We start from the raw sequence: 121,964 nt of genomic DNA on the forward strand, positions 1-121,964 counted from the left end.
CCTCCCTCTAACCAGAGATAAAACCAAAATGTCCTGATACACACGCCACCATCTTTCATATTGTAATTAATTCATGTACACTGTATATGCAATATAACGATAAAGAGGGCCCTTCTACTTTTTTTCATATCATCAGATCAATTATGCAATGCTTTGTTTATATACAAGCACTAAGTAAGTGAATAACGTAAGTATTTCTTTGTCGTTAGGATCATCAGAAGCGCAAAATAACAAATCACAGGTTGGACACTTCTGAATCTGATGAAACGGTTAACGGCGTTAATTTGACAGATCAGAGTCAGAGGGAGCGAAACAGAACGAGAGTTGAAAGAAGACATGGTTGATTTATCTGTGCCTCAGTCAAGAGCACAAGTTTCCCAGAGATGAGAAGAGGGGATGATGCAAGCTGATGAAAATGATGCAAACGCACCAGCCCTACGGGTAATACTGAGCTAATGTGAGTCACCGCAGCTAAAACTTCAAAAAAAAAAGAGGGAGAAAGGTCATTTAGAAGACAGGCCATCGCAGATGTGGAGCGGCGAGCGATCGCAGGGAAAACATTTCTGATGCCAGAGTTCTGTCCCTGAGATCTCATCAACAAGCGGAGAATGTGTGAGTGGTGTCATGAGTGAGCGACACGGACGCGGCCGACTGACCTTGTTGACGACGGTGAAGACGGTGTAGAGGAGCATCAGGTGGTGCGTCTGCAGAGGCAGGTAGCCGGTCTGCTGCAGAGTGAACAGCACCGCCCCGATCAGGGTGATCTTAGTGGGGCTTCAACATGCAATGAGAAAATATCTGTTATTATGCATGTATATGAGGGGAGGCTGCTATCATTTAGTATGGTTTCACAATTACTCATTTTTCACACAGAAGTTCCAGAGCTTTTAATTATTTAAGATAAAAAATAATTTTGTAACAATAATAATAATAATAATACCTATGTTTATATCGCACCTTTCCAAACAGCCATTACAAAATGCTTCACAAAATATCCAAGGCAAGAAGCAAATGAATACATTGTCATTCAAGAGAGCTGAATAAAAAAAGAGAACATCAATTAAAAGTAATGGCAAAAGAAACAAATAAAGAAACACAGGTACCAGCAAAAATCACTCATGTAAAACCCATTCAGTTTTGAAAGATGAGTGAGAAAAGGGGGTGCACAAGGAAACAAGACGAGGAAATTGAAGATTTAGATGTATTGAATCCTTAGTTATATTCATTTTATATCATATTTATTACTACAAATACTATCCGTATGTATACATTTGGTCGATTGTTTTAATTTAGTTAAGCAACTATCTCGTTCCATTTCTGTGAATGCACAAGGCATTTTTACAGATATTTGAAAAGTGAGCATTAACCTAACAATAAACTGTATCTCTCTTTTTCTTTGGCTCATTAGAAATACTGGTGCCGTCCCTGTTCTAAACCTGTTGGTTTAGAAAAGCCTTTTTGCTTGGCCTGTGTCAGTTTAGTTCTGAAAATGTCAAATTGACCTGCAGCGATGAGTGAAGACCGACTACTGGATGCTACAGAACCCTGGAGCTGATCCACCACCAGTTTATTCTAAGTTTATTAATATTGACTGTATCTGACAAACGCTGCACTTCCTTGGGCCTTTGACAGAACACGTGCCAAGTGAGAAGCAGGTAATATGAACGGTTCTCCAGATATGCGTTCCACATTCAGACATTCAGACAGAAATTCCTGGAATCACCATATAGATGTTGAGATGGACTATGTCACGTGATGCCCAGGAGCCGTAACTGCCAACCAACAATGACTGGAAATACATGTCCCCCCCCCCCTCTGCTGTAAACCCTCAAACTAATCATCTAATCTAACATCTTATCTGGTCTAGTAAAAGCAAATAAGCTTTCCTAAAATATCAGACTTGATCCATTCCAATGCCCTCACGGTGTAATAAAAATGTAGTTTCATGAGCTCGAAGACAACACGTGAATGTAATGCACTGATGTAATATGAGCAGAATCCTTTAGAAGACTTACTAAGACATTTTCAGGAGCTCATTAGTCTCTGGTTTCCACACGCCTCGAACGAGCTGCTCAAAGTTACTGATCAGACCACCTCCAGCGCCTGGCGGGGACGGAAAACACACACACACACACACAGATTCACATGTAGTTCATTCCATTACGGTACATTCTACAACGTAAAAAGCAAATCCCTGAGCGTGGCGGATTGACACACTGACCTTTGGCCCAGCCGATTGCAATCATGACGAGAAGGCTGTCCTTGTATTTGCCGTGGGCCTGGGTGACGCCGCCCAGCACCTTCCACGTCCTGGTCACTTCCTTCATCCCCGACAGCACCAGCCTGAGAGGCAGCCGCGCAGTGCAGCTGTACACCAGGTCCATGGGACAGTAAAACACGAGGTACCTGTACACACACACACACAGAGATAACATTTAAATACTGTATATTCTCAGTAAACATTTCTTACAAGTACTATACGCTGGTCTGTGTCAGTAACCTCACTTTTCCACCTGAGGGCAGTGTGTATGTATTTTTGTGAAAAGAGTGTAATTATATATGCCACCAGCAGAGGACACCAAAGGCCTCCCATCTAAAGAGGGGCCCTCCTCAATCACCTCTCCGTTTCATTCACTTTCTTCCACATGTCACGCTCCCTCCACACACAATCAAGTCGTTCCACACTTCTTCAATGAGAAAACGTCCTTATTTAGTGTTTTGCTCAAGGGAAGTGCAGAGAACGAAAGGTTTACTGTGTCCCTGTGTTTCTCTCATAAGCTGCTCAAGGGCCTTTTGCTAATCCTGACCTCGCTTCCAGTCTCGATCTTCTCTCCGTCTACAGACTATCATGTTTTTTTCACTTCTCAGATATTTACCAGATGAGCGATGCAAGCAGAACGCCGGTGCTGTTGGTGAGAGGCGCTATGGGGGGCTCGGCCAGCATGATCCCAGACAGGACAGCTCCGCCGAAACAGAAGAGCATGGAGCTGAACCAGCAGGCCAGGGGGCTGACTCTGGACACCTCCAGAGCTCCTGCACAAAACAAATATACAGTTATTAGCTTGAGTGCCCTTTATGTAGAATTTACACACATCCATACATAAGATAGTAGTAGTGAGATGGTTATACAAGGTGTAGGAATGTTAGTTTGCAGGATTACCATGATACCTGCTGCAGGGATGTTTTATGGGTCAGGGAAGAATCCATTACATTTTGCTGCAGATCCAAATCACAGGTGGATCCAGGATATTTTTCCCTTCCTTTATCATTGCAAGATTAAGAAATAATATCTTTAGGTGTGCGAGACATATTTAGGGGGTTGATATCTATAAGTGTGTTCAATTTAGTGCAGCTTTATTGGATCCAAGGGGACTGTCGGGCCTCGGAGGAGGTCTGCGCTCTACTGAGTGCCATTCTAGTTATAATACAAATCCCTCCACTACACTGAAGACTTAAGAAACTGGTTTTGAGCGTATTAGTAACCCAAAGTCCAGACTGTAAGTGCAGTGTTGGTGCAGTGTGCAATGAGAACAGCAGGGCAGCAGCTGACAGTGGAGTTGACACAGTGGTTATTGCCCTGTTACTTGCCTCCCCCACAGTCCCTGGCACTGTATAAATATTAACCAGTTCACAGTAAACTGATACAAGAGGAAAAAGGAGAAACAAAGGCTCGTGGAGCGCAGCTGTAATATTTGAGAGTGGGACCACAGTTCAACGTACAGACTTAGTTACAACACTGAAGATAACAATCTGCGGCTCAACACTCCCTCTGTGTTCACACCCTGTTTGAAATGAACACACACTGAACCCATTTACATGTTGACTGAATAATATGAGCACTCATGAGTTGCAGTGCTCTCTGTTGTGTTTGTGGGATTTTTGTCACTGTAAACCTCCCTCTGATTTAGTACAAAGCTTTTATTTTGAAATTGTACAGGGTCATACCATTTCAACATTGAAATTGTACTTTTGCAATAAATTGTGAATAGTTTTTAAATAATATAAAAGGATGATTCCACGTGTGTTCTTTGACAAAACTATCCAGTGCTTAGGGTGTCATTAACATAGTATTACATTGGTACTTTGCAAGTGCATGACCACAAACTGATGAAAAACTGCTGTTAAACAAAATTAATAACAGTAATAAGATCTTAATAATGACTCAAAAACCCCAAAGTCCAAACCTTCTGGAGGTCTGTGACATTATAAACTCTTATTGCCATTAATATGTAATCACACAATGCTGTTATTTTCTTTATTGGGGATAGCATACAGATAAATATGGATCTAAAAGGGCTTTAAAACCATATGAGAACCATTTCTGTGATCTGTATTAAGGGGGATATGACCAAAGTCAAAAGTCAAACTTCCTCGAGCCCATATCATATTAAAAGTTGGTTTTATGTGTTTCTCGTGTCAGTGTTAACATTTTCATTTTGATCAGAGACGGTTGAGCTCAAACGTGTGATGATGTGACACAGAACCACATGTGAACAGGTTGACTTTGCTTCTCGTTCACACAGGTAGAGCTCACTTAACCACGATCCACCTGCCCTGAGTCACCGTGGCCGAATACAGGACCACACGGGTAATCTGAGGATTACAGGCAGATTATAGACTTCTGGAGAGAGCGGATTTCTAGCTCTCTCTACCTCCACTGCAGACTCCCCCTGGACTCAGTCTGCATGGCTCAACTTTCCTTTCATGTTTTAAAAGAATCTGCAAGCAACAGGGAAGCAAATTCCTCTAACCTCCATCCCTCCATTTAAATACACTGGTCAAAGTAATTAAAAGACATTTATTAACAGCAACGTTTCCTTATGACTGATTTTTAATATTGATGCAGCATTTTATCCTGGTGCCAAGCCGAGGTGGAGCTCATGATCTACTTTATATACAGGTACTAATATCTAGTGGTTTACAATTCATGGCTCAGACCCCCTTGAAGGGTCAGCAGATAACTCTGAGGGGTCATGATATGATTAATGAGGCAGGGAAGAGCTCATTGGCACAAATCTGTGTCCAGTTTTTTGTGCTTTTCTCTTATCATGTAGAATAAATTATAATAATTTAGAAGATGAGTAAAGCTTTATATTTCCTCTATGAAATGCAGTGAAGTACAAGTATAAAATAACAAAAAATGTCCACTTGCCTCTTATATGAGTGTATTCATTTGTTTATACTGATCCATGAAATACCCAGGCTTTAACAGTGTTTCCAAACCGGAGTTGAGATAAAGGTGTAACCATTAACACGGTTAACTGCTGCTTTGCACTGACGGCTGGATAGTGTTTGCGAGTTTGAGCAACTCTTCCTGCAGGGACATGTCAAATGCACCGGAAGAGAAGAATGGATGAGATGTGTCAACCCACAAAGACAAAAAGACAAAGAGACCGTTAATTAAGCGAGAGGGGAAAGAGCAACCTTCCCATGTGTTTAAATAATATCTCAGGTTGTTACATAAAATACTCTGCTGTTAACACTTCAACACATTACCCTTCATTACCCTTAATGTCTCCAATCCTTCATTACTGCATCAATTTCAGATGTTGTCTGCTTAATGGATTACCACGAAACTTGGTGCAGAGATAGGACACGGGCCAAGAAAAAACCTGTTAACATTTTGTCTGGATGCAGACAAAAGAGGAATCCAGGAATTTTCTTTCGTTATCATTGTAAGATGGGGCGGTATTGGACAATTTCACCAAATCCCCAAATCTTGATTCAAAATATCAGGCATATTTAAAAGGTCAGTGTGTAGAATTCAGAGAGTTCGTGGTGAAGTGTCATGTTGCAGCTGAACACCCCTCACCTCCCCCTCTCCTTCCAAACATGACAGAGAACCTGTGGCAGCCTTCAGTTGTCACTAAGTCTGGAGAACTGTAAAAAAAAAAAAAGGCGGCCTGCGTAGAGAGGACCCACTCCCAATGAGAATATAAAGTATTTAAATATAAAAGGCCCATTCTAGGGTAAAGAAATCAAAAACACAATTTCGATGTTCAAACACTAGTGAAAACATATATTCACTTTCTGCCAATAGACCCCTTTCACCTGAATCTTACACACTGGACCTTTAAGGGACTTATATCTCTGAGAGTGTGACATTTGGTGAATAGTGACAAACCACACAGCTTTTAGGTGAGAGAATGCAGATCCAGTCAGGAATCAGCAGTTTATACATCTCTTCTATAGCGTTAGCTTTATATGTCCAAACAAACATGGCAGATTTGGTGCAGTTTGGCTGAATTGAGGCAGATTGTTAGGCCTTGGTGGACATACGCATTCTACTGAGTGCCAATCTATTTTAAACCGCAGCCATTATGAGCACAGTGCTGCACCAAGGCTCACAGATCTGAGCTGATTTTTTGTTTTTCATGTGGAAACCTGGTGACACAACCTGGCAGAGCTTCCTCTGTGTGGACACGAAGTCTGATGCAATTACAGTTTGAAGAAATTATCTTTTAGTGTTGAGGAGGAGAATATAAAACTATAATTTTGGCATTTAGGCAAGCAACACATTCTTTAAAATTGGGCTTCTTTTATTTAGTTGTTGAAATAGAATCCACTGCTCAGACCTGCTGGGCCACAAACACACACGACAACAGATCCTGTACTGATTTTGCATTTGAAGGAAATTAATTTACAAGTCAAATCTGAGCAATACCAGTCAAGTATATGCGCACATGTAACTTGTCATATTGGGCTGGTTGTATTTCTAATTCCCTTCTATCTATCTCTATCTCGAGTTCATGCCGCAGGAATTAAAAACAAACTGATGATTGTTCTCTTCTTGGAAAGCTCTCGTAAAACCGATAACAGTAATTATTGAAATCTGTTTTGCCTCTAGCGACCAGAATCCACTTGTAAATGATGTTAGATTAGTGTGTTTGCTGTGTCTGAGTGTATTTGCCGAAGGAGTTATTGAGATAAATCTGAGAAACAGTTCAGTTGTTGAGGCGGCAGCAGTTTCGGCACAAATAGTAATTTAAGTCTAAACTAGGACCACACCTCACCTATAATTAACAACTACAATAACAATCCTGTCGTTGTGCGCCTCCGCCAATAAGAACAGTTTCAGTGTCATTTTTCTTTTCAGACTCTTATAGCGTCACCGTGACCTTTAACCTTTGACAACTGAGATCTAACATCTCTCTGTGTCACTACAGACAGAGCTGGATGAGAAAATAAAAAAAGAGTCTTATCCCTGGATATTTTTGGCCCCTGAAGCGAGGACTGACACATAACATACAACCACTGCTCCTCTTCCTCCTGCTTCCTGTACAATCCACTCACAGAAAGGTTTGGAAAGGAGCTTGAAATAACTCCACTGTAAACTGTAGTGAGGGTTGAGCAGCTCCAGGACTGGACAGCCTGAGTGGTTGTAGCATAAGGAGCAGGAAGGAGAGACTAACACAGGAAAGAGAAATGCAAAGGAGGGTTGGATGGTTTGTGACATTCCTTTCCTTCTTTGGGGAAAAGAAGAACTGGAGATGGCTTCATGAGGGAACTTCTTCTACAACGACATTGAGGTTTAAACTTATCTTGCAAACTTTTTCAAGCTATAGTGATGTGTCTTAAAACACACCACAAGTTTAAAAAAAGGAAACACAGTGAGCAGAAACACACAGACAAACACGTTGTGCTCTACTTTAGATACAGTGCATGTAATTCATTCCCCATATATCTCCACCCAGTGTGAGCTCTTTGTGTCACTATACACACACTCTCACACACACATAAAAACATGAGGGTCCCATGATGCATTCACAAAAATATAGATCAACAACATGCAGGGACATGTTGTACATCTATATTTTTACTCTCTACTTCAGTTGCAGATAGACAGATGAGGGCACAGGACAAAGGGTTAAAAGGTCACAGCAGCTCAGATGCTCTCCGAGGCAAGTTCCAAAATAGACTGCAGCTTTACAGCAGTGCAACTACAATAGACTTTGCATGTGATCTTGTATGTGTGTGTGTGTGGCGGGGGGGGGGGGGAGAAGGTCAACCCCCGGAACAGTTAAAGTCCACCTGTCTCTGGGACCATCATATCAGTGTCATTACACACAGTGAGTTGGCTCGGCGCCTGCGCTTGCTCTGAGCTGATACCAAAAGTTGTGAGTGTTGCAGTGTGTGTTGTAGGTTTTCAAGTATTTCCAGAGATTGTGTGTAATGGAGTTTGGTGTTTGAGAGTCAAACAAAGAGGGCAAACATGAGCAACCCTTTGGGCAATGACAGAGAGTCTGCAACTGACTTATTAATGAGATCCGATATCGATAGAGATCATTAACGTCGAGGCACAAACTAAAAGCTTAATGTTATAGGTGCCTGTTGGTTTGTGGACTGGATATATATACCTAGAGAAAACAATTCAGATCAGTGCATTTATATTTAACTAATTTCGATCATGGTTTATTACTTCAAATTTTATCAGTTTTCACCTCTTCAGAAATGTACATCACTCAGTATAGAAATTGGATATATGTCCGAAGTCAATATCAGAATATTAGCAAGAACGGTGATTCTTTTATAATGGTTCTATAGAGATAACTCAGTATATAAAGCAGTCAGAACTAGCTGCACCTAAACCAACTACAACAGTCAACGATGTCAACTGTATTTATGTAATTGGAGTAAAAAATAACAATAAAGTACATTTTGCTGATACTTTTACATGAGAATTTTGAATGCAGTACTTTTTAAACTGCTAATTAGCATTACAAGCATTACTATTATATATAAATTCTGCCAACGCGGGGGAAAACTTTTTCATGTGAAAAAAAACTAAACTTGAGTAATTTCTTTGTTTGTCTTTGCTTCTTTGAGTCAGTACCAGTGCAATCAGTTAAATCACTACAAGTACAAAGGTAAACATTGAGGTTCAACACCACAGATCAAGGTTCACACAGGTTGCTACAGCTACGTCAGTCTGGACTGTATGCAACACAATCCACTGATTAACTGATTTACTTAGGCTGACTATTAGGCCCTCCCATCACCTGCCCCTTCCTATTCTTGTATTTTACAAGGTAATCTTATAACTAAATAGAAAGTAGACCAACTAAACTGACAGTTAGTGTTAATATTGATTCATTTTGTTGACTATTTTTCCTTCCCTCTTCTTGCATGAAAAATAAGAAATAGATGCTGCTGCTGCTTAATAATAAATTATAATAATAAAAATAAAAAATAAAATGTAGAGAGACCGTTATGTGTGTAGTATATAAACAAGGAGGTCACTGTTAGGAAATAGACGGAAATAGAGCACAGAGGTTTTATTATGATCCAGCAGAGTAGAGTTTGAGTTTCCTGCTTTTCTCTAAACGCAACTTGTGGCTGTGTTGCGTTCAGGTGCTTGAACTTGGGGATATCTGTTGGCCTCCCATAGTGAATTTAGAAGTTGAATTAATGCACAACTTCTGCTAAAGTAAAATTAACTATATAAAACAAAGTGAAGTAAAGTTATAAACAAAGTGTCCCTGTGCTTAAAGTGTATGTGGTCGCTTGCCGGGCTCTCACCTGGCTGCTCTCTCAGAGCCATGACGGACACGACGTAGTGCGCCACGTCAAAGTACGGAAACATGGGCAAGTTCGCCAGGGCGTGGGACAGCTCGTCCACACGCAGCATCCACAGCACGTCCATGGCGTCAGAGCCGAGGGGTCAGAGGTCCGCTCCGCTGGGTCCTCACAGTTCAGGTGGACGAGGAGGCGCAGAGTCAGAGCATCAGCACCAGGACTTCATCCACCGTGAGTCGGCTGTCACTCGGCTGGGTGTCCGGGGGGTGGCAGCGGGTCTCCGGGCGGATGGTCTGTGTGGGTCCGGCCTCAGGACGCTCATCACCGGTGTTTCCCCGTCAACGACGCTGTCATACGCGGAATTCTTTCTCAACGTTCCTCCATACCAGCGAGGAGGCGGGCGCAGCCAGAGCAGCTTGCGATTGGAGGAGGGAGAGCGCGGCGAGCCAATCAGGTGTCAGAGTGTGGCTCTGGGAGGGGATGCTACGGGACTTGGAAAAGACCAAAATAGTTATTTAGTATTGAAAAAAACTATAAGGAAACAACTTGTAATATATGTAGTATGAACACTACGCATACATACACAGAGATCTTAAAAGGGATGCATATAGATACACTGTATGTACACTAAATAAAAAAGAACAGAAAGATATGATATATATGACATGTAAACATACATAAAGTTAAAATAAGAAGAGGTAATAGACTAGGATTGTTTAACATAGAGATCTTGGGCAGATTTGGATTTAATCACTAATTTAAAGGACTTTAGTTCAAACTTGTATTTCATTATAGAGGCATATGGAAATTGGTGTTTCTTCTATATTGAGTTGAGCCTTTTGAAGAAAAGATTTAGTCAAAATGAGCAAAACATTGACAACTGGGTATAATTTCTTGTTAGGCAATAATATTATAACTTATATACCTTTGTTAAAACAGGGACTGATTTGGATCTTTACATCACTGAATTGTGTCCAGAACAACTTTGTATTGGAGCATGAAACAAGCACATGCTCTGTTTTTATAATATCACCATTGCAAACATGTTTTATTCCTCTCAACGCCAAATTTTGATCTTAAAAACTGACTAGATGTCAGACACACATTGTGATATTTTAGATGCGTCTGTCTCAGTGGTTTAGGATGTGGTTGTATCCTTCACTTCTGTAAAAGTAAAAACCCTTCGAAAATACAGACTGTGTGTACTGTGGGTGTACAAAACTTCACTACTGACCTAAATCAACTACAGAAAACTACAAAATAATAACACAGCACATTATTGAACAATAAATCGAGAACGAGGCAAAGCAAAACATGCGGCCTCCATTCTCTAGACGCCTCTCTGAACTCTGACTGGTTGAGTCCTTATAACCATGTCGGACACAATTCAAAAGAACTAAATTTCAGTCAATAGATACTAACAGAAGATTGGATGGTTTTATTGCCCATAATTTGACCTCATACCACAAACTTTCTAAAACTGTCTCAACATACAAATGAGTTGTTTGTAGTAGCAATCATCCAAAAAACTGATAAATTTGAATACATGGTGCGAACTAGAAGCTGAAAGGCGCCTGAATATGTCATGTAGACATTCATTCTAAATGGGTGAGACCAGATGCAACATAATTTAAACTTATTGAAATCTGCTACTCTGGAATGAATTCACAAAGCATTGAACTACAGCCTGGTGTTGTTTCGCTAGTGTCTGTATTTGCATGTGTTTTGTCATTGCAAGTTGTTTTCTTAATTTGCAGTGTGTTTAGCTCTCTCGGCCACTGTAAGAAGCTTCCATTGAGACACAATATATTTTGTGCCACAGAGTCCTGGTCAAGTTGAGCATGATTTAATGACCTTAAACCAAACTCTTGCCTGTTTTAGCATTAGTTGTTCTAAATGTGGCAGTCCAACATAATGGTATACAACTCAAATTAATAGCTGTCTTTAATATTTAATATGACAGCAATATCAATGCTTTGACTCAACACGTCTCCATTGTCACGGTGTGCATCCTTCTTGACTTTGATGCCATGATATTGAAGGCATTGGATTACACTGGTGCTGTAGTAATGCACCACTAAACTAATACTCTGCTCTCTGGCAGGCCTGAGCAGGACACCTGGTGGTGGCTCTGTATTAGTTTGATTCCCTCTGAAAATAATGTTACCTTTCAAATAAAATGAGGGCAACTGCTGTTGAATTTCAATCTAGGTTTGTGATCATTATTCTGCTTCCATAAGACTGAGTTAAACATTAAGGGAAAATGCCCCATCGACATCTGGACATCAGAAAGTTTACACATATTCCGCCGCAAACTAAAAACATACCTCTTCCGACTATACCTTGAATCAAATTTTGAAACTAACAACTTACTTTTAGCACTTTGTAGTTTTGCTTTATTTTTAAAGAAATTGTACTTTCTTGATTCTTGTACTTTTGGGTTTGTACCCTCAGGGTTGAATGCACTTATTGTAAGTCGCTTTGGATAAAAGCGTCAGCTAAATGAAATGTAATGTATTGTAATGTTCATTTAATGTTAAGCATTAAATGGTACATGCCCAAAGTTCCCTTAATGTTTAAAGTTACCAATTTAAAAATACACAAACAGGTAAACCCACTGTTCCAGCTGATATTGCTGCATATATATAACTGATCAATATTGAGATTATTTTGCAGAGCTCATATTATTTAAGTACTCTATAAGCAGCTTTCATCCAGTTATTATAGCATCATATAATTAATTAAGAACAAACTTTCAGATGAATAAGCATTTGAACAAACAGTGTGATAAGAACTGACAGAAAACAACTTTGAGAAAAATTTACTTCATTTGTACGTGTGTAATACTTACGTTTACTTTTTAGTTTGGCCTAAAAGTCCCATCTATTAACATGTAGAGGGAGGGATATATAATCTATACCGCAGGCAGCCACCAGATGGCGATTGAGACGATTGAGAGCAGTGGGAAATCTAAGCATTCGAGATGGTGTAATGTGAAACAATGACCGCTAGATGGGAGCAGTTGGCTTAACATCACATTTCTTATATTACCTGTTCTTTTACCAAATGATCCAACAGAAACCAAACCACCTATCTACAGTTATACCACATTCATGTTTAATGACATCTTATTAATAAGATTAAAGAGGTGTATAGTTAGACTATTTTCAGGAGATTTTTCAAAAACAGTAAAGACTCGTTATCAGAAAAAAGAAAGATGCTGAAGATCACCTTTGTGTTACAATGTTCCACAAAGGAAACACAGGCCTTGTGACAGCTGTCAGTCACAGCTGTGATCAAACCTCCCATCGGAGGTGAGGTGGTGACTCTGATACACATCTCGAGGACACTGATGATGTAAGACACGTGTTTAAAACATTCATGGTTAAACTGTGACCGATCCTGTGTTTGTGTTACTGTAAGAGCAGTCAGATGTGCATCAGCTTGTAGGAAACCTCTGAGATGTTGTCCTGCGGGTCGTCAGCGGAGGCTGTGCATTATGTCCAGGGCCTGTGTTCAAGATGTGACTCAGCTACCTCCCATAAATATATTATAGGACTGTAGGTCTTTCAGGTTCAAGGCTTTCAAAACACACACACACACACACACACACACAACCCCCTCCTCTGTCATCTGAGCACTTCTCATCAGTATTCTCCCAGTGGTACAGGATTAAATCGTGTCCACAGCACAGACAGCACAAGGGGGACAGCCTCCCATTCTTCAGATTACTGGGACCCCCCCCCCCCCCCCCCTATCCACATACACACACACACACACACACACACACACACACACATCTTCAAATTCTCGATGCTTAAGAAGTCAGACAGGGATGAATGTTGTGCTGGTGTTTCTATTAACTATCTACAAGGTCAGGGTAAACTTTTCAGAGGAACAAAACAAAGGGAGTGAGGAGGTGCTGGCAGATAAGAATGAAACACTAATATTTGTCTTGTGTGAGAGTGTAAACTCAGTCTGATGAAAGTTTAACTTATTGCTTATTTAATTCTGCCTGGTTGTCTCACATCGTTTTTTAAATAAATACTTCATTATTTATTCATTTGTTTGTTGTTTTGTTTGGTGGTGTGTGTACTTGTTGGTACGTTCTGTCCATCTGTCTTTCCTCATGTTTTCTTCCACTGTTCAAAGACCATTGAACTCTGACTTTATTATGTGTTTCTCGGCCTCCTGCTCGTTTCATTTTAGTGCAGACTTCATCCCAGGTGAGTGACTGTGAATAGGAAAACACAGATGAAGGCTAATCAAACAATATTTCCTGGATTCATGTCTGCAAGATATGACTCTTACTAAAATAAAAAACATTTGAACAAGTCAGAGATCTTTGCATTCTTCATTTATTGATAATGTAGATATTATTCATCTTGTTTATTATCCTATATCAAACAATTGTTTATTGCATTTTGGGGGCAGTGCAATGATCTGTACACTGAACATTAACATACTGCCACTTTATAAAGTTATTAAAGCAAATGCCTGAGCAAACAGTTGCCTTCAGCCAACAATAAGAAATATAAGAGTTGTGAGACGGTTAGGTTTTTGCCCACCGGACGAACGCAAGTTCAGTATTCAATGTCTTTTAGCTCAGATTTTGGTCTCAACCATCTCCTGAGGGAATTATCTGAATCTTTAGCTGCTTCATGTTCCACTATGATCACCAGCTGGTGGCTAATGATGCCTGACTGCATTGGTGTCCTTTTTTGGGACATTTTCTTTTTTAAATTGGTAATGACTGCCTGCTTGCAAACAGGTGAGAGTGAAACAAAAAAATGATGTATGTCCAGAAAACCAACTAAATGATCTGAAGATGGAGAGAGCTACCCTCAAAATAACAGTGAACAGATACAAAAGATATGGTGACCCAGGCAGCGTGACATGAAACCTTCACACATTAAGCCCCAGCAACACTGACTAAAACTGAAACTAACCACAGAAATTCTTTGGCACGACCGGAAACATAACTGTGGTTCGCTAAATACGTCAACTGACTGTGACACGAAGCACCCGGTGTATGGTTACAGCGGTTTGAAGGACATGAGTGGAGCGGTTATGTGTTGGACCTTTACCTGCTGGTGTTTGTTTCCACCAAACTTTATTTACACAAACACGCAAGTGGTTCACGTCGGGATCGACTTCCAGGAAGAAAAACAAGGGTAACAACAATGAACAGAAGACTCATTAGCAACAACAGAGCGCCGTCCATCTCTTTCCCATGAGCTCTGTGACGGGACTTCCACAGCTACCACGATGACGATGGTTTCATTGAGTCCCATGTCTTCATCCTCAACACTGTGTTTGTATAAGAATAGAAGTTCTGCCTTCAAAATGACTGAAAGGTCAAAAGGGGTTTAGGATTAGGTGAGCCATACCCTCCCTTTTTCCCTGCTGCATCAAGCTCAATAAAACTACTGCAATAAGTATCAGTCTGGCAGGAAGGATCATCGATTTGTTGTAAAACATAGACTGTACATAATACAGTCTATGTCCTAATCCTTCCTCCGGGTTCTCAAATGGGACATGGACCAAGCAAAATCGTCAAATAAATATTTAGTTTCTGGAATTTTAGGTATTTCTTATCACAATGTCGTAAGTCCAAATGGTATTTTTTAAGTATCTGGTTTTAATTAGTTACGTATTGCTATAAAAACAGGTGCAGGGTAAATCTAGACCACATTAACCAACAGAATGAAAGCTTGAGTTACAGTGACTCCACAGTGTCTCTTACAAATGGGTCTTCACTGAGAGCCTTGTACTAAAAGTTTATTTTATAATTTATAATTAATCTCTGCATTACTCATTGAGATTCCACTGTTTGTTCAGAATCTATCAGTCAGAATCCCTCCTAATTGCGACGATAACTCTTGATTATTATAATGTGATAAAGTAGAATGGCTTTCAAGCCGATCAGATCGTCACTGCCTCCACACAGGCTTATCTCAGGCTGTGCCAACAAAGAGAAGGAACAGCTACTGCAAGCTGACTGCATGAACAGAAGGCCTGACTATGCATTATGTATATGTGTGTGAGGAAAACCTGCTGTAGAGTGCAGAGCGCTGTATCCGCTCCATGTGAACAGCCCCACGTAGCTTTTCAACTGCAGAGGATGAAACAGAAAGGTTTTGTTATTAATTTCAATATAAAATGATTCACCAACAAAACACATGCATAAGCAATGGTGCTATGATGATTAGCTGTCAGACAATTAGCCTGGGAGGGTGGAATTACTGTTCATCAGTTTGTTTCTGCATCTAAATATATGCACATTACATTAAATGAAGCTTTTACTAACCCCATCAACTCCCAGAGGAAATCAGTTTTTGTATTTTAGACATGCTGGTATCCAGCAACAAATCCATGGTCTTATGGTTATCTGTTTGATTGTGTTTTGGTGTGTCTCATTATGCTGCAGTCATCAATGGCTTTGCCCACGTTAACAAAGGATCAAATGACTGTGTAATGTGAATGGGGTCACAAATCCAGAGATAATTATCACCCTATACTCGTCAGCTCAACAGAGCGATATAGCTTCTCTCAACTCTCTCTGTTCTATTTTGATTCACAACGATCTCATTATTATTTTCAGGTCCTGTAAAATATATGAAACCCAGTGATCATGACCTCTCATGCACCAAACGACAAATAGACAGAGCTAATGATTACCTGTTCAACAGAGTGACGCATTTTAGTCTTTACAAAGCCGCATATTCCCATCAGGAGTCGGTGGAGACCAAATCCGAGTTAGGAGGAGAGGGAATATTAGTCTTCATTTAGTGAACACAACACAGCTCCAAAACAAAGCTAATGTCTGGTAAGTGTGTAAAAAGGCACTTGTTTGCTAACATACCTGCCTTAATAACTTTATACCATGATAACATGTAAATGTTGCTCTCAATTGGACAAATTAACCATTTAATGCTGCCTTAAATCCACTTTTATGTGATTTTGGCATAATTGTCAATTGTTCAGATGGTCCGAGTCTTTGAGTATTAGATATCTTAAAGGTATAAAATGTAACAACTCTTCACCAATATCTATAAAAGCCACTAGAACTATGTTATAATTTTGTTGACTTGCGTACTTACATTTTCCAAAATGTTTCCAACAATGGTCAAACCCAGAGAAATCCCCACTTGTATTTAAAGTATTGGGATTCACTAGGGTTATTTACCACCTTGTCCTATATTCCAAAAATAAAACTTTAATATATTGTTTACCTTTGGCTTTAAGCCACCTGTGTGAAAACTTCCTGGGCAAACAACGTCTGACAAAGGAAAACACTGTTTGCCAGTTAGCCTGTTTGTTGTCTCCACTGTTTGTATTGGTCATAAGTAATGGATCACAATTATACATAACAAAACTTAATCTGTGAACATTATTATGATATGTCAGCTGGGTTTAATTAGCAATGGTGGTGAAGACAACAACTCCCATGATCCCACGGTGCTTCAGGATGTCATCAAACTCCTAGTGACTGGAGTTACATATTTTACCCCTGTTGTTTTGCTATGAGCTGTTTCAATGTGATATTCAACTTCCCCGGAATCTATTTTTACAAGTCTGGACTTTGACACATGGGACGATTCGGTCTGCAGCACATTGCATGTACATGCAACGTCAGTGAGTGAGTCAGCTTGTTGTTTTTCTGCCTCGGGAGACGAGATGTATGTGGGACATCGGCTGCCTCTGGGTCTGGTCGGAAAAACCTCTCACAATCCACAGTGCCCTCAGCACCCAACCACACACACACACGCACACACACACACGCATCGGTGCCCTGTATTCTATCCTTGGCATCCTTCACCAAGTGTGTGTGCGCACGTGTCAACCTGACCACACAACGAAGCAGGGAGTCGTGTCACTGGCGTCACACTGTGGTAAATTAGTAGTCATGTTAGAACACAGGTTATTTTAGTCTCCGATTACGTCCGTATCAAATGATGGCTTAGCCTAAACACCAGTGACTCTGCCCATGTGTCCTCTGTTGGATAACACAGAGGAGGTTTGATGATAATTATAATACTGAAGTAAGGAATGGTTATCAAACTGGTTAAAGGTTTTATAAAACAAATATATATTATAGTTACTAGCAGACAGATTTTCTTCTCCATCTTCCTCCAGATGCCACCCCAGTTTCCTCATACAACCAGGAAATGAGAGGAGTTAAATGCCCCTGTGTGCAACACACCAAAGTAACACTAAGGATTACCCAAGGATCAGCTCCGTTATTTCTGTTGGAGCCCCTCCAGCTATTAAAACAAATGAAAACTCCTCTGTACACATCTGACACAGAGAAGGAAAAGGGTGGAGGGAGAACTACACCCTCTTCACAAATGTTAACAACTTCTCATAAACCCGTGTGGATTTTGTCTCTGCCACCAGGCTGAACCGTATCATTTCAACAAGACCAAATCTGGGTGTTGTCTGTTTCTGGTGAAACCACGTCACCGGGCTGGTAAGAGACGCGGCTCTGGCAAGATTTTTAATAGAAAATATGGCTGTTTATGTTAGTCAGGGAGAGTTAGTGGTGACGAGAGAGTAAATAGTTCATCCAAATATGGCGCCACCGAAATAGGACATGATTTATACCCTCCAGTGTGTGTATGTGTGTGCGTTTGCGTGTGTGTATATCCCAGGGTTACAAAAAAAAAATGGGTTCCTCAAGAAGACACGTGTAAGAGTGAACGTAAAACTAAATAGTGAGGTCAAACGACCATTGACCACACTGACCTTTAACTTGCTGAACATCAGTGAGAGAAGATGACCCACAACATTGCATCCCTGGAATGTAGGCTATGTCTTTCCCACAGCAGAGCCCCAGGAGTCATTGAATAAAAGCATGAGAGGATGAGAAACTCTTCGAACTAATCCTAATACTTTCATACATACAAAAGTTTGTTGCAAATCAGTACTTTTTAAATAATGCTGCTGAAAACAAACGTACAAATAAACGAGATTGGTACTCAGTAGAGCGCCGTCAAAGCCCAACACTCCCCTTATGAAACCACATGTAAATCCGCTCGATTCATATTATTGTTTGGATCTGTACTAAATTGCACACACTCATAATGTCTGATTATTTTTAAATCAAGATCTTTTAAACATTCTCTGGGAAAAAATCCCTGTCTCACAATGTTAAAGAAAGTTAAAAAAGCAACATTTCCTGGATACGGCCCTTCATCCAGATCCATGCCAAATGGTTTCCAGGGTTTGGTTCTGTTCTTTCTTGGCCCATGTTCCATTTCTCCAGCAAGTTCCCTGGAAATCCAATCAGGACTTTGTGCGTAATCCTGCTGACAAAGAAACAAACTATTGTGTTGATCGTAAACTAGAATTAAGACTAAGAAATAAACTCTAGGAAAACCAAAAAATGGTGGATGAACACAAGATATTCTCTCTCCTTTCATTCTGATTGGCCCGCTGACCGCCGATCAATCTCTCCATTATCCTCTGAAACCACCATTGACAAAGTGTCTGACAGGTCGACTGAAAACAGCGAAACCCACTGAGAGGCTGCCAAACGCTCTGCTTGCTCTCTGTTTGCTTTTAACTGGTGAGGAAGAAGAAGTGCAGTGTTTGGTGTGTCAGCGTGTGCAACAGTACACGGTGGGAAAACTGGCACCCTCCCCTACTTACTGAAAAGATACGGGCGCTCTGTGTTAAAAATCAAGGCCAAGTCCTGACTGAAGCGCTGCAGAGCTCTCTCTCCGATTTAATAACGTCTGACACAAACATGTTTGTGATTGCAACGCGACGCCAATAAACAGCTTGTTCTTCTTTATTTAGGGGGATTAAAACCTCCCCATCCTGTTATCAACATCACTTCGAGTGACGCCTTTCCATACAAACTGAAGTTCCTCTTTCTGCACTTCAGGTCCCTCTAATTTCCACCGTGCCGCTTCACACAGACGTCTGCATTAATCAAGGCCGACTCCAGCGGTTGTCGTGCTGGGGAGGAATGCTCCTCTTGACTCTCTCGGCGTCTCGAGGATAATTGGTACTGATTACCGCCTCTTACTGTGTGTGCTCACTGCTCGCTGATGAGGAATGACTCAAAAACACGGATGCTCAAACTCACGTTTCCAAATGAAGAAACTTGACTCGAACGGACGAGATAAGTTTCCCACATTATCTGCTCCGGTGCATACCTGCAGAGGAGGCGGTTTGTTTATCTGAGCTGCAGTGTCTCTTGAAGACATTCCAGTGTGTGTGTTTTTTCCCACGCTGAGTGCAGCCGTGGTATCTGGGGAGGGTGGCGGTGGACGCACTTGGGGGCAACAGCCTCTTGGACTTTGTGTTGATAGTTGGGGCATGAACGGCCCGAAAATGCCTCGTCTGGCCTCCGCAGTACATAGCACACATTCCTCAGAGACATGTCCAGACGTGTTAGAAAAAGACCCAGCGAGGATCTGCAAGCAGGCTCCCTCACAGATCTGGGTGTTTAAAAAAAAGGGAATGTGGGTTTTAATGCGCCCAATGTGAGTGCATTTTGAGGAGCGGGGGATTTATACACTGCAGGATTACTGTTGTTTTTCACTGAGGTTTCTCATATCAACACGCTGACTCCAAACACAGATGCTACAGCACTGCCAGGTTTTTTCAAAAAAGGGCAGCAACATTAGGTTTTAAAATACAGGGTGAAGATTACAGCTATCATCAGTAGAAACTGAAAAGAGAAACCCAAGTGTGGAGCTGTGTGCCTCCAAAATAGATCTTATCAGCGAGGCTCCTAATGCCAGACAAGAGGACTGATGACAGACAACAGTTTACTGTCTATTTACACATTGACACACACACAGACACGCACAAAAACGCATTCTGTTCCCACACCAGTGCAGCATCGCCAAAGCTCCCATTGTCAACATCTATCAGCACTTTTGGTGAAAACCAGACTCTCGGGGCATCACAGAGCTGAAGAGGCAGAGAAGAGGAGGACCTCCCTCTCATCTTCCTCACCCCCAGCTGACAGGGAGGGGCAGAGGAAGTCTGATTTACACCCTGCAGGTGTCATGTGCACGCACACACATGCGTGCGTCCATGCACGCACTGTCAGAACAAATAGGCCCCTTCAGCGTGTTTTACTGTTTAGTCAAAGCTCTGCCGAGATGAATGGTGCTGCATTAATTCTGCGCTGTTCAGCGCTGCCTAAGAGCCTCGTCCTGCTGTGTAAAGACAATCAGATTTAGTACGCACTCGTACCTTGTATATTTCTTTAGAGGACCTGTGGACACGACCAGCTGCTATTTATCAGAATGAAGCGCTGTGTAATACTTCCTCATAAAGTGGTTTAAATAATCAGCGCAGCCACAGAGGTTGTGTTTGTGTATCTACGATCACCTGACTCCAAAACCAATAAATGTCAACTTCATGCTGCTCGTGTATTCTTAGATCAGCAGCAAGGAAACATGTACCTCCACTGGAACACTGGGGATAATATAACAGCTCATTCATTTACAGATGGTTTTATGTCCAACGATATGCTGTAATATTAACTGTTTATAGGATGAGACTGGAAATATTCTATAGTTCTATCACTGTCAGCAAATCCTGTAAATGTATTAGAGGTAGTAAAGCAGTGTACTGTGTAGCTGAATCCTAATATATCTTAATAAACTATTAAAAACACATTAAGGTGCCACACTGGATGACATTTACAATAGGAAAGCCACACACACACGCACACACACACACACACACACACACACACACACACACACACACACACACACACACACACACACACACACCTTTTACTCCAGTTTGAGTAATATTTAATAAAAGTATAGTATATTTGATCAATTTCTGGTAAAAGGCAGACAGGGTAGGGAGATCTAGAGCTTCTATACAGTTGTTTTAAAGTTTATTTAATGTTTTATCAAGCTTCTGTGTTTCTATGCCACTTTATTTTTCCGGAAAGCACATTGAAAGACTGAGTATGATAATGCCCTAAACAAATACATTAAACATCAACCTTAATATATATATTGTGCATGTGGTTTATTCTGTATTTGGGCCAGTTACATGTCATTATGTTGATTATGTTAAATATATACATACACATAGAGCCACAATTACATAAGTATATACTATAACCATTGTAAACACATATCTTCCTCCTAAATAAAAAAAAAAGAGTTCAAATGTCAAATTGCTGCATAAGGCAGGTGAGCTCCGGTCTGCTGACAGATTACAGACACTGATGCGGTGAAGTACCTGTTTGCCTGCATGTCTGAAGTTCACAGGAAGCACAGACTGTGGGTCTGTTGACACAAGGCACACAGATAAATGCACATATGTAAACACGCAGTATGTCTTCACTGTGGAAGGTGTTGACTAGATTACGACCCGATTCAGAGACAACAGTTTACTTCTGTGAATTCCCGAGAGATTATTCCGATTGCATTGTCTTCACTTGCAGCAGTGCCATCTTTCTTTCGGCTCGTCTGTGAACCAGTCGCTCTACCTCGCTCACACACCACCTCGGAGTCCGTCTCTTCTTTCAGGTTCCCAGACAGATAGACTTGATAAAGGGTATACCATTAAAAAGAGGGAGAGGGGATCGGACGATGAGAAAGATAGGCGATGGAGGGGTGTTGGGAGTGTGTGTGGGGGGGGGGTCGGGATAGTGCAGAGCGCTGAATCAGCTCCTTCCAACACCCATCAATGAGCTATTCTAGAGTTTCCCTTGGGAGCAGTTATGTTCTCAGGGCTCCATGCTCTATATAACATTCATAGGACAGCCAGCACTTAGCGACGGCGATCACATTACTGAGACGGGGAGGTACGCGGTAAAATGGCTGCAAATAACCAAGCATGTATGAAACAATAGGTCAAAGCATTAGGGGTTAATTTATGCTCAACACTAGAAACGTAGGACCACTAACTGAGCCCCCTCTACGTACTCTGCAGTCCAGTTGTGCGTATTTGTACACGTCTTACTAACAATTACGGATAAGAACGCAACGGATGAAACGTAACAGTACCACTGCAAAATCGTTAGGGGGAAGTGAAGCTAATAATTCAAGTGAGGCGACCATAAGGACACGAGGAGGACATTTCTACAACGGGCGGAAATTTGTGAAGAGAGACTTTGCAAGTTGGTAAGAAACTATAGTTACTTCCCCCGGGCACAGAGATAAACTCTACAGAGGTACATTATCAGTTGTTTTTTGTGTTGTTTCTGTCGAGCTTCTTGAGAGAAAACTCATAGAGCCTGCCCCAGACCCACAAACATTCTGTATTTCATATCTGAGTCCCACCCATAGAGAGATGATTTCTCCCATTACAGGTATGTGCAGTGTAAAAATCAAGTAGAAAGCACAGCCAACGTGAACATGAGCACAAATTCAAAGTTCTTATCCAGCCCACACAGGTTGCAATGGCTCCGGTGAGGTTTGGTCAGCTATCCGAACTCTAATGGAAGTATATGTCAGCTGCAGATACATAGTTTTAATATAAAGATTTAAACATCCTCGAGGGGAAATGGAGCACATGACGGCCCAGTGATACTTTGTGTGTTTCCATTTGAATGTCTGGGAGGAACTGGGCAAGCTGGTGGGATGTTGTGTTCTGCTGTGTCACCATGTTTTTTCCATATGTCACAGAGGCACTTATCTGAAGTCGAACACATTGAAACATATTGCTGTTCCCCAATGCCTAAAACCAGCTGTTTGAGCTCAGCTCCATCTTCCTCCGGTTGCCACCACTTCAGTCCAATCAACATTCAAACAATGGGGAGAAACCTGCGATAGGTCAAGGCTGTCGACAAAACCGCCCAGGAACTGATGCTCATCTGACTCAGACAGCCCTTTCTAATTGGCTCACAGGAAGGAAGCTGATGAATACCAGGAAGTGAGGTTCACTGAAAAAGTCTCAACGTCGGCAGTGGCCTTGTTGCTCACGGCAGCAAAAATGTCCGGAGTCTGACTGCTGTTGCTTAGCAACCGTGATTACATTTAATCACTGGGAGACCTTTATCTGCTGGTGACTGCATTGTATGCCCTGCCCTTTGTAGAGGTCAGTGTGTGTGTGTGTGTGTGTGTGTGTGTAGCAATGATCTCAGTGGATAGTCTCGCTTGTTCTATTACCTACTCTATTCTTTTCTATCATACTCTATTCTAATCTACCATGAAGGTAATATTGGGGAAGAGTATATCATTTCATTGTCCAATCGGATATAGCTTTAGTAGGCCCACATTTTAATTTGGCAAGCATTTAATTCACTGGATTAACCCAAATTATTTGAATCCAAAGGGGACTGCACTTTAGGAAATTCAAATACATTTGTATCGAAGTAAATTGGGTTAATCCGGTGAATAAAATACCTGACAAAATAGTATTTAATTGTTTCTTCTGGCCATGTTCATTGTTCATTTGTCAGAAAAGATTCATCTGTCTGTCTGGGTCTCCAGAGCACAATCTGCTCACTATCAGTGCTCCATCTCAGTTTTCACTCTTTCCTGCTCTCCCTTGATCTCCACTCTTTCCCTCCCATGGCTGATTCAGGCTGCTTTCCCCGTCTCTGCATCTCGATGTGTGGTTTCTGCCTCACCTTCCTTCTCTGTCCTTATATGGAAACAACGAGTAAGAGTTTCTCCTACATGGCTCCTCTGAGCCTCGGGAGCGATATAGGGGAGAGCGGCCTTATTGTTCTTATAGAAGACATTAATGATTTATCACAGGTTTGATTCATTTTAAATTCATCTCACATGGGGCGCTACCGTCTCTTGTAAGTCTTGTAACGGAGCAGATGAGGGAGGGAGGAAGCAGACTGAGAGATGAGGAGTAGCCACAGAGTTTTCATATAGAAATTATAGAGAAGAGGGAAATTTGATATTAATGACAAAAGAAATGGGACAGAGAGATGGAGCAATGCGGAAAGGAAGATACTATACCTTTGCTTTACTGAGATCATTATTACCCTCTATTGATTGGAATAAAACTGCAATTAAATGCAAATTTTTTAACTCTTAGCACTTTATTCTGAAGGTCTGTCTCAGTTCTATCAACAATTTCTGTCCAGGCCCCCAAAAGCGTCACAGTTTCGAGATGTCTTTACCACGAGGGTTACACAAGTGGGTGAGTCAACGGAATGTCCTGTGTTGCTGTGTTAACAGGCAGGAACCCTCCAATCAAACATACATACACTAAGCCACAGGACAAAAAGAGACAGCTAACAAAACCACTGCAGTTATTAATCAAACCGCTGATATGAGGAGACAGATGGCCGGATATGTCTGTGTGTGTGTGTGTGTGTGTGTGTGTGTGTGTGTGTGTGTGTGTGTGTGCCTGCGTGTGTGTGTGTGTGTGTGTGTGTGTGAGTAAGACAGCTGTGTCTGTCATACTTTCTTGACGTAAACCTTCCCAGGTGTTGCCTCCTCAGCTTCACTATTGGGAGGCACGGTGGGCACTTTATTTTGTGTGTCTACGTGTGTGTGTTTATCCAGACGTCTGAGGGCAAACAGACGCTTTCTAGATTGTGTGTTTTTTCTACGCTCGGGTTTCGGTGCCAGCCTACGAGTGTGCGTGTCGTGTCATGCCTGCGTCAAAGCGAGTGTTCGCAGTAAATCTTGTGCCTCAAAGCAGTTGGCACCGGGGGAGACAAAGAGAATTTTCTTGAGGCGGATCTCAAGTGCGCATTCTTCTCATACCAAGAGCAGGTCAATACTGAGATTAAACTAAGAAAACTTATGTCTAGCTCATTGTATAATTAGTAAGGAAGTCCCACTGAGGCCAAATATTGTGAGACGAGCACAAAATAAAAGATAAAAAAAGGGATGAATGCATGAATACTTCAAAACGCCTTTAAAAACTACTTGAATACATCTGACAATGACAAATGTATCTTTTTATTGATTTGCCCTTACATTATTTTAGTTTTTTTTCTTTTTTACAAAGCACCCCCAAAACATTGTCGACCTACAGGTTATTGTCCACTTTGAAGAGTAGTGACTGTCACTTGCAGGCACCACACACACAGGAAGCGGATCACTGACTGATCTCATGACAGGAAGAGAGGAAACAGGAAGTCAGACTGATATGCAGGAGCGACCGCAGACAATGAGCGTCTGTTAAGTATATCGGTAAAGAGGACCACATACTGAAACGCTCGTGCACACGCTGCATGACTGGCCCTGAGTATGTGCACATGCAAATGAAACATGATTCATGACCAAATAAATGCTTCATTGTTTGCTTTGTTTTCCGAGTCCCACAGATGAACTTATTGTTTCACTTTCTGCCGACAGTGTAAATAAAAACACACTCGGCAGATTCCCCCCCGCTATGACTGAAATTGATCACATTTCCCCAAAAAATGTTTTTTCATCAAAAAAGACTTAAGAGAAACAAAGACCCATTCTCTGCTCTGGTAACTGACCTGCGACAATATTGCTTGGAAATAACGATGATGCATACTGGCACACATTTACATTATTCAGAGGTTTATCGAAGGGTCAACATGCATCGAAACACTGCTGCTAATGGGAGTTTTAAAATGTCCATGTGTGACTTTGACATAAAACCTGGCTTAAAATGATGCAGTCGTTTGGTATATCTAAACAATGAGTTACTTTCTGCTGCATTCCACTGGTGCGGGTCCATCTCCTGAGGGACCAGGATGACACACAGCTGAGGACGTCCTGCTGGTGGGGATTCTTCCTCAGGGAGAGGAGATGAAAGGTCAGCGTTTGATGGTATTTCCCCCTTCGCAGATGGGAAGTACGTTTTCTGTGAGTGTGTGTGTGTGTGTGTGTGTGTGTGTGTGTGTGTGTGTTTGTTGTAGGTTCCACTCTGAGGTTGAAGCGAACTGAGGGAACCAGTCGTTACCCTCTCCCCAACAATGCTGTCTGTCAAGTTTTGAGTTCACATTTGAACAGAGCATCCAGAACAATGCACTTGCATAATCGCACACGTTTCTACGTGTTGAGTGACTTGCTTGATGTACATCACATATGCCCTTTACCCCAAATACTTTTCTACCCTAAACAAATACTTGTTAAAATGAGTACATTTGCAACTACATCCCGTGGAGCTAGATGGCTTTACTCAACCAACGTTAGTTTACTGTTCCACGATGCATCTTTAGACATATGCATTGGTTTCTATTCTGGTCCACACCAGCATAGCAGCACTGCGCCAGCTTCTAATTGACTAATTCATTCAGTCTGTCTGGATATGATCAGGGCTGATTATCATATCATCAGTGTGTGTCTCAGTACAGACGCCTGAACTGCAGGCAAAAACAAAATCAACTGTCACTGTTATCAACTTTTCCAACAAATTTTTGCAGATATTTTGTCTTATTGTCTTATTCTATTATCATACATTAAGGTGGTGCAGCACTGTCGCCTCAAAACATGAAGGGTCAGGTTTAATATCTAACATCCAACCAGCATTTCTCTGTGGAGTCCCCCTTTGTCTGTGGGTTTCCTCCAGGTACTCCCACCACAGTCTGATTACATGCATTTTAGGGTTAGGTTAATTGGAGACTGTAAATTGTCCATAGGTGTGAATGTGAGATTAGATGTGGTTGTCTCTGAATGGTGGACCAATAGCAGCTGAGATTGGCTCCAGCCCATGTGACCCTCAAAGAATAAGCAGTATCAATGGATCGATTCATAAAATGTCAGGTTATGAATAGGAATGTGTGTAAGACAGATAAATTAACTTTCTGAATCTAAAGAATTTGGAAGTTGGAGTCTGAATCACTGTCCTTCATGCCCACATACTTCGTGGAATGATGGCACGTGGGTGGTCCGCTCCCGTCTCCTAGATCTGGGCCACAGGTAAACGCTCATCACTCCTCATGTCAGCCTAAGGTGCTTGTATTTAGTTTTATGCTATTTGGACCATATTCACCATTTACCACATGGGCAAATTATATAAAGTAATGTCATAAGTTACGTCCTCACCAGTTCTCAGGTAAACAATATAGAGTCATAAACCCAGCCAACCGAAGATAGCATCATTTTTTCTCAAATTCATTGTATTTATCCTAAAATTCCTTCCAGTCCTCCTTGAATGATGAGCCTGTTTTTTGTCTGCCTTGGTCTGAAATCAAGCAGAAATTGCTTCCAGTAGTAAATCTGCCGTCGTTATCGCTCGAATGCAGAGAGCTTTCCACAAACACCAGGCTCAGGAAAGCGTGTGTGCGCATGAATGTGTGTGTGCACCAAATTAATTCCCCTTCAGAAAAACAGTGGTTCAAGAAAGGGATCCTTACTGTTCCGCAGCTGCAGCTGTTATATTCTGGATCGGTGACAAGTGTGATGACGAATCTAGTGGTCATCCCTCACCCCAAACACTTTCTCTCTGACACACACTCACACAGAGACACACACGCACACACACACACACACACACACACACACACACACACACACACACACACACACACACACACACACACACACACACACTTTCGTCAATACCACAAACAGAGCATAGCCAATTAAATAAGATGAGCAGCAAAGCTTGGGGTTACTGGAAACACACAAAGGGCTTTTGTAGAGCTGCCCCAACCTGACACACACTGGATGAATCTATGGGAAAAGAGTAACCATGCATACATTAACTACTATGTGGCCGGCGACCATTATGTACGCGCGTGACTCACAAAGGCTGTACCACGTTCTACATCTTTGCCCCGCACCAGGGTTAAATCTTTCGGAACAATTGTTTTGAGAGGTGATGCATGTGTGAAAAGAGGTCAGCGTGCATATTCAAATCTCTGAGGACTCTTTTTTTTATGCACTCTCTTTAAATAACTTCAGGATGTGACATTTTTGCACTTTGGTGTAGAAAAAGCGTTTTGTGTTGCACGGAGTCGCCAGACAGGGAGAAGAGGAGGAGAGAAATCAGGAGAAATTAAGTGGCGGGGTGGTGGTGATGGTCGGGGGGGGGGGGGGGGGGGTTTAGAGGGAAAGAGGGTTGGACAAAGACTGACCCCTCACTCAGGGGAAAAAAAAACACAACAAAATATCCCTTTGTCCGGGCAGAGAAGAATTGTTATTAAATGAGACAAAGAAAGAGGAAAAGAAAAGGGAAAGAGAAAGAGGAGACGGAGGAGCGGGCATGTCTTGACTCATCCACACAGACAATAGTTGAATGATACAGTGTCTAACCTGATAATAATTCAACACAGAGAAGGTTGCAGTGAAGCAACAGGGAGGAATGTGGCTGGATTTTCCTGCTGTATGGATCTGCAGGGATTCTTATATACGGCACTAATTTGAAAAATAAATAAAATCTTTATTCAAGAGCGAGCATGTCTTTCAGTTTGAGAGCAGGACTTGAATATTTCACGTTCAGATTTTGTAATGCCCTCACTCAAATCGAAGAGAGTTGAAGCTGGAGCCCAGGAAATCTGTCATGGGTAACAAAATATCCGAGTGCAAGCCAATCCAAGCACAAGAGGCAGCAATTTGAGAGCGAGAGCAGACGAACATGCTCTTGAATAGGAGAAAAAACTATAAAATACCTATATTCATAGTAAATGTGAGGTAAACGTTTATAGAAAATATCAGTTGTTTATAATATATTATTTGATCTTGTACATATTTATAGTTTCTTTAAACAAGTTTATTATCATTATCACATAGGTAACTGCTTAATTTGATGTACTGTAAATGTGAAAGGTAAAAATCTGGTTTGATACTATTCACATATTTTATTCAGTTTTTTCTGCATCGCGCTGTTTTATCTTTAGGTCCCAGCTCTGTACGAACACACATGTCAGGATGCATGCAAACACAAACACAAGCTGGCATGCATACAAATGAGGACAGTTATTTTTGATGATTTCACACACCCCACTGCCAATATGATGCTTCAACCCGCACCAGGGCCGTGTGGAAATGAATAATTCAGCAGTGAGGACAGTTTTCTTTTCACACGCACGAACCATGTAAAGTATGTTGTCGACAGCCTTCAGGGTCAAACTCATCTCTATTTGATGAAGACTTCAGGTGATTTCAAAATCAACAGACTGAACTGTGTGAGAGCTGCAGGACGGTTCGAAGGCTGAGCTTCAATCACTTGACTGGAGATAGAGGTGAAGCTGGTACTTCATTGACATGCTTCACTTTTTTAACCATGAGTGTGCGATATCATTATTTATACACACTGTAGAAACACAGCAAAACTTTAAAATCAATGGTTTATAGATTTTCTTTCCCTCTCCCGCACACCAACACAAACATATTGCATTTTTAATGTGAAGTGCTGAAAACACATCAAGTCTCTTGGTCTTGAACTCAACATTCGACCTGAAGTATATGCACCGTTGTTACACAACAACACAGGTGTACATCACTGCACTGTGTTCGTGACACGACGTCATCAGTGTTCACAGTTCAAGGAAACACAGGAGGAGACATTTTCATGACTTCTCTCTGATTTATGTGACGTTTATGACGATGTTACATCTTTGCCCTTTGGAGATTTGAGCACTGTCAGATTTCCAAACGTAGAACTGGGGAATCGATGTGGGTTGATCCCTGTCTCCTGGTTGATGGTGACAGCGTCATGTTGGAATGTAGCTCTATAATAGTTGTTGGAGACACGATAAGAGAGTGAGTGTGTGTGTTTTTCTCCTGCAGGGGATTTAACTAAGTGGGCCTTCACACAGATCTTGATTTATCAGGATCCTCAGACTTTTAGTCTGAACAAAAACAACAGGGGTAAGAGGTGCCACTGACCAAGGTGCAGACCAACTGATTAATTTTAGGACAGGTGAGACTAACCAGACAAGTTTCAGTTATACTACATGTCTAACATCATATATAATAAACACTTTCTCATATACACCCCATTACACACAGACGCTAATTATTGAAGAACATAGATTAATGGGGTTTCTTTCCTGAAGAGTTACAAGCAGTGAAATCTACTTTATAAATGTCTATGAAACTGCAAAACAAAAGATACTAACTTAGAAAATTGGTTTTCTTCCTGCAAAAGCTTGAAATAAGAGATATAACTGTAGATTTGTGCCCTCAGTATCCGTGCAGGCGTTTACAGGGTCATGGACTAAATGAGGATCGGCCTCGCTGGGAAATAAATAATGAGGATGTCAAATGTTTCCTGATCCATGAGACGTTAAAACAATTATGAAGAGATTTTTTTTTCCCCCACTTCCTAATGGCAGAGTAAAGTCTCTTTGTCTCTGGATAATCTATTAATGCTGGAGGCCAGTGTTCTTGGACAGAGCCCATCTTCTGATTCAGCACTTCCTGTGCAGTGTTAGGAAAGCAATCAGGATTGTCCCAGAGCGATGCGCTTTATTGCTCTGCTCGCTGCGTCTTATTTCAGATGATGTGAAGTGAATAGTGGAGCAACTTTCAGTTATTATCTGGGGCCAAATCAGGGGGAAGTTTTCTTTCTATCCAGTCAAATTAAAGTGTGTGCACGTGTGTGTTTGTGTGTTTGTGTGTGTGTGTGTGTGTGTTTGTGTGCATGCGTGGTTTCCGTCTGCAGGGGACATCCTTGCTGCTGAGGTTTGCACAACAGGAAGATCTTGTCGGATTGTCTTTTCTTGACTATTTCCTCCCTCTCGTCCTTTATCTTATCTCATCCTCACTGCTCTGTTCAGCTTATTATCTTGATTTGTCCTCCATTCATCATCTTGTTTTCGCACAGCAAGTCACCGCTCGTCCTGAAGGCCAATGTTACAAAAACCGAACTACTGTGAACATATCAATATGGCGTTAAATAGCTACCAATGTATTCCATCACTTTTCGGAGATTTATTGGAAATGTCTGGTGCATATTGGCCTCACTTTATTGATTGTGTCTGGAGCATAAGAGTTAATCCTGCTACTGAAAGAAAGCTACAAATCTGACCCATCTATCTACATTAACTCAAAACCAAAGCAAACAGAATCATTACAGATCAACACTAAGGCCTGCTCACAACTGAAATGATTCCTCAGGTAATTTCTGGGGGAATATCTGAGCTAGCATGGTCGCTAGTAGGGACACATGTCGTTGTATTTCTACTATTGGTAGAAGTACTCTCTTCAGAGGAGCCGTTTATTATCCAACTAGGAGGATAAATAAAAGTTGAAGGAGCAACATAGCATATAACCTAATGCCCATTTACCACAGACTGTGTATAAAGATGGACGACATGACGGCTCCCTAAAAGTGAAGCCAATTTGTCTCAGTTGCCACCTGGTGGCTGGCTAAAGTATAAGTCATAAACCTTGCCTCCTCCTTGATGGTTGATGGGACATGGTCCTACCTAACAAGTCAAAGTGGACACAATTTTAATCAAAGATGATTCTTTGAGTAAACAAAACACTTCTGGAGACTCGGAAGTCAAATTTGTTGCAGCCGAATCTAGTAAATGGTGACCGATGATATGTTTAAATGCTGGTGTCACCGGGCCTGAATCTAGTGGAATTCACTTAGGTCACTTCTAATCATACAATATATATTTCTCTATTTAATTATATAGAAATAGCCAAATGTCATCTTTTAGATTAGCCTTGGAAATATCCACAAACATTCCCGTTCCCTCCGACCTTTCCTGAACATATACTTCTTTTAATCTTTTAAAAAATTGAATCATCATAATATGTAACACCATCACCATGTCTGTTAGTTCATCTAAATTGTCTCACTAATGATTTCTTCATGTTTTGACATCCACAGACACCAGGCATCCTTGTCATCAGTTAAAATGACTCTGCCTCTGGCTTAAACTGCCATTTGTTCCCGCAACTAATTCTTAAACAACTTCCCAACGTAGTCCAAGAGAGGAAGAGCACAAAGACTTGAATGTGGGCAAACATTTGCCTCTGAAAAGACAACGGCTGAGACCTCCTCGTGAACTGAGAACATGCTGGAAAGAGTAATAGAGCAGGAAGAACCTGCACCTGTGGCTTTTCTGTCAACAATTGACAAGTGATAAGTGTTTTCCGCTGTGATGGGGTTTACCAGACAAACTAGAAACCAGACAGGAATTTCTGGTCGCCCAAGACAGGTGCAGCCGACAGCACAGCCTCTTCTTTCTTCCCCTTCTTGTGCCCTATACCTGGCTGAGGTCAAGAGAAGCAATATGAGACAAAAAGCGAGATAGACAGAGAGAGATGAAGATTTTCCTCCAGACCACCCACCACCGTCCTCGGGATCTTAACTCTCCCACATGAGAAATCAGAAAAGTGCCTGGGATCACCTTGTCTCAGCAGTTGGTCGACTGTTTATACTGTAAACCCTCTGTGGCTGGGGATAAATAAACATGAATGTAGTTTTCTGTTTACTAGCTGAAAGCAGAAAAGACGGGGTCTCAACGTCTCCTGGGAAGCAGTTTTGGAATTCCCAAACAGATGAAGAAAAGCCTTTAAAGCCGGCTCAGAGGATCCAAAAGTTTTTTTGTAACTGAATTACCATAGTTTTATTTGAGGGTTAAATAAATCCTTTTTAACGTTTTCTTCTTCACTTGTACGTTTCATGACCTGGTTTGTCTCCCATCTCGTCCCAGCGACCATCCTCTGAGCGTTCTGCTGAGCGCAGCAGTGCCGGGAAAACTCTGCTTTGAATATTCCTGCCATTGTTGTGGCTTTCCTCGGCCTGCTGTGAATCTGGAAGCTGTTTGATATGTGAAGCCAAAGCGCTCCAGGGTTCCTGTGGTGGTTATTGATGGAGAAACTTTATGAATCAAGGATCAGTGAGACTGTGTGTGCGAGCGAGGACGGCACTTCCTCTGTGGGTGGATTTTTTTTTCCTTCTTATGCGAGCTCCGACATGACAGCTGCCAGAAATGCATGACTATATCAGTTTTTCATTAAACATGTGTGTTATATTAAATTACATGTGGGTGAGTGGCGCTTCAGTGTGTGTTTGTGTGCGGTGTGTCTTAGGGAGTGTAGCACTCATTAAGCTTGGTTGGATGGTTTCTGTAACTCATTAAATCCTGGTTTGGCATGGCCCAGTGCGTGTGTATGGACCCCAGAAAACCAATACAGGCATCAGGGGATATGATTTACCTGGCACAAACTGAGGGGATGAGCAAATAACAGAAGGTGGATTATACAGTATATTGTATTTGCTTCATTGTAGGGTCTCAGGATATATTCACACTAATACGTTTCCCTGAATAGAACAGCACCCACTCTCTTTAAATTCAATCAAACTGCACCAAATTGCTCACTCAAAGTAAACCGGATATTTGTCATAAAGATCTCTGCATTGTTTCTTGACAAACCCAATGTTACAGAAGGGGAAATGAAAATCCTGGAACCCCCACCTTAATCAGATCTGCTCCTAACAACAATAGGTTCCTCATCGGTCAATAACCGATCGTTCCACCAGATTTCAATCAAATCGGTTTTCGTTGTTAACAACAGACTAACGAAAACATAACCTCCCTGGCGAAGGTGAAAAACAGCATTTTAAAAATTAAAAGACCTCCGTCAGTGAGAGTGTTTAACCTCTGTTTCATGTTCAAGTACACTACATCCATACTAACATTACAGACAATGCCTATATCACATGACTGTTTAAGTCATGCAAGTGACTCCATCAAAACAGGAAGCAGCTTTTCTACTCTGCAGTTGGTTGCAGAAAATACTATGAAAGAGAAGCAGCAATGGAAAAAACTAAGGAATTTCTTTTCTTGGACCAATGATGAGGTGGACTTGGTACTGACTGTATTCCCAAGGATTTGCATTCACTGCTGATAGTTGAGTCACGACTCAACAGACCCAATCAAGAAGTGGGTGACATCATTTCAAACGTGGCCACAGAGTCGCCAGAGTAAAACGCGGCCAGCAACATTTCCAAAGTTCGACATTTTAGCGGCTCTAAAGCTCCGGACTTTAGTGTGGCTGCAAGGTGCAAATATATAAACAGTGACACAGTTAAACATTTTTGGGAAAACACTAAGGTAACTTTACATTTAGCATGGACATGGAAGTGGGTCTATGGGAATAAGCGTCTTTCCCAAAATGTTTTTCTTAGCCATCAATAAATAAATAAAATACAAAGAAACACAAAAATACAGACAATTACAAATACACAAAACATAACCAGTAAACAAAAAAATAAAAAAATAAATAAAATATCCCCAAGCTGAGGGCCGGTGATCCGAACAGAGCTTCACTGCAAAAGGTCCTTAAGGTTCATTTAAAGCTGATTCCTTGGCTCCGTGTCCTCCAGCAGTCGCTGACTCCAAGTACACAATGTGCAGGTACATCACAACCCAAGCATGAAAACAAAAGAACACATGGTTACTCATTTTCCCCCTAAATGTGTCACAATTTAAAAAAAAATCTATATTCTACAAGCAAAATACTGTTTTACCATTATTTCTATAACGTTTCATCTAATTACATTCCATCCCCAGTCACTACTTACAGTCTATTATTGTTAGTAGGGGTCATAGAAGTGACTGTTACTCACAGTCTATGAACGTTTAATTATCTTTTATTTGACATTCCAATGAGTGTTTCCTCCAGAGTGAGAGTCTCTCTCCTCATCTCTGCCTCCGTCTACACAAATAGTTATGAATCACCGTATTTTAATTTAACGCCACACACTCTGCCCTCCGTTCACTGTCTGATAATAACTATACGAGAGCGAGCAGGTGCTCTCATCATCCTAATGCACTGGCTGGTAATGCGATCTCCTGGGTGGACGGATTGTGAGCGAGATGGTCCCCCCCCCTCCCCGTCATCTCTCCAAATCCCACGGGTCAGAAAGAAATACGCTCGGATGAATTATTGAAGCGGTCATGAGTCTGAACGATTTATCATCAGGAGGTTTATTCCTGTTACCTCAGATTACCTGTTTGTCACAGTTCAGTTTTCTTCTTGTTCTCCGTCTATTGCAAAAACTTCCCCCCCGAAATGTTGTTCCTCAAGCGCAGCATGACGAACACATTGTGTTAAGTAACTGCTCCCTCTCTGATCTCTATCGCTCTCCCTGCTGAGAAAAAAACAAGTGTCAAGTGTGCAATAGTATCTGTGTCTGTGTGTGTGTGTGTGTTTGTGTGTATGTGCGTGTGTGTGTGTGTGTCTGTGTGGTCAACCATCAGTGGTATAATGACATTGAGTGCCAGATGTGCCCCTTCTGCATTATAGATGACAGTGGCAAACATGAGGTCTGCAGGGTGTTTCCACATGAGGGTTCCCTCTTTGTTCATCCCTCAGATCTGCTTTGTGTTAGCCGCTGTTTTAATGTGTTTCGTTTTTTGATGCTCGGAACTTTCTGGGAGACATATTTCCTTCAGGGGGAAACAGATTCATTGTCATTCATCCTTTATTTTCTTTAGCTGTTGTAGTACCCGTTCTACACCTGCCTGTTTGGAATCGGCTGCTTTTGTGTCCTGCGTTACTGCTCAGGAGCTAATTCAGGATTTTGCCTTGTGAGTCAACCGCAAACACCTCTACAATATGTGCAGAGATTTTTTATAAACAGTCTATGGCGCAGACTGAAGTTCCAAAACGTTGAGGTCATCCTACCTGGTTTATCTACGAATACTTTATCGTAAATGTGTTTTGTAAAAGTTCACTGAATTTGCTTTGTTACTGTTCCTGTATGTGGCTGATATATAAGTTCGAATGATTCATTTAACTGATCATATCATATCGATTTCACCACTTTTCAAAATAGAAGCTCTTTAATTCCACATGGTACCGAGCATTACAGCAACAAAACAAATGTTGTGCAGACAAATTGCCAAACAGGAAGGGATTGTATGAATGTAGGTGCCATGACAGAGATCAGCACCCGTGACTGTCACCGTGTCAGTCTCATGGTGAAATAATGATAGTCTAATAATCAAAATTGGAGCTGGCAGCGACTTTGAACTGGGATTCGACCCCAGTTGCTGACCGCTGCTGTTTTTGATCCAAGGACATGTGAGGACATGTTCGACCCCGACCACAGACTGAAGACGCACTGCCCTTCCCCCACTGACTGCTACACAGCACCGGCACCTGGTTATTACATTTTCATCAATATTGAACGTATCACTTGTCCAAATCACCACCGAAATCGACACTGCACTTTTCTCTGGCAATTCGAAATACACACAGTGTGAAACTGAAAAGGTGAAAAAGTGTGTTTTCCACACACTTCAGACAAACAACAGCAATTAGGTAGAGGTCTTTCTCACATAAATTCCTCTCTCCCTCTCTCTCTCTTTCTCTCTCTCTCTCTATCTCTCTATCTCTCTCTCATTTTAAATTGATAGGCAGGTGTTTGGGTGCAGCGGAGGTTAATGCATCTTCCATCTGCTCTGTTTCATGCCATTAAAAAGTAATTGTGATTAATGCACGCACACACATGCACGCACACAAACATATACACACACACACACAATGCCCTATCATGCCCTTTCAATTAAACTAAAAAGGAAAAATTTCCTCCACAGATTTTTTTAATCTCTGATCACTTTCACGTTTTAATCATACACTTCCTCCATCTTGGAAGACAACACTTAAATTCAGGTTATGCTTTTCTTTTGTGTTATTCTTCCCTCATTAAAGCTGCTCAATCATTCCTTGTTAAGATTTAAAATAGGGATTATTATTATCTGAATGTTGTAGTGAAATGTTTATGGTTAAAGCATCAGTAATCCATCCATCCCTACCTCCTTTCCTCCCTCCATACATCCATCCATCCATCCATCCATCTATCTATATATTACCTATCCATCATGGGAGGATGAGAGAGTATGCATTTGTTAAACTGATGATGGTGATTACAGTAATCATGATAATTATCTCCATGATCATTACAGTGCTCGTGATGTTACCACCACAGCTGCTGATAAGCAGCATGAAGGAGGGAGAGGCGACGGCTGATCTGAATGCAGATGAGACCACCTGCTGTGAGAGAGAGTTGAAGCAACAAGACCCTTCTCTTTATGTTGGAATGTGAGTTATAAAACTGGTTTACTGAGCCGGAGAGAACAGCGCTCTTCCCTCTGATGCTTCATTAAGAATCTATTCTGGTTTACACTATTATCATATCTGTTTTGATTTATGCCAGCTAAAAAGAAACGCCTGCACTGTAGCAACCCTTAGTTAATATTAATCCTACTGAGGCTGTGTTTCTCTCTCACCGGCTGTATTTCGTCCGTGTGGTTTTGCAGTGAGGCCACTTTTAGCATGCAAACGCTTCCTTTCAGCTGATGCTGTTGCAAAGCACCTGCTCGAAAGCTAAAATAAAACTTACATATCTTTATTTTATGCACGTTTATGTGAAAGAATCTGTGGTTCTGTTGCATCGTATGAATTTGTGCACAAAGCCTGCAAAATACTTTTTTTCTCTACCTGGTTTCCTGAGCCTGTAAGCATTCTTTGTCTCTGTCTCAGATACTAGAGTCAGGAGTCTGACAGGTTCTCTGAAAACCAAGTTGACTTTGACTCACATGTGAGGAATTTTTATGTTTAGTGACCGAGTTGGATTTTGAGAAGCTGTCAAGATATGAAATGTTGCACATTCCTCAAACTGATCTCAGGAGGTAGAGAAAAGAGGGATTAACCGAACCACAGTTATTAGTATTCCTGCAACACTTCATTTTATGAGAAGATGTGTGTTTTACATTTTGGGACTTATTTCAGTGTGATAATAGTGCAACTTTTCTAAGTTGAGACTATTACTTTCAATATTGTCAGATCTCTAACCATTTTTAATAATGTACATTTTAATTTGGTTTGGCTTCTACTCAAACTTAGCTTTACTTCACATAAAAGCAATATGCCAAACCAGAACCAGAGATGAAGGTTCGCCTCCGATATTCGCAAATATGTGTCCCATCCATGCCTGCTAGAGATCAAGTCAGGGTCAATATTTTGGTTTCATTGTATATATATAAGTGTGCTACACAAAGAACTAGCACAGAGGAAGTGCTGAACCCTGTGTATGATGCACTCTCATACAGATATGACGCACCGCACTAAACCACAAACTCTGAATAAAACGAGAAGCGAAAATGTCCAAATCTGCCGTTTTCATCTCTGTTCCCTCAGACAGAAAAGCTTTATTTCTGAAAACGTGACGTGTCTATTGTTTCACACTGAAAATGTCATTGTGTTGTTCACTCTCCTCTCGTGTTCCTCTTCTCTGTCCCGCTATGTCTGTAAACCACAGATTTAACAAGCCAAGATGAACACAGAGGCGCGACTCACACCCAGTTTCTGACTTCAGATGTGTGTTCTCCACATCTGCTCTTATAATTACACTGCAGTCTGTTTCTACTCTTGTCTGCTTTGTCTCTCATTGCCCTCAATTTATTTTGATTGTCTTAATGTTGTACAGTACCTCTTTTTTTCTACATTCACCCTAATTTGTGAAGGAGCTCTGTTCTTAATAGGTCATTTAAATCTTGCAAATTTTCTATCCACTAATATAAAGTATGTGCATGTGGCAAAGCTTCATTTATCTAATCCACCAAACTCATAAAATCTTGTGTTCTGCTTGTGTCTGACTGTTGCCACCCTTCGTACAGAAGAAGACGTGGAGAAGTGTGAGCAGATGAAGCTACATTAAGTTCATGTTCTCCATTTTGGACGATGAAGTTTTCTTAACATGCTAGAAACTAAATGGACTTCTACACTTCAAAGCTCCGGAATGAACAGCATGAGCTAAAAACACAATTTATTTCAGAAAGCATATTCCTGTCCAAAAAATGCTCTATAAAGGAGCATACTGTCAAAATTCAAACATAGATACAATGATATTGGGATATAAGTGCACAAATGCATCTGACAGTGATCCCTCATAAGGAGACACTGCTACAAAGAAGATATTCCAGAAATATTTGAATGAAAGATTTAATTAATGAATCAAATTGTATTGGTATAGCCCAGATCAAACTTTGTTTAACAAGCCATCGACTAGAGCAAACAAAAGAAAATGTCTGACAGAGATGAAGGGAGCAGCACTGCCAATTGTTATAATAGGGGTATTGCCAGTTACAGTAATATATGTGTGTATGTGTTTTTTTACATCTAAGCGATCCAGTGTTGATCATGATCCAGGATCAGCTGCCACCACGGTCCATGATCCACTATGTAGACACAAAGAGAGGATTGAAAAAAGCTGACATAAACATGTGTTAACGCAGTCACAAAACACAGATGCACTGTCAGCACTGGGTTCGAGTGAGTGGAAGTAAAGAATCCACTGCATGCCTTTCACACACTGCAAACCACGTGTCCTTTCATGAACGGCGCTCACGTCTTTGGCGTTTGACATGATATAAAGACGAGGTGACCTCCGGGAGGTCATCAGAGGGTTGGGGGGGGGGGCGTTGGTGGAGGGGGTGAAGTCTGGAGCGAACATGCGTCTGGGAACCAAGTGTGATTCACACGCTACTCATCCCCACACAGCTCAGTTCCACACAGAGCCTCAGGCACCGAGAGGGGCGGGGGGGGGGTTGTTTGAAGCCCTCTGATTTAAGAAGACCTCCTGTGAATCAACAACTCTACAAGTTCATTTGCGCTTTTGTTTTCCCAGGCTCAAAGCTCCCCATTGAGACGAAAAACTAGTTGAAGAGAAATCACTTGTTCGGAAGAATAGATCAGATTTCAGCTTTTGTTTCCCGGGCATGATTTATTTAAACCCGTTCGGCTTCTCAGACTCAGACTTCTCAGGATAACAGCGTGAAGAGGCTTGTTATTATCAAACAAAGAGCCAATTAAGGAACTGGTCCTTGGCGTCTTTGTTGAGGAACTGAAAGTGACAAGACAGTCGTCCCACAGTTCACATGTCCAGGTCAACGACACTGTTCACACACCTTAAATTAGTGTTCCGCTCAAGCCTTAATCCTACAGATAATACAGAGGCTACATCCATGCGAATACATGTTTGTTTGAAAATGCATCAATTCTGGTACAGGTATACTTTAACATATATACAAAACTCAGAGGCTGCATTCTAGTCTTGACGGGCAGAAAGGTAGATGTTTGGAGATGAGGTAAACACCAACAGGCTGATTAGGACTCTTTGGTCACGACGTAGCCTTCACTGATTCGTCAAGTTCCTGTCACATGACCCCGTCTGGAAGAAAACAGCTGACATTAGCCTTGACTACCAGTGTAGAACACAACATGGATAATCAAGTACAAGCATTGCTGACCCTGATGTCTTTGTTAACAGTTGATGTGCAGTTAAATTTTGTTTTTACAATGATACAACGTTTACATGCGTACAATACAAGTTATTATTCAAGCGACAATTCTACAACTAACCTGAGTGGTCACGTGATGTGCAATTTCAGGTATGTTAATATGGTAAAACTGATGCAGAGGCAAAATAACCATTTTCGTTTGACAACATCATTTTAAAACAAGAAGGTTTTATGGATAAAGTCAAAGTTTCCACATATTCAGATTAAAATGAATGTACTTTTTTTTAGGTTGATCCTGTATTGTATGCTGCGGTGAGTTTGTGAGAGAGGGAGAAGCGGAGACTGACACAGAGACTCAGGATCTCTCCGTCAGGTCGACAGTGACTGTCAGCGTCTTCCTGTAATCACCACACCGAGGATGATCAGTCTTCTGGGAAGTCTCTGAGACAGACGGGAGGAGGCTGCGACATGGCGAAACCGCTCAAATCAGCAGAATAACACATAGTGTTGCAAAATTTGTGACATTTCGCCATTAGAGATGGTTGGAGGTTGCATTTCGATGGCGGTTAGCACATAAATCATACCACATTGCATAATCTGAAGTTTTACGGCAGTATCAAATGGGACAATCTTTCTCCTCTTGAAGGAAACTATGATGGAATAACATAATTTATATACCTGAAGTTTCATAAGAACATACCTATTTTCATGTCACTGCTGTTTGGCTTGGCTTTGTCCTCTGCTGATGCATGCTGGGTAAGGCTCCAGCCCTCTGTTGCGAGAATAAGCAGATAAAGAAAATTGATTGTGGGTGAGGCTACATAAAGAGGGGAGGGTGAATTGGGGGCTCTGTCAACATCCATTAGGAATTTATTTTATCTTGGACTAAGTGAATGTATATGCAGTGAAGTTCAGAGGTGGTGTTACATTATTAATCATGAGCAACCGCATGTTCCCTTTCTCAGAATATAATGACTTGATTTTCAACAATATCTCTCAATTTAAAATGGCTCAGGGCAACACAAGGGAAATAGGACATAACCAGCGATGCGGTGAACTTAGCTAATGCTAACAAAGTATTTTGTTGTTTAAGGTATATGTTATATATCCTAAGGGTGTGAAGGATATATGAGAACGCAAATGTCAAGGTCAGATGGTTCAGACATTTTTCAGAATTTTTTACCTGTTTCGCTCTCTCTCTTCTGGTTATAAAAGGTTTGTGTTGGATTCAATATGGAACAAAAACCTCAGGTAAAGGCAGTTAATCTGTGTTTGTGTTTGTGCGTGTGTTTGTGTGTGTGTGTGTGTGTGTGTGTGTGTGTGTGTGTGTGTGTGTGTGTGTGTGTGTGTGTGTGTGTGTGTGTGTGAGAACCCCCTGCTGCGAAACCCCTGAACCCATGAACTCACAAACTCCCAGTGTCCTGCCACGATAGCTAAGCCCCACTCTGAACTGGGCATCTGTACAAGGCAAATGCATCTGGCAGATGTGTATGTGTGTGTGTGTGTGTATGACACACAAACTCAGTTTTTTGTGTTTACGTGTGTGTTAAGTATTCAAGGCAGCGGCCCAGTTTGAGGACAAACAGGTCAACGGTGTGCGATAGGTATTAGTGCGGCCTGTGTGTGAGCCAGGTCACATGGCGGCCAATCACAAACTGAGCAGCTGCTGCGTCTGTGTATCGCTGCCTCACAGACATGTTTGCCTCGTGGCTTTGGAATGTTTGACCGGACACAATTGTAATAGATACAAAACATGGTGAAGGTTTTTTTCACAGAAAATGTTACAATAAAACTGAAGAAACTATTCAGATTAACCAGCAGGTATCTTTTTAAACCACACAGATTATTGTTCCATCTATGGCAGTGAACAGGGCTTCTGCAGGTTTCTTTAAAGACCATTAGGAATGGAATTTAAATCCAAGTTAAGTACAAGATGGAGATGAAGGAAGGAGTCTCAGATTCATTTGAGATTCAGCTACATCCACACTACCCTGTTTTTGTCGGAAACTCAACTCAGCTATGGATACGTCTGCCGTCACAGTTTTAGAGCCAATAAAACAGAGAAGTTTAGAAACGCTGCTGATCCTGTTCTTGTTTGAAAACTCTGGGGAAGCATTTTAGTCTGGACGGGCAGAAAGTGAGATGTTCGGAAAGACGTAGACAATCACAACTGCTTGCTGATTGGGTATTTTCGGTCAATGACAACTATCACATGACCCTCTTAAGTAAGTAAACAGACGGCATTGGCCTCGTAAAAAACTCCACATGGATAATCAATTACAAGTGTTGCTGACCCTGTTGACTTTGATAACAGCTGTTGCATTTCACAATGGTACAACTGTTTACATGTGGAGAAGACGAGATATTATTTGACTAATCCGTGTACACTGGCACGTGCGTTCCCTGTGTGCATGAGTGGTCACGTATTGTGCTTTTTCAGGTGTGTTAGTGTGGCTGCAACCTCCAGGCAGAGACAGTAGGTATGCAATGGTCTTTCCCACCACCAAGTCGTGTGAGCTGGTGTTTGTAGATGATCAGTTCCTTGTTGGTCTTGTTTGTAATTTTACTACAATGGGGTGTTTATTTACCACCAGAAGTAGCGTTAAATAAGCGTCAACATGATAAGGACCTATTTACAGCCTAGTACGTAATATTTGAACAATTAGGCATAAAGTTTGAAAGATTTGATTTGACTCTTTTTTAGACCCAGTGCTGAGTAATCTGAGTAAATGAAGGGGAGATGACGTGGGTAATCCATGTAAACAAGTGATGTTTCATGTTGATGGTGAAATGAATCGTCCCAGTGTTTTCGGTTCGCTTCATAATCGGAGGTTGAACCTGCAGGGACAGGTAGAGGAATGCAACCGTGGAGGCAGTGGAGAAAAATCATCATCAGAGACCGTGTGGGTGATAGAGCGCACACAGGGTGGGTTTTTGTGAATTGTTTGACGTGTGTTTGTGCGTTTGTCTTTGTCAGAGGCAGAAAGAAAGAGAGGTGCGGTTCTGCCTTGCGTTATCTTTGCATTCCTGACCACACCAACTCCTCTACACGACTGCCATGGCAACCCAGAGGGGAAAAGGCACTGAATCTGACACCAACCTCTCCCCACTCCCTTTGGCAAACACACACACACACACACACACACATCCACACACACATGCACTCACAATTAATTCCTGCTGCCTGGCTCTCAGAGGCATACAGTTACACGAGGGGGTTACCTTTGAATGTTCAGTTTTTTAGGAGGGATGACCTGTGGAGAAGAAAGTGAGTCCCGGGGGACCTGGTGGTGAACACTCTGCCCCTCTCGCTCTTTGTAGTGTTTCCGTCGGGCAGTAAACAGGCAAACTGCCTCCAAACACAAGTTCTTTCATCTTTCATTTCCACCACCTGTTGAAACTGTTCAAATTTCACTCAAACCTTAAGTTGAGGGGGGGTTTTTTGGCGTAGGAGAATCAGAGAGAAGCATTGAGTTCCAAGTCTCCCCTAATGTCTCCAGTGACCGACTAAAGAGTATTCTCAGCATGCAGGCCAAATGCAAACAAAGACCTTTTGGTGTCGTGACAGGATATCTTTTATGGGGCCTCCTGTGGTAATGGGAAGTGACACACACAAACACACACACACACAAACACACAAACACACAAAAAAATTGACAGAAACCTGAGCAGCTCAATACCTGGTTTGTCAATTAGCCCTATCAAACCGCGAGAGAGGGCTAAAAACTACGAACTTCTCCTTTTGGTGTGAAATTGAGGCTTCACATTAACAGCAATAACATCGTCTCTCAGAGCTATGGCACCTGAGCTGTGTTCATTGGTGCTGATTCCGAAGCACACACACACACACACACACACACACACACACCTGATTGTACCTGACATTTTTCTGTTGTTGTGAACATGTCTGACCCGGACAATCTCCTGCTGCGTTCTTTTCATGTTAGAGGCAAAGTCCTGAGTTTGTGTCAAAAATGACTTGGTTAAAAAAGATCACTTCCCACCACTGGAAGAGTAATGTGCATAAGAAGTAGAAAACACACGAGGATGTCATTAAATGAGGAGGAGCAGTCGTCGTAATGGTATCATGACTCATGTTTTTTTTGTGTAACAGTCACAGCTGTAGCCCTTGTCCACAGCAGGAGCTTAACTAAACATAGTCTGCCGCCATTGTTACAGTTTCAGCTTTTTTTCCCCCAGTGTTCGCTGCCAACTGTTAGAAAGAGTCCCTCGAACCACATTTTGGTCATGCTCTGGAGAAGTGAAACAAGTTGCATCTTCCAGGAACTTTCCAGCTGCTGCCAGTGATCTAGATCGTGACTAATCAAGCCACAAGGCCATGAGGTCAACAGACCTGGATCAAGGGTGAACGAGAGGGAAGTAGTAGAGGCTGTGACCATTGTGGAGCGACCTCCCATGAACCCTCCAAATGGCCTGTGTTCCTTTACGACCATCTCTGCAGAGCATGTCAATGATGGGTGCAAGCATTAAGTCTAGATGAACAATTCCATGAAACAGACATTTTAGAGGACGGATGAGCGTAACAGTAACAACAATTTAACTGCTAGTCCAGGACAACCATCCATCTGTCCATCCATCATCTACACCCCTTATCCCGAGGGTCAAAGGGGGAGCTGCAGACAATCCCAGCTGACATTGGGCAAGAGGCAGTGTACACCCTGGACAGGTCGCCAGTGTTTCGCAGGTCCAACTTGCGAGACAAACAGCCGTTTACACTCACACTCACCTAACCTGAATCTGCATGTCTTTGCACTGTGGGAGGACACCAGAGTACCTGTAGCAACCTGACGCAGCCACAAAGAGAAGAGGCATATCCCGGCTAAGCTTGGATTCGGACTGCGAACCCTCTTGTTCTGAGTCAACAGCGTTAACAACCGCGCCCAGGACAATACATAATTTAAAAAGGTAAAACAATAGAGGAAGCCTGTTGAACATGTGGGGAAGCTGAGGGAGCTGGAGTCAGTAGTTGGAAACCAGGATGTAAATAATGCTGCCAAGAGAAAGTGCAAATGAAAGAGAGGAGTTTTAAAAGATTATATGTGCAGTTTTTGGCCGCTCTCAGTTTCAGAGGGGAGCACAAGGGAACAATGGCATCAATCTCACGGACACTTTTATGTCCAATACAAACTTTGAGAAGTCAGGCCACTCTTCTAACTGAATTTTAGAAGGAATAAACGTAACTTCCCTGTAGGGGGTTTCGGTAGCTCTCTGCTATTACTCAGTAAAGGCCTCCGTAATGCATTAAGTCATTTAATAACTATTTCTTGCTACATTGCATTAAAACCCTCTTCTCATTAAATTTGATTTGAGATGATGTTCCCTTTCATAATTCACTCGAGCCGAGGAAAACAAGACTGGATTTTTGTTCAAGTTTAGAGAGATTTCTGTACGGCATATAGTGATCATGGTGCAGGAGCATGAAGAGAGATGCTAACGACAAACGTGATGAAGAGCTGTCAGGGCGCCGCTCATATTTCAGCATCCTGTCGCTGTATCTGGGGCCAGAACCTGAGCAGTTTATGATTGGCTCTCCTCCAACAGCATCCTCATGTTGCAGTGTGCCGAGGGCCAGTCTATCTTTCACACACACACACACACATGCAAAAACTCAGCAGCCTGCAGCATGACAACAACAAACTGCTAATTCATCAGTGTGCACAGCCAGTCGCACACGAGGTGGCTCTGATTCCCTTCATTATTTAAGAAATCGTATAAAAGATGAGCAACTCCAAATATTTTATGGGATACGTGATTGTGCACAGACAAATTCAGCCGCGTGCCACAGCAAGCAAGAAGTGTGTTGCATGTAATATATGCAGACTCATGATATATTTTATTTATAAGTCACCATTTATATTCAAATAATGTGGTCTGATGGATATAGCAGGGAGACAAGAAGGAAGCTAAAAGGAATCATATTTTCCCACACTTTTCACTTTTTGATGCCAACTCTTTCCGGGTTTTCCCTCGCTGTGTAATTTCAACTGAAGAGTAGATGTGGCAAATACTGCAATTGTGCGTATAAATGATTCCACCCAATCTGCTGTGCTCCTCTAATTTGGATTTTCTCACAACATCTTTGCACTGAAAACTCAACCGCCTGAGAATCTTGGGTGTATGAGAGCTTTTCCTGAGAGTTTGCAGACTGACGCCACGCACAGTCAACATGGAGGTCGTTGGCCCAAACACACACAAACAGACGTGTCTTGCTGCGACAATTCAATGCAAGATAATCATCTTAATTTGCAATTTGTATCCATCCACAGCAGAACGTGTGTCGCTTCTCCACCATATTTTTCCGAGAAGCAGAAGCCATTTGTTTTTCCCCATTAGCAGAATTATTACACGCTCCGTGCTGCCAAAAATAGATTCAATGCAACAAACTCTTCATTTTCTTGAGAGGATTGCGACGCTCACCAACTTCATCCGGTGGTCTTATAAAAGATATCCCTTTTCCAGGATCCAGACTCTGCTGTGCCACTTATGCTGATTGTCTCAGCTCGGGACATAAATCCTCGCACAAGGCTCAGGAATCTGGCAGGTTGGGTTGTGTGTCCGATGGATTCATATTAAAGGACGTCTCTTTCGCAGGAAATACACCAGACCAGTGGGATGGCGGAGTTGAGGGAAATCTGATTTGAGATATATTTCTCCATCTCTTCCAGGCCACCTGAAGAAACCCAAGAGGAACCCTGAGCAAAGATCAGAATCTGAAGGTGGCTAGGCAGCTCTTTTTGAATAAGTCAAAAAAGTAAACCGATAATACCTTGTTTGAGAGTTTTTTCTTCTTCTCCCAACTAAAGATAAGAGAGGACATGCTCGCTTAGGAGGTTACCACAGCGGCTGTGTTTGTCACTCCGGTGAGCTCTGCCTCTCCTTTTGCTGCCTGTAATGGAAAGCAGCAGGGGGTTAGGCCTGGCTCAGAGGGGCAGCGGCAGTGTTTTTCTATCACTCTGTCAAACCCAGTGATGAACAGGAGCAGGAGCAGACCAGGAGTTAAAGCAAGGGGAGGGCGGTCGATGGCAGCAGAAGGAAAAACCCATCAGGGAATTTGGTGTACATCCACGATAGCTTTTGACTAAGACTGATTGCTTTGCAGAATAAACTTGCACAGCCCTGGTCCTTTCTCAAGATGCAACCTTAAAAACGACCAGGAGGGATTCTGTGCATACTGCCAGCCGGGTGGTGTATGTGAAGTTTTTAAGTCCACCAAACACTTTTGGAGTTCCAGGGGGAAACAGCTTTCACGTTTGACAAACCTGTCCCCATTTACTTCAATTGTAATGAATTTGGCTGCAATGCTGTTTACTCCCAAAACCCCAAAAGACACAAAACACTCTATCTGCAAAGTGGTCAGTAGATAATGAGTGCATTTTCATTTTTGGGTGAACTATCCCTTTAACGACTTGCACCAAAATAAATCAGGAGGGATTCTGTGAATGCTGCAAGCTGGGTGGTGTTTGCATTTTTTTTTTTTTTTTAAATGAAAGACACATCCTAAATAAGGTCCTTAATGAAAACGTGTGAGTGTGGGCCAGTGGCCAGCAGACTGCATGGCTGGCGAGGAGCTCCTCCCACCTCCGCGAGTGCTCTCTCCCCTGCACGCTTGCTGCAGCAGAGGCAGGACTCCTCAGCTCCACCTCTGCACACAGACACACACACATACACAGTACAGCAGCAGCAGCAGGAGGAAGCTCCGGAGGAGGCAGTGGCAGCAGCAGCAGCGTGCTAGTGTTGCCCGGCAGGAGGAGAAAGGATCCCCGCAGCAGAAGCAGCAGCCGCAGCGGTCTCCTGGGTCATTAACCTGCCGCTGTAGGTGGAAGACAGGCGGATTTATACGTTTGCCTGCGGGACTCTGAAGTAACAGCAGCTACTGTACAGTTGTGCTGTCTATTTATTTATTTATTTAGTCTTTTTGTGTGGAGGGGACCGGTTTGTGTTGCCAGGGAAGACAAGGTCCGAGCAGGTAAGCGGTTACTCATATAACCTTCTTCAGCATTGGTGACACTGGTGTTTTCCTTGTTTTCCATGTTGTCCACACATGAGTTAATGGTTCAGGTAGAGTCAAGTTCTTACATTTGACATGTTTTATTTATGAGTCGTGGGATAAAAATAACAACGTTCCCAGTTAGTCCACAAATCAATTTCTGCTTTCGTCAAATATCCAGTTATCAAATATCTAAAAGATAAATAAAAGTCTCAAGCTGTTGGGGATGGGTTGTTTTATCCAAATATTTAAATTTCTTTAGGTGGAAGTTTTGATATGTTACAAAATGTCACAAGGTTGATGTTATTGTTTATTTTGGTGGATATTTCGACTGAACAGAAACAGGTTGAGCCCCCCCCCCCCCCCCCCCCCCCCCCCCCCCCCCCCCCTGAATGAATGGGCTGTGTGAGTGAGGCAAGCGTGACAAATGTTGCTCGTAAAGACAATTTGTATTCAGCGTGCGTGAGTCTGTGTGTGTGTGTGTGTGTGACCTGGTTATCAGAGCGTGATGTGGATGGACTATAGTTCCGTCTCATTATTTTCAATAAGTATTTTCCTCCATGGACATTCAATTAAATCAATGTGGTCTTTCTTTTGGCATGGACACAGCTAATGTGGCAGTAATAATAGTTAATACTAACAATGTTACAGCAGCCCTGAAGTATAAACCACAAGGTGACCTGTGCTTCCTCCAGGCTGTGCCACTTGTAGCATGGGTGCTGGTTTGGGGTGGTGGGTGGTGGTGGTGGTGGTGGTGGGTCACATGTGTCTGCTGGTGCTGGGCGCTCGCTCCTGCAGAAAGATTCAGACAAAGTGCAGTTCTTTCCAGCTGTCCAGTGTCGATAAGCCCTCGGACCTTAAACTTCATTACCCCTCTTGGTCACCACTTCTGCGGGCCATGTAATCTGTTCCATCCAGTCCATACCATTGCCTCCTGACTGCAGGCAGCTCCAGGCAAGTCCCTAGAGTCTCCAGACTCAGGGTATTGCCTCATGCTTAGAGTCCTTCAGATTAGGATAGTGGATTTTTAATCCTCCAGCCAATCTGGACAGGCTTTTGAGACATCTAGTGGCCGAGCAGCTGTGTATATGAGCAGATGTGATTGGAACAAGTGACTTTGAAATTCACCTTTCATTAGGTGACCATAAAATGTCCAATCCGAAAAATGTCCACCGTCCAACTTCTGCTCCCTCTCATCTTATTTTCCTCTGACTTCTAGCGAGCTCATGAGGTATTTTTCATCTGCGTTTTATTTTGAAGGGGCTTGAATATTTTTTCCCCATATCGCTGAACTTTTGCTGCTTGTGTGTGCGTATTTACGAGAGGAAGTTAGAAATACTGGACCTTGAGCTTGGGGAGGCGTGGGGAATGTAGACAGCAGGGTCTATCTCTGTTCAAACAAGCAGGGCTGAACACGACAACAACAGCTAGAATAACCTAAACTGAAGCACAGCTTCAGAGTCTTTTCTGGAGAAGAGAGACAGACGGAGCACAAATATGTTGGACATCTCAGATCAGCCTCTGTGGAAAATCAGAGACTAAACTGTCCCAGTTCAAGGACTAAACTATGTGTGCAGTAACTTAATAAACTCACCACAGTAGAGCTCTCTCTCTCACTGTGGGTGCTTTGTTGTTGCATGATCATGACAATCCCCTCTAGACACATCCCTGACTGCCAGTCAGTTTGCTCTCTTAAGCAGTCGGCCCAGTAGCCGAATGATCTGCGTGATCTCCTATCAGTCAGCACTTCATATGACTCATGCACGGTGCCTTGAGATGTGAGGCAAGGCTCAGCTTCCTCTGTTGTCGCAGGAACGGTTAAACAAACAGTTAAACTGAGGGTGCTTTCCTGCACAAACTGAGTCAGACAGAACAAAGAAATATGTAAACATGCATTATCTTCACCAGCAGGAAACCTCTTCATTCCTATAGGATTAGTGGATGGCAAGGTTGTTCCAGTGGAGCCATGAATTGCCAGGTCTCAAGGATTCCTTATCTATGGTTCTGCTACTCAATAAACAAATATAAGATTTAGAGATTCTTTGTGAAAGCATCTTGTATTTTATCATATTGTATGAATGCCTAATGTAATAGGCTGCATACATTCATACAGTACGTAGACCCATTTCTTCCCACCTGTCTCCTCTGTTTTTCTGCGAGATAATGAGTGTAGATAGGGAACTAATGTCGCTGCGCCTCATTGCAGCACCTTGTTGTGAGGCAATTAAAGCTGTGTTAAGAACATAAAGAGGGACACCCAGATGCAAGGAAACAAATGATCCCTCTGAAATGTTGTTGATCTTCTCACCATCAGTCCAGTTAAACAGGACACAAAGAGGCAGAGGAAGGAGGTGTGTGTGAGGGACAGTTTGTTTGTGAGAGAGCGAGGACACACATGTGGAGTGTGTGTGTGTGGTGTGTGTGTGTGTAAGGGGGAAGGGGAGGTTGTAGTGGGTGTGAGATTCACCCTGGTGAGACTTAAGACATTCCTGGCATTCCGACCTCAAGGATGCTTGAGGCTCCTCTGTCTTCCTCCAGTGAGTCGGGGGCTGCAGAAGACTCCGGAGGGCTTTTATGTCACTGGGCTCACACCGACAGACCCTTTGGTTGAACAGAAACCACATACCCTCTAATTTAGGAGGCCATGGGAACAAGTAGCACAGCACACAGCGGCTCTTCTTAAGTTACATCCGCAGACGACACTTAAATCCTAGCGGAGGTTTTCTATGAGCTTGGAGACACTTGTCAGCTGGGACTCTGTCATCACTGCCGTAACTATTTCAAGTTCACATTTTGACCAGTCTATTAACATAACAGATTAAAAAAAAAAAGAGTATAACATAGAAAATCAAAAATCAAAAATTCACAAATCATACCGTAGAACTATTTTAACCTATGGCAACATTAGGCCAGGGGTTACTGTGGTACTGAACCGTCAGCAGCCTCTAATGACTAAATAAACAGTGACAATGCAGATTGTGTTTAGTATGATTTAAACCCAACCCTCTTAATAAGGTTGGGTCGATAGAAGATAAGGTATCAGACATGGTACAGATCTGGTGTATTGGTTTGATTCAGCCTGAGGTAAACATAAACAACCTTTAAACAGTTTGATGCTTGGAAAATAAAAATAGTAATGTTATTTGTAAAGCAAAAGGCAAACAAAAAGCAATTACACAGACTTAAGGAGATTAATTATCTTAACACTGTACCTCTTTCTTCTCTCCTCTCTCTTTTGCATACTGCTGTGTGTTCAACGCCTGGTGACGTTCCAGCCTCTCCAACCCAGCCATGAGAGTTCATCCCCTGTCTGACAGATCCTTCCACACCCACTTCTGACACAACCGGATTTAGTAAACCAAAGATGTCAGCGTGCAGCGACTTTGCAGAACACGTGTGGAAACCCGGCTCTTGTAAGAACTGCTTCCACCCACTTAGTGCGCACAAGACTGTCGGCGGCCTGGGTGGCAGCGCGCCGGTCGCCTGTTTGAAGAGCAGCCTGGGAAGCGATGAAGAAACTGGAGTAACGACGCCCTCACCCTACAGCAAGCCAACCATCGCTGTCAAACCCACTATGATGAGCCTTGACACCAACGAGTCGACTGATGTCAACATGAACATAGAGCAGGTAAATGTCTCATTCCTGTATCAAACCATAGTGTTTATCCTGCCTGGGTATATCTCTGTTTTTAATGTGTGCTCATGTTTATGTGTGACAGGAGAACACAAAGAGCCCAGTTGAGCGCTTGGGATTGAAGAAGCTCTTTGACCTGTCGTCTCTTTATATCGATAGCAATGGCTGCAACAAGGCCCATAGAGATGCAGTTCAGAGTCCTGAAACCAAGATGGACTACAACAACTCCTTTACTTTTTCTCCCTTGTCCCCCAATATCCTGCCGAAAGACTCAATGATCATCGGCAATATCTTTGTAACTCAGGAGGAGGGAAGAGGTTCCCAGAGTTTAAAGAAAAATACCAATGGGGACAACCGAAAGCAGCAGAGTATTCCGTCTGGTATTAGAACCACAAGCACTTACAACGGAAGTACTGTGACTACAAGGGACACCCGTCAGGGGTCTGTGGAGATCCGTTCGCCAGGGGGCTTTGTCCCTACCAGTCCTACCACAGTGTATAGCAATGGTACAATCAGTGGGAGTACTACTTCTGTTACCACTAAGACTGCCAGCACTTGTACCACTTTCCCAAACTTGACTTTAAGCGTGGAACCCCCAAGATACAGCCCCCCTTCAACCCTCCACTCTGTTCCCATCCTGTCAAAACAGACCAGCCTATCGGACTCATCGTGTTCTTATCGTAGTAGTACAGACTCACTTCCTGGGGCAGAGGGGTCGGGAGGAAGACATGTAAGGCCAGGAAGCCCCCAAAGTCCATCAGCCATGAGTAGCCCACAATCACCGCCCAACTCTGCCAATGGTCAGATGGACTCAGAACCCATTTATGCAGAGAGCACCAAGAAAAAGCGCAGGCCGCAAGGAAATGGGCTGCAAACACAATCCGAGTCCCCAGATCAAAGTAAGAAACTGTCCTGCTCTGAGCCTGAGCTTTCAGGAGAGAGTCAACGGGCCACCATCACTGTAATGGCCGCTCACACCGAGGAGAACAACAGGACTTTTTACCTGAGCAGCCCAGATTCAGCCGTCAGCACCCAGTGCAACTTTAGCCCAACAGCACGTAAAGACCCCAGCAGCCCAGCCTTCCGCTGGCCCAGTCCCAGCCACAGTGCGCCATCTCTGGTCACAGAAGCTAGCCTGAGCCCCACTCTCCATCCCAAGCCTCAGTCTAGTCCACCAATTCCGCCAAAGAGAACCAACCGCTCCCCAAAACTGGGCACCTCTAGCCTCTCATCCTCCATGTCCTCTCCTGTCCCCTTCCCTGAACTCCCACGACTAGGCACCTCCAGCCTCTCATCGTCCATCTCATCTCCCGTCCCTCTCCCTGAGCTTCCCATGCTTTTCCTCGTCTCTGCTAGAGAGGGCCACTTCAAGGTTCACACAGAGCACCACAGTGCTGCATCCGAACGCTGGCCCAAGCCGCACCACCACAGTTCTGGCTGGAACTGCTGCATTAAGGAAGAAGAGGAGGATGAGGAGAGAGAGCGGAAAGAGGGTGAGAAGAAGAAGCTGGCCAGCAATCCGGGTACAACCTCTCGGGTGACAGACCTGGTCAATGGTGCTGCTGTCTGGAAGGAGGCCAGGGACTGGAAGGCCCACAGCAGCCCCCCTCCGGTGACAGAGCCAGGCACGGCCCCCCCAACTCCCCCCAACAATGGTGCCTGTCAGGGGAAGGCTGGAGGCATCGATGCAGAGGAGGAGGGCAAGCATAACGGGAGCATGCCAGCCAAGCAACCGTTGCATGGCAGCTCTGATGAGCTGCTGGCCCCCGGGAAGGAAATTGCCAATAATGAGCCCAATCCACCTCCTCCCCCACCGAAGAAACTGCACAGGTAAGAATAACAAAGAACTTTTTGTTTGGCCTTTAATGGTCCAATTGTTACCACTCAATTAGTTTAGAATGTGACGCCTATATCTGGATGAGACTACTTTGTGATTGAATATTCAAATAATGTCTATTTCCATGATTTTTGTATGGGGGGGTTAATCCTGTGGTAAGAGGTCAGAGGTATTGACCAAATGCCAATTGAAAGTTGGTAGAGCTCAAGTTTTTAAGCTGTACAATCAGATCAATAAACACAAAATGCACTTTAATGAAGCTGTGAACACAATCGTTTTATATAGATAAAGGACTAGTGATTAATAATCCTATACCAGTGGTATTCAGCTTCCTCATGTCAAATGTTTAAGTAAATCCTAAATGCTGTTTTACTTAAACATCTTGTGTTTATATGTAATTTTCCGCCTTCTATACATTCCTCATCATGCCGTCTGTGGTGGATAAAGGCAGAGAAGAAAATGCTTCAGACAGTTTGAGGAAGAGTTGGTCTTAAATACTGTTTACCATGCGTAAGCTGTGTAAAAGAAAGAATAGCGGTAATAGAAGTTTAATTACACATCAGCACACCAGGCCCTTGCTTTAAGATGAATGCTATGCATTTTTTAAACCTGAACTTCAACCCATTACGTAACAGTATTTGCGTGCATGTCATCAGGTTTTCTACCTATGTCTTGCATATATTGATGTGACTATAATTCAGCCATGATATTGTGGTTTCATTATATTACATAATTTAGCACTTACAAGATGCACTTAGTTTAAGAGCATAAATTAATTTTGCTCTCTCCAGCGACTATATATATATAAATATCATATACATTTATATTTATATTACAATTCTGGCGCTTCTTATGTAAAATAATCAGGTTTTCCCAGTGATGGTGCATGTACACACATCTCACTGCAGGCATTGGTTTGACTCTCAATGTGCCTTTTCCTTTCATAGCATCATTATTCAGCCTTGAATCAGCCTCCATTCTCGCGCCTTGTGATCATTCAAACTGCTCCGGCGTTCTGCTCAATGCACGCTTTGTTCTATTCATGCTCGTAATGTGACTTCTTCGATTCTAATTAACAGGAAAAATGGGTCTGTTAAATAGTCCCCTTCTGTGTCACGCTACTGTACATTTGTTTTGGCTGCAGCACGACAGACAGGAAAAAACAGGGCCTTGTTCCATTCATATTGTCACACTGGGACAAATCTGTCATTAGCAGGTGTTCAGATGCATCTTTGGCCAAAAGAGTTTTCACATTTGCTCTGTCGCACATGACTATTGGAATACACGTGGCCTTCTACTTTTTGTGCTTAGTAATTCATTCCATCACTCACAGAATCTGCAGATTAATAGATTTTCTTTTTTATTAAGACCTTATGATCATGACATACTCTCCACAAGGCTTCTAGTCTGCATAGATGTTTATTAGCAACAGCATTTGCACACATGCTTTAACCTGAGTCTACAGGAGGCTAAGAATATGCACTCTCTCTGAGTCAGCTACTCAAAGGAGAAAGAGAGAAGAGGCCTTGTGTTGCATCAAATGATCTCCTCAGAATAAACTTTGCTTTGTCTGGGGGGGGGGGCTGAGGTCTAATACACGGCTGTGACTTCCTCAAGACCAGCAGATGTCTGGAGCTGCTGGAATCAGCAAAAGCGTAGTGGGAGCGTTTTTTTTTTTACTATCAAAAACACAGATTACACTGATCACGTTTCACTGGCCGTTATGTTTGCGTTAATTCTAGTAAGGCGCTGTCTCTCCTGTTATGACATTGCCGACATTCTGCGCTGATAAAAATACACCTTGTTGAGACACATGTGGGATCACGCCTGGAGCCAGTGGGCGACAGTTGTGGCTCTCTGGTGTTTCAAGTTTATCGGCGGGTTTAGTTTGTTTCGTCAACAAGTGTCCCAGGGAACCAGACGTTTTCTGGAGTACTGCAGGGTAACGGAATCTAAATATCATCTGCATAGAAACCAAAACGTTGAAAGAAGATCTACTCAGGGTTAAAAATAAGCTTTTGTGCGGGACGAAAGGGAAAACACATGCAAACGTGTACGTGCACCCTGTGAGGCAGCATTTTTAAATGTGCTGAATCATTTAGAAGCCACAGATGGTTGGCCTCCCATAGACTTTGATCACATCATATGTGCCTCTCTTATTCCTTTTTAACAGGTCAACATAGCGATCTTTTCACGGGTCGACCGAAGGCTACATCCACACTAATAATTTATAGTTGTGAACCGCATCACTTTTGCTACGTTCACGTCTGGTATCCACTCTAGCCTGGAGTTTTCTAGACATTAGAGCCTTTTGGAAACGCTGATACAAATGTGCATATTTGTTTCCTGATTGGTTCTTAAGCTAATGCTTAGTTTTAGTAACAGTGCCACAAAGAAATCTCTGCGACTACATCAATTACGCATCATACTGCAGCACAAAAAATCGACTTCCTGTTTACTTCAGCATGCACATGACCAGTGTACAAGAATGGTCATGTGCCAGAGACAGATTATTTGTGACACAAAGCTAAGACGCTTGTCTCCACAAAGATAGAAAATGGATTAGTGTGAATGTAGCCGAAGAGACGTGTGTGTGTTTGCGTTGTGTGTCTGTGACATGCCTGAATGTGTGAGTGAGTCCTCTTTAAAAGGGAAGGCGTGTCGATTGGTCAGTGAAGGTTGCCAAAAGGGAGGGGCTTTAGCGAACAGATTGTTGCCCCTGGCAACTTCCAAACTGTCCCAGTCTGGCAAGCGGCTGCCACCAATAGAAGTAGAATTTATAGATCAGTCATGTGGATTTGATTCCATTGATTGTGGCTTGGGCGTGAAGTGCCTTGTTCTCCCTCTTGTTATCTCTAAACTACTGTTCCAAGACAAGCGGCCCCTCCCTCCACAGAGCCACCCTGGTTCCCTCTCGGCAGCAGAGCCGACAGCATCTCGCTGCCATCTGACCTCAGAGAGGCTGCTCTGAGGTGACCGGCCGGGTCAACGATTGAATGAATGCTACATGTGAGATGTGGCTGCTTTAATTTTTGCGCATCTCATTGGCGCTGTTGCTTTTCCTGCTGAGACAGACTTTAAATACACATATGACTCGTGAACAACCAGGGTTGTGTTACTACACATGGCAAGGCTTTAGAGAGCCACCGGTCTGATCCAGGGGGCAGTCTGTTTCCCGCCAGCCCGACAAGGACCCTCTGCCTTTCCAGCATGAGGTAGGCACCGAACGGCAACTTCTTTTCTTAACATCGCTAAAGATCAGGGAGATATCAGTTGCAAAGGAAAATGGGGTCAAAGTTTGAGTGTGTCGCAGAGGGATCGTGTTTAACTACACTGGCTTCATAGGTAAGAAGAGGCCTCACCCCTCTACCAGCCAGCACCCAGATGTGCCTTTTAGAATGGTGCAGCGACAAACAGCATGTGGTCAGTTTGTTACTAGTTTTATATTTCCACTCACTTTTTGCTCTTCCGGGCTTCTAATCCTTTTATGCCTAAATTATCTTAGGCTATCCATCTTTTCATTTAGTTTATCCCAAACTCAAGTTATGGAGGGGAAATAGATTAAGGGAGAGAAGCTATGGGTTGCAATAACTCAGAGAAGGGGGAAGCAGACAGAGAAGAAGATAACCAGGCTGCAGCAGGTTGTAAGAGATAAAAAGAATCGGTGTCAAACATTAATGGATCTTTGGTTTATGGAGCTATACAACCATTGCAGCTTTCCTTCAATTCTGGGAAAGAAACGATGTACGTCTTTCTTCCCGGCTCGGATAACATGTACAGTACAATGTAATCTAATATAACAGCCCTGCAAGAAATATCACCTCATTAAGTCTTTGTAATAATATGAGCGGAACATTTACATCAGTTTCTCTCTGACTCAGCAAAAACGTGATATTTTAAAGGTGAGCAGAGGTTGTGGTAGTTGCATTTCTGTTGCAGAGGTTTGCATAACATTGTACCGGTGCTCATGAAACCACCTCCTTGCTGTGACGGAGTCAAATCTGAGTCAGCCCACTCCCCGATGCAACTCCACCCCAGTGTAACAAAACTGACTTGTTAATGTGTTGGGTGGGATCAGGTCGGTGTTGGATTTCATGGCCCATAATGCTGTGTAAGCAGCTTTGATTCTGACCTGTCTCAACATAATACAGCCCCAGAAAGCAAATGTTTGTTTGTAAAGCCGTTCTTTTCCGAGACACAAATTTGGCTGAGACGTTTACCAGAGTTTTCCTTTTTTAGCAAATGCAGCAGGAATTGTCTGGGGGATAAAAACAGTCAAATGTGAGCAACCCTCAGGCGAGAGATGGCGTCTGGGTAGAGTGCAGAGGAGGCAGGGAGTTGATGACGTGTAAGAAACTTCTTCGGGGACCGTCAGGAAACTGTCCCAAGCAAGTGACTGGGATGTTTGAGTTCCCACTTCCAGCCCCTTTAGAAGATGTCAAGGAAAATGCAAGTGCACGTCTGAAAGCAGCTTCAGTGTGTGAGGCGGGGGTTAACGGACCCTGTATTTACCATGGAGGCGCCTCTAAATAGGTCTCAAGAAGTAACAATCCTGCTCCACAACAACAGTTTGTGTCTCCTTTTACAGCGGCACCCTGCGATCTGTACCTAGTCAGCTGTAACCCCAGTCTGATCCCGTTTTTAAAAAACTGCCCCGGCTCCTGTCACACAGCTTTATTATTACCCACACACACGGTCAGAATAGTCCGCGCGTCAGCGGATCCCTGTGCGTTACTTACTGTAGCATGACTGTTTACATTCTAAATCTGGGTCACTGTTGTTGCCGGGCTGATTGCAGAATACAAACCTTGTCTGAATGGGCTGTGATTTCTCATGTCGACTTTGTTTTAATGACGGACAACATTTTATCTATTCTGTGGAAACGGCCAATCAAGATGTTTATGAATGGATGTTTAGGCTACAGCCTGGTGATCGGACCACAGGGATTAAATTATGGATTGATAAAGTTATTTTTAACCTCAGCCAACGAGGTTATGTTTTCAACCCTGTCCGTTTGTTTGTTGGTTTGTTTGTGAGCAAGATTACACAAAAACAACTGATCGGATTTCCGTGAAACTTAGTGAAGGGATGTGGTAAATTTAGGGAAGGAAACCATTACATTTTGGTGCGGATCCGGATCAGGGAGCGAATCGGGGATGACATTTTTTTCTTTAGATAGCGAGGGGGTTTTCCCAGCAAACAATTCATGCATCTTGATGAAAAATACTCAAAGGACTGATATGTGTGTGTGAAATTTGCGGCAGCTTGGTTCAATTAAAGGGGTCTGTCCGGCTTTGGCTGATGTTTGCCCTCTACTGAGTGCAGCTCTTGTTACTATAAGGAGCTAAACTCATTTGTTTTAATACTGTCTATCAAGTTGTAGATAACTAGTGATCGTATTCCTGTCACCAGCAGTGATTCAATCAGTTAATCGATGGGCAGAACATTTAAACAAGTAATTTCAACATGTCGCCTCAGGCTCAAGGGAAATGTAATGAGACATTTTCACAATTTTTTTTTGTTTCTCATTTATAGACTAAATAATGAATCAATTATTCAAGAAAAGGTATTGTCAGATTGATTGATGATAAAAATGAAGGTTTTACTAAAGGCCCTGAAGGGTGTATATGTTTGTACATGCAGTCCTAATCAGAGAGAAGGTGTTTTTTTTCTAATGCCCTGAATCCGGGGGCTCGTTCAGCAGCGCACGTCCTCCAGCTGGACAAAAGCAGTGACGCTCCTTCATCACGGAAAAATCTCATGTTTTGGACACACATGTCGGAGATCTGCAGTGAGACGTGCACAGGTGCATTCATGTTCATAGACTCATAGTCTCCCGCAACCCCAGTATCATTCCTCCACTGCCTCAGCATTTCCACCGCCTTTCATCACGTCGCTCTTGTCAGTAAAACGATAGCAGATCCTTTAGCTTTAGTGTCCACAGGGAACGTCCTCTTCCTTTGTGTCCCTCCTACGCTCCTCTCTCCCTCTCTCCCTCTCTCCTTTCTCCTGGTCGTCTGTTTGTTCTGCTGATTTATGGGGGGAATTGAAGTCAGGGGCCGGCAGATAAATGGTTGGCCGAGTCATTTTGTGATGGAGGAGAGGAAAGGGAGATGAAGGGACGAGACCTTGTTTCCCTGAGCCATTAGCTGGTATAATGAGACAAGTGAATGGCTGTCGCTCAGCCTAATTGGTCACCTTAGTTAGATAGTCTCCTCATGCACAGTTTGCAGGTGTAGAAGTCGCCATTGTGGTGGACATGCAGGCAAACTGAAAAGTGGACTAAAGCCTCTGAACAGTGAATGGAAAATAAATTGTGTTTTGGATTAAAGCGAGAATAAGATATAACATAATTATCATCCTACAGATGAAAAGTTTAATTTCTAGAAGTAAAAAATACACCGTTGCTGAAGTCAATGTCTCAAAGGCTAGGAGTGGCTCATGGTAGTTATTTATTAGCAAACTATTGCAAGTTTTCAATCATTATCACAAAGTGAAGCATACTGTATCTCATTATAGAGAAATATTTCCTGCAGTTATCCTCACTCAGACTGCAGCGTTCATGTGATGTGGGAGTAATGGGAATCACAAGTTGGGAAAATCCGGGTGAACGTCATATGAAGTTGGAACAACAACTTAAGAAGTCAACAAATATTTTGGTTCCCGAGTTGCTGCCGTCATTGCTTATAAACCAATAAACGTGATTTTACAATCAACATCTAAACAGGAGCTTCTGATTTTGTTCCTTGCAAACATTCTGGATCCATCTCTCACAAGCGTCTAACAAAATATATTTAACCAATACAGATGTTTTGATGATGAGTGTGCATTCGTCTTGAAGTATTTATCTATTTCTTTGCTCTATGTAAATAAAGGAAAGAGGTGTTTTTACAACGTCCATATTTTTCCTGCAATAAAACTTCAAAGCACATGAAAACACCAAATTCGTGGCAATGAGTTCAGATCTCAGCAGCTGTGACTCAGGAAGTGGAGCGAGTTGTCCACTAATCAGAGGGTCAGGGTTTTGACCCCCAGGTCCTAAATTCTGTGTGCCAAAGAGTCCTTGAGCAAGACACTGAACCCCAAATGGCCCCTGACGGCTGTGCAGCTAGTAGTGTGTGAGTGACGTGTGATAAAGTGCTGCACAGAGATGTGCTGTGTGAATGTGTGTAAAACTGTACTGTGTACGTTCATCAAGACTAGAAACGCAGGACCCTCTGAGGAGCATGTGAATGCACCGTGTGTCTTCAAGGCTTTAAACTCCAGGGAATCTTGGGAAATGTAGGCAAATCCAATGTGCCATTAACCTGTAATTGTCACTTGAGGATGCTGGATGGCAAAAGTGACATTCTCTCACTTTAATACCAGTACATGATGCAGTTTACTGTTTCATAAAAGAGTCAATATCCGAATTAAGCAAATCTGTTAGACTCGTGACATTAAGGGGATTTAGTGACGCTCGTTTGTTGCAGGTTAGAGTCACAACTGAATCGAGAAGTGTGTCCTCTCTAATAAGGAAGTGAGACTAATCCTAACAGTACACTGTGCTCAGTTTCTCGCACATACTAGTGACGCATAGTGGAGCCGATAAGAAAACGTCAAGAGGAAGTGGAGTGGTTCCACATTTGTAAACAGATGATACCAAAAAAAAAAAATCTATGGCGACAACAAACTACCGACGCACACACACACGAACAGATGGCGACGCAGACACAGAATAAATACACGCAGACTTTTGCTTGATTGCATTTTTGCTTATATCATAGTCACTGACCCCGTGTGTGTCTTTTTACAGAGTGTCAAGTAAGATGAGTGGCAGCAACATGGAGCTGGACCGCTGCAGCCAACAAGGGTCAGCAGAGAGCACTGCTTCATTACCATGGGGACTGGGCAGTGCCAGCCTGCCCACAGCCTCCACTGACAATCTGACTGCTGACACTGGTAAGAACCAATCCCACTCACGTTCTGTCCCTTTGTTCCGATAACAACTCGCACAGGGAGCCTAAGGTTTGGATCGTCATTGTACAAATTGGGAATCTAGGATATGGTCTGCTATCTATTTGGGTGAGTCGCTAGGCAAAACATGGATGTCAGGCGCCGTGCTGTTCAGACGCTGTTTCATCATGTTTTATTTTGAAGGTGTACTTTGTCCGGAGTGAAACTGAGCAGCACTAAAAACAGAAATGGTGCCGCAGGGTTTTATTGCAGCTTATCTCCTCTCTTTTCTCCCTGGTAGTGCACACGTACAGATTGTCCTGACCCGGTGTGGATTTCTGCCCGTCGTCAAACCTGAGACACAAGTCAGAATGACTGGCATATGTCCATAATTAGAAATTATTGTCATCCTCCACGTATCAGCTTTAAAACCTCCTTGATGCCGAGGCGCTTGTAATTGCTGTAACTTCCTGGGCTGTGTTGTTTGAAGAGATAATTATGGAGTATGATAACGAGGGAAAAAGGGCTTGGCTACATCCTACAGAGTACTTTTATTTTTTTCTTCTTTACAGTTCTTCCCCCCTCTGTGAAAGCAGTTATTGAAGACAGCACCGCACAATTATCTCAGTATCTGTCTCCTCTAGTGTAATGTCAAGTTCCAACTTTAAGTCTTTAATTAACAAATGGATGATAATTGGATGGAAGATGTTTTGGGTGCCAGCTTGAACTCTGGATTGTGGAAATTTACAACTATTTGGAGGAAACAAGGTATGTGTCTGTACGAGGGTTAAGCAGTAGGCAGAGACAGAGGGGATGTTGTTAATAAATCTGATGACAGGTGAGATCACAGAGGAAAATGAAGGTGTGTGCGCTCTGTTCAGATACGGGAAATAAACCTACGTGGAAACTGAATATATGGTGTGAATCCACAAAGGCAACCAATAGAAAAGCTGCCAGTTTGAGTTATGAAATATGGATTTGGTCTTGTTAACTTCAGTATTTTCTTCCTCTAAAACATTTAAAGTACACAAGCATTGTTCCTCTTGTAAACCAGACACTGTACTTCCACTTTCGATAATCGGTTCACAGACGTGCTGATAGACTTACCTCCACCAAGGTATTTATATCCATTTGTTTGTATGCTGGTTTGATTATAAGCTGAATTTCATGGATCTTGATGAAAAAATCTGGCATATTTAGAAGCCTGACATCTGTGAGTGTGTTGAATTCAGATTTTTTTGGTCAAAGGTCACTGTGGCCTCAAAAAACTAGATTTTGGCTTCTTGAACAGGAAATCTCAAGTCTGCCTCTAGGTTGTTTCTTCAAATATTGACAAAAATTGTCCAAGGTCAAATGAGCTCATGTGAGTTTACTACTAAATGTAGACTGCACTGGCTGTCGGAGGCCTACAACTGCAGGGCCATAATTGTAGTTCTTTTTGTCTTTTTTGACTAGATTTTCGGGATGCTGCGCGGAGGTCTTGTTCCTCTCCATTTGCCAGAAGTCCAGCAGCGTCAGCTCCAGGATCTCCTCTCCCGCCCTCCCTCAGCAGCTTGAGTAACCTGCCACCGCCGCTCCCGGAGAAGAAGATGGTCAACCGCACCTTGTCAGCTCCAGACAGCACCAACGGAAAGCCCTTTGTCCGAGCCTACCCGCGCCTCCCATTCACCGGCTCAGAGAGCAATGTATGTCGCCCTGCTGACATTAGCTCCCGCTCCAGTCTACCGTCCAGCCCTGTTGACCCGCGGCCCATTTTCTCCTCCAACGAGTCCCTGGAGCGGTGTCACGCCCCGCTAGGCCGACCCCTGAGGTCCCGGACACTGGACGAGTCACTGAAGAGTCACGGTCGCCTGGGCGTCCACTGTCGAAGCAGCATCACCTGCTCCTCTTCCCCTCAGCTCAGCGTGCCCTTCTCCGCAGAACAGGGTCCGGCAGCAAATTTGGGCTCCAGCATGCAGCTCCAGACGCTGCTGAGTAACATCGACAGCAGAGAGGGAGTGTACTCCAAACTGGGAGGCCTGTACGCAGAGTCTCTCCGGCGCTTGGCTCTGAAATGCGAGGATCACTTCACCCGCTCCCAGAGGAACCCACTGAGGTTTGAGGAGAGCAACTGGTCACTGTTCAGACTCACGTCCAACAAGCCAAGCTGCAACGCGGGAGATGCTGTGTACTTCTCTGCTGCCTGTGCGTCAGACCCCAGCCACTCCTACGCTGTGAAGGTAAGCTATCCCCATCCCTATGCTAGAAATGAAAGATCATATTGTCAACTTAATTACTGCTGTGGAAGAGGTTATGTTTTCACCCCTGTCTGTTTGTTTGAGAGCAGGATTACGTAAAAACGACTGAACCGATTTCCATTAAACTTGATGGAACAATAATAATATGATGGAGTAAAGAATCCATTTAAGTTTGGGACAGATCGGGACAAAGGTGCAGATCAAGAATCTTTATTGTTTTCGGAGGACTTTCTTCACATGTTTCCCAGGGAATACTAAATGGATCTGGATGAAAAAAGATATGTTTAGGAATTTGGTGCAAATTAAAATTAAAATGCAGATCCAGTGCATTTAAAAGTGGTTTCCTAGGGCAATTGTTGGGCCTGGGCTGAGGAATTCACTCGACTAAGAGCTGTGTTTTAGTTTGTTGAAACCGTGCTCACCTTCAGAACTCCTTAGATTCACATTTCTTTACATCTTAGTCCTGTTGGATTTTGCCACTCCTGTGGGTTACTGGTGGTAACAGCAGCTATGAGTGTAATGGTCAATATGTTGTGCAACCAAACAAACTCATTTAGTTTGAATCAAGATTCCTCTATCTTGCCATGAGACGTTTGTCTTATGACACAGTAAAGCTGTTGATTAACAAATATTCAAAACTTAAAATGACTACATCTTGTTCTGTAGAAGCATTTTGATGAACGACACCTTAGTGACCAAATGGGTTCTGTTGCCTGGTACTGTTTCACTAGAAAAAGCCACCACCCAGTTAAACACTTTTCATGTGAAGCAGCAGCAGGAAATGCTGTGTTTGGATTTGCTGTAACCGAACACAGCTCTGACACAGTGTGAGGAAATATCAATGAGATAAGAGCAAGTACCCACTGGACGTAATACATTCACCTTTTCCTGTGACTCGCGTGCGTGTACGTAGACATTTTGAATCCCGGACGGCGATGACAAACTCGGCCTCTCCTAGGGAAAACTATTGTGTAGAGAAGTAATTGTGTAATAGCATAAAAAAAAAGAGGGTTTGACTAAATGAAAATCTTAAGGGATTATAACTTTAAAGCTCAAGAGAAACTGAATCACGTCCATAGTTTTGCACCGTCATCATTCAGATTTAACGATTTAATAAATATTTTTATAGATTGAAAAGATATTTGCAGGAGCTGCTCATCTTTGAACCCTATGATGCCTCCATGGGTGGACGTGATTCTGAAAAGTGAGTTCAGATCAAAACAGGCAAAGGATTGTAAACAAGATTGTTGTGGGCCAGTGGTTGGTTGCAGTGCCACGTGTTTAATCTTCGGTCGGAGGTTGTTGTCAAGAGAGCAACTCGTGGTTCAGCCGCGATCGTCTTCCCTGTTGTTGAGACGAGCGATTTGCACAGCGGGTGATGTAAACTGTCTTTTTAAGCAGGGATTTGACAGGGTGAGGATAGAGCCGAGGAGGAGATTAAAAAAATCGGGCTGCGATCTTGTTTGTTCTTGCGCTGCAGACGGGACGGTGCCAGTGCAGCGCAAATCTTCCGAGGCATGTAGTGTAAACAACCAGCGAGAGAAGAAGGGTGTGGATTTGGTCTCGCGGACCTTTGTCCCAAAGTCATTAGTGGTGAGCAAAGCGGCAGCGGCTTGTACGGAGTCGGTCGTGCCACAGCCCGGGTGCCCACGCTCTTGCTTAATATCTTTTAGGCCTGATTAATCTTTACATTCCAGAAAGGATTTACATCCAGACAAACCCCTGTAGTCAAGGCCAACACACACACACACACACAAAATGCAGTATGAGGCCATCCTGAATATATCTGAAACCAGCACTGATTAGTGCTACACAGAATGTGTTTGTATAACTATCTATTGTCACGTTATCGATGTGAACATGTCGATTTTAGTCCCGTAAACATACTTTAGCATTTACCTTCGTCGAAGCTGATTGGCCACTTTATCACCTCATTGTATACACATACGAGATCAGATACAAAAATACACTGGTATTGGTAAATAAACCTTGTGGGTATACGCCATCGCTGGAGCTTACTGACAAACACAGCGCAATGACCTGATGGATGGACGGAATGATGAAATTCTGATAGTGGATTTTATCCTTAAAAGTTTGGGTTCTCCTGCAGCTTTAAAAGAATAACAGATTATATATATAGATACTGTATATTAGACTAGTGGGTTAAAAAAGCTTTTCAGTGGAGAATTCACATTGAATCTTCAGTGAATCGAGGACAGTGATTTCACTCGAGGTAGAGCAGGCGCTGAATTGGTGCTGACCTTGGACCTTCACTAACAAGCATTTCTTTCTTGTGTTTCTTGGCTCCCCTCCCTTTCTGTCTCTCTCTGTGTGGAATTCCTCTCTCCCTCCTCCCCTCTCTCCCTTTCTTCTTCCCCTCATGCCCCCCCTCCCTCTGCCCTCTGTGTGTATACCTCCACAGATCTGTAAGAGTCCGTCCGCGGAGGCCAAACAGGGCCATCTCTACTGTCTGTCGGTGCAGCAGACCATGCCTCCCCACTTCAACCTCCAGCAGGACTGCGGACACTTCATCGCTTGTGTTCCCCAGAGCATGCTGCCCTCTGAGGAAGTTTCCCAGCGCACCGCCCCGGCTCCGTCACCGCCTCAGCCGTCCACAGCTGCGCCGGGCCAGCAGGTAGACCGAGAGCGGGTGGTGGTCATCACTTCGGAGATCCCCCAGCAGACGGCAGCTGACTTCGCCCGAGAGTGGCAGGCGTTCCATAAAACTCAGCCGGAGGTCTACGAGCGTCGCGTGTGCTTCCTCCTCCTGCAGCTCTGCAACGGCCTGGAGCACCTGAAGGAGTACGGAGTCACCCACCGCGACCTCTGCCTAGAAAACCTGCTGCTTGTGCCTCATCGCAGGCCCTCCCAGTTTTCCCAGCACACCCACAACAACAACAACACCATTAATGGTTCCGGTGGTGTAGACAATCAGCGCCACCTTCCACGGCTCCTCATCAGCAACTTCGCCAAGGCCAAGCGGCGCTCCTCCGAGGACGCTGCCTCAACCAACGTGGACCCTCGCACCAAACGCAGCCACGCCAGGCTGGCACCCGAGATCGTCTCTGCAGCCCAGTACCGTAAATTTGACGAGTTCCAGACGGGCATCTTGATCTACGAGCTCCTCCACCAGCCCAACCCGTTCGAGGTGAGTCCGGCGCTGAAGGAGCAAGACTACCGCTGCGAGGAGCTGCCCCCCATCCCTCCCGTCTCCCTCTACTCCGCCGGCCTCCAGAGGCTGGCCCAGCTCCTGCTCCAACCCGACCCCATCAAACGAATCCACATTCAGGAGGCCAAGCGCATCCTGCAGAGCCTGCTCTGGGGCCCCAGGAAGGACCTGATGGAGCAGCAGCTGGAGAGACAAGGGCAGGGCGGGGGCTTCGTCGACGGGTCCCGACACGAGGGCCTCCTCAACTGGCTGGACGTGAAGCGAGCGCTGCTGATGATGAAGTTCGCCGAGCGCTCGCTGGAGCCCGAGAGGAACGCGGAGCTGGAGGACTGGCTGTGCTGTCAGTACTTTTCCTCGGCTCACCCTCTGTCTCTCTGCCACACCGCTGAACTGCTCTACTCACTGAAGTAACCGCTCGTTTTTAGGACTAGAGAAGCGTGTGTTCGTGGTGATAAGTGGTTTGAGAAAGACCAGCAATGATCAAGTTAACGTCTCGGCATCCAGAAAGTTGGATCCTGTGGAGATACTGTGAAAACCACCCACCCCGTTTGTGTTATTACTAAACGCACGAGAGCCATGTCTCTTACTCGCCGTCCACTCGGAACCTTTGAACAAAACAATATCCTGCCACAGACTTGACCTGACGAAGACATGAGGTGCACAGTCACAGAGAAATGGACGAAATAGCAAAAACACTCACTTACCGACTAGAGTCACTGATAAATTAAACGATAGAAAAGGAAGAATGTGGATAGTTTTCATAATCCTGTAATACACTTACCAAAGTTTCATGTTTGACACTGTATTTTGTATTTATTAAATATGGATTGAGGCATTTTCACCCCTGGACACAGGCTAAAGATTCATAACCCTATTCTCTGTCAGCCGACTTTTCAAAGTTATGCTGCGTCCGGTCTCAGTGTGCAGCTAATCACTTTTTATTTGCCCGACATCCTAATAAAAATATGAGGCCACTAGCAGACTGTAAGTGCTGCACCACAGATTAATGCCCGTTCCTCCGTGGATACACGTTTATTAGTTGGAGTGATCAAAGCTGATCTGTGTTTTACCTCAGGCCTTGTTAGACAGCTCTGCGGAGCAAATGGACTCATCATAAATTAATGATAAACTGTCTCAACACAAATAATTCTCAACGTCAGCCTTTTTGCTTCCACCGCACGGACGACGCCCGGTTTTCCTCCTCACGTTTACTTTTTGTACAAATTTAAATGTTTTTGACATTTTGTCACAGTGCCTTTTTGTTCTTTGTATATGTTACAGTGACATCGGACGCCACATGTAAATACGACCGGTGGTTATTGTCTTTTTCGGTGAAACTGGCCTTTCACAGGATGCTCGAGAGACAACGTTGTACAGTTTATTTGTAGTTGATACGAGAAGAAAAACGAGCCCAGGCAAAAGCAGGTCTTAAAAAGAAAAACAGCCATGAACATGAGCAGTTATAAAGATATTTATCATATAATTTGTTATCCTGTAGTCGTCACTGGAATTTCTGTGTTTATTTTCATATGTGGATGACCGTTTCTTCTTCTTCTGCTGTATGTCCCGTGCAGGCTGAAGAGAAAGCTTCAAGTTACAAGCTTTTTTTTTTTTTTATCTCAAACAAACAATTTTTCCTTTACGTCCAGAGTGATGTGACTTGAATCGTGTCTGATATTTCTCATGTTGAAGAGAGAAAAGAAAAAAGGGTCTGATCTCCCAACTAATACATTATTAGTGATTTGAATTATTTTGTGTGTGCCTCGCTTATTTGCATCTATCAATAAACTGTGCATATATTTTCTCACAGTACTATGCAGCGTTTTTATTTCTTTGCATCCATCCATTTTAATGATTGCGCTAGGAACATTATATTGATATTAGTGGCTTTACATAAAAATAAACGTCTATAGTTGGGTATAAATTCATTTTAACATACACTAGTCGTACATACTGTGTCTTGTCTTTGAGAGATTCTAATTGTAGGAAGGAAATTTTATAATGATGATAAAAACATATTGAAATCTTTAAAAAAAAAAAACAGAACACAAAGAAAGATAACTGAAAGGAAAATATTAAAAACTGACATAATCTGTTAAAAATCTGGCATTAAAAGACTTTCTTTCAAAATTGGTTCTAAGCGATACTTAGAAAAAACTGTTAAAGTGCTGAAAAGTCTAATCTTCTCAGGTAATAAATCCCAGGTCAGCCTCAGTTATCAGCCTTGACTTCAGAGCAACTGGCAAAGTGTTAGATTTCATCTTAGGGAGTTAGTTTCTCCGTAATGTAACCGAGGACCAGACTGTGCTCAGCGTGAAAAGTTATGAAAAGAATCTTTAAATAAATCCTAAAAGTTACCAGCAGCTTATTATGGGAGAGGGGGGGGGGGGGGGTCTGATGGGGGTTCAGGCCCCGGAGTCTCGGGACAGAGGAAGTGTAAAGTTTTTTTTATTTTGACTAACGTGGAGAACTGACTGCAAACATAAGTCAGGGCACCTTTGTTATGTTTCCTGTGTTGCTGTTATTTTCCGGCTTAGAATTCCTTTTGCTCTACAGCACATCATGCAGGATGGTGGCACCAAGAAACATGTAACAAAGATGGACATCTGTGAATGTCCGAATCTGAATACAATCCTTTTTCCAAAACTCAAGTAATTCAGAAGACTTTTAATGTGACATGGAATAAATATTTCTTATGTTAACAGCCAGAAGCTAATGGCCAGAGAAATCTATGAAACTTCAATCAGCCGAGTGCAGGAGACACATCTGCTGGAGACCGGGGGGGGGGGGGGGGGGGGGGGGGTACATTGCACGGATCAGCACAACAGGTTGTACGTGTTGTGGAATCTCAATTTGAGTTTGGAGCCTCGGGGCTAAAGCAGACCGCAGACTTTCTCCCCCCCCCCGCGTAGCTTTCTGCTCCACATCACTCCTTCAACAAACCGCTGGCTGCTCCCTTGTCATAGGTGGAACTATGTTGCTATGGTGTTTTGACCAATGAAATGGCATTTCCAGGAACGCAGTCAGCCTCTGTCTCCTTCTTTCTTTCTCTCACACACCCACAGAGTGAAGTAGCCTGTTGAGCAAGAATCCAAAAACACACACTGTTTCTCTCTGACCTCCAAAGTAAACATATACACAAACATACACAAGCATCTCAATGGATTAGTAGCAAAAATGCTACAGGATCACACTGCCTGTGATTAAATGTTTACTCCCAGTATTTAATTATGTGAAGAAGATGGTAAGTCTTACTCTGGAAGTCAATATAATTTTGATTAAAATGTCCCTCCTTATTGTTTTCACTTCTGGCCATAATTACTTTAATTACTCTGACTATTATTACACTACCTCTTTGTTAGCTATGAATGCTACAGTCTCCTGCTGCTGTATTCATCCATAAAACACACCTCCTTCTCCCTTTTGCACATGCACGGCACACATCAAATATACATTTTCTATGTAAATGTGAGTATTTAACCTCTGCATATACATGTAGGTATATACCTAAATGGCATTTGCCTTTCGAAACCCGTCACTGCCTCTTCCATACTTCACATCTAATGGTTAGAAGAAAGTTCTTCCACGGAGGTTCCCAGGCAAACTTTCCATTCAGGACTCATGGTTCACATTGTTAAAGCACAACCAGCGACAGTAGCCCTGAGGCTCTCACTCCATCAGCTCCACACACCTGCCCATTAGAGTGAGCTCCATGTAGCCGGGGGGAGAATTTCCAGCTGAAGGTCAGTGGAGATGTGGAACAGGCAGGATGTCCCCTGCAGGGATGCTCTTGTTGTGCTGGCTCCATGTTTTCCCCTCATAGCCTGTGGGTGATGTGCCAACTGCTGTTTGCACAAACTGGTTAAACATGTGTTTTACTCCCTCATTGAGGCTCCAGGTTACAGACTTTTCCTGACAATCAGCTGAAACTTGAGGCCGTTTGCAGGTCCTATTAAGTAGCCTGACAGTAACCGTCAGTGACTTGGCTGAATTGCTTTGTAATAAGCTTCAAAAATGAAAGGGACACTAATGTTGTCCATCGTGGCCGTGGACCCAAAATGAGCAGACAATGTACAGTTACAGCTGCAGGTTTCTTCAGGCTGCTGTATTTCGGTATGGTTCTAATGAGGAACACATTGATTTATTCATGTGCTCGATGTGCCAGGGGCACCACACATCGTTATCTCACTAAACCAGAGATTGTGCGGAGAGGTTTAAAAGGGTTGCTGATGTCCATCCTGGAGTCTGTAGGTACTGGGACTACAAGTGGGAAACTCATGAACTTGGCTTGTTCAGCTTCCATCAAAGTCCTTCACACTCCACCAGCCTTTAAGCCCTGGTCAATACTGACTCCTGTGGTGCTCGAATGGGCCCAGCCTCATTAGTGTTTCCCTTTTTGCCTGCTGCCCATATTCTGAAACAATAAGGTCCATGAATCTTTCATAAAAAACAGAAGGCAGCCGTCTCCTCTGCGGCTACTGTAAAACTCAAATCAACCCTTGATATGAAGTTATGGAGAGAGATAAAAGCTAAAAGAATTTTAAATCACAGCTACTCAGGGCTACAGTGAGGAAAATAAAGTAAAGAGCGATTATGTTTAAGCTGATTCAATTTAAATCATGATTGGGTATTTTTGAGTCAGTGGATCACTCAAAATACTTCCAGTCACAGTCGACATCTAGTGGTTACAAATTGCAACTACATGCGAATTTCATGTTGACAGCACACTCATGGACCCAAAGTAACGGACCAGTGCCACAATCCAAGTGGGTTGGATTGTAAATTATATAACATGATAATTTAGATTTGTTTTGTACAGATTCGGTTTCGACACAGCCCTCTGCTGCATGTCCTCCCTACAACCTCTCCCCTATTCACACTATATAAAGGTTTATGTTCATGTTTAAGAAATCGGCACTGGTTTTGTTTTTTGGAATTTCTGTGCTACATTGTGTATTAACTCACACGCAGAAATGTCAGGAGGTGCCAAACTTTATTTTTTTAGATCAAAACAAAGCACAGCCTTAAAAACACTGTAATGACATCCACTCAAGTGTGTGAAAAAAAAAAAACACAGATGCAATCAAGCACTTTTGGCTTAACATCATGCTCAGAATGACAGTTAGTCGAACACGTTTGTCTGGTCGTGAAAAACAAATTATCCTTTTAATGATCTAACATCACTATCAAAGAAATGGAGTTTATCGTGCCAAAGCCCACGCAGACGCAGGGTTAACAGAAACGTGTGTGCGATGTCGAGTAATGTCGTTCGATCATTGGTTTGATTATTCGGTCAGAAGAGTGTCTTCAGATGACTGGTTAGTATGCAGCCTGTGATGCAGTGGAGCACCATGGTCCTCAGGCAGGACGCAGGTGAGATCAGCCCGGGTAGAGGAGGAGGAAGAGGAAGAGATGATTCAGGAGGTAGGGTGGGGGAAGGGGGGGGGGGTGGGAGTTCAGATAAAGGGAAACACGGGACTGGGGGTGTGGGGGGGGCTGATTTCGAGGCTTTGTGTTCATTTCTTCTTGGGCTTTGCCTCCAGGGGGAGTCCCATGTCCCTCCCACGCAGTTTCAGGCCTGTTCGAGCAGATTACGAGTTAAATGACTGACAACTGATAAATTAATAAACATGATCGTTCTGATATGGGGGAAAAAAAATGTTTTCTTACCAATTGCTCTCTCTATCTTGCACATGACCTGGTTGTTGGGAATTGCTCTCCCACATTCATAGTCTCCAATGACTTGAGGCTTCTCATTAATTCTCTGAGGAAAAGATTAACAATAACGATGATAATAAATAATAAATATAACCACAACACTGCTACTCAAGCATGCACAGGACTTTCCCGAGGGCCTACACACCTACGTTAGGAAACTATTTGGAGAGTGAACACATAAGAATCTGCCTATTTCAATATATTTGGTATATTAATGCCTTAATATGCTACTAATACCATTTTCCTGTTCCATTTGAACAATTTAGGCGAATGAGCTACCACGTAGAATCCACTCATTGCACAGTGGTTCATTTTGTTAATCAAGAGATGAAATGCAGACTCAAAATCCAGTATTGGTCACTCTTATAAAAAAGCAACAATGGGAAGGTTAGCAAACAAACTTGCTTCATTTGGTCAAAAATACAAGTTAATGTTATATGAGTAAAGAGGAGTGTATTGCTGAGTCACTGTATCACTATATAATCAAAAGGAAGTTGTGTTGTTCTCTCATTAAAACGACAACATCATCGTTAGTGATTTCAGAGTGCGGCTTGGGCTACAACTTCCTGACAGAACCCAACCAAGCCTCAGAGCCATTCAGTTGTTTGTGTCTGAAACCGACCCAAACCCAATTAGTCATGTGCCTTACCCAACCCGAAACTAAATATCATTTCACTTTTTTTGCCTGAACCCAGGTTTTGTAACCACACGCAAAATATAATTTTAAAAACTAGATTATCCAGAGCACTTGGCCAATATGTTCCATGATTCTGTGTCGCTGACTTGAGTCTGTTTGCCTAAATAAAGGAGGTTTTATAAAATGTTACACAAAAGGCTTATTTTCCAGCCGTACCTTACATCTTGTGCATGTCTGTGTATGCGAAGTCTGGATACTCACAGTGGCCAGGTCTTTCTGGGTCAGGCCTCTCTCCTGTCTGCCTTGCTGGATGTACTTGCCCACCTCCAGTGGGACCCTCTCATGGTGCAGCTCGTCTGTTTCCCGGTCCAGTTTGGCCGTGTTCTTCGTCACCAGATGCTGTTTGTTCTGTCCTGCAGACCCTGTGAGACAAGCAGTGGATTGAGGCGATGTTGGGGAATCATAGACCTAATGTAAAAAAGCAGCACTCATAACACAACAGGCACTAAGTAAATTTGACTGTCCCGTGTTTGGACTGCAGCATTACAATTTGGAATAAGAGAGGGACATCCCAGAATGGATGAAAGCTCAGCAAATGATCTGTTGTCTTGATCAAATTGGTGCAGAAAGCAGAAATTTACATTTCTTGGTTGTCTCAAGGTCCTCCCCACGTCTCTGAGCAGCCGTGATAGCCTAGAGGAAACATGGACATGTGCACAACTTCAGTTTCAAACCACTGACACCATTTGAGAACTTTGACAGTAATATGCCTGCAACGTAACCAAGCTCATGCCAGTTAAAAAAAACTCTAGGAGTTTAAGGGGTTAACAGCGTTTCAGCCGAGGCGGCCTCTTCTTCAGACGTAATAAAAGCGATTTAAAGCTCAAAGTCCACTATCGGAAGTGGCGATGCAAGCGGACGTAGCCACACGAAGACGCACCCTGCGTGTGCCCTTTAGCGAGAGTGTGTGCGGGTTGCCAGTGTGACTGTACGTGCGTTGACATGCCCCCTTTTTTTTTTTTTACATTTGAAGAATCAATCCCCGGTTACTTCATTTGGATGTGATTCGGCTGCAACGCTGTTTACCCCTGAAACTCCAGAAGTGTTTTGTGAACTCAAACCCTTCACCCACCCCTCCATCGGCAGAGTGATGAGCAGATGAGGGAGTTTTTATTTTGGAGTGAACTATTCATTTAAAAAGAATACTTCAAATGGGAACATGCAAATTAATTACGTTTGCTCGAATTTAATTAACGAGTTATATGCAAACAAATGACTTTGACTTGAAATTAATTTCTTAGCTACCATTGTACATTTTTTAAGTAAGGTTGTTTTTTTCAGTGCAGCTTTGAGTACATTTGTAGCAATAACCCTGCTGACCATGGATGACACAACAGATAACACGGCCGATCCTTACTGAGCACTATACATGTGTACTATGGTTTGTTATGATTAGCATCCGGTTTGCTAACAGGCTTCACAAAGACATTAACACGAGGGCTGCACATGTTGTCATGTGAGGGCTGCACATGACAACAAGCCAAATACAACGGTAATGAAACTGCGATGAGGACTGGCTAAAGCTAAGCGATGTTACGTGTCGCGTTAGCTGGGTAATGCTAGTTAGCAGCTGTTTTCGTCACCGTCGGATATTTCACAAGCTAACAGTAGCTAACCTAAGCTAAATATAGCTTTTCTAACAGGGTTTGGACTGGGGGGGGGATCTGCAAAGCTAGGCTAACGACTACTAGCATGTGCTGTGAGTGGGCAACTCCACCACAGGAAGTGTAGGGTTTGGTTTGTTGAATTGAGCAACACAACGTTCAAATACGACACAAGCATAGCTCAAGCTAAACTACGTAGCCGTTAAACGTTTGCTGGCTAACGCTAGTTAATGGCTATATGGGTCACGTCTGACTATTTGACAAGCTAACCTTAGCTTGACGGAGCTAAATTGAACTGGTTTGGGTGAGGTCTTGTTGACTGGGGAGCCTTTAACGTTAAGCTAGCCCTTAGCACGAGTGAAGCGTGGTTACGTGTTTTTAGCAATTTAAGTTAGGTTAAACAACGAATAGTGAGCGGCGTTCACAACATTTCAATCCAGAGCCATTTGCAGAAACGGTAATTTTCGCTAATACATTATAAACAGTGATCTGAAAGCATCTGAGCCCATTCAACAGGATCCACAGTGGACGTCTCTGACCTGCTTGGACTTGGCCTGGGCAGCGGTCGGCCCCTTCTTCCTCAGCACAGTCACCGTGTCCCAGTCGCTCTCTGCCATGTTTGCGGCGTTTCAACGCAAATACAGAAACAAGTTCAACTCGTTTCTGGCTCAAAATGAAGGGGTTTTCTTCGCGGCGCTGCTTCTTTAGTGGATTCACGCTCCGTCTACAATGATCGCCCACGCGTTCTGCTAAAGCTTTATCGAAAATGCTGGTGAACAGTGACGTAAGGGCGCTGATGTCTGCAGCGCCTCCTGCTGGAGGAACACACTGACTCACTTCTTCTCCTGGGTCCCCTGCAGCCCGGAGGCCTCTGCTCACTGACCCACATTCATATGTTCTTAACATCATCATAATAATAATAATAATAATACATATATATACATCCAATAAACTAACATATTATACATCTTTTTACAGGCATTGTTAGTCCAATGCACAACTTTGTATAGCTTCATTTACTTATCTTAAAATCTGTATTTGTATTTGTCTTCAATGCTCTGCCTCGGTTACTTGTGTTTTTCAATCACCTGATACTTCAAGTATTTGTATTGTCAATATCTCCATTAGCACATGGTTCTTTAAAGAGACCGATTTGTAGTAGTTCTGTTAGCTGGACTTCCATCTCACTGCACTGAACCTATTCTTGACTCATTTGGACAATTTATTCTTTCTTTGCTATTCTGCTTGAGTGTTTTGTGTGTTACTGGATGCCTAAATTCCCCTCAGGATCAATAAAGTATCTATATAACATAACAATAACTATAATAATAACAATGAAAAACAATAATAATAACAAAAATAATAAAGAGGACGTGGGCTATTAGTTTAGACACAAAAACACGTTCCAGTATTTTTGACGGATTGGAGCATGGCCTGGAGATTCCAGGAGTTCTTTGGATTTAAATCAACAAATTCTTTGAACACTTTTACACTTAATAAACAACTAAAAAAAGTTTAGTTTATACAAACAATACTAATAGCTACCTGTTTATATTAAAAAAAACATCACAACATTAAACAGAAATACAGGAAATAGAAGAATATGTATAGTATTCCATTAGATTTAGAATAATGCATGATAATGAGTGTAAATGTCCCAATAAAAAATGAAATGTGAAAAGACTTTTTGTTTCCAGTCATTATTTTGGTGGAGGTCAACCAGGTCACCAGTTGCAAGACATCTCAGAGGCAGCGTCGCTGTTTCGTCGCGTGCGGATCGGGGACCAGCCGAACTCGGACTGGGCGTCCTCGGCCTGGTGGAAGCGTCCCCAGCGATAGCCATGTTTGGAGCCCTGTTTCACCGCCCACGCACGGGGCTTGGGATTCATCTGGAAACAGATGAAACAGAGATTAGCGAAGATGCCAATACAATGTACATTGTCTGACGTGTTTCCATGTCCCAGATTTCATTAACCAGGTAGATGAGAACAGTTAGGACATACTGATCACAGACTGCATACAAAGACCTCGATCACCCCCTGGTGGCTGGCTGCAGTACTGGTATAAAAAGCCCTGCCTCCTCCATGTTAGTGGATGGGACACGAACCATACAAAAAAGTCAAACTTCATGTTATATACAATTTTCTTTAAAGATGATCTCTGCCATTTTAGGTTGATCTCATCCCACTGATGTATATTCAAGTGCATCTTTTAAGATTGCTTTTTGATGGAATAGAAAAAGGATGAAACGTCATGATTGACACTTTTAGATTATTGGCAGGACCTCGCTACTACGGCTCCAAATTACGACTGAGCATAATCTGGCTCCAAATGACATCACTAGCTTAATTTAAATAATGAAAATTCTGGGCTCTCTTCATTAATATAGAAATAGATAGATAGATAGATAGATAGATATTTGTTTTATGGAATATCACATCTGTCTGTTGACCTTCCTACTGATTGTGGACAATTATTACCTCATACTGTGTCATTACTTCAAAGTATGCACTAGACCAGCAAAGCTCTCTGTGTGTTGAATGCACTGCAGGATGTAAAAGCATAATAGCACCCATTCCTCACCTGGACAAACACTGCTGTGTTCATGTGAAGAGTCTCCACTCGCTCCGACAAGTGATTCAACCATTCCAGATGCTCAGCGACAGACTGGCTTAGGTCTCTGTGGCTCTGTATCAGAGGAAATTTGAGAAGTCAACGGACATTGAATAATCAGTCGGGATGATAGATGACAGGCGGACTGACGCACCTCAGACATGTTGTCCTTCAGCTCGACGGCAGCCAGGCGCACATGCTCCAGTTTGTCGATCTGCTCTTTGAGCCGGTCGTCGAGCTCCTGCATCATCATCAGGCCTTCGTCTGACCTCACGCTGACTTTGGTGGCCATCCTGAGTCACACAGCCACACCTCTCTCTTTGATAAACAGACAGCAGAAACATACAGGCTCAGACGATGAGAAGGTAGTAGCATCAACAAAGAGCTGGACAGAAATGTTCACATCATGAAATAGTTTGATAAATGTCACATAATTATTTTATTTAAATTTAAAGACTGATTTCTGATCCTGAGTGAAGTTTGTGGTTTGACCTCTTGTTTATGATAAACACTTTTATGGGGTTGCAACTCCTCACCATGCGTAAACAAGGCATTAGGTTCCGCAGCCTGAGAACCAACATGGAGAGGATGAGGAAGAGTTTCTTCCCTCAGGCCATCTGTTTGCTCGACTCTGAGCGTTAAACCGAACTCCGATAAATGACATACCTGCACAGGTCCTGCACTGCAGCAGAAGCCCACTCACCCTACATGTATATACCTACATTTTACCTTTGTAATATTGAGCATTTTGCAAAACGATTGTGTGCTATTTTTATATTTTAAATCTGGATGCAGGCACAATAACACATTTCATTGCACACTGTACCATGCATGTAGAACTGCGTACAAGTCAATTAAAGCTTATCTTATCTTATATATTGAAAACTTGTTGTAATGCTATTGACAAAAATGATATTGCTTTAATTATGCAATAGTTATATTGCCCAGCCCTACACCAACATGTGTTTTAGTGCGTGTGTGTGTAGATAAAGGCAGAAGAAAAGTGCACACCCACAATAGTGAAGCTTTACCAGAGGAATGCTCGGTTTTTGCTGAATAAATCTCTTAATCGACTAATCCACTATTCAATACTTTTTTTATCGACCAACAAGGCGTGATATTGAAAACGTAAACAAACACACATAAACAAGCTGGATGCAGGTAAGATGGTTGACCAGTTTCCTCAGGTGGAGCAACGTGGCCTCCTCAATTCATATCTAAACCATCGGGAATTTTCTTTTTCGAAATTTTAAATACAAAGATTTTTACATGCAGCGATTCAAGACAACAAGACGCGCTCTTTGATGACTAACCTAAACCAAAGTACATCGTTGCCGTGAGACATATTTCCGTCCGTCCAGTTTTCTGCACAACTGAATTTATTCCCAAGTAAAGAAAATCAAAGATTAAAACCGACGTCGAGATGTTTGGACGTCAAACTTTAAACTTAGACGCGCGTGCAACACGGTCAAAGAACATCCCACGAGACAAAACGACACAGTTTCAGCTAAAGTAGAGACACAACACAGAAAATCAGTTTACCGTTGATCTACAGTAGAAAAATGTCGAGTTGAAGAACACGACTTCCTCCCTCCACAGTCACGAAGCAGAACGTTTCTTCGTCGGGACAAGACTCGTCTTTGTCCGGAACATCTCTGGAATCTGACACTTTTGACGTCACCCACCCTGCTGCGTAACCATCACGGTATTACGGTAATTTACTCATTTATTTTAGTTTGGAGAATTTACTCGTCAGTTTAAGTGTAAAACAATGTCAGGTAGCATGTAGGCGTATTTAACAGTGCATGTAGAAGTGTTAAATCATACTAAATGGAGTAGTTTCCTGGTTTCCATCCTTTTAGAATTGAGACCACTTCAGTTGATATGTATGTGCAACAATAAGTCGATTAAGTGATTAGTCAATTAACCTTAAAATAATCAGTCACCATCTTTATAATTTGTTGCATTTCTTTGTCGTATAACATAATAAAATGTATATTTGGTAGTCTGGGGCTGTTTTTGTAGGACGCCACCTTTGGTAAGTGAAGGTCTTTGTCATTAAAATGTTTTGATGTTTCATTGACTAAATAACCAATCAATATTTTGAAGACCTATTGTGGCACCTCATTACAGGATTTGGAATCAGTGCAAAGCAATGAGCGGTTGAACAAAACAGTAACTCGTCCCTCCAGTTGAGAACTGGTCGAGAGAAGTTTGCTAAACAAGGATGAACTGCACAGCCAGGTCTACAAAGACGCCCTTTAAACTGCAATAACCTAAGCGGACCTAAAAAGTATAAAAGATGAGGAATCAAAGACAATGAGCATGTTGTGATATTAAATCCGGATTCTATCTCCATACAAGCAGACTAATCAGAAGATGCGAAGAAATGGTCTATTAGTATTCTTTTCGAAATTATTGTGGTAATTTAATTATAAAGGTAGAATGTCATTTGTTAGTCATCATGCTTGATTTCTTTTCAGCAGATGCCTGTACCTAATGAAAAGCTGTTCTATAGCTTAAGTTTTAACATTCTGTGAAATGCCTTTTATTTTTCAGAAACTGAGCTGGTCAGTTTCAAACTGCCTTACTCCTAAAGCTTGATTATTGTAATTGTAAAGTTCTCCCAACAGCTCCAGGACTGAAACCATTTGATGCATGATTTTAATATGACAAAGTGAGAGTACAGAATCAACAGTACATTTAAGAAATCACAACTGCTTTATTTCTTTTCTTTCAATAAGCTCTTTTTTTAACAAGGGAGAGTATTGACCAAATATCTGAAAGGATAAAGATCAGATAGGATAAATAGAATGCTGGATCAGCTGCAGAAAAGCACTGGTCCTCCAACAAAAATGAAATATGCATCTTAAAAGTACAAAAAGAAAGAGTCGAGGGGGAGGGGGGGACATTTTGGTGCAGGTACAATGATGAGAAGCATCGAGATCTTTTTGCAGTAAGGGATAAGAGGCAAAAAACACTCCAAGCCTGACAAACCTATCAACAAGTGAGAGCAGTCCATTCTGAGAACACAGTGACCTTTTCAACGTTAAATCCTTTATAGTGCCATAATATCTAAAAATGAAATGTGGGTTTGAGCCCCTCTTCGCTGACGAGGCCTGACTGTACAGTTAAGTATGCATATACATATATACCAGTGAAACATTAAGATAAATCGCAACATGTTGTAGTGTCATGGAGCCTTATAGTAAGCAGTAACATTTAACCGGGTATGACATTGGCATTTTTGAGTTTCAAAATAAATGTCCATTACAAAAAACAAAACAAAGTAAAAGGATGATTCCAACAGCTTCACATTTTCATATAGAACACTTTAAAAGTCCTTCTTAGTCCACTGGAACTGCAGCGCGCACAAAAAAAGCATAAGCAAAAGTTTTTAATTCAGCAAGCAAAGCTTAACGCCCCTCGTTGGTGATCATTAGCTTCTGTCTGGAAAGAGTAAAAGTTATTTGGACCCTGATTGTGATTATAGTTAGGCTGCATTTATTGCTCGTGCCACCTCGGAGACCAGTTGCTGAGTAATCAAATGTGATGAGTCTGTTTCTTCACCATTTCCACAACTGCAGCGGGTTTTGAACCGAATTGGTGAACAGTGTTTCAGGAGAAAGCAAACTGCCCCAAGGTTAAGGGATGTAAAAAATAATCACATGTTCATTAACTGAAAATTTGATTCATTAGAACCCAAATGAAAAAGGGCCAAGAAAGCAAAACCTTCTAAATCAGCTAATTCATGAGGGTACTTAACAGAAATAGAGAATGCAGCCCCCCCCCCCCCCCCCACATACAAAACATCACAACGGGGCCCAAAGTTTTGTTGCCAGCTTGGTTTGTTTAAAATCCGTACAGTCGACGGCAGTATTACCAACACCGCGTTCGGTTAGATAGGAGTTCTGCGAGTTTACACACACATGTTCAGCGTATCACATGCACACGCCAGATCGTTGCCAGTGAAGTTCCTGTGGAAGTGACATGATTTTGGTACAACGTTCACCTTTTTGTTTCAGTTTATAGACAGAAAAAGAGCAAGCAACAGAATGTAAAAAAAAGAAAGAAAAGCAAACAGACTTAAGAAAACAAATCCTCTCTACCGTTCTATGCTGTTTTTGCCGCAGTTCATGGGCTCGGTGAAAAAACACCAGAGGATGCGCTTCTAGGCTGATGCGACTCGACTTTTGCCACAGTGACATGCAACGATGTCCACAAATTGGAGTTTGAATTTTTTCTTCCAGGTAAATAGAATACGTCCTTTACCAATAGGATGAATGGGCGATGACTTGAACCTTTTACCAGCAAAAGTGAGCAGCAAGTGCCCCAATGCATTTCAAATTGTTTAAAAAAATCTTGAACAGACCTTCCGTCTCATAGCGAGTTTTATCAAGAGTCTGCCTGGTCTCGAGGGCTAAAGTCCATAAACAGGGAGTAAATACAGTTTGGCAAAATGGTGTGGAAAATTAACAATCTGTCTGAGTTGGCCACTTTTCTTTTCCCTGCTCTAAGGAGAAATCCCAAAAAACTGAAATATCTTATCGTTACCAATCTCCCCTTAAAAGTGACTAATAATAAATTAAAGAGGACCTTGAAGAGATCTGCTTAAAAGACTGTTTGTGTCTATGTATATATTTATAATATATTTATATATATATATCTCTATACGTGGTATGAAATAATAAGTGTCCAGTTCTGACAGTTCAAAAAGGGGTCAATTCATCATGTCTGCATGTTTGCCCCTTGCCTCGGCGCCTCTGGATGAGATGGGTCTCAGAAGGCTCGGACATTGGTGGAGGGGCTTTTCGCTGACAGGCTGGGTGGTGATGAGGACGTTCAGGTCCATTGTTATTATGCCATGCCCTCCTCTACTTTGACAGCCTGGGGTTTGATTGCACCAGTGCGTGCTGGTTTGGCTTGCCCCATGGAGGGTAGTGGCTCCTGGAGTTTGCTGGTCATGCCCCCGGATGGTGTCTTTCCCTCGCCCACTGCCTTGCGCACTTCTTGTAAGGTTTGATTCTGTACAAAGAAGAGGCAGGGTTACTAAAACCAAGCTGATTATCAGCATCAGGCTATCCAAAACAATCATTCATCTGCAATCATATTTAAGAGTGCATGTTTACTGTTGTACTTTTACTAATTACTGTTGAATGACAAATGTAAATATATTTGTTATATATAATATATACACATTTTCATACGTAAAACAAATTGTTATTATTAGTGTCATAAAAGTACAAAATTACACTATCAGATACGTTTTGCAGCAGTAAAGACATTTCAGATATGACAACTACAAATGTACACGAAAAGTCAAAGGCACTCTGTAGATAAAAGCCATAAAACAAGTGATTCATACAGAGAAAAAGAAAATAGAATAAATTAAATTACCTATATTTACAGTGGGTGGCTCACCTTCATGCCATCCTCAGGCCCCTTAACAGGGGGCTCGGGGGCTGAAGCAAGGTTGGAGTGGGATGGGTCGCGGCCAGGGTAAGGGGGGGAGCGGATGATGACAGGCTTGTTCACCTGCATGATTGGTCTCTGGATTGGGTTGGGGAAAGGGCCTGTGGTTGGGGGCCGCATGTGCATCACCATGCTGCCCTGAGTAGGTGGGACCTGGTGGCTGTGGGGCTGAAGGGAGGGTGGGGGAATGGGAAATAAATGAAAAAACTAAAAAATTAGCACTGATCTTATCAGGGTATTTTCAGACCTTTCACTCAAATACCTGCATTTTCTCACAAGCATCTTGTAACGTTATTACATTTTCAATTTTGGAAAAGTGATCCCTGGGCCATCATTTTGAGATACACAGCCTTAGATGTGGGAGAACACTCAAAAAACTCCAATGCATCTAAAAATAAACATTTGTTAAATACATACCTGCTGACTGTAATGTGTTGGCAGGGGGCCTAAAGGGCCAGAGGGCTTCCCACTGGGGCTGGCAGACCCAGGCCTGATGAAAAGGAGGCAAAAAAAAAATATTTTTTTCCAATCCATGTCTTCAAAGGTGCATTGTATTACACCTAATCTCAATTGGTAACATCCCAAAGGGGCATATTAAGTGTCAGCTGTATATACAGTTAAATTTGAGTAAGTGTTTTGCACTCACCTGTAGGAACCTACAGACATGCCCTGGGAGTGGTTAGGCTTATCAGAGAACTGAAAGCCTTTCATTTCCATCTGCGAGGCCTGAGAATAGAGCAACAACAGAGACACATTTATCATTAGACAAAACACTGTGGACTACTCTTTCTATCATTATCACAGTAATGTTTAAACAATGCAGTGTTTGGGTGAGTGGCATGAGAGCTACTAGTCCTACCTCTCGACTGCCGGTCATGACAGCAGCCTGGGAGCCAGGCGGCATCATCCGACGCGGGGCTCCCACCGACAGGTTCTGTCCCTGCTGCAGCTGGATGGACTGTGGGAGGATGAGATGCTGCTGAGCTGAGCCGTAGCGCAGCTGAGAACCAGGGAGGGGCATGGTCACCTGGTGACAAGAAAGATCTTATTGTATGTAAATCTTAAAAAATCCGACAGTTACCAGGAGAAACACGGTATCTTGAGTTGTTGTGAAACTGAGTTTCACCTATGAACTAACCTGAATGAGCTGAGAGTCCATTAACTGGGAAGAACCCATCCCAGGGCCCTGGTTCATCTGGCTGTCATAGACTAATTGCTGGCTGCCATTCATTGGCTGGTAGTGTGAGCCTGACTGTGACTTGACCATGTCTGAGGGCTGCATGCCAGGGAAAGCAGAGTAGGGCCCCTTGAGAGGTGCTCCGCCCGACAGCACCATGGGGCTGGGCTGGGACATGTTGTGGTGCATGTAAACCTGTGACCTGAAACGAAGCACGGCAGCAAAATGAGCAACAAAAGCATTTAACTACACTCATATGAGGTTCATGTGTGCCATGTGAGTTGTACAACCAACTAAATTGAAGCAAATTACCGATTAGGATTTTGGATTTCAGTGAAAAATTGAGGTGGCAGTACCTGAAGGGAGGAATAGAGCTGAACATCTCTTGAGACTGAGAGACTGGTAGACCGCCCCGAAGTCCCAGCTGAGCCTGAGCCTGAAGAGACGTGTGGAGAGAGAGGGGAATCTGCTGGGCTGCAGCCGCCTGAATGAAGGAACAAATGTAACATGATGACAATTCTGCTGATACACAACAACTTGTGTGTTTATTTTGTTTAACCCTCTACCTGTTGGTATGTCTGCTGCTGGGTCATGTTGGGAGGTACAAGGCGTTGCTGGCTTGGAAAGACATGGCCGTCCAGATACAATGGTGTGATGTGATTACCTACAGACAAGACGGGCAACAACATGTTTTAGTTTAGTTGTCTTTAGAGAATAAACCCTCATCATACAAAGATAACAAATAAAATCTGTTCTACCTTGCATGGACATGGAGGGTGCTACTGAAGCCACAGGCATTGGAGACATGGACACTCCTCCAAATGAACTGTAGCTTACACTGGAGCCAACGCTGCAGGGAGGCTGACCCCCTGAAGGCATTCCGCCAGGGGAGCCCTGCTCAGGGAGGGACTGGGAGTTCTCCCATGCCTTACGTGCCGATTCCATCTGAAGAAAATAAACATTCACCAACACCACAATCAGTTTTGCCTTTATGTTCCCACTGTATTTACAAGAAATGGTTTGCTTAAACAAACACAGATTTTCCTTTTATTTGGTTCATGTATGAAAGATACAGCTATTTACATGGGATTGTAATTCAAGTACCTTGAGAGTGAGGTCAGCACTGGGGAAGGACATGGGGTTGAGGTTCATGCCAGGCTGCAGATGATTGGAGCGCAGCATGGGAATAGTCTGATTGAGAACAGTCTGTTAAAAAATAAAGTTCAGGATCAATATCTCATTATTTATGTACTCTGCTCTTTCTGGAAGCAGTTTTATTGGTTTTAGTTGCATCATCGTATTTGCATTCAGATCACCTCTAGTTTTTTCCAAGACAACAGAGGTACAGATAAAAGCACTCACATTGGTGGCAAGCACATCCTGAAGCTTGTTGACAGGATTGGACACTGGCCCCGGGGTAGAGCCTGGTGGTAGGCTGAAATCAGAGTCTTTGGCACTAACACCAAACTCAATAGGAGGCCCGGGCAGCACAGTGTCCACATGCAGGTCCACGCCATTGACTGGCGTGATGGGGCCACCTTCCAGCCGATCAACACCTTCTGAGCCCTTGCGGTGCTTCAGGGAGCGTTCGTTTCCGATGGGCCCCGGCTTGTGCTGTTCTTTAGTCTGCTCTGGGCCGGCATCAGAGTCCTGGCAAAGAGGAACAAATACATACTTTTATTTAGTTGTTGTATTTTGTTGCAACAAATGACATTTGACTATTATGAAGCAGAGAAGAAAACTAAAACTATTAACTGTATTACCTCGGAGTTGGGCTCGCTCCCAGTATAAGACACCTGTTTAGTCCAAGAGTCTCCCCCTGAAGATTGGACTGAAAGAGCTGCAAGAGATAAATTAATGCCATTAGTGACAAATAGAAAACTTTACCTGTTATATAGATGAATATCTCAAAGAAAATTATTTTGGTTGGAAGGCAAACATTTACATCGAATCCACATTTTAAATGATTATTTCCTAGCTTTTATGTTATAATGGCCATTATTTAAAGAGTGCAAACAATAAACTGCTGCATCCCTAAAAATTACAAATATATGTTAAGAAAAACAGTCAAATAATATTACAATAGTATATCCTGCTGTAAAATACTTTAGTAAATGTGCACTGTGAACAATGTTAAGATTTTGTCTACAAAGTTCCTTCTTTATAGAGCCATATAAAAAATCCCTGAGGACAAACACCTGACAGGCATTAGGACCTTTTCTGTTACCTGAGCTGTTGGTCTCCCAGATTTCAGTTCCCAGATTGTTGGAGGACAGCTCCTCAGGCTGCTCAATGCTCATGCTTCCCTGCTTTTTAGCAAAGCGTGGTGGTATCTTGGATGCGATCGTCCTGTTCTTCACTGGCATCTAACATGGCAAAGGAAATAATGCTTAACAAACTATTCACTTTTTGATCATCTCAGCATGAGGACTGAGCATCTGGATGTGTTTAACTTACAGCAGATCCCTGTTCCTTCCTCCTCCTGTCATCTTCCTGTGGACGCCTTTGCTTTTTGGATAGGGCGTCCTGGTATCCATCTGGATTTGAAACTGGTCCCCCTGCATCGCCATCAACTAAAACAAAACAGGCATGTGGTTTGTGCAAAATACAAAATTGTAGGAGCACTAACTGCCCATGGGTATTTCATTCCCATCAACATGGGAGAAAAACTATTAATCCAAAAACACAGGACTCACTGGGGTAGCTGCAGAGTTCATACTGGGACAGAGTTTCGGCTATGTCTGACTTGACAGGTCCTGGCTTCAGCTCCTTGTCCAAGTCCTTCCCTGACGACTCACTGGGCTCCCTCTCCTCCGACTCTATGCTGTAGATGGGGCCCAACTCATCTGGGCTCCTGCTGAAAATAAATGGATAATTTAATATATCAACAAAAATATACATACAAAACTGTCTCAAACAAGACAATCTCATGATACACATCATTTAATTTGGGGCAGTTGTCAATTTTCAAAATCCAGGCTCGGGGGGATTCTGTGGAAAATCTTGTCTGTAACTGACTGCATTGGGAGTCATGCCACTGACCTCACACTTTTTTCAACAGCATGGAAAACAGTAGCAAACAATACTTCTCTTTGAAGAATAAGCATTTACTTTCATGAATAAATAATTGTTCGTTCAAATTAAGGTGCCCTCTAACATTCCTGTCACTGTCAGGGGGCAAGCTGGGGAATTTTTAGGTCAAAACAACATGTGAAGAAAACATTTTGCTGCTGGTTTCATAGCAACTATGAAAACAAGGCATGTCACAGGACACCGTTGCATCGACACAATTCCCAAGCACATATTGAGGATGCTTCATTCCGTGAAGCAATAGATATGCGTATAAGAGGGTAGAACCTAAAATGAACGTATATCATTCTGTTCTATTATTCACCTCACCTCTTACAAGATGTCCCTCCGTTCTGCCAACTGTCACTCCTGTTAGAGGACGACGTGGGGGGATTATCAGGTGTATGCGACATCTTGCTCACTTCAAGCAGCGATGGCTCTCCTTTCCTGTTCTGCCGTTCCACCAGCGGTCTCTGGCTGGAGAAACTTCTCTTGGAGAGTTCCCTTTTCTCACCAGAGCCTGGTTCGCTATGGCCGTCAGATGGAACATCACCATGTCCCTGTGTAGCTGCGCCTCCGGCTCGCTTTTCTCTCCAGTCACCCAATTCGCTGTTGTCTGATCCTGTCTCCCATTCCTCCACCTGACCATGCATGTTAGGCCGTCCACCAGAGTAGTGGCCACTGGGCCAGTTCTCTTCCCCACTGCCTTTGGGGCGACCAGGCCAGGGGTTTGCGAGGTCTCCATTTACATACTCGTCACTCGTCCACTGGTTTGTGCCTGGTTCACGTTCTTGTTGTAGACGACGGAAGCGTGGAGGCTTGTCTTGTCGGGGTGGACGACGTCTCCTCAACATCTGCCTGTCTGGGTTATCGTTGTCAATGTAGTATTCTCCTTCACGTTCCTCTGTGCCATTTTCCAATAAAGAGCCAGTGAATTTAGTTGGGTTCTGGAGAGACTCACGCTCAACAGGGAGTCTGCGGGTATAAACTGTCTCAGCTCCAGGACAATAACCATTCTCTTGCATGGAGCCACCATTGTTACCAAACTGGGGCCCACGGCCTCTCCATGTAGAAATTTCCCTGGAACCCCCAAAGCCTCGAGTGTAACTTCCAGTGGTATTGAGCCTGGGAGGCAACGTGCGGCCCCCAAAACCCCGGCCGGCCTTGGTGTTTTCTTGGAAATCTGCGGCCGTCTGGTCATCTGAATACACCTTGTTGGATCTCCAAGAATCTCTATCAGCTTTGCGGACTTCTGCTGCCTCTGAGTAACCTTCGCCATTTTCTGATCCCTTCTCGCGTCGCCTCTTCGGCAGTTCCTCATACTCAGAGGTTTCACTCAAGGTCTCACTGACATTTCGCCTCCGGGGCTTGCCCCTCTCGAACTCCTCCGCGTTGACCAGGTCCCGAGGTGCTGCTCTGCCTCTGCCTGTCCGTTGGGCCCCGACTCCACTGCCGTTGTTATTATTGTTATAAGTTCCTCTGAGATTGTCCCCACCTCGGCCTCCACGGCCTCCACCTCTAGAGTTGAATTCCCTAAAGCCTCGACTGCGGCCTCTACCTGCTCCCCTGACTGCACCAAAGGCTTGTTCTTCATCAATAAAGATCCAGTTATTACGCCGTGGTGCCTGGGGATCGCGATTTTCTTGGCTGTCTCTAGGTGAATGGCTCTTGCTGCTCTCCCAGGGGTTCTCTTTGGGAGAATCATCACTGTGGGTGCTCAGTGGTCTTTCTGTTTTGATGGGAGCTGGTGACTGACGCTGCCTCTCTTCGGGTTGTTTCTCAACAACAACAGGTGAGGCTGCACGCCTGTTACTGGCAAGCTGGATGTCTTTCTTCAAGTCATAAACATTGGTAAGGACTTCTTTCTCTAGACGGTAGGGGACAGGCTTCTCCTCAGGCTCAGGTTTAGGCTTCTCATTCTCCTTATCTTCCACTTTGAGTGCCTTGAGAACTGGTTTCTTGATGGGCCCGGTTCTGCGAATCAAAGTACGCACACTGGGCTCAGGTGGCTGGCTCACACTACTGCTGGAGCTGGAACTGGCTTCAGACCACTGGGTTTGAGCACTGTTAAGCCCTCCATCTTGTTTCTGGCCTCTGTCTCTTTTCCAATTGTCCTTGGAGCCGTCTAAGGTCTCGTCATGAGATTCAGGGCCATCTTTGAGATGTTTGTCTCTGGAGTCTTGTTTTGGGTATTCATTATCTGCAATATTCTGGGGGTGGGTCTGAGCAGTGGTCAGCAAACCATGGTCATGATGTGCTCTGTCTGGGCCTCGGCTCTGGAAAGCATGGTGGGGGTGATCATCTTGAGGGTGGGGCAAGTACTCGTTGGCTCTTTCTTCATAGCAGTCCTGTTGGGAGCTGATGACATCACTTCTGTAGAAGAAAGCCCATCAAGAGAAGCCTATGTCACTAAGCAAAGTTTTACTAGATGTTTCATAGTTTTTAGAGAAAACACAGTGCCTAGAATCAAGAACTGCAAAACATATTTTTATTACAATCACCAACCTATCATCTGGCTGTCCACTGTCTGAGCTTTCATGTTGTCTCTGGTAAGGTGGGGTGAAGCTGCGCGAGGGGTAGCCATCCTGGTTCCACACAGGGTAAGGCTCAGTGGAGGGGGCTCTTCTCTCCTGGTGCAGGTTGGAATGGCCCTCATCAGAACCAGGACTGTTCAAGTGGTCTTGATGCATCATGGGTTTCATCATTCCTGGTGGAAGAAAAATGCAGTGTCGAAGTTGTATTTCCATGATAGAAAAATCAACAAATTTGAGATGTGAAGGTATATGCTTGTTTTGTTAAATTGTGGCTCACCTGAAGAATGGACAGCACCGGGGTAGTAGTCCACAGGAGATCGTCCTTGGGTCATGCGGGGATCCATGAAAGGTGGCATCATCATCCAGCGGGGGTCAAACCCGAGGACATGTGGCGGATAGTAGCCCCGCTGTGCATGGCTTGAGTTTGACGGGGCAGGGTGTCCTGACTGCTGCCAATGCTGCATCTTGTACACTTGATCCTGTTGAATGTACAAAACAAACATGCACGTCAGGAAATTAGTTCTGGACTAAGTAAAAATGGCCGGACCGTGTATAATTAAGAACCAACTCGCCTTGCAATAGGCCCTTTTAGCATCATGCAACAAAGATGTCAATGATATATTGATACATTAGTATGAGATTTGGACTTTTAATCAGAATGAGCATCCAGTGGCACTAACCGGCTGCTGCTGCTGCTGCTGCTGCTGCTGCTGCTGCTGCTGGTGGTGGTGCGGCAGTGGCGGCTGGTGGTGCGGCAGCGGCTGCTGCTGCTGCTGGTGGTGCGGCAGTGGCGGCGGCTGCTGCTGCTGCTGCTGCTGCTGCTGCTGCTGGTGGTGCGGCAGTGGCGGCGGCTGCTGCTGCTGGTGGTGGTGCGGCAGTGGCGGCTGCGGCAGTGGCGGCTGCTGCTGCGGCGGCGGCTGCTGCTGCTTTTGAAAGCGGGGTGGGATGGGTTTGGAGGTATGACGTCCATTGTAGTCTCCTGAGGGGGAGGAAGGCTCCTGTACATCATCCTCACTGGCACGGTAGTTAGAGAAGCCAGATTCCTCGCGGTAACTATGGCCTGGACTGTTGTCTGTGGGACACTCAGTTCCATCTGGAAAAGAATTGATAAAACCATATCAGAATTGCCTGTTGCTTTTATTTTAAGTTAAGTATGTGGACCTAAATGTTTATATTTGCAATTTCTCACCTTTTGTGCTGTATTGCCAGTTCTCAGGTTGACTTTTACTTTGTTCCCTGTTTGGGGACAGCGGGACTTCTTTGCAATCTTCCTCTTTCTGGCCCTCCTCTGTCCTTGACGTCTGCCTTTCAGTCTTACCAAATTTCTCATCCAGCCTTTTGAGTTTTTCAGCACAGGCAGCCAGTCGCTCCGCACGGGCACGCCTCTCTTCCTCTTCCCGGCGTTTGCGGGCTCTCTCGACTGCCTCCGACAGCTCAGGTGACACATACTTGGCCCTAGCGGGAGCCTGGGACTGAGGCTGGCGCTGGTGATCTTCCTGGTCAGTCGGTGGCTCACCTTGGATTTTCTGCTGGGTCTAGAGACGAAACAGAGGTAGTTCAAGGGGCAGGACTTCTCATTTATGTAAAGCATAGGATTTTCTTGAATGCACCATGAACTTTCCCTAATAGGCAAGGTTTTCAGTTAGTTTTTTCAGTATAAATTAATATCAGTGACATGCCATTTGATCTAATTCAAATTTGTGTTTTATCTTTATTTTTTAAACAAAAAACTTAAACCTGTGTACAAGGAAATAAAATATAAATAAATCTCAGCCCAACAATTGTTTTAATCAAAATGGCTAAACAACAGACTGAGTCAGTCTTTTCAAAACGTCTTTCACATTACTTTCACTTGCTTAGCAAAAAAGCAGCCAGGCAGATCAATTTGGTTCCTGCAAGGTAATCTTTAATAAATATAAATGATATAATATTCAAGAGCTATTGCTTGGTTGAATATTCTTTGTATGTTTGAAGGTCTTCTGCCCAATTTAGGTTACCAACTACCAGTATATGGTAGCAGGTGCAAGTGGCCACCAGCAGATGTTAGGGACACAACCTGCCTTAGCACCTTAAGAAAGATTAAAGAATGAGATGTGTTTCAACTATGACTGACCGTGTAAATTATTCCTAGACATTTTATCTCAAAAGAGGAGAATGAAAGTGGAAAACACAGCATTTTGGGCTTTTACCTGTGTGTCCGTAGGGAGACTTCTGCCGTTGGTCTTCCTTGCAGCCTCGTTATGTTGGTAGGAATAGTTCTCTTCTGTGCCCTCTGGGGGGTAAACCTCACCTGAACTCAGGGAGGGGTGGCACTCACGTTGGATCTCTCTCTCTCTCTCCCTCTCCCATTCAGTCCTAAAAAATGATCGAAATTAAACCAATAACTTTTTTAAATGATGACAAAACTATGACAGTGTTTTCAGTCTAACAGGAGCATTTAGAGCAGTAATGAGCTATGAGAAAAAATCTCACCACATCTTGTTTTTATCCTTGTTCGAGTGTTCGTCTTCGTCATCACTAAACTTGAGTTTCTCGCCATAATCAACTTCCTCATGGAGTCCTGGGGAAAAAAACATTAAAAAATATATATAAATAAAACTCAACAATTTAATTTGATTCTATGAGAGAGAAGCCTGGAGGCAGTCTGAGGAATACTGACCAGCCCATCCATCCTCGCAGTCGTGGTCAAGCTCATCCAGATCCTTCAGATCCTCAGGATTGATGATGGCTGGGCGTTGAGGTCTTTCACCAGGCCTGCGGATGGGCTGAGAAGACTGTCGCGGTGGTCCACGCACAAAGCGGTTGTCTCTTCTCACATCACCGCTGCAATCAGAGATAGCGAAATAGACACGTTAGCGATTGCCTAAATAACTTTCACGACTGCTCTCACATTGTGAATGTACTTACTTGACAAGTTCAGGTTTAGCAAAGCTCTGTCTAAAAGCGGGTTTGTTGTCAAATCGGACAGGAGCTGCGACGGTGGCAGGGACATGCTCTGTACCTGGGGCTTCACGAGTGTCTTTAGAGCACATCTGTTAAAAGCATGATGACACAAGATGTTAATTGAGAAAAACACTTAGCCAACAAGAGTCATTGAGCTGTTTCTATCCAAAAGTTGAAGAGTACAATAAGTCTTCCCATGTGAGGCATGTGAAAAATAATGAGTCGAATAGTACTTACAAATGCGGGCAACATGTCATGGTAGACAGCAGTGGAAGTGTGGTGAAGTTGGTACTGCAGGGCAGTAGGGACGGTTATTCTGCGGACAGGCTGGGCAGGGCGCAGGGAGGGCTCCTTTGGGTCGAGGACTGGTGACAGGGCCGTCACCACACTTGTAGGGGTGGTGATGGTTGCAGAGGGGGGGTGAGATGGGGCTGGAGGGGTGCCGGTCTCACCCAGGGCAGTGAGCTTACCCTCAGGATCTGCAGGCAGGCCGAGGGTCAGGGATGAGGGCTGAAGGTTCCTGCCACCACCTTCCCTCCAGCTCGTCACATCTTCAAGTTGGAGAGGGAGATATTTTTGAAAGGCCCATTGACAAATCATACATATGTATGTGTGCATTTAACAGACAAATTGCGAAATCCAAAGTTGTTTCATCATCTCCGTGTTTAAACTGCTACTGGAGACAACTATATGACATTGACATAGGTTATTTAAAAAAAGCTGTTTTTGTGTTTCAACATTATCATTAGCTTCCAGACAAATGTTGCCACCAATTTAATAATTTGCTTTCAAGCCGATATTATCTTAGCTTTGAGACTTACTCTGGGGGCGGAGGCTTGGTCCTGGCCCATACGACGGATCGAAGCCGCTTCTTTCCTTGCCAACCTTGTCCTGTTCTCCAGCTGCCTTCAGCGTGGGAAATTCCTCGTGAGAGAAGGGCTGAAGTCGGTTTGAGGCCCTTAAACCTGTAGTTTGTGTTAAAAGAAGAGACATAAGCAATGCTGTACTAATTGGCAAAGCCAGATTAGGTGCATAATATTGACAACATATTTTTCCCCATGAGTATGCAATGACATTTTTAAAGGCAAGTCACTCTCAATTAAAGTCAAAAGTGTGCTCTCTCACCATCTAGCTCTCTTGCCTTTCCATTTAGCTGGGCCCATTGCTTTGGTCCACCTGCGTTTGTGTTCTATGGAAAGAAAATTTTAAACAATCAATTTGCGGGTTTAAAAAAATGAGTCTACAGAAAATGCCCATCGTTGAACATAACTACAGATTCACATACGCACCTCTTGGTTGGCTGCCGGTGAGGGCTTCTGAAGATTGGAGACAGATTTCTGTGAAGCCAGCTGCGGCTGCAACTCCGGCAGCTGTGTTGTTGATGCAATAGAACTAAAAAAGAAGGAGCTTTATTTAGTCAAAGCAGGCAAATACTGACTGATACAAAGCTGAAAGCTTTATTTAGTTTTATTGCAATGCTTCCCTCTGAGAAGGGCTCTCTCAGGATGCACGTACGCATTGAACTTAATGTAGCTAACTATTTCAGGTATTTGACACCCGTACATCTGGGGTGAAGCGAGTGCATAAACTAGTAAGCTGAAAAAAATACACCTGAACTTTAACTTAGTGATTATATTAGAGGGGAATTTGCTGTATGTGAAGCACTCTCTCCTCACGTTTTTTGATCGGGTTGTTCCTGCTTGTTCGCCCATCCTGTACCGTCTTTGGGCACAATAAACACGCTGGGATCGTTTCCTTTGTTTTCAGACTTCAAGCTCGGCAGGTGAGCGGGTGGGGGCATGCGCCGGGCAGCGGCCACTTTGCCAAGACTCTGTAAGCCATGTCGCGGAACTATTGGGACGAGACCACAAGAATATAAATCATGGGAACGGAGATTTGATCACAGAGATATATGGTAAGATGGGGAAAACAAAACAGCAATCTTACCTGTGTTTTTCTGGTTTTCTACTGGTTTTCCCTTGTACTTGTCAAATAGGCTGAGTGAAGAATACTTGCTTTTCCCATCCTTGGACTTGGTTATTTGCCCCAAACGATCGGACATTGCGATGTAATGTCATCTAGTAGTGAAATTTTTCTTTGCGCCTCGTCCCAGTGCCTTCTGATTCTAACGAGAGAAGGGAGAGGAAATTTCAACGTTAGGATACACTTTAAAGCCAGAAGAAAAGTTGTTTAACCTTAGGTCAACAATAATCATCTTCAATCCTGTGAGAATGGAGACAATCTATATTTTGTCAGCACGAAATCCATTCTAGATTCTTGTAAAATTTAAAGCAGAAACACCTATTGGCAGCAGAGTTTACCCGCAGTTTGCATTTCACACATGCACAACAGAGTGGGAGGCTTTATGCACAGACAGCATCAAATCCTCCACATTATTCAGGCAAGAGGTGCAGCAGCTGGAGCAGAGAAGTGACGTATTAACTGCACTGTGTAGATCACATGATCATGTTTACAGCACCCCGACACCGTCGTCAACTCTCATCACCACAAAGTCTGACATCTTCGTCTGTGTCCTTTATATTTATGACACCCTTTTTCACCGGGAGATACGTTTGATGTTTTTACATCTTTCTCTTGCTACTCTCAATCAACCCCCCCACTCTCCCCCCTCTGCTGTGTTCACATATCTACTTCTCCTGGATTGGCACAAACTTTATACTAGGCGAGGAAGTCAGCAGAAACTAGAGTGCCTGACACTATTTGCATTCACCAACGCCCCTCCTCTGGAAAAATTACGGGGACACTGGAGTCCAGTAGATGTCTGAAAACACCTTTAGAAATATCCCAATAACTAATATAAGAGATACACACCTATTCTGCAGAGCCAGGGTAAAGTTTCTGAAAGACACTGCTGTTAAGCTTTGTCAAATGTCAATTTCGGGGTTTTGAGCAACCACAGACATATTCCTCTCGCCTCCATTGCACTGACATTAGAAGCATTCCTTTGAGAGGCAAACAAGTTCAAGACCAATGCTCGTAAAACTGAAAAAGCTGCGTGACTAGTCACCATAATGAGACTTTTTGTGATTACAGGTACTTTAACATGCCCAGACTGCAGATGATAAAATCTACACATGACAATAAAGTGCAGCAGCTCAAACAAATGTTCTATATCTTGTCATTTAAAAGGACGATGTTGGCAGTTTGACAATTAGCTGGAGTTCTGCTACCTGATTAAGGGTACAGCATATTTAGCGGTGCCAGTATAACATGAAAATGACCGCTGTTTGTTGAATTAGACAGCGATTTCTGAAATGTCTTCTGATTCTAACACAATGAGTCAGTGTGTTACCCATTTGTTTTGCTTTTCATCCACAGGCAAAGCACTGACTGAAAGTGCCAATGGAAAGCAAATAAAGGAAAGGGGAAGCAATGCTGTGGGCCAGTTGCATATTTTGCATCAGACATGCTCCGTTTGTACAGTGAGCAAATAAAGAGACTTTAATCTGATTCAGCGTAGTGTAAATATGCTTGAATTGGCCGTGGTGTTTTTGAATCACAAAGTGACTGAGTATTTCTAAACATAGGTGTAGAGAGACCACCTACATGTTAGCGGTCAGATGAACTTGTGCAGTTTTTGCAGCGTGTTCATGTGCGACTAACAAAAGCCAATGGGAGGTGACGCATCAGTCGTCCTTTGTTGGCACCAGTATTTCTGTATGTCCCGGCCCTTGGACACAGTGATCATAAGCCTCTTGTGTGACCTCAGCAGCGTCACAGTTATACAGAAAACCATGTGTGGTATGTCGGCTCTGATCACAGAGGCCCACAGCACGGTTTGGGACATGTATCCTAAGAACCTGTAAAAATATCGTTAGTGTTGAGGTATTAAACATGTCTTGAAAAACAGTTACAGTCACACCAATTCTCAAATGTAAAAAATGACCATGAACATTTGAGATTAAATGGAAAAGAGTGGTTTGTTCCAAATTCACATCTGTTGTGAAACTTCAGCTCCGACTTCTGATTTAGTTTGACCTCGGGCAGCAGCACCATCACGGCCAACTTGTACGCAGTCATGTAAGAGACAGTCTTTGTGTTATATTTGTGGTATTTTGTACCTTACTTTGTACTGAGGTGCCATGAGGAACTGACGCTGCAGATATGCTGCCCTCAATATGCCAGGAAAACCTCCCAATTTAGAGCAAGATAATGTTTAAATGCCAATTTTCACAAGGACAGGTCATCTGCTTTAAGCAAATTGCATGACTGTACAAGAGGATTTTTTTCCACTGCTATACTGAAACCAGACACAACCTTTTATGTATTATGTTTAATAGATAGTTCACTTGAAAACTGTTCACGGTAAACCCTATCTGAGTTTTTCATTTATAATGTTATTATTAGAACAAAATAAAGAGCAGATATTTCCAAACCATGACTGCAACTCTGTAAGTCAAGATACCAGAGGATAATAACAAAATAAGCAATCGTGTGATATATTACAAACTTAACTCACACTAAAATCAAATGTGACAGACCATGTTCTTGTTGGCAGGGAGTACACTCGTTCCCGGTAAAATTCCATTTCCATCTATTCATCCCTTACAACTGAGATACTTTGTAGAATTGAGTTTCACCCGTTGTAGTTGGAGTCGTATCATTAAAACACCGGATAACACTCAAATATAAGCGTTGTGCTTATAGGGAGTGAGATTAGTTAAACACACAGTCAATCTAATGCAGTAGACCAGAGCACATCAAATCTAATCATTTACAACAGACATACAGAAAAACATGTGGATAATGACAATAAAGCCAATAACTCTTGGTTGCTGCTTACATTCCCCAAAACCTAGATTTTTTAATGGCACCACGTTTTCGACTGAGTTTTTTTTTTAAATCATTATTATTGTTCACCTAAATACGCCTAAATCCCAGAAAACAAAAGGTGGAGAACGTTGTCTAACAAGAGCAACACACGCCATTTCATCCATAATCAATACTGTTTTTATATTCAGTAGAATAGTATTAACAAAGAGAATCAAATTGATTTCAAGCTGGGGGGGTTTTGTCCGGCTTTTTATGCTGTGAAAAATGCCAACGCGTTTTCTTCAAGTGTTCATTTTAATGATGGCTTCTTGTGCTCGGATTTCAGAAGCGATTGCTTAATCAGACGCGAAGAGATGTGGAGTGGGACACAGAACATTGAAAGTGAACTACAATCCACTCGTGGTTATGTGCAACATTAGCTGAGACCCCGACACCTACATCTGTCCGTTTCACTGTTATACACACAAAGCGATGCTCAGAAATACCGTCGTCCGAGTGGAAAACCAGGCGACGGGGGACGCACCGGAGGCCGCTCGGGTTAAAGCTCCGCAGAGGCGTTTAACTGGGATTTCTAAAGCAAATATCTTCCCATCGCGCTTCATTTAACTAAACATTCAATCATAGCACGCCATTTCCTCCTGTTGTAATCGCAAGAAAACAAAGGCGGTCTACCACGGCCTTTAAAAATTACACCGTTGGTGGAGGCTAGCAGGATGTGGAGGCTAACGCAATGACAGCTAACGCTGTCCCTCCCTTGACTTTGTTTACCTGCAGAAACGAATTTCCACCAGACAGCGAACGGAAAACCACACAAGGGCCAAACACCAAATGTAACATAGACACACATTTTCTGAATTGTAATGTGTGACCTCTGTAACGTGAACGTTACTTCTCGGTGCCGTAACCTCACAGGAGGCTACGGCTAATTACCGCACACGAAGCGGACACCAGCGGGTCCGATGCCCGAATACAATAAAACATTTAAGCTAATGGCCCAAAACAAAGAAGAAGATATTGTGATGATGGTTGTTTCTGGGATTCGACACCATGTTCAGGTGTAGAGTAACAACCCAAACGTCAAGAGGAAGCCTCGGAGTAGCTGCTAGCCATCACCTAGCTAGCTAGCTAGAGGAAAATGGCTAATGTAAACACCAAGTGCTGCTGGCCGAGGTCCCGTGGAGATGTGCAACACACTTATTTTCATGACATAGAAACAGAAACAAAATGGCGTTTGATCGTTTATTTATCTTAGAAAACTAAATAAAAAAACACCAACAGGACCACTGGCTCTACATTAGCAGTGGTTAGCATCGTCAGTTTCAGCTTGTTACGCTATACTTCCAGCCGGGTGCTCAGGAAACAACCGAGACAGGCCGGGGTTTTCCACACACTTTCCCCACCGTGCTTCACTTCACCGAGCATGCGGTCGTTTCACCAGCGGGGAAAACCTCCACGAAACCTGCATTGACATTCGCAGCAGCAGCCGCCGCAGCCCGGGCTGAACACAGCGGTGGGAATGTAGGACTAGGCGATTAAAAATGGCTGCTGCCCAGAACAAAGCAACAATAAAACAGGGCAGCGGAGAAGAACAGGGCGAAGGGGGATTTTAGAGGAATGCGTCGGCGTCCCGCGACTCACCGTTTGAACGAGTTATATTTTCTCCTGGCTGCTGACAGAGATGCGTTTCCACAAAGTGTCGTCGAAGCGGAGGATGGATGGAGATTGTTTGAGCCCCGATCTTCTCAGGTTCAACCGAGAGCAGTAGCTTGGGTCATACCCGGCTTCAACTGTGGGGGGCAGAGTGGAGCCGGATCCGCTCCCTGCGTGGCGACGTCACCGAGCGACGTGAGCCAGGAGACGCTGAGACTGCCTCCTGCTGGTCAACCGTAGCAATTATACATAGATGGATAGATGGATAGATGGATAGGGTTTTATTTTAATTGAACAACTGCACTACTGAGCTGTTTCTTCTCGCCCAACGCTGTTAAGCCTGTGTGAACTTGCACATCATAAATGCAACTTTAACCTGAACTAGATAGGTAGTAGGATTTACCTCTGCTGTAAAATATCTTCAATGTGACTTAATAGAGATGCAGAAAGGTCAAATCAAAACAGAAAGACAAACAACAGTAGTTGCAATATAAGGTTACGTTAAAAAAAATGTTTTATCCCCAGATCCCCTCTTCCAAATAGAAATCTAATAACATTGCCAGATTTCATGATTATAACAGCCAAGCCTTGTTTCTGGAGTTCTGTGGCGTAGTCGAGAAAACTCCTCTAGAGGGAGCCCTTGTCTCACTCTTCTTCAACCGTTCTTCCATCCTCTCGAATGGTTTCTGTAATTAAGTGAACCCAACATCAGCTACTGGTGCATGTGTCTTTTAAAAAATTGTATAAATCGCAGACACCCATTCATTTTTGAGCAAGTATTTAAAAAAGTGTAAGAGAGACAGTCACATTTGTGATTAACAGATGGCATTTCATGGCATGACGGAATATTCAAGAAGACAAAACATGCATGTCTGTGATAAGTTAGTGATATTAATATGTTTAATTTGATGTCATTGTTATGCAGCTATTTCGTAGTGCACGAGCTGTCATGAGCCTGGCTGACATTTTCAACACTGTTTCCCCCTGATAAAGGTGTTGGGCAGTGTAGCATGAACAGAGCTCACACACCTACAGCACAGACGGGAGCTCAGTGGCTCAGATGTCTAATGTTACCTCTTGTATATTTTATATGTAACTTAGAGAGTGGCACGAATGGAGCAGAGACACAAAAGAGGGAAGTGTGGTGTCTCTTGACTCAGTGCATGAGGAAACAGGCCTGCGAGCACCATCAGCACTTACTCACAGGGATATTTTGGGGACATGTTCTGCAGCGGCTGCCGAGGCCTTCGTTGTGGCGCAACAGTCAAACAAACCTGGAGCTTGTAACACACTGTGATGCCTCTGGTGCTTTGCTATCAGAGACAAATCATCCTGTAAGAACCTGTGACTCGGTCATGATAAAAACACAGAGTGAGGAGTAGTCAAGTTTTATTTCATCTTGAGAAACCAAAGGGAAAAGTCCTTAAATATAAAGTTCAATGGCATAGTCCTTGATGTTGATGGTGTTGGATTTCCAGGATAAAGTTTGTCAAGTGTGTATCTCCACATGCAAAAAGTAACGGCTTCCTCTTCAGGCAGCGGAGGAACCGTCTGGAAATATTCCTCAGATATTTGCAACAATGTATTCTGGTCATTAACTGTGCATAGCCAGGCAACACATAAGAAATGACTGACTGTTGAAAATTCAGCGAAAGATATTGAATATCTTACCGTCCGACTCTCTCAGCCAGAGAGGGTTTTCAGGACACACACAGACGCACAGACACACACACCAATGCACAGGTGCTGTTTCCTGTCAGATTGCCTGTGGTCAGAGAAGTGTGACAGGAAAGCCGACGCGGAGAAGACACACAGCTTCAATGATAATGAATCACATTGGAGTCAACAAGTCTGAGAGCCCATTGCAAAATACTGTTGCAATAAAATACATGAACCGTTTGCTGCCGGGATCAAATCTCTATCACTTAGTGACTTCGTCTTAAGAGTCAAAGCAGTTCAGTTACTAGGCAACCGTGAGGCCTAAACTGAAACCATATCTGTTGGTAACAAACCACTGAGGCTCCATGTCGCAAGTTCTGTGCAATTCAATGGCTCACAAGCAATCCACTGTATAAACTCAGCTCACAGGTCAAATCTATCTTATCTTGTATTCTGATCCCATGCCATCATCAGAATGCATTTATTTCTACATTTGTATTATTTAATGGACTAAACATTCAAATGACTGGAAGAAAGAGTTGTGTTGCACCATGTGAGGTTTAACAGTTTACCGGCGTTCCAAATTTTTCTGTATTCAATATAATGCGTCGCCATGTGACCGACAGTCCACATTTTATTAATAAGATGGAAAAGAAACTAATTCAAAACATGAAATAAAGATCGCTGTGCAGATCAAACTGAACTAATGTACAGTATTTACACAGCATACCACTGCACTGAAATACTCGGAGAATAACAAAGTAAAAGATATTGTGTCTTTCAGGTGTCTATAAAAACACATTTAGAAAATAATGGCAAAATCTCTTAAAAACAGCTCTTCACACCGATGCTTTGCATCCGCGCACACATAGTGTTCACGCTTAGGTTGTTTATTGGGGCATAGAATCACTTACATGGTCTCTGTCAAACCAAAAACATCTGTTAGGCTGAAGTGCAGACAGCAATGAAAATATGTTTTTGTTTTCAACTCATTAAAGAACACTGTAAATGGCTATGAATGAAATTATATTTGACCGAGTTAAAAAAAAAAAAATTATGTGAAATTAGTTTAACGCAAAAATAACCTAATATTTAACATAACATACGGTAAACAGATTCAGGATCCCATCAGAAATACACAAATATCTTAAGTCATGCCAATTAGAAACAATATGGAATATCCAACAATAGTCACTTCATGTATTCTAGTGTCATATCCAATATTACAGCCCTACACTGAACTCTATTCAGGGTTTCACTTGGTGCAAGTATTTCACTAACCTAAAATGAAAGCAAAGAACCCTTGATACTTAGAGAAAAGAGGAAGATGTTACAGAGCGGAAGAAAGGAGAAGTAAGATTGTGAAGAGAAGGAGGCACAACAGTTTAAAACAGAGCCGAGTGAAAAGAGGTTCAGTTATACATGAACGGTACCAGCTTTCATACTGTATGTCAATCAAAGATTTAAATAGAGGGAAAATTCTTAAACCAAATTATTGTCAGTTTGCAGTCGCCATATTTTCCCTTTACTATGAAGAAGCAGTAGAGGCCTGACTGGGGATACTAGTGTTTGTGAAGCAATACATGCAAGCCAGCATGTGCATCCAGATATTAGTGCTTCCCCATTCACAGCCTGCAACTTTAGACCCTTAGAAAAATTACTTAGAAAACCTTTCGAAGTCCTTCATATAGCAGGGTTAGTGTATCAAATATGCCTAGCGTGCAAGCATAGCTTTTTATCAGGAGCTCAGATCAAAGGGCTCCAGCTGAATGTGCTTATTGAAATGAGAGTCTGGCAGGTGCTGGATGACAGCCACACCGACTCCATCAGGCTGAAGTGGAGCAGGCCCAGCGCAAAGCCGCACACCATGTCGGTGAGGTGGTGCTTCCCCAGCAGCACCCGCGAAATGCCCACCAGGAAGGCCCACAGCACCAGCAGGATGCGAAGCGGCACAGCCAGCACCAGGTGGGACAGCAAAAACTTGGAGACCAGAGCGGCTCGGCTGGCGTGAGCTGCCGGGAAGGAGTAGAGGTCCATGGCGATGCAGTCCATTAAGCCCGGCATCATCTCCCAGGGACCCCTGCGCTTCACCAGTCTCTGGACTCCAGCCACCGTCATGACATCAAGGATGAGGGCTGTCAGAGAGAGAGAGTTAGAAAATTTGTTATATTATGAAAACTGACAATTTGATGTAAAGATGTGCTACAGCCAAAATAATGCCAGTAGTGGAAGAGGTACTTTAGTAAAAGTCAAAACTACAACAACATAAAAAGACTACGTGACAATTGGCCCCAAGCCGACACTTGTTTTTATTAATACTAAAAAATGTGGGAACCACTAGTTTAAAGAATAAAATGCATCATATTCAATCAGCGTTTCTATTTTTTATATATAACCCTAATCATTTTAGCTCACATTTGTAGTTTTGAGTGAAATGTCTCAACAACTAACGGGTGGACTCTCCTGACATTTGGTCCATGATGTTAATATCTATTGATACCATTAAGCTCAAAGCACCTTTTTAATGTATTAATATATAAAATATATATTAATATATTTGAATATATGAACGCTACTGAACAGAACAAAAGTGATAAGAGCAAATTACAGGAAATGAACTAGATAAGAGCAACAAACTGTCCCAGTGGAACAGTCTGGTTTGACCAGGGCTTCTTATATAATGCAGTGAGTCGACTGGTTCTAATATGTAAATAGATACATTGGTGAACAAGAATAACTCTAAGCAGCATTTGCTCAGAGTCGACATACCAGTCATTTGCAGATGCCTTTCATAGAACTGTACCCCTCCCTAAAATATCCTACCCATCGCCATCTTTGTCTGCCATCTTCTCTCACACAAACACGCACACACACACACACAGACACACACACACACACACACACACACACACACACACACACACACACACACACACACACACACACACACACACACACACACACACACACACACACACACTCGCGCACACACTGACAAGCGTCTTCAAGAATGTGGACGTAATTGTGCAAATATACTGGTATTACTTTTTGCAGCTGTTTTAAAAAAAGAATCCTGTGCTGTGAAACGTCATCCGGACACAGACAGCACGGCTGCAGTCCGCCCAGCGTGAAAACACGTTTGAAGTCATCCCCCCCGTCAATCAACACACAGCTATGGATCACACACAAACAACAGTGTTAGATATTAAAAAAGCAGCCAAACGCTCTCCAGCAGTGAGTCATCTCCTGGGTGCTGAACTCAGATTGACTGATCTACGGGAACCTGCACGGAAACTCCACCTCTAAGAAGTGGAACAGGTGTAGACAGATAACCAGCTGCCACAAATCAACTTGCATTGAGAGAAAATCCCACAATGCCTATTGTTTTCTCATAAGTTAAGATGGAGTACAGCGGTAGTACAATGCTTAGTTTTAGCTGGATCAGAGTTTCTTCTTTCCCACTGCAGCAAGTATCTGTCACTGAGTCTATTTACTCTAATGAGGATGAGCTACTAACCAATGCTGCGTCTCAATTAAAGAGCTGTATCCCTCAGAGGCTGCATTTGAAGAACGACTGCGTCACAGCGTTGCGACTGGACTGTACCATTGAAGCCTCCTTCAAATGCGGCCGACAAATGCATCTTTCCATCCTGAAGAAACAAATGCTCCCACGGGTGGATTCTTCCAGGCGCAACCTATCCCCAAGATTCCCTGTGCTTCTGTTATGAACCGGTTTTCAAAGAGGTTGTGTCGCCAGGAAAGGGACACGATGTCCTATACAAACAGCTAACAGTACACATGTTAAAATACCAAGGGTCATTACAACTTGAGCTCTGTTGCTAAGAAACTGAATAAGGGTGAGCTGGTGACACTGATCATGGAAGGCCTCTATAGACCAGATCATCTCATTTCAGTTCTGCCTTCGGTCGACACATCTTAATAAGACTGCCTCGTTCGTGGGCCGGGTAGACCACATCCTCGAAGGACGCAGCCCGTGAGTTGAGACACAGCTATAGCCTCACATCACTGATACATTTTTAGAATGGCCAAAATCAGAAGGAAGGTTGGCAGTTCAACTCTTACCCTTTCTACTTTTGCCACTGTTGTAATTTCTTTTTAGTAAAGTCTCCAACAATCAATTCCTCTGGATCAAGCTTGACCTACCCATAACAAGGATGCAGCGCCCTACCTGGTGGCAATGGAAATTACAAGGTGTGAGTTGACAAGCATATCCGGCTCCTCAGCTCTACTGTGTTCAACAATGAGATGCTAATTTTAAGTGTTTGCCATTTGGTGGTGGGAAGGGAGCAAACACGGAGGTTGTGGAGCTTTTTCATTAAATAAAATGAAGAGCGGCAAGAGTGGACGAAACAATATAGGGACAGAGTGACATAAACACAGTGTATCATCCATTAGATACATCGCGCTTGGGTCTGGATCCCGACAGCAATTCAGGGTTTGGACAGAAGATGATAATTCTCAGAATCCTCACAGAGCATCCTGCTGATATATTAATTGCGTCTATGGGCCTCCTTCAGACATAGGATGATTGGTCAGTCATGCGAATAGAATCTTGACTTTCCAGATCTTTTTCAATGCCTGAAACAACCAGAGGAGTTGATTACATCTATACTACACTCTGAAAGGAGTTGCATTATTTTAAGTTAGACCCTGATTCTTTGAGAAATTAGAGTAATTAGGTCAACGGAAGAAGTTAGTGGCACAAATGAAGAAAATAGAAAACACTAAAGCTGCAGTAGTTGATGGGGGGGGGGGGGGGGGGAGCCTCTGCATTCAAGGTCTGCTTCTGCTGTGCATCTGACGTGTTGAGTTCAGACACTATATCAGCACTGCACAGTTCAGGAAATCTTAACAGCAGACTGAATCATTCGAGACTGATGAAAAACAAATCAGAACTGTCAATCAGCCTTAAATTCAAGTTCCCTAAACACTGTTCAATATGTCGGAAGATTTGTTCCCCGACAGACTTTGACAGACTTGACATTACGCAGGACCAACAAATAATGGACAAGCAGTTGAGATTAAACAATGTCCCAAAAACAATACAACTGTGTCCTAAATCCAGAGATTTACTGGCTTCCAATCAGAGCTCAGAGTGGCTACAGCCGGAGGATTTGTACTGCTTTTTGGTCAATAATCTGGGTTTGGTTCCGGACTGCACATGTGTGTGTGTGTGTGTGTGTGTGTGAGAGAGTATTTACCCATGCATGCACACACACACACCCACAGCTGGCCCAATCATTCTTACAATTTTGATTTTGTGTCATATGCTCCCTGTAATATATGCTCCATTAAAAATGTAGCCCTGGCAGAGAGAAACAATGCACTAACAGATCAACAACAACAAAGATCTGTTTATGTATGGTTCAATGGGGAAAAAACCTTATCAAATAACATCTGTTTACAAGCTTCATGTCTGAGCACATTTTGGGGACCTTGAAATGTTAGTGAATCCATTCGCTTTGGAATGAATGGGAGCCGATCAATGTGCATCTTGTTTTGCAACTTTGTAGCACAACATACTATCATGAGCCATAGAGTGGTTCAACTAAATTAAAATGGGCTTTTGGGATTTTTTTGGTCACTCTAAAGAGTCGTTTGTGTGTGGCTACATCACATTGTGGTATATTACTACATGCAGTACACGGAGTACAAAAAGTTGACTGATGGTTAATGTATTTAATGCTATACTGGATGTATTAGAGCTTAAGGGTTAAAATATAACTGATTGACAGAAAAGCTGTGAGAAACAAATCTCATTTTTAATACAACATTTTGACTTTACTTTACAAAACTGACAAATGTTGACATTCTGTCTGAATATGGAGCAAAAATATGTACAATGTGTCAGTCATATAAAATATTAACAGGGCTGCTTTGTATCAGAAAGTGCGTTAGTGAGAACTAATTAAATAATGAACCCCATTTATCAGGTCATATGATGGGTTTATAATCTTTAGGTTAATAAATAGTTAATAAATCATGTATTAATGAATTGTAGAGCATGTAAAGATCCCATCAGTAAAGTAATAATACAATAATTCATTATAATTTATATGCCCTTATTCAAATATACCTTGGCAGAATGTGTTGTGCACACTTCTGCATGTTGAGAACATTTAGACGTTGCTTAAACCCCTGTGTTTAAACTAATGTGTTCTTTGGACATGTGACTGTATCTCCAAAGCATTATTCATTGCCTGGAACAGCTGACTGTTTCTCCAGGTGACAACAAAAGTGGATTGAAGTAAAAAGAACACTGTCCCACACAGCAAAGCTTGGCATAGCACGTGATATCTAGGCCAGAGTAGCTATTTCAAAAGTGGGCCACTTAAGGCTCACAACCATATGCTATGCATCTCTTTCGAAATGAGCTGAATGTAAACGTTTCCATATTGTCATGGCCCAGGAGGAGCATCGAATGCTAGATGTATTTGCGTGTTTTTGACAGGCTGGTGACTGGCTGAGTGTGATGTGGCATTTACCAAGCAGCAGGTTGACCAGGACCTCTTGTCCAGCCAGAGTGTTACTCCGTGTGAGGCACACGATAGTGCCAATGATCCACGTGATGCCGTGCCCAGTGAGCGCTAAGAGGGTGACCATGGAGCGGCAGCCTCCACACGAGGACGACGTGTAGGCGCACACCCCCATGCGCTTGGACAGACAGATGTCAATGGCGAGAAGGGAGTTGATGGCGATTCCCTTGAATGAAGGGTTCAGCTGCATGCAGTCCTCCTCCGGCATCTTGCTGCCAGTGTCGGTAGGTTCCTCGCTCGGCTGGCTTGCTTGCGGCTTGTTTTGGCCCGGTCGCCGGGCGCTGCCTCGGCTCTCGGAGGGGCCGGGGCCGCGGGGGAGCGGTTGGTTCAAGGACATGAATTCAGGTCTGCTCAGGACGTTGTTTCTCTCCCGCGCCCTGGACCGCGCATTGTTAGTGGAGGGCATGTCTGGATGGGGCCAAGTTCGCCTCTGTGGACGCGACAGCCGATTGTCAATCTTCCGGGAGATAATTCAAGTGGGTGCGGGTCGACCACGCCGGGGAAATGTCCCAGGATAAACCTCCCAGCACCCCCACCTCCTCCTCCTGTGGCCTTAACAGATATATTTAGAGCCACCGGAATGTGCGCTGGCCATGCTGTTTATACCATGCAGGCAGGGGGGAGTGCAGTGAGTGGCATTTAGCTCGGCCAATCCACTGAAACCCGATCTGCAGCATGGAGATGAAATAACAACATGCGCGTCTTGTATCGCCCCGGCGCTGCTCAGCCACATACAAGATTGGTACATCACTGCACGTTCATCTGTGGAAAACAAGCTCAGGCTCGAGAAAGGTGCAAGGGATACGCACGACGCGGTGTTGTCATCTTACCAGGGCAAGAAGGATGAGAAGCTATACGAAGCGCACAGCATGACTCTAAATGTCCCCTGCAGCCTCCATAACACCCCCGATGTCCCGGCGGAGAGGAGGAGAGGCGAGGAGGTGATGGGAGCAAAAAGCGATGCGGGCTGAAGAAGTAAACAATCACAACCAGAACAAGGAAGGGCGAAGACAAAGCAGCGCAGCCACTGTGGCGTTTGGCCGCTCCGTGCGCATGATACGTAGTTTACGCACGGTCCAGATTCACCATCTGAGGTGCGCTCTGCTGCACAGCGGAGTTCTCCAAGGTCCTTAAACAGACCACATCATATTTCCTGTTATATGGAGACAGAAGGAGGGTTTTCTCATATTAAAACTGATACCAATGTACCACCAAACAAAACTAATCAATAATAGTTATTAACAAGTGAAAAAATAAACGAATAAATTTAAAATATACATATTTTATTGTGGTGGAAAGCCACAGAACAAAATATGATTGCCAGACTTCAGACCATACTGATGATTGATAATTGATCAGCCGACTTGTCAACACTGATCACACGTTCCCAGAAACCACTTTGCAAACTACTTGGAAATCAAATAAAGGTTGTTGACATAACTACTGATAATAGGTTGAACTACAGATATATAAGTATATTTCATTCATTGACCGAAGAAAACTATTTAAAAACAAACACACATTCTCAAATATTAATAAAAAAGCAGCAGAAAGAATATTCTTAAATAATCTGGCCGTCGTTCACAAGACAATCATTAACAAAGCAAATAATTAAATACAAAGTTTGATAGCCCATTACAATTATTGTTTTCACAGAATGAAAATCATTAGGCTTTTATTACGATTATTTGTATTATATTTAAGTCATTCTTCAGTATAATTATCTATTTTAACCATTCGTTTTCTGCATAGAGCACTTTGTACTTTATGTTGAAAAGTGCTCTATAAATAAAGTATAATTATTATTTATAAGTACCTTGTTATTTAACTTGTAACTCATATTATTGTAAGTTAAATCGTGTAAGGAATATGATGAATCAGTAAAATACAACATGGTCTAATACTATAATAGTTATACTTATGAACTCATCGATTATAATTATTTGTTTGTTAGAATGTGTGTTAGAATATAATTCAATCCTCTCCGTCTCCTGTAGTTATTAATCAAATATACACATTTATTATAATATTTACATTGAAGCCTAACTCACGTGCTCTGGGGCTGTTTTATGACCAGCTTTGCCGCACCCAACAGAGAGCCCCTAACACTACATCTCCCAGCAATGCTTGCGGCCCAGGGCGGAAGTGTCGTGCCTGATATACTTATAGAGGCGCTTCCCAGGCAGCTGAAATAGACCAATGCGTAGCGGGGGTGAACCTGCCGAGGCAGCGATGGGACGAGCACGGAGACCTGACAGCCTGCGCCGGAATTTAGGCTGAACCGCATCCCATCGCGCCGGGAGGGTCGAACGGGTGTACGTGACTTCATCCCGGTTGATCGTCCCGGTCCCGTCCCGTCCCTCCGGAGGCGTTATGTCTTTATTCATCCCCACATTTACGCATGGATCCGGTGGAGTCGGCGCCGAAGTTGACGCGGCGGTGTCCTGTGGATGTTGCGGTGCTCCGTCTCCAACTCGCCTAGGTGTGGGCGCTCTCGGAGGGGCTGCGTGCCTCCGTGTGCGGGACGGCGAAATAGATGATAGTAATAATTGTGTGGCAGAAGGAGCGCGGCTGAGAAGCAGATAAAGGAATTATAAACCTCTCTGTGGGACCGAGGAGCTGGGAGAGCCGCTGGAGACAGTCTGCTGCTGGAGACTTTCTGCTGAACTGTTTTATAGGTAGACTTCTTTTTTTTAAGCATGTTGTTTTTTTTTTGGGGGGGGGGGGGGGGGGGGTCACAATCCATTAACCTTTAATCCGCACATGCATTTACGCAAAAGACGCCCTTAAAGTATTACACGTTTCCCCCCGTGATGAACTGAGGCTATTGCGGATTAAATGGACACTGTGCGAGCGTAACATCTCAGCTGTCATTCATACATGTCCATTTTTTCCCTCGCCAGATGGATAAACAGTAGAGCTTTAACCCTTAGATTATATAGTTCAGGAGCAGTCCTATAATGTAATACAGAATCGAACAAAGAGCAACGCGACGCCAAGATGTAACATTAGTAGGTTTTTGTTAATTATTTAGCGCGTAATTATCCAGAACTCTTTTTTTTTTTTTTTCCTTTTACGCACACCTCTCCAATGCATGGTCGGCAGAAGGTCACGTCTTTCTGCGATAGAGTAGGCAGCGTGTAGGAATCCTTGACTTGTATCATGACAGCATGAAAGCATCAGTGCACGGATAAGGAAAGTTCTTGCATCATGCGCTTGTTTGATGAAGTTGGTTTTACGCACCGGAAAGCATGCGCTCCACAAATATGAAGACTCGCTGAGCCCGTCTTCTTCTTCCTCTTCTTCTTTTCTGTTCTGGATCCCAAATGCATGGCTTTGTACGAGACAATGCTGTAAATAATTTTTTTGTTCCGCCGAGAATTTTGGGGGGGATGATGAGGATCCAACTGAGGTGATTTTCTTCTTGCTGTGTCCCATGCGTCTTTCTCCTCCTCCTCCTCCTCCTCACCCTCCAGACCTCTGGACGTTGTTGTGGATTGTCTTGCTGCGTAATGCGATGGGCTGCATCCAGAGTATCAGGTGTAAGCCCAAGAGTTTCCGAGACAGTGTCATCGTCCTGGAGGTGAACACTTGCATCGATTCCAGCCCCACCAGCATCGACGAGTCCAACAGCGTGGTTCTGCGCTACCGAACGCCTCATTTTCGCGCACACGCCCAGGTCCTTGTGCCGCCTGTGCCCTGTCAAGAGACGTGGACCATCGGCTGGATTCAAGCGTGCAACCACATGGAGTTCTATAATACATATGGAAACAAAGGGATGTGAGTATCATGGGCTCTTTTCTTTTCACTATGTGAATGCTCCCCAGGGATGAATAAGAAATATTGAGACATGAACATAGAGTTTATGTTTGGATACTGAACTACACCACCAACGATATAAAGCCATCTGAGCTCTGATGGGTTCATTAGCTGTATATGCCACCTCTCCTGCAATTTAGATTATAATAGCAGGAGTGGCTTGTTACATTTTAAAAAGTACTTCTGTTATTGTATCGGAAATGTGCTCAGTGAAAGTCACCCATAGCTGTTCTGATTTTACTGAAAGTCTTAGTCAAATGTGATGCACGACTTTAAATAAGAAAAAAAAACTTTACATAAGAAACAACTTTGCAGTAGCAACTAACTAATCTACCTATCACTTAGACATTAATCGATTAATACTGGTCGAAAAGTTAAAAAGGCGGTCTCCACATCACCAGTGACATTTTCATGTATTGGTTTGTCTCAGAGGTTTCAGTTCATTTATGAGCAAGCAACAGGCCCCTTTTATTTAAAATGTTGAACCAGTTATTGTCTTGACAAATATTGCTCCAAAGAATAACATGATAATTCATTATTCCCAGTGTAGCCTGTTAATATAATGTTGATTTATTTATTCAAATACTCTATAGACACACAGTGCTTACAGTGCTTTAGTTAAAAAAAAAAACCAGAAGTAAGGCCACTAAATTGGAACACAGAGTGGCTGATATTAGAATATGCAGATAAAAAAGTTTAACCAGTTCAGACACAAGTAAAAGAAAGCCAACTTAAGATAACGATTGCCAAACTTCTTAAACTGATTGTTCCAACCACTAACAGAAAACCTCTTTTTAGGGTAATTTCACTGCTTGTGAAACTTCCTGTTTCCATATGACTAAAGTTCAATGGCTGTGTGAATGGCTCCAAAATGAAAATCCTCTTCAGTAGTGAAACTAGTCTGCAGTTGAATCTGAGCTGTCCAGCCCCGTTCTGGGCGGCGTTTTAAAAATACTACACACGTTGACGTCTGTTTCCAGTAAGTTATCATTTGTAGAAAAGGAAGATAAATGGACTTCTCTGTGAGTGCACTTTAATTCAATCAGTAGCTCTGCTGTGTGCAGTATATATGTGGGCTCATGGCTTCATGCTCTCAGGCAACAAAGAAGTTCAAAACCCAACAGATAAAAAAGCAGGATGTTGTGCCTCTGCTCGTCAATACAGTTATATTTGCACTAGTGGTTATTTATAAGACCAACAGCTACAGATGCAGCTTTAAAATACATTTATGACACCAAATATTTGCATTTTATGTCCCTTTTTATTTCCTCACCGTGTGCGTGTTGCTACAAATGCTCCACAAATAGCATTCATCTTACATCCCATAGTTAACCACAAGCTGACAGGCCCCCAGAATATGCTTTATCTGTCGAAGCTGGAGCAGAGGATGTTTGAGGGCTGCACGTCTAAGATTAGAGACCCAGTCCACTCCCACTCCCCTGGCTACCCAACCCCATTACGGCCCCACACATGTGAGTGTGAAGTTAGTGTCTCAGAGGTCGGTCTGATCGATTCCTTTTGTCAAATGAAGTTGAACCGTTTACAGTAACTGTGTCAACCAAAAATACACAACTGTATTGTGCATATTAAGTTGGTTGTATGTTGCTGAAGTGTCTTTTTGACAATTGTTGCCATAGAAACATACAAGGTGTTAAGAAAGTTGTATTTTTTTTGATATTACAAATGCTGCCACAAAGGTGGACAATTTTAGATCACATTAGCCATTGTAACTATTTCATTTTTATTTTAGAGCAATGTTGATCCGGATGATCACACATCGGAATGTGCTTTTATACTGAATGAGAAAATGTAGTTATGCAGATAGGAAATTAAGAAATTTGACTAAACATTGTCAAAAAGCATGTCTGGTAAGTACAGACAATCCCAGTGACACAGAGGAAGGGTGATCCTAAGTTAGACGTAACCAACATGGATGTAACAGATGCAGTATATATATAGATAGTACTACACTGTATATAGGAGTGTTGGAATGCACCCACCCACCTTTGCCGTAGCGTCTACAAAGGCAAATCCCGTCTTCATGCACAATTTACATTATGTTGTCTGCCGCTGTAGCTCATGCACCCCAAAATGTAATTCATATATTATTATATTCTCTATTTCAAAGTCAGTCAACTTTTCCTCAGTCAAAGACAGAATTTGACGAGCAAATCAAGGCAACTTATTCCTGATGTTCATGTTTGGTCCGCTCTCGCCGCTGATCCTCTCACACTAACTGGTTTCTTTGAAGGTACCAGCACGTCATGGTGCCTTAATTACACAGAACAGCTGAGGATTCTAATGTGGATGATTCCTCTGTTGGCTTTGGATGATGGGATCTGGATTCAGGAAGCGTTTGCAGTTTCTCCACTGTTTTCCGTCACTGGTCTTACAGGGCAGATTTACTGAGGGGCAGTTGGTTTGGTCCAGTATGTGGGTTTTTTGTAAACAGGCATTTACACATGCTGATATGTATAGTCCACTGATATGTGTAGTGATTAAATGAGCTCTGCTGTGGTGCTCTACAGACGCAAAGGTGCTAAAAATAGGGGATGTTGTAGAAGTGAAATGAGACAATTAAACAGCAGTTAAAGCTACGACGTATTTTCAAATGAAAGTTAACGGAGTTCATTCATTTTGCACACCAAACTTACTGCCAATGGACTTGATGTGGGACAGTGTGGTACTAACGCACTCCCTCCTGGTGAGGATGAAGCCTGCGGTAATTGGATTGATTGATTGCATTGCACATTTCTTGACAACTACTGCTGCAAATTTGATCCAGTCTCTTGAGTCAACAGAATTCAGTTACTCAAAACCATTTGCCCTCGGCATGCAAATGTATGTTGTAGCAACGCTGCAGGAACCTAGAATGAGCTGTTTCCACTTTGCCATGGTTCAGTCAGTAGATGCACCCACAGGGGTAACTACAACCGGACGTTTAGGTGAACAGGAAACTGTTGCAACCACATACGGCACCTTCTTTTGCTAGATTAACTCAGATACACTTATGATCCACATGTGTTTATCTCCTCTGATTCTGTTCTTGAAAATAAGGTACTCAACTCTATCGATGACCTAAGTACATGTTGTTACAGTTTGGGTTGATTTGATCAACTTCGCATTCACGCTACTCGTGGCAGGAGAGCACAAAAAAAATGTCTAAAAAAGGGAAGTTTAGATCTTTTGTCCTCATGCACTCTCAAATGCAACCTGTACTTTCTTGTTACAGCAGACTCAGTGTGCATATGTATAATTTTCATTCAGCAATCATTTATTTTTTCAAATTAGTTGAGCTAATCCACAGTTCCTAAAAGACCAACCCCCTGGCAGCTACACCCCTTGTTGTTTGTACTAGAATTCTCGCAGCTTTCAGTCTGACGACCTCAGGTGTCAGACTGAAAATAAAGTCCAGTCATTTTTTTTAAAGAAGTGACTGATTACCTGGCCTCGGCCCCAAACACTCACAATGTAAGCTGAAGACACAGACAGGAAGTGAGCCACAGCTCTGCAGCGCGAAACCGAGTCGTGAACAAAGTCCCTCGGCAGCATTGTGCCTGTGTGCACTCTGCAGCCACACTCTGCTCGATGTGCCTTTTATTGGAACGTGAATGTATGTTTTCAGTTTCACAGCAATTCACATACAAGAACAGGTCACGGTGTGGTTTGGTGTTAAGCATCCAATGGAGAGTAAAACCTGAATTAATACATGTTCATGATAAAGTATAATGAGCTTCTGAGGCCATGTTGTCTGCACAGTTTTCGAGGGTTTATGCCACCGACTGCTTTAAATTGTTTTTCCAAGGCATCAGCTCAGAGTATTCATTGATTTTTTCTTTGTTTGGAACAAAAATGTACATGTGCACATGCATGCACACTTGCACACTTGCACATTCACACACAAAATCATGCCTGCATTGCTAATCTGGCCCCCTGGGTGAGTACTTCACATTGTGAAGCGGGTCATGTAGGCACTAAGGCTAAGCCATGTGGCCGCAATCACACTGTTATCTCCTCTGCTCTGCTGGTCCTCAGCATTGGGGAATGAAAGGGTAGCCTCTCTCCCGCAGTGGACAGAAAATCGATAGGTGGGCCGACTGTAGGTACCAGGTCACTTGATCTGTTCAGGGACGCCCGCCGTGCGAGTCACAACATTTTATTGCACAGTATTTTTTTTCACAGCAGTTTGAAAAACGATGGAAAGAGTTGAGTGCGAGGCCTTGAATTAACTTCTTGAGTCTGTCTTGTGTTGATGGATCAACAGCAACATCAATAGGGGGATAACTGAGATGCAAATGCTCGGCTGTTTATACGGGCTTGGTTTTTACCTCAGGAATCACTTGGTGTGGTTTACTCTGTCAGAGCTAAACAGTTTTTAGTAATCTGGCATCGCTTCTGGCAGCAATAGATGTTGATATCACTAGAAAGTCAAACGACAGGTCAAGAAATATGTAGGTAAAAGATCAAAAGCAAAGTAGTATGGCACTCACTAGAACCTTTGTCTCCACCTAATGCCCCATGGATCTTTAAAAAGATTCATGGATCCGCCTCTTAATCCGTATCCTAAATTGCAAATTTTAGATCCAAAGGACATGTTTAAAACAATCTGCTTAACTGGTTGTTCACCAGTTTTTTTCATACAGCGTCAGACATTTTTGAGGCGATGATAGTGAATACAATATTATAGCAACCCACAGAAATGTTGATCAAAACCATGACCAAAACATGGTGTGATAACATCCATTTATTTATTAATCTCACTAAGCAGTTAATAGCTATCGGCCTCAACTCTGATGACTCCTTTTCAACTTCCAGGTCAAGTTGGGAGCTGCCGAACCTGCGTGACGGAAAGATCCAGGCCATTAGTGACTCGGATGGAGTCAACTACCCATGGTACGGCAACACCACAGAGACCTGCACCGTTGTGGGCCCCACCAAGAGGGACAGCAAGTTCACCGTTAGCATGAACGACAATTTCTACCCCAGCGTGACCTGGAGCGTGCCAGTCAGTGACAGCAATGTGCCTCAGCTCAGCAGCATCCACCGCGACCAGAGCTTCACCACGTGGCTGGTGGCCATCAACCAGGCCACCGCAGAGACGGTCGTCCTGCAGACAATCCGCTGGAGGATGCGGCTCTACATCAAAGTGGACCCGGACAAGCCTCTGGGTCAGCGGGCTGTCCTGAACGAGCCTGTGATCCAAGAGCAGCCCCAGATCCTCGGCAAGAACGAGCCCATCCTCGCCAACGCCATGGTCAAGCCTAACGCCAACGACGCCCAGGTACTGATGTGGCGGCCAAAGAATGGTGACTCCGTGGTGGTCATCCCACCCAAATACTGACCTGTTTCACTGACCAGGCTGGCCTTGGATACTTCGACAGTATCATCTCTCTCGATTTGTTCTCTTTTGTTTTGTTCCTGCTCTTCACCAGCTCTCGCCGCTGTCGCCCTTCGTTGACATTAATGTCCGTCTATCTTCGCCTCTTTACTCTTTTCTCTCTTCTGTTTTTAAAACGACGGACGGAGAGAAAACCAGGCAGAGGGAAAGGCTCTGAGAAAAAGACCAGCTGATGCTACAAGGGCAGGGGGATGTACTTTTTAAAACTGGAGTGAACAAACTGCAACCATTCTACCTTCAAACTGGGTCGGGTCTCACTGTGCTAAATGAAGTCACTGACGAAATGAAAAACAAGAGTATTTCTTGTTTTTTTTATTTTGAACATTTTTATATTGTGGCTGTTTGGGCCGAGCAATGCAAGGTTTGTGAGTGTGGGTCGAGTTATAGTATTTACATGACCATGTTTTCGCACATGCTCCATACATGGATATGCACAAACGTTGTGTTAAAAATACCAGTTGTGTTTCTATTTATGGTTGGGAGAGTGTGCATTTTGTGTTGTCTGTTGCTGCCGTTGTGTGTTTCACATGGCAAAATGCATTGGTTGACTGTAGATTTTAGTAGTTTTTCAAAAAACAAACAAACATGCAAGACATTCAATCCATGCTGCCTTAAGTTTACATCGCTTTCCACTGCAAACTTTTTCGCCTTAAACTAAGTGCAATGCAGTATTTTGCTCATTTGTCCCCTCTCTTCCAGACTGCTGGTGCTGGCGTGTGTGGGTTTAGGACAGGAGATAAATCGCGTCTGACATTTTGGATTTTGCTGCATTTACCTGACAAATGTATTGTCGGACAAGTACAACCAGCAATATGTGTAGAAGCAGTTATAGAGTTGTGTGTTTTGAGTGCATTACACAGCGATAGAGATGCTTTGTGCAGAAATACACCTGTGAAGCGAACCCTTGTCAATGGCACTGAGTACATTAAACTATACGTGCAATAACAAATTGAGCAAAAAGGTTCTTAAAAGCACTCCTCAATTAACCTCATTCACTTTATTCTCTTCTGTGGCGGCTGTTGCTTTCAACATCTTTTCTCTTCATCCCTCCATCTCAGGGCCCCTTTTCACTTCCTTCCCTTCTTTTTGTTTTTCATCCACCCTGTCTCGCCTACTCGCGTGTTTATCAAAACTTTAAATTAAAAAGACATGGGAAATAACTTTTAATCACAGCAGTCCGCTTTTCCCCTCTCAATCATCCACATTATATTTATTATTGTTGGCAGCCTTTAAATCTGTAAAACTGCTTTTCTTTCATCATCCTCCAAACATGTCTGCGTCTCATGTAAATGGTCTATTATTTGGCACTTCTCCTCATCTGTAATGTTAATCTACACCGATCTACAATCTATTCCTCCTCTCACTCCTCGTCTCCCATGTCTTTTCTTCCCCTCTTTCCTTCTCTCACTCTTTATCTGTTGTGGAGGCTGAAAAGCAGAACAGGAGCTGGGTGAGTTTGATCCCGGCTGCTCGGTCGGCATATAGATGACCCACTTCTCTGCCCTGCCAGTTGTAGTTCTCGCAGCGGAAACGTGGGGCCTGTCTCCCTTTATTTTACAGCCAGTGCACACAAACACACACACGCACACACGCACACTAGACAAACAGCTCTGGTCTGCAAAATACCAACATTTAACAAAACAATGCCCATTTAAACGTTCATCTTTGGGCATGGCTTCAGATACAGCACATAAACATCTATTAATGAAAACTTTTGTTAGAGGTTTTCATGTTAAAAGCCAGTTTTAAAGGCTTTAAGATACTATGAACATTTATGCAAAGTTTCCTGTGTTTTGGCTCCAATATAAAAAAAAAAGCATCAAAGATTTGTAAGCTGCTGCTGCTGCTTCACTGTATTAGCATCTCCTTTCTACGGAGTGAACAAAGCCTTCAAACTCAGTTCAGAAAACCTTTCTTTGAGTGTTTTTTAGGACAATGCAACATTACAATACAGGATTATTGTGTAACTTCACTGTGTAGAACCTTGGTTTTGCTTAAATCTCCACCAGGACTTTAAAATCATACATAGAGTAATACTACTTTAAGTGTGCATTAGTGCAAAGACAACAAAAAATTGCAACAACCATTGGAACATGTGTGACTTCCAGTATAAATCTAATGGTAGCTCGGTAGAATGACAAACTCTAACCCGAACCCGGGCTAAAGGCTCCACAGACTTCCATTCAGACTAATGACGTATACAAGTCAAATAACATCCAGCTGAACCAGAGCTCAAAGATCAAATCCATCCATGCACTCGCTCTCTCTGTGGACATTATAATTACATTGTAAGCCCACACATGGCTTCATCAGGCACTGCTCCTGCAGCCCGGCTCGTGTGCTAACCGGGATGCCCTGCGCACCGGGGCAGAGTCACGGGGGAGCAACAGTGTTGAAGGGAGCCGGAGAGAAGAAGTAAGAGGCTGGTGAGGGACTACTGTCATAATTAGATCTGCAGTGACACACTTACACGCCCTACATGGACTGAACCGTGCCGAGTGGCGCTGTGAAAGGCAAAGGCTAGCTGGAGTCATGGGTGAGATGTAAGCGAGGTCAAAGAGCAGAGGTCAGGGGTCAACGCGTCTGAGGCTGCCACTGTCCTAAACTGGGCCGCAGGCAGTCGAGAGGTTGCGGCGGAGCGAATATGTTTGTGACAACACATTGTGTCCGCTTAGAAAACAACTACTGTGTCCTGAAGTGCCACATAATGTCTTCATCCGACCTATGGACACCACGGAGGGTGTATCCAAGCTGGACTAAGTGTAATATAATTAAACCTTGACACGCGTTCCCAACGTGCGTGTGTGTGTGTGTTTTCATGCGAGTTGTGTGTTAAATCCCATTGGAGGGGATTTAGAAGGGATGAGTTTCACTTATGTACTTCTACTGTTGTTGGGTCATGATTCTCTCACACTCTCTCACACACACACACACACACACACACACACACACACACACACACACACACACACACACACACACACACACACACACACACACACACACACACACACACACACACACACACACACACACACACACACACACACACACACACACGGGGGGCAGGACAGGGAACGTCCTTGTCATAAAACAGGGATTGTGAGCTTGGACACAAACACACACAGAAACCCCCCCCGAGGGGAAAGGAGCAGGCCTGGTGCGGTATCTGATTGTCACAGCAGTGTCACATTGGCAGAGTGTACTCATTTATCAGCCCCGCACGTGGACAGTCTGAGCACATGCACATGCTTCAAAGCCATATCCACAAACACACCTGTCTGCTAACAAACAGGGAGTGATGTATGTGGTTCTCCCGAGGACTAACTACAGCGAGGACGTTTTTTATATAAAGAAGAAATGGAGGAACCGAGGTCACAGAGTGGGGGTGCCAGTCAACGATCAGCAGAGTCTGATGTTGATGGAAAAGGCCCTAATCGCCTTCTGGGCGCGTCAGTTAACTTTGCGTTAATGATTTTAAATTCAGAGAGATGTCACAAATGCAATACGCTTCCGGAAATCAGCCACAGAAAAACAATGCTGCACTTTATTGGTTTTCCAGTATGGAGCACAAAAAGTGCCAAAACTGGACAGCGCCAAAACTGTGCAGTGTAATATTGTATTATTTGAAGTTGTGAATTCAAAGAAAGCTCTTGGCGCTTCATGATGGGCCTAATTTAATCATTAAATGCTTTCAGTATATTTGTATCACAAGTATCACAAATGCAAAATGTAGCCATTAGGGACATTATTCGTTTTCTGCTTGTACGGCTGTGCCAAGCGATCAGACGCCTCCTCTCCTAAACGCACACCTTTACAGTTCTTCTGAGGGCTGCTCTTTATTTATTGGTTGACCCCTCGTGAGAAAGTAACCTTTATTTAAACCAATAAATAATCCCTAGTTCACACTCAGGACCACCTGCCTTCATTTCCTGATATTTATTATTGGTTCAATCCCATTAAGGGAAAAAAAATGGATGTTCCACAGGTCAGTTCATCTCACTATTCTCCTTATTTAGGAAAATAAACAACATACTTCAGTGTCTGAAATACAACCTGGCAAATGGTACATGGATACTTAGAGCAATTATGTTTGTTTTTTTCATTTAGTTTGGTTTGCTTTCTGGAAATAACAGCACTGAAATAGTTCAAGCAGTGTGTTTGTTTGTTCAGCTTTGACTTTTTACACCGATACTTGAAAATGGGTCAGTTCTGGCAAATATTTAAAACTGTGAAAATGCACAACATTGGGGTAAACAAAATATATTAAAAAGTCTTTTTTCAAGAATGAATAAAATGAACAAATGTCACCTGTCGTCTCTCCTTTTCTTTTTAGCAAAAATTTGCAGATTCACCTCAATGAGGCCTACCTCATTGTCCTAATATACTGTTTTCCAATTTATAAATGCATTATTTTCATTTGCTCCATACAGATTTATTAAGTCGGCTGTAAATATCACTTGATGAGCTTTTCAAAGACATATCAATAATGCTTTAATGTTTGCTGATGTGTAAACTGTTGCTTTCATTAATTCACATTCTATTTTTATTTAAAGTTTTTAAATGATGTAGTTTATGGTTAAACTGTAGAAGTTCATGCATTTGTCATAAGCTTTTAAAAACGACATCATTACAATAACTTTTTTACCTAAATGTCGGCTAATACATCGGTATAGAATTTTTTTTACTCCCCAATATCGGTATCAGCCCCTAAAAATACACATTGGATGGGCTTTTTATTGGCCCACTTTGGTCTGAGTTGTTTATCCAAACTGATTCCAACAAACACTTTCTTTGCTGCCTGGTAGACACAAGTCACATT

General features: G+C 43.0%; 6 protein-coding genes across 9 annotated transcripts in view; 2 read left to right on the forward strand and 4 right to left on the reverse strand.

Annotated features, from left to right (window-relative positions):
- The window catches only part of tmem38b (transmembrane protein 38B), an 11,086-nt gene extending 1,176 nt beyond the window's left edge, over nt 1-9,910 (reverse strand). The window contains exons 1-5 of the mRNA XM_053411632.1: nt 9,520-9,910; nt 2,877-3,033; nt 2,222-2,406; nt 2,016-2,103; nt 657-774 (exon numbers count right to left, since the gene is read on the reverse strand). Of these exons, the coding sequence (XP_053267607.1) occupies nt 657-774; nt 2,016-2,103; nt 2,222-2,406; nt 2,877-3,033; nt 9,520-9,643 (672 nt within the window). The 5' untranslated portion in view covers nt 9,644-9,910. The remainder of the gene's footprint in view (nt 1-656; nt 775-2,015; nt 2,104-2,221; nt 2,407-2,876; nt 3,034-9,519) is intronic.
- Nucleotides 9,911-48,268: 38,358 nt separating this feature from the next.
- LOC128424594 (inactive tyrosine-protein kinase PRAG1) lies at nt 48,269-69,250 on the forward strand. Of its 2 annotated transcripts, none has more exons than XM_053410847.1 (6): nt 48,269-48,605; nt 51,902-52,254; nt 52,346-54,090; nt 61,893-62,038; nt 63,488-64,251; nt 66,692-69,250. In XM_053410847.1, the coding sequence occupies exons 2-6, from the start codon at nt 51,991-51,993 to the stop codon at nt 67,847-67,849; spliced, it is 4,077 nt and encodes a 1,358-aa protein (XP_053266822.1). In that variant the 5' UTR covers nt 48,269-48,605; nt 51,902-51,990; the 3' UTR covers nt 67,850-69,250. The 2 variants fall into 2 exon arrangements, with proteins under 2 accessions (XP_053266822.1, XP_053266821.1); XM_053410846.1 differs by having other exon boundaries at nt 51,916-52,254.
- A 3,164-nt stretch (nt 69,251-72,414) lies between these two features.
- Nucleotides 72,415-76,262, reverse strand: edf1 (endothelial differentiation-related factor 1). Its single transcript, XM_053411621.1, has 5 exons — nt 75,997-76,262; nt 74,435-74,486; nt 74,055-74,215; nt 73,109-73,202; nt 72,415-73,016 (listed from the first exon to the last, which is right to left on the reverse strand). Exons 1-5 carry the CDS (start codon nt 76,072-76,074, stop codon nt 72,955-72,957), a joined length of 447 nt encoding a protein of 148 aa, XP_053267596.1. The 5' UTR covers nt 76,075-76,262; the 3' UTR covers nt 72,415-72,954.
- A 4,454-nt stretch (nt 76,263-80,716) lies between these two features.
- On the reverse strand, nt 80,717-99,869 carry prrc2b (proline-rich coiled-coil 2B). Its single transcript, XM_053410664.1, has 31 exons — nt 99,698-99,869; nt 95,213-95,390; nt 94,942-95,116; nt 94,555-94,657; nt 94,391-94,454; nt 94,087-94,230; nt 93,503-93,816; nt 93,230-93,354; nt 92,982-93,145; nt 92,795-92,882; nt 92,512-92,677; nt 91,512-91,857; nt 91,236-91,415; nt 90,600-90,812; nt 90,294-90,495; nt 88,119-90,161; nt 87,416-87,576; nt 87,177-87,292; nt 86,947-87,085; nt 86,483-86,559; nt 86,082-86,369; nt 85,824-85,925; nt 85,478-85,664; nt 85,286-85,383; nt 85,076-85,203; nt 84,681-84,921; nt 84,402-84,569; nt 84,189-84,268; nt 83,960-84,032; nt 83,492-83,710; nt 80,717-83,095 (listed from the first exon to the last, which is right to left on the reverse strand). Exons 2-31 carry the CDS (start codon nt 95,325-95,327, stop codon nt 82,928-82,930), a joined length of 6,687 nt encoding a protein of 2,228 aa, XP_053266639.1. The 5' UTR covers nt 95,328-95,390; nt 99,698-99,869; the 3' UTR covers nt 80,717-82,927.
- A 1,212-nt stretch (nt 99,870-101,081) lies between these two features.
- LOC128424559 (inactive phospholipid phosphatase 7) lies at nt 101,082-110,123 on the reverse strand. The gene is made up of 2 exons (XM_053410793.1): nt 107,875-110,123; nt 101,082-103,503 (listed from the first exon to the last, which is right to left on the reverse strand). The coding sequence occupies exons 1-2, from the start codon at nt 108,329-108,331 to the stop codon at nt 103,115-103,117; spliced, it is 846 nt and encodes a 281-aa protein (XP_053266768.1). The 5' UTR covers nt 108,332-110,123; the 3' UTR covers nt 101,082-103,114.
- fam78ab (family with sequence similarity 78 member Ab) lies at nt 107,989-121,452 on the forward strand. 3 transcript variants are annotated; one of them, XM_053410792.1, is made up of 3 exons: nt 107,989-108,149; nt 111,402-111,705; nt 116,560-121,452. In XM_053410792.1, exons 2-3 carry the CDS (start codon nt 111,443-111,445, stop codon nt 117,083-117,085), a joined length of 789 nt encoding a protein of 262 aa, XP_053266767.1. In that variant the 5' UTR covers nt 107,989-108,149; nt 111,402-111,442; the 3' UTR covers nt 117,086-121,452. The 3 variants fall into 3 exon arrangements, with proteins under 3 accessions (XP_053266767.1, XP_053266766.1, XP_053266765.1); XM_053410791.1 differs by lacking the exon at nt 107,989-108,149 and adding an exon at nt 110,057-110,603; XM_053410790.1 differs by lacking the exon at nt 107,989-108,149 and having other exon boundaries at nt 110,643-111,705.
- The last annotated feature ends 512 nt before the right edge of the window (nt 121,453-121,964 follow it).

Source organism: Pleuronectes platessa, chromosome 19, assembly GCF_947347685.1.
Source record: "Pleuronectes platessa chromosome 19, fPlePla1.1, whole genome shotgun sequence".
NCBI classification, from domain to species: domain Eukaryota; kingdom Metazoa; phylum Chordata; class Actinopteri; order Pleuronectiformes; family Pleuronectidae; genus Pleuronectes; species Pleuronectes platessa.

Coding starts and splice junctions, on each gene's coding strand:
- fam78ab (XM_053410790.1), top strand. CDS start 111,362: ATGCGTCTTTCTCCTCCTCCTCCTCCTCCTCACCCTCCAGACCTCTGG. Junction 111,706..116,559: donor ACATATGGAAACAAAGGGAT/GTGAGTATCATG, acceptor TTCAACTTCCAG/GTCAAGTTGGGAGCTGCCGA.
- LOC128424559 (XM_053410793.1), bottom strand. CDS start 108,331: ATGCCCTCCACTAACAATGCGCGGTCCAGGGCGCGGGAGAGAAACAAC. Junction 103,504..107,874: donor CCTGGTCAACCTGCTGCTTG/GTAAATGCCACA, acceptor TCTCTCTGACAG/CCCTCATCCTTGATGTCATG.
- LOC128424594 (XM_053410847.1), top strand. CDS start 51,991: ATGTCAGCGTGCAGCGACTTTGCAGAACACGTGTGGAAACCCGGCTCT. Junction 62,039..63,487: donor CAATCTGACTGCTGACACTG/GTAAGAACCAAT, acceptor TTTTTTGACTAG/ATTTTCGGGATGCTGCGCGG. Junction 64,252..66,691: donor GCCACTCCTACGCTGTGAAG/GTAAGCTATCCC, acceptor ATACCTCCACAG/ATCTGTAAGAGTCCGTCCGC.
- prrc2b (XM_053410664.1), bottom strand. CDS start 95,327: ATGTCCGATCGTTTGGGGCAAATAACCAAGTCCAAGGATGGGAAAAGC. Junction 94,231..94,390: donor AAAGGCAAGAGAGCTAGATG/GTGAGAGAGCAC, acceptor CACAAACTACAG/GTTTAAGGGCCTCAAACCGA. Junction 92,678..92,794: donor AAGGATAAAAACAAGATGTG/GTGAGATTTTTT, acceptor ATCATTTTTTAG/GACTGAATGGGAGAGGGAGA.
- edf1 (XM_053411621.1), bottom strand. CDS start 76,074: ATGGCAGAGAGCGACTGGGACACGGTGACTGTGCTGAGGAAGAAGGGG. Junction 74,216..74,434: donor CCTTGAGACAACCAAGAAAT/GTAAATTTCTGC, acceptor CTTGTCTCACAG/GGTCTGCAGGACAGAACAAA. Junction 73,017..73,108: donor CAAGATAGAGAGAGCAATTG/GTAAGAAAACAT, acceptor CTGCTCGAACAG/GCCTGAAACTGCGTGGGAGG.